Source organism: Scyliorhinus canicula, chromosome 8 (assembly GCF_902713615.1).
Source record: "Scyliorhinus canicula chromosome 8, sScyCan1.1, whole genome shotgun sequence".
In the NCBI taxonomy this organism is placed as follows: domain Eukaryota; kingdom Metazoa; phylum Chordata; class Chondrichthyes; order Carcharhiniformes; family Scyliorhinidae; genus Scyliorhinus; species Scyliorhinus canicula.
In genome coordinates, this window is record NC_052153.1 from 17,877,707 (window position 1) to 18,021,885 (window position 144,179).

Here is a 144,179-nt window from a genome sequence, read left to right on the forward strand (position 1 = left end):
ACGAGCTGCTGTATTTCTGAACCTACAGAGAATCTGCATGAATAAATCGACAATGAAAACCATTAGACTGCAAATAGAAACTCTGACCTGGAAGCCCGCTTTGAAGGAAAGGGTGTGTAAAGACAGCCTTCTGAAGCAAAGACTCAATTATTCTTTTACTTATTACTTTCACCCCTCACTTCCCTTCTGTGTTTGTTTGTCGTGCGTGTGTGTATGTATGTATAGAGAGCAGGGGGGGGGGGGGGAGCAAGTTAAAGTGGGGGATTAGGAATTGGATAATAGTTAACCAGTTGTATTTGCTGCATATTTCATTATAATTCTTGTTGTAAATAAACTTGTGTTTAAATTGACAAACCTGGTGACTGCAATTATTGGGCAGCTAATGGGTATTTTCTCAGAATTTTGTGTGAATTCAATTGTGTTGTGACTCCGGATCAAGGTGGGGCTGGAATTGACCGTGCCTTAGCCCAGGGTGTCGTAACTATACTAAAAGACAAGAATCAATGACTTAAATTTTGCAAAGGTAAAAGTCAAAGGAACAGTGCTTACTATTTAGCATGCTGACAAATGTCCAGCATTTTTTGGTGATCTGATGTAGCTCCCGCTATTGGGCTGGAAGGCAGTGGGGGAATAGAGAACATGGGCATTGTGAGCAGGACAAGAAATAGCAAATCTCTTCAACTAGATTGAAGAACTCACTCAGAGATTTTCAATTAAGCCTGGGTGGTAGAATTTGGTTTGGCTTGACCACTTTGAGATTAATTTCCTGTTATATTCATTGCCATTAGCTAACAAGGTCAAAATGCCATTTTGGGTTAACACTGAAGTGAGAAGCCATTTTTTGTTTTGTACTTTATAATCACTCACATATGAACCATCCAGAAACGGATGGCAACGATACAGTGTACCTTAATTAAGTTGTAAATGAAGAAATAGTAATTCATCAAGTAATGCTAAGGGGTTGGATTTAAAAACTTATAAATTTAAACAGTACTGTAAGATTCTGCATTGGCTGAGGACCAAATCAGATATTTTGTGCTAAGCTCAGCAGAAGCCATGACCAAATGGAGAATAAACAATTGTGCAAAGTCAGATAACAAAAGTCACTGCAAAAGAAACATTGTCCTTTCAAGGGACAATGTACGCAGGCAGTTAAATTCCAATGAAAACCAATCAATGATTCAATTCTCCAATTGTACAATTACACAGACATGGTCTGAGATGAGGTATCGATAATTTAGGGGATAAAAGTAAAATGTTTGAACGTTATCTTTGCTAGCTAGTCATGTACTGGATGCCCCCAAGGCTAAATTTGAATGAATTGCTGTCAACAAAGGAACTAGAGGACAAAGAGCAAAGAACAAAGAAAAAGTACAGCACAGGAACAGGCCCTTCAGCCCTCCAAGCCCGTGCCAACCATGCTGCCCGACTAAACTACAATCTTCTACACTTCCTGGGTCCGTATCTCTCTATTCCCATCCTATTCATGTATTTTTCAAGATGCCCCTTAAATGTCACTATCGTCCCTGCTTCCACCACCTCCCCCGGCAGCGAGTTCCAGGCACCCAATACCCTCTGTGTAAAAAATTTGCCTCGTACATCTACTCTAAACCTTGCCCCTCGCACCTTTAACCTATGCCCCGAGTAATTGACCCCTCTACCCTGGGGAAAAGCCTCTGACTATCCACTCTGTTTCTGCCCCTCATATTGACCCCACAACTTCACACTCTTCAGCTATCTGATCACTCGTTTGAAACCGTAACGTCTAGCTTGTGTTGTGAAGTATACTTTTTTCTTTTGAAATAAACCTCCTCTAATTTGCTCTGAGAATTCATCTTGCCTTATGGTTATGCCCTGTTCAAAGCAAAACTTTTATTGGATTTTATTTGGGTAATTTGAAGTCAGATAATTGCATAATTAAGATTCAAGTTAAATTAAAATATATATATATATATATCTCGCCTACAACATTCAGAATCTAAACTTATAAATTAAGACTTAAATTATATAATCAAAATAAAATTGCGAGGAAAGATGGGACTGCAAGACGGATAAAAGCGATTTTAAAAAGTATATGCTTTAAAATCACCAACACTAATTAAATCCTGAAAGAATGAAACTGCTCATTTCTAAAATTAATGTTTTGGGGCCAAAGAGGCCTTTTGGCAATAACCATCACTTATTCTGTGGTTAAAAATAATTTACTCCCGAATGCAGCAACCCTAATGCTTTCTGGTGCGTTTAGTGGGTTAAGTATTGCCACCTCACGCCATTAGGTTGATTTCAATAGGACTGTTACAATGCACCGTTTAGGGTATTTCAAACAGTAACTTCACTGCAGGTGTGAACAAATATGCAAAAGCAGGCTTTCGGAGGTGCTCTCAAATTACTCTGCAATAACAGCCCTGTGATTATCATTGTAAAATCCATGCCAATGTCTCTTGCCTTCACATCGTAGAGTCCACTCTGGGGAGTATTTAAAAAAAAATTGAGATGGTGAAATTTGAATTCAATACAAGTCTAATGATGACCATGAAACCACTGTTGACTGTTGTGAAACCCCATCTGGTTCACTATGGGCGGCACGGTAGCACAGTGGTTAGCACTGTTTGTTCACAGCGCCAGGGTCCCAGGTTCGATTCCCGGCTTGGGTCACAGTCTCAAGTGTAGACTATTTAGGATTGAGATGTGGAAAAATTGATTCATTCAAAGGATAGTGAACCTGTGGAACTCAGGCTAAGTCACTGAATGTATTCAAGAAAGAGATAAAGATTGCTTTTAGCTTTTGATGGCACCAAGGGGTATTGAGAGAAAGCAGGAGTATGGCATTGAGATCAAGGATCAGCTACAATCATATTGAATGGTGAAGGCTTGAAAGGTCTACTCCTGTTCCTAGTTTCCATGTTTCCCGCATTTACCAATTTTATTTCAGATTTCCAGCATCTGCAGTATTTTGTTATTTTAAATGAAAACAAACATTGGCCAAAGTATTAAAATACATACAATTTGACAAAAACGAGCAGCGAAAACCAGGCCCCTCTAAACAGATTGGCACTGTATTAAAAAAATCATTAATGAGGTGTGGGCAACACTGGCCAGGGCAGCAATTACTGCCCATCTCTAACTACTCGAAGGCAGTGGTGAGTCACCTTCTTGAACTGCAGCAGTCCATGCAGTGCAGGCACAGTGTTGTTTTGTAGGTTTAAGGATGACTATCCAGTGACAATGAAGGAAAGATGATGTACCTTCGAGTCAGGGTGGTGTCTAACTCAGAGGGAAGCCTCTGGTGCAGGTGTTCCCAAGTGCCTGCACCTCTAGGTGGTAGAGTTTACAAGTTTGGGCGGCCCTGTCGTCGACTTGGTCGAGTTTCTGTCGTGCATTTTGTAGATGGTACACAGTGTAATCATTGTGTGCCAGCGTGGATGAGGTACCAAACAAGTTGGCTGCTTTGTCCTGAATGGTGGTTTCTTGAACGTTGTTAGAAGTGCACTCATGCAGGCAACTGGACAGTATCCTAATGAACTGCAGACTGGTGCCTGGTAGATTGTAGAAAGAAACCAGGTGGGTTGCTCACTGCAAAATACATCCATATTCGGACTTGCTTGTGTAGCCGACATATTTACGTAGATGACCCAGTTAACTTTCAGGTCAATGATGACCACTCGATGATGATCGTCAGGCAATTCAGTAGTGGCAATGCCAGTGACTATGAAGAGGAGGTAGTTCGGCTTTCTCTTCTTGCCAATGGTTACCCAGCATTTGTGTGCAATTGTCACGAATAATCCTTGCCATTTATCAGCTAAAGCCAGACAAAGTGTTGCTACATGTAGTCGTGGATTGCTTCAGTATCTGAGAATCTGCGAATGGTATTAAAACAGCGGACATCCCCACTTTTCACCTTTTATTGAACGGGAGGTCACTGATGAAGCATCTGAAGATGGTTGGACCTGGGACACTGCCCTGGGGACTTCAGCAAAGTCCTGATGCTGAGATGTTTGGCCTCCAAAAACATCTTCTTTTGTGCTAGGCACAACGGGAACAAGTGGAGGGTTTGTCCAATTCCCACTTTTATTGAAATGAAATGAAAATGAGATTTCTTGGTGTGCAGTGCTACTATGGAGGATGCTGTTAATAGATTTTCACATGTTGGGAGTATAATTTTGGGTTTTGATTTCTAAATAGGGAGGATGAATACACATGCAAGAATCAATGTTTTACTTCAAATAGCTAAGATCTCAAAATGCATTCTTCAAAACGCAGCGTTGCCATAGCAGTGAATCAGGCTGCATCAGTTTGCTGCTTAATTTTCTTCCCTATGATTTATTTTCCCCCAAACAGGATTAATATCCATATTTTTACTTCAGGATTGAAGTGGCAGGTTTACCCACAGGATCCGGCAACACAAAATGTTGTTGAATTAATTTACCCAGAGCACTCAAGACCTTAGATGCAATAGAAAATAATGATACGAATATGATTTAAAAATGGAAAACATCCTTTTACAAACCCATTAAGTAGCTTACCGCAGGATATCCATGCTTCTGGTCTGGCATTTTGTGACTGTGCGCGTGCTTACCTTTGCAACGTTTTTGCTCCACAGCGTTATTGATAAAATTACTGCAATTTCGTTTCTGCACATTTAAATTGCTGTGAGATATTTTTAATGGTTTGGGTGAAGCAGCAGACTTGGACTCTCATAAGTTCACGATGAGCTGATCTTTCAAGAAATGAAGCTGTAATATGATTCTTGGCCTGGTGATAGGTGAAACACATTGTAATATCAGTTGTTCATTTAAAACAAAAAAATTGGGCTGATCTTTAGAGGTAGCAATGCCAGAATTTAACAATGGCCTAAATGAGAAAAGACACATTTATCACAATAATAAATATCTGGGAAGCAAAATTACCGACGGCAATTTTGAAGAGTGATTGGATTTGAACTCCGTGTTCAGAGTGCGGCTGATTCCCTCCACGGGTATATTTAATGCAGGAAACGGGAGTGTCATTTGGTGAGAGGTGGGCTGGTTCGAGCCCCACGTTGCGTCCTTTAGGGATGGCCCGCTGCACTCAGTGGACAGAGATAGACCTTACCCAAGATCAATGACCACACACCGCTGCTGGGTGGAAACCCGCCCACCTATGAGCTACTGGCCAATGAGGTCAGCAACTGATTTAGAAAAGAAATATTTGATTATCACTATAAATGTTTTATGTTCCTCATGAGATGGAAAAATGTCCATCAGAGACACGATAGCTGACGCCCATTTCCATCAATGGTTGCCTACATTTTTAACAATGCTCCTACAGTCATCCAGCCATCCATTTCAACGTTTGAGCTAAATGCCCAATCAACATACCTTTTGCACATCTCTCCGGCCGTTTTAAATCAGTGATAAACTCCTGACCACAATCTTCATGAGTCACGGGACGAATTAGTCACCTCAGGAGCAACAAATCACTTTTGATGGTGACAAACTTGATTTCTCATCTATCGGCCAAACAGTGTTCTTTAGTAACCGCAGTACTTTTTATTTATGGTCCAAATCGATGATGATTTGTAGTTTGTTTTCAAAGACGAAGGCAATTTCTTACTCAAATATCTTCACACACCAGCTGGCTGCACACGCCTCTTGTTGATATCCTTATTACATTTGTCTGAAAAGTCAGCACCGACAGCACAGTATTCACTCAGTATTAATCTAGATAATGCGCTCAAGTATCTGAAGTGGTGCCTGAACTCGGGACCTCCTGGCTCAGCAAATAACCCAAGTTGGCATAAGAACATGAAGAAAAATATTGGAGCAAGCATAGGCCATATGGCCCTTGAAGGCTGTTCTGCCGTTAAGCAAGATCAAGGTGATGTTTGCCCTCACCGGCACCTTATTCCCATGACTGATACCCCTATTGTGATTAGAATATCAGATATAAAATGTAATTAGTTTGTTGATGCACCTTCTGCTGTGCCAAATACAGGAATAGTCATACCTTGTTGCCATTTAAAAAAAATAACTTTTTGGAGATCTTGTCTGAATCCCCTCACCAACTCCGAGAGTGGAATACTAATAGTTATTGCTCTAAATTTGTTAACATATAAATTTAAACAAAACCCATATGTCACGAAAATGAAAATCATTTGCATCATCAATCCTCAAGTATTGAGACAAACAGTATCAGATGTTTATTGCACGTTGTATAACCAACTGCTACATTTTTACCATCACACTGAACTACATTAGAAAATTAATCACAAATACAGCTGATAAAACAGCTTGTTAATATAAACACCAGTAAACGTGATGAAGTAAAGGAAATTCACTTAACTGGAATTAATCAAACACACTACATTCCTTGAACAGTACATCAATCACAAGACTGAATGGTGTCCTTACTGAATACAAAAACAGGAGAAATCCTTGAAATCATACAACTGATCCCAAAGATTACACTGCTGTCACAGTCAAACATGACTTGCTATGTAGCCAAGTCTTTCACATGTCATGTACATACTACAGCATATACAGCAGTGTTTAGATCTGTTAAAAAAATAATCTAACATTAACATTAACCAGTCACCTTGCAGCGCTCTCTTTGCTTCCATTATGTTGTCTAGATACAACAAAAAACTTTCATCACTATGCTTGAACTATCTATCCTCTTGTAACCCATCATAAAGTTTGAAGCTGCATGCATCTAAATTACCTGGAAACAGGCACAAGAATGATGCTGAAGTTTGCCAATGATGTCAAACTAGGGACAAGACAAACTGTCAGGAAGAAAGCTAAGACACTGTAGAAAGAGATAGAATGCATATTGGGCATAGCGGATGGACGCTGCAGTTCAACACACAAAAATGAGAGGTTGTATATATTGGGGAAATAAGAGCAGGGGAAGCTGTCCACCCTAAGCAGTAGCAGCCATGTTGTTTCTCTTCAGCAGCTGGGCACAAAGCATCACCTGAGCATAGCAGAGAGAGGAAACTCAGGTGGGCTGTATCAAAGGCCTGCAATGCAACCCATCTGACTTTCTATTTATAATGGGGCAAAAATTATACAGGCTCCATTGTGGGCCACTGGCCACAAACTACCCTGCCCATCCCTCTGTTCTTCTACTTAGTTCACCCAGCACCTTCCAAATGCGCTAGCATTCGAGAGGAAAATTTGCCGTATGACATTTCACAGAGCAATTCAAGGGTACTACTCCACAGATTTTTAGTAGATATGAAAAACATTCAATAGGAAAATGAGATTCTCGGTTCTAAGTGAGTCATGGGGAATTCACTGTAAAAACCTGTAAGCGTTCTTGGCATTAATTAAGTCACCACTTGAAATACGGCATAGAGCTGTGCGCACCTCACTATAAAAAGGATAAGGTAGGGAAAATTCACAGGATTACATCAGGAATTTACTTTTATTTGTTCTTTAGAGGGATACGGACCCCGGAAGTGTAGAAGATTTTAGTTTAGACGGGCAGCATGGTCGGCGCAGGTTAGGAGGGCTGAAGGGCCTGTTCCTGTGCGGTACTTTTCTTTGTTCTTTAAATATTAACAATGATTGAAAAGCCGTGCTCCCCCACCCACAAACAAGGGTACTGGAGGGACCCACTACAGGTTTTCAAAATTATGGAAGGTTTTGAGACAGTTAATACAAAAAGATCATTTGTGCTGCATCACGGATAAAACTCTTGAAAAACAAATGCGTTAAAATAGTGACCTTCGAGGCAGGCAACATCAAAAGGATTGGGACATAAAGCAGCAGAAAATAAAGGGGGGACAGGAAAAGCAATTAGCGTTACACAGCAAGCACTAAGGCGCAATGGGCTAAGTGGCTTCATGTTGGAGCAATTTGTCTGATTTTGCTTTAAACATTTTGTGGCAGTAACAGATACGAGCAGAAAAACCTTGCAACGGTACAATAAATGAATCCAAGTGTAAACATTCTCCATGATATTAAAACACACAAAACAAAACAAAAAAACTGCTCAACAGTAAATAAATATTCATGCCTTCGCTCATACACTGTACTAAAATACACAATGAAGAATTGTAGAATACTTTGGGTTTTTTCTTCACACCTTCTTCATGGACTTGATCAAATCCACTCATAACATAGAACTTGGACTCAGTCTGAATACTTCCCAATAATATAACAGTGCTGCCTTTGCTTCACCTCAGATGTCATTTTAAACCTGAGCAATAAAGCCATTGGACCATTCCAGGCCCAGAAAATATCCTTCATTGATTCAAATAATTTTCTGAGTAACTCAATAAATTGCTTGCCTTGCAGCCACTTGTTCGTAGGCAAAAACAGCCAATAAGAGTACTTGTGATCCTGCTCAACAAGTGCCTGAACGCAGTGCTAGCTTTTCATGACAAAAAATAGTAATTAGTTAAAGGTTTAAGCACGGCATGTAAGAACATCCTTTGAAGTAACTATATTTACCTCGAGGAAGAAACGTGCAATTCTCAAATGTCCGAAGCCAATCATGAAGTGAGGTTCTGAAAGTGGGTGACTTGCTCCCAGACCTCTGCTCTCTGGATAATGAGAGCCGCAACAGAATCCTATGGACAACATGCACTGCAATTTTTTTCTCTGCTCTCCTATGGGCTCCCACTGATTTCTACAGTAGCAGCAAGCTAATACATCTGATCTCTTTTCTTTGCTGTGTTCTTGCATCTCTGAGGAGAAAGTAGGAGAATTAATACCGGCTTCGCTGCCCTTGAGCGGGGGCGGATTTGTACATGCATATATCACCAGGAATAAACAGAATTAAGCTCGGTTGGGATACCCCACATTTAAATAACCTGGCCGTCCTCTGCTCTGGCAAACGTGTGGAGAATGAGCACTTATGAAGGAGGCTCAGATGGCCGCTCAAGCATAGAGACATACTTCAGTGTGACTCACTAAGTGGCGTTAAGACTTTGTACCAGGATTCTGTGACATACACAGCAGCACTGGATGACTGAACAGTGATCAGTCACACATTCTGTAAAGTACCCATCCTGAAGATGACGTAGGTGTGCTCAACAATTTGATGTAGGGTTAATCTTCTTAGCTAACATGCCTGAACCCTGTAGTGCAGCTTCCTGACAGCAGTTAACAGAATCTGATTATTCAAAAAGTAGTGTAAGTTTGTGCTTATATCGCCCCTTCAACATAGTAAACCATCCCCAGCACTTCAAAGGAGTATTCTCAAACACAATTTGACATCAATCCACGTATGAAATGTTTAGGAAAGATTGTCACAATCTGGTCAAAGAGGTAGCTTTTAAGGAGTGTTTTAAAGAAGGGAAAACCTTCATATTGCTTGCCATTTAAACTCAGCACCTTGCTCTAATGCCCATCCTCGGCCTGTTGCAATGCCCCAGTGAAGTCCAATGCAAGCGGGAGTAGCAGCATCTCATCTTCTGATTGGGCACATTACAACCCTCGGGATTCAACATGGAGTTCAACAACTTTGGACTGTGACCTCTCTCCTCCATCTTCAATCGCTTATTTTAAAAATATCCCGTGTACAGACACATTTTTCTCTCTCCCATCCCTCTTTCGAGTTTTGAAGAGGAGTCAGGCAGACTTGGAATGTTAACTTGTGTTTTCTCTCCCTATAGAGGCTGCCAGACCTGCTGAGTTTTTCCAACATCCTCTGCTTTGTTGGTGAAGAGGAAGAATGACCTTGGCAGCTGAAGGAATGCCTGCCAATGTTGCAGTTATTAAAAGTGATGAGCTGGCCACAATTGGAGGAGCGCAGCTACCTTAGAGAATTGCAGGCTGCAAGAGGCTAAAGAGACAGGGCAGGGCAAGGCCATGGAGAGATCTGAAAACAAGGGTGGACATTTTAAAATCAAGGTGGTGTCCAAATGAAAGGTCACATGAAAAGGGCTTTATGCAAGTTCAGACAAGGCCAGTAAGTTTTGGATGGCTGCACGTTTACAGAGGGCAGAATATGGGACACCAGCCAGAAGTGTATTATAATAGTCAAATTTAAAAGGTAGCAAAGGCAAGATGAGGGCTTCAGCAACAGATGACCGGAGACAGGTATGGAGTCAGGGAATGTTACAGAGATGGAAATAAGTGGGGGCAGCACGGTGGCACAGTGGTTAGCATTGCAGTCTCCCGCCACCGAGGTCCCAGGTCCGATCCCGGCTCTGGGTCACTGTCCATGTGAAGTTTGCACATTCTCCCCGTGTTTTTCGTGGGTTTCACACACACAACCCAAAGATGTGCAGGGTAGGTGGATTGGCCACTCTAAATTGCCCCTTAATTGGAAAAAATGAATTGGATACTCTAAATTCATTAAAAAACAGAGATGGAAATAAGTGGCTTACGTGATGGTACAGATATATGGTCTGAAGGTCATCGCAGGGTCAGACATGTCAGCAAGGTTGTGAACGACCTGGTTCAGTCTCCGAAACAGCTGGCGAGACCAATGGAGAGAGTGTTTTGGAAACAGACTTTGTGAAGGGGCCCAAAAGCAATGGTTCCGGTTCTTCTAATATTTAGTTGGAAGAAATTTCTGCCCTTTGAGCACTGAATGCCTGTCAAGTAGTCTGGCAATTTACAGACATTGGAGAGGTCAAGAAAAGTAGAGATGGATGCAGTCAGGGGGAAAGGGAGCCTGTGTCTTTTGAGGTAACGGTCTGGTTGCGTGAAGAGAAACTATTGCAGGTGATTCTCTGGCTACGATTCAATGGAAAAGACTGAAAGCTGGGTATAAAGTCCACCAAGCTCGAGGATACTGGAGGAGCCCAAGAGGAGGATGGCGTGGTCAACCGTTTGAAAGGTCGCAGACAGGTCGAGAAGGAATAATTTACTTTTATCAGTCACACGTCACTTCCATAAGAACCATTTTGATACTACGAATGGAGAAGAAACCTGACTGGAACGATTCAAACATTGAGATGGAGCATAGACAAAATGGCGTCGGAGAGGGATGGGGTTGGTGGGGGAGAAGATAGGAGAGAAACCGGGGAAAGATGCAAACTTAAGGTTAGGAAAGGCCTAATCTGAGAGAAAATGTGGCCTGCTGGGATACAGGAAAGAGGGGGAACTGGTAGATGCAGCCAATAAAATGGTCTCCATAAACTGATTTGCATTTTGGGCCCCCTCTATTTGAAAACAACCTCAAATTGTATCACAGCCATCAATACATTATAGGAAATATTATTACCCTGTAACAATCATTTAAATAAATGTCTACCTAGTTCTACATTTGTGTACATAGTAAAACAGTATTATGTGCAGTACATTGCTCTCCAGTGATTTTGCACTCAACTGTGCTATTAGTGTGAAAAAATATCTTAGTTTAACAGCGTACTTGAAAGGATCACTCTTGAGATAGCAATGCATGTCAGAGTTCTGATAAGTGGGAAGACCTTCCGACGTTCACCATCATCTTTACGGTCAACCAAACCTCATTAGTAGAATAATCCAAAATATGAGTTTTTCCTATATCGACCCCACACAACTGTTGCTATACACCCAGAAAGCTTGTTAAACTCTATCTCACTAAAGAAAAAAAATATTCTCAACATAATTTAAGCTGCTTAGAGTCGTAATTTGAAAGAAAATGAACTGGCATAAATTCTAAATTAAAAAAAAAAGAAATGAATCTGTGATAGATTTCACTTTACCAGAACCTTTCCCTGAAGCTGGCTCCAAGTGGCAAAAGATCATTAGCTTATAATTCACTGGTTACAAACATGACTATATCAACTTGCAAATGGCACCACCTACATCCCTCCCTTCACACAACTAACAGCTGCTTTCAAATCTGGCACACTCTGTTTCTCATCTAACAGTTTCAGGTTTGGCTACAAAATTTTAATACGAATGTAACTTAACTCTATAGTTAGGTTTACAATGCATATAAACCTATAGAATGTGCAAGCACAAAGGCATCCTAATTATAAAAGTTAATAAAAACTACAAAATCAACTCGGAGGTCACAACCTGCATGATGCTATAGTTGACAAAGCAAGTAGTAATTATAACAATAAATTGCTTTCAGTAGCCTAGTCACTAAATTTTCAACCGATAATCCTACTTTTTAAAAAATTCAATGTTAGTTTTTTTGTCTTAAAAGCATTTAGTGTTTAGTCTTGTTAGTCCAGTCAAATCCCTTTGCTTTGATCTTGAACAATGTGTCGGCTTGTAGATTTGTCTAATATAGTCCCTGCTCCTTCTTCACAGAGCAATCTCGTGATCAAGCTCGAAGAAGGTAAAAGCTGGGATTGCAGCCAACATGGACATCTGTGAAGTATCTTCGCTGATGAAATTCATATTGTTCTAAGGCCCATCACTAAAACAAGAAAATACAAATTTAGACAGTCTGCTAACGTATACAGAGGACAAGACATCCTTAATGACTAGTTTTGGCAGAGGACAGAAAGCTCTGTTGGTTTAGATGAAGCACTTTGTCCAACCATATTCTGCATTGTCCTCAAGGAAACCTTCTGATAAAATACAAGGAAAAATAGAAAGGAGTCATCGAGTACAACATTTCAAATCAAACCACAGGAAAAAAGGCAAAAGTTCTGAATTTCAAAGCACAAATAGTGACTAACACTAGCAGTAATTTTTGCACCGGAAAGTGAAGGTGTTCAAGAAGCACAGCAGATACCATAAGCTAACCAAAGGTTTTGACGATGGAGAATGAACTGGAGGAATCAAATGGCCTCCCTCAACTTTATTATTATTTTAGTTAAACTGCAATGCACGTTTTCATGCTTCTTTTAGAACAGCACATCAAAACAATCAATAAAAATGGAGATTAGGATTCTGCCCAGGTCAATTAAATCATCATCATCCATCGAGTTAGGGATGATATTATGCAGCCACATTAAATAACTTCATGGAGCAGCGAGTCGCGACAAAGGACCACTATCAAATCTAAAAATATAACACCATCCTTTAATCCTATCCATGTTATTCTGTCATCGGGAATACCTCTATCTTTTCATAATGTACCAATGGTTATCGCTCTTTCAAGTTCTCCATTATGTCAGAAAATACTTTGCTCTAGCAATGGTAATTTGAGCACTGCATAAACAGTAAATACACAAACAGTGCAACTTACTTTAACACAGATGCCATTTCAAATACCCTTCCCTACTCTCCCCACAAGAATACAGCATTTATTCCATTTCAAATTCATAGCAATAAGAACATAAGAACTAGTAGCAGGAGTAGGCCATCTGGCCCCTCGAGCCTGCTCCGCCATTCAATGAGATCATGGCTGATCTTTTGTGGACTCAGCTCCACTTTCCAGCCTGAACACCATAACCCTTAATCCCTTTATTCTTCAAAAAACTATCTATCTTTACCTTAAAAACATTTAATGAAGGAGCCTCAACTGCTTCACTGGGCAAGGAATTCCAGATTCACAACCCTTTGGGTGAAGAAGTTCCTCCTAAACTCAGTCCTAAATCTACTTCCCCTTATTTTGAGGCTATGTCCCCTAGTTCTGCTTTCACCCGCCAGTGGAAACAACCTGCCCGCATCTATTCTATCTATTCCCTTCATAATTTTATATGTTTCTATAAGATCCCCCCTCATCCTTCTAAATTCCAACGAGTACAGTCCCAGTCTACTCAACCTCTCCTCATAATCCAACCCCTTCAACTCTGGGATTAACCTAGTGAATCTCCGATTAATACCCAATACAAGATACATTGTTTCTTTTTTTATTGAGTGACTGGTAGAGGCGATGGCGTAGTAGTATTGTCACTGGACTACTTAACCAGAGACCCAGATTAATGGATGAATTAATGCTCATTGCTGATTGCATCTGGATAACTAATGGCCTCTGTTATCCTTACCTGGTCTACACTCGACTCCAGACCCACAGCAACGTGGTTGAGTCTTAACTTATGACTTAAGTTATGAGAATTGATTGTTCCCTGATTACCACCTGTTGGAGTGATACGGTTCCGAGCTTGTCAATAAAAAAGGTAATTTGCAGCTTTAGCAATATTCCAAATTACTGCTGGTGAAAATAAAACAGGTACAAAAACTTCTGTTGTAAATTTCCAATTCTTTGCTTAAAAAATGGTTCAGCAGAAAGGTATGGAATCATATTAACACTACATAAAAATTTAAAACATCATGCTTCTGAACCATTCCTAAAAAGAGATCAGTGGAAAATAATATAAAGAATTAATTCCAGCATAGTTGGCAGTTGGCAGAAACTGAATAAATGCAGACAGCAGTCAACTTGATTGAAGTTTTGCAGTTCTTGCGTAAATACATTTATTTACCTGTTGCCCAGGCTGCTTACTATTTCTTGCACCTTTCTCACAAGCTTCTCATTCTGTTGAGGATCCTCATCAATAATACTGTGGAGTTTAGTCATAAAGGAGTCAACTGTCTCCAATGTCACACTTTCTCCACTACCTAAGGGTCGGGGGAAAACAAAAGAAAAGAAAAGTCATGTTGGACTGCATTGCGACTGAAAAACAATACACAATGCCAATAATGACTCTTAAAGCCATACACCATTTTTAATCTATCGCACTTACCTTAAAAACTACAAAGCATTTATTCTCTTTACCAGTCTAAGTTTTCCTCAGACTTAAAACAGAAAATGCTGAAAATACTCAGCAGGTCTGGCTGCATCTTGTTGGTCTTGCACCATCATCTACTTTGTCATTTAATCTCTTCTGCATTCCTCCCAAAAACAGGCACTCTTTCATTCATTTTCCCATTCTCCCCAATCCTCCCACTTTGATTCCTTTACATCTATTATATCTCTAACTCATCCAAGTTATGATGAAAGGTCTTTGCGCTGAAACATTAACTGGTTTGCCAGACCTGCTATGTGTTTAAAGAGCTTTGTGTTTTAATTCAGATTTCCAACACTGCAGTATTTTGCTTTTGTAGTTCCCAGGCTTTCTAGTCAATTAATTCTCATTTTTTTTCTCTAATTAAATGTGGCCAATCCACCTAACCTGCACATCTTCGGGTTGAGGGGGTGAAACCCATGCAGACACGGGGAGAATGTGCAAACACCACACGGACAGCGAACCAGGGCCAGGATTTGAACCCGGGTCCTCAGCGCCGCAGTCTCAGTGCTCATCACTATGCTGCATGCCGCCTATTAATCCTCATCATTAGAGGTCTGATAATACAGAAGAATATTCAGCCAGATTGAAAACTAATAGTTTTTGATCACATTTCTTCAGGATTATGATAGCGGTATCTGGTAACTGTTTCACAAATAAACCATTGTCTGAAAATGGTGTGTGATGAAAAGTGGCTATTACTGATTAAAATACACAGCTCAAATTCGGCTTAGTTCTAGAAAATGTCCAACCTGGATGAAATGACATCAAAATGGGACACAAAAATAGTATCAATTCATCATGCACTTTTATGCAGATGTTTAGTTATTGCTAAAGTTTTCATATGAGAACCCTTCCTACAGATCAGCCAAAGCCAGGGGCTGGTTTAGCTCACCAGGCTAAATCGCTGGCTTTTAAAGCAGGCCAGCAGCACGGTTCGATTCCCGTACCAGCCTCCCTGGACAGGTGCCGGAATGTGGCGACTAGGGGCTTTTCACAGTAACTTCATTGAAGCCTACTCGTGACAATAAGCGATTTTCATTTCAAGTGTTTTCACACAGGTTAACGTATTTCCCAGAAAGAGTTTGAAGCCATTTAATTCAGACAAGCCATCGCTGAATCTACTATCACTGGAATACGCATTGTTAGTTGAAACGGTTTTAAATTCTGGCCTTTGGCCAGCTGAGGAGTCATTTCAAAGCATTCCTAGATTAAAAACAGGACACAAATCATCACAGGACTTTAGTTGTGGACAACATTTCTGGCCTAGTTTATATATTTTAACTCAAGGGGGAGTCTGGTTTCAGCCACATGAAATCTTTCCTCTCTATCTACTCCATCTAATAACTTGAAACACCTCAATTACATCGTCCCTCAACCTTCTGAACTCAAGGCATAAACCAGGTTTATAAAGCACGTCCTCCAAATTTAACCCTTTTAAGTCCAAATGCCCATCTGATGATTCTGCACTGTATTGCCCCCAAAGGCAATTGCTTTCCTGAGGTTTGGGGCCAAAAGGTAAATGCAGATCAGGGGTCTGGTCATGGCTCGGAAACACTGAAGCTTCACTATTTCACTTTTGTATTCTCAGTCCCTTACAATAGAGGCCGACATGTCATTAGCCTTTTTGATTACCTTTGATAACCACACTGATGGTTAGTGATTTGCGTACTTGGACACCCAAGGTGCTTTCCACCTCATCTTTCACTATTAAGGATAGTTTCATTTAATCTTTCTAGCAGACAAAGCGGATCTCACATTGGACAAAGTTTGTGACAGATAAGTGTTCTGATAAGTCTTGGCCTGTTGTAACTTCTTGCTCACATCAACACGACTTGTTATATCTCTTGATTTAGTGTTAACGGCAAACCTGGATCTCTCCATTCCATTATCTAAGCCAGTAATATATATGGTGCAAGCTATTTCCAAGAATGGCAGATCATTTGTCTCCTAGCTCCAGTCCAATAACCAAGTGAAGTCAAAAAATCAACTCCAATTTAAAAAAAAAATTTGCATGGGTTACTGAGCGTTGTTGGCAAGACCAGCATTTGTTGCCCATAAATGCCTTTCGGAAAGGTGCTGATAACTCACTTTCTTGAACTGCTGCAGTTCATCATCCATAGTGCAGATTGGGAGACAGCTTCAGGATTTTGATCTTCCAACTTTTAGTTAACAGTGATATGGTTCCAAATAAGGATATTGTATGGTTTGGAGGGAGACTTGCAGATGGTGGAGTTCCCATGCATCCCTTGCCTTCTTGGTGGTAGAGATCATTGGTTTAGAAGATGCTGTCAAAGGAACCTTAATGAGTTGCTGCAGTGCATCTTGTAGATGGCACACACTGCTGCCACTGTGCATTAGTGGTGGAGGAAGTGAATGTTTAAGGTGGTGGCGGGGGTGCCGATTAAGCAGGCTATTTTGTCCTGGATGGCATAGAGTTCCCTGAGCGTTGTTGGAACTGCACTCATTCAGGCAAGTGGAGAATATCGGACAAGCGTTGGGGAGTCAGGAGGTGAGTTACTCGCCTCTCTTATAGCCACAGAATTTATATGGCTGGTTCAGTTAAATTTCTTGTCAATGGTAACCCCCCAAGATGTTGATAGTAGGAGATCCAGTGATAGCAACATTGATGAATATCATGGGAAATGATTAAATTCTCTCTTGTTGGAGGTTGTAATTTACTGGCACTTGTGTAGCTTGAATGTTACTTGCCACTTATCAGCCCAAGTCTGAATGTTGGCCAGATATTGCTACATGGTTGTATGGACGACTTCTGTATCTAAAAAAATCACAAATGGTACTGAACACTGTGAAAGTGTAAGCAAACATTGCCACTTCTGAGCTTATAATCGTTAATCATGCAGTTGAAGATGGTTGGACCCACTGACGAACTCCAGCAGTGACATCCTACTTGTGACAATAATAAAGATCATTATTTCAAGGGCATTCATTCTCCTCCGCTTTCGAGTTCGGCTCTTTTGTCCATGTTTGGACCAAGATTGCAATGAAGTCAGAAGCAGAGTGGCCCTGGCAGAACCCAAACTGAGCATCAACAAGTAGGTTATTGCCTCTGAATTGCCACTTGACAGCACTGTTAAAAACACCTTTTATTATTTGCTGATGATCAAGGGTAGTCTGATGGGGTTAATGGGCCAGATTGAATTTTCCTTGCTTTTTGTGGACAGGGCATACCCAGGCAATTTTCTACAATGTCAAGTAAGCTGGACTGGAACAGCTTAGCTCAGAGTTAGTTCTGAAAAATAAGAATTCAGTACTACTGCCAGGATGTTGTCAAGGCCCATTCCCTGCAAATCCACACCAACTCTGATCAGTTCATACGTCCGATTCCTCATTTACCCTATGACTGAGAACGGAGCACTGAGCGCAGTCCGGTATTTTTTCTCAGGCTCCGAGACTATGCTGCAAGATACAGTTGTTTGTGGTAACCTCCTCGCCACTTGATGTTAAACAGATGGATCTGTAATTACCTGGTCTATATGTACCTTCTTCATTGAGTTACAGTTTCAATTTTGGAATCGAAGACACAATTCACAAATCTAGAGATTTGGAAAATTCTAACTAATGCATCTTAATATGGAGCGGAAATCATCTTAGGCTCTGGAGAATTGTATATCTTAAGAGGCAATATTTTCATTACCATTTCTTTAACATACATTAAATCCATGAGACTTTTCCTTGACGTACAATTAGGTTCCGGTGTTTTGTCCTCTTTCTTCAGTATGATGGATACAAGCTACTCAGTTAACAAGTCTGCCATTTTCTTATTGCCCATCTTAGCAAATACACTCTTCTCTCGGAGGCAGAAAGTCGTAGGTTCAAGTCTCATTCCAGGACTTTGAAAATCAAAGCTAACACTCCAGTGCAGGACTAATGGAGAGTGCACTGTTGCAGGTACCATCTTTCAGATGAGACATTAAACTAAGGCTTCATATGTCTTCTCAGCTGGATGTAAAGGTTTCCATAGCACTAATGCGAAGAACTGAGGAGTTATCCCCAGTATTCTGGCCAATATTCATAGTTCAAGAAACATCACACAAATAGATTCCAACAATAGAAAATACTGGAAAAACTCAGCAGGTCTGGCAGCATCTGTAGGGAAAAAATACAGAGTTAACATTTCAAGTCCGCTTGACTCTTCATCAGAACAAAAGAGAGGGAAAATGTGTTGAATATTATACTGTAGCTGGGAGAAATTTCAACACCATGTAGCAACCTTAAGAACAAGAGACTTATATGTGTGTGGGCGAGGGGGCTTCCATCAAGACCAAAATTAATGGGATATAAAAAAAAGGAGGCTAAGATGGAGGTGAAAGGTCACAGTCTAAAGTTGTTGAAGTCAATGTCAAGTCCTGAGGGCTGTAATGTGCTTAATCGGAAGATGAGGTGCTGCTCCTCCAACTTGCATTTTTGGGCTTCACTAGACCATTTTAATTGGTGAAGGATGGACATGTGGGCATGAGAGCAAGATGCAGAGTTAAAATGGCAAGCGACAGGAAGTTTGGGGGTCATGCTTGCAGACGGAGGGAAGATGTTCTGCAAAGCGGTCATCCAGTCTGCGTTTAGTCTACCCAGTGTAGAGGAGATCACATTGAGAGCAGAGAATATAATAAACCAGGATGCAGGAGATGTAAGTAAAACGCTGCTTCACCTGAAAGGAGTGTTTTAGGGCCTTGGATAGCGAGGGGTGGGGGGGGGTAAAGGGGCAGATGTTGCACCTTCTGCGGTTGCAAGGGAAGGTGCCATGGGAAGGGCATGGGGAATTGGACGTGGTGGAGGAGTGGACTAGGGTGCCACATGGGAGCGGTCCCTGCTGACAAGTAGGGTGAGGGGAAGATGTGCTTTGTGGTGACATTATACTGGAGTTGGCGTAAATGGCGGAGGATGATCCTTTGAATGCGTAGGCTGATGGGATGGAAGGAGGGCAAGAGGGTCCCTATCATGGTTCTGGGAGGGAGAGGAAGAGAGGAGGACAGAGGAGAGGTGCGGGAAATGGGTCGAACCCGGTTGAATCCCTCGTCAACCACGGGGGGGGGTTAAGTAAAAAGGAAGACATATCGGATGCGATATCATAGTTTATCATAGAATTTACAGTGCAGAAGGAGGCCATTCGGCCCATCGAGTCTGCACCGGCTCTTGGAAAGAGCACCCTACCCAAGGTCAATACCTCATCCCTATCCCCGTAACCCCCCCAACACTAAGGGCAATTTTGGACACTAAGGGCAATTTGTCATGGCCAATCCACCTAACCTGCACATCTTTGTGACTGTGGGAGGAAACCGGAGCACCCGGAGGAAACCCACGCACACGGGGAGGATGTGCAGACTCCGCACAGACAGTGACCCAAGCCGGAATCGAACCTGGGACCCTGGAGCTGTGAAGCGATTGTGCTATCCACAATGCTACCGTGCTGTCTATAAGTCACATCACTGCCAAGCCTCTAGTATCACTGCTCTTAAGACCAGGCCAAAATGGCATGAAAACTGACTTAAATGCAGGAAAATAATAATGGCCCTTGGTTTCAAAATGAGTGTGCTATAATAATTTTACTGTTTTCATGTATGCTGGCGATACCCAAGCTCTACCTCACCACCTCTATATAGTGTCAGGTTCCTTGTCTACATCTAGCCTCAGTAGATCCAAACGTTCCTCCCAAGACTGGGAAGAGAACGTCCATTGTCTTCGGACCTAGTCTTGTCTTCTCCCAGTGGCAAAGCTGCATGATCCGTGGCTACATAAGAAAGTTAAGGATAGCATCAAATTGAAAGAAGCGCTGTGCAGATCAGCATAGGTCAGAAGATTGGACAAATTTTAAGAGCCAACAAAAATTAACAAAAACATAAAGAGGGAGAAAGTATGAGAAAAAGCAAGCGAGAAATATAAAAAGCAGACAGCAAGAGTTTCCAGTTTTTAAATAGTGAAAGAGTAACTAAGGCCTAAGTAACTAAGTAACTTGGTCCTCAAGCCTGGGGAATTAATAATAGAAAATGTAGAAATGGCTGGAGCTCTGAACTGGTAGTTTTGGGGAAATTCTGTGTTTTGGAGTCAAAGTGCGGGAGCGGGCGCTCCAGTGGTGCCTTGGATTGGATTGGTTTTGTTTATTGTCACATGTACCGAGGTACAGTGAAGAGTAGTTTTTTGCGAGCAGCTTAAACAGATCATGAAGTACACGAAAAGAAAAGAAAATACATAATAGGGCAACACAAGGTACACAATGTAAATACGTAGACACCAGCATTGGGTGAAGCATACAGGAGTAGTATTACAGGGTCGTTTAGGAGTCTGGTAACAGTGGGGAAGAAGCTGTTTTTAAATTTGTTCATGCGTGTTCTCAGACGTTTATATCTCCTGCCCGATGGAAGAAGTTGGAAGAGTGAGTAAGCCGGGTAGGAGGGGTCTTTGATTATGCTGCTCGCTTACCCCAGACAGTGGGAGGTGTAGATGGAGTCAATGGATGGGAGGCAGGTTTGTGTGATGGAGTGGGCTGTGTTCACGACTCTCTGAAGTTTCTTGCAGTCTTAGGCTGAACAGTTGCTATACCAGGCTGTGATGCAGCCAGATAGGGTGCTTTCTATGGTGCATCTGTAAACGTTGGCAAGAGTTAATGTGGACATGCCGAATTTCCTTAGTTTCTTGAGGAAGTATAGGCGCTGTTGTGCTTTCTTTGTGGTACCGTCAACGTGGGTGGACCAGGACAGATTTTTGGTTCTGTGCACACCATTGAATTTGAAGCTGTTAACCATCTCCACCTCGGCCCCGTTGATGCTGACAGGGGTGCATGCAGTACTTTGCTTCCTGAAGTCAATGACCAGCTCTTTAGTTTTGCTGGCATTGAGGGAGAGATTGTTGTCATTGCACCACGCCACTAGGTTCTCTATCTCCCTCCTGTATTCTGACTCGTCGTTATTCGAGATCCGGCCCACTATGGTTGTGTAATCAGCAAACTTGTAGATGGAGTTGGAACCAAATTTTGCCTCGCAGTCGTGTGTGTACAGGGAGTGCAGTAGGGGGCTAAGTACGCAGCCTTGCGGGGCCCCAGTATTGAGGACTATTGGGGAGGAGGTGTTGTTTATTCTTATTGATTGTGGTCTGTGGGTCAGAAAGTCGAGGATCCAATTGCAGAGTGAGGAGCTAAGTCAAGGTTTTGGAGCTTCGATGTGAGCTTGGCTGGGATTATGGTGGTGAAGGCGGAGCTGTAGTCAATAAAGCCTTTCCGTCAGCTGGGGGATTCGAAGGTCTCGGCACCGTGGCAGTCCAGCACACTCATATAACTCTCTACAGCACGCCTGTCTATACCAGGCCGCCCAGGATCTCAGCAACCTAGAGGCAAAGAGCCAACAGCCTCAAGAAGAAGTCTGTTCCTTGATTCAACCATCCCCAGGTCCATCACCTGCAAAGGGCCCGTGCCACACTTGGACTTCGACTGTCGGAGTCTTTGTGTATACACTTCCAGTAAGCAATGTGGAATCTCTTTGATCCCCTTCTTTGGGAGCTTTGCATGCAGCCTTGTCGGGTCCAGCTTCCCTCTCCTCGGTCTTCCTTCTGCCTCCCACTCTCGTGTTCTTGATCCACCTCCTTGCCTCTCTTCCTGCCATCGTGAGCGCTCGGCCTGGCTCCCCTTCTTGCACAGCTCTACTTCCACATTGGCGCCCCCCCCCCCTGTCTTCGTCAGGTCACCATCCCCCTTCGACCCCATCATCTTGGCGTAAAGCCAGCATTATGGCTGGATTAGGGTCATGTACGAGAACCAGATAACTAATTCTGTGCAACAGAAGCGAATATAAAATACACAGTTCTTTCCTGGGAAGAGGAGGTGTCTTCCAAACAGGTTGCATATCAACTTGTAAATCCTTCCAACATGTGCTAATAGCAGGTGGTAAAAATGGGAAAGATTCCTGGTCAGCCATGTGCTGGAAAGAAATTGGAGCCTACCATTGCCCCAGACTACAACATGCATGCAAAAGGAAATGTTGCCATAGCAACTTGGACTCCTTGGGAGGCCAGTAGGAACAACTGTCTGGAAGGGCGCTGTGGAACAGACAGGTGCCAATAAAATAGGGTTCGATCCCTGCTCCGCCTGTGGCGCAATCAGGACCTGCCTTCTTTCCCCCACCCTTGGTGGAGGTCACTTGGCCGTGGGTCAGACCCGCTTTCAGGCAGAAAATTGAAGATGTTGTGATCCGGAGAGAGGAAATTCTACATCAATAGCCAAGACAAGTAGAAAACATTGCCACAAAAACTTAGAAGAAGCGATTCAGGTAAATTGCAGAACAGAAGATACTGCTAATCTCACAAAAAGGGTTGCTGTTGCAAAAAATTGTCTTTTATCATTGTCCTTTGCATTAGATTTTCTTAATACCAAAATACTTAGATCTGCTTGCCATAAACAAACTTAAGTCCTAAATTTGTACATGCTTAAAAAAATGACTTTTGGGTAAATATATCCATTTATCCCCTATTATCCACTTTGAGGTTCTACACAATGATTTTGACCCTTTTAACAAAATACTGGATGTCAGTCCTTGAATTCAACACTTATTCACCTAGATATTACTGTACAAATCCAGCTGTTGCAACTAATGAGGTTTCTGAGACCCCAGCAATCCAATAAGTTCCATACATGCTGCAAATGTGTGATTATTGGATGGGTTGTTTGACCATGACAACAAATTTGCCACTCTGACCTGGTAGAGAGACATTACTGAAGCTAGATGTTAACATCTGCCGCAAGCTCTCGAGATGCTTGTGTAGGGTTGCATTCTGGCTCTGCTCTTCAGCCAGCTCCTCCTCCAGTTTTTCTTTCGCACTTCTCATGTTATCAATGTGCTTCTGCAAGACCGCGTTCTGCTCTTCATATTCGATGTTCGTCTTTCGTAACTTTCTCAACTCTGCTTCTCGAGCTACAAAACAAAATGATTCAACAAATTCCAACGTGTTTTGTATGCTCTTCAAAACGTGGTCTTCTCTACAAATTGGAGGTACCAAACACAGAATGGGACAAAGAACACTTCGCCAAACACCTCCATTCCTCTGCAAGTGTGAATCGGATTTCCTGCGGCTCATCACTTTATTTCCCCCTCTCCCATTCATTTCCACTCTAACCTCCCAGTCTTGGCCTCCAACATTTCCTCACCAATTACAACCCAAGCTTTAGGAACGGTGTTATAATTCCTCTGCTGGGAATATTGTAGTCTGAATACGAACGTCAGTAATATAGATCTGTACCGTTCGTCCTCATTTTCTTGCGATGCATAATAATAATCATCTTTATTATTGTCACAAGTAGGCTTACATTAACACTGCAATGAAGTTAAAGTGAAAAGCTCCTGGTCGCCACACTACGGAGCCTGTACGGGTACACTGAAGGACAATTCAGAATGTCCAATTCACCCAACAAGCACGTCTTTCAGGACTTGTGGGAGGAAACCAGAGCACCCGGAGGAAACCCAATGCAGATACGGGGGGGAACGTGCAGACTCCGCACAGACAGTGACCCAAGCTGGAATCGAACCAGGGACTCTGGAGCTGTGAAGCATCAGTGCTAACCACTGTGCTACCGTGCCGCCGTGAATATAACCAGTAATGTTTGCTGGTGATGTCTGTTGCTGTCTAAGCAGGAATGGGAGGTGGAAACCTTTTATCAAAACATGTTTCCTGCAATACTGCAGGATTTTGAACCAGGTTGTTTGCTTGTTTGTCTACCTCTACTCGGGATCAGGAAACCGACAGGGTAGATACAGCAGTTTTGCTTTCATTCCAGATTTCCAGTAGTTGCCCCTGTTCACCCCATTCTTTTTTATCCAAAGTGCAGTGCTTCTTGACTTTTTCTGTGTTTATCTTCATAGCTGCTTTACCCTTATAGCATTTGGACGTTATCTATGTGCTACTATTGCCTCGCACCTGAAATACTTTTATTTCACCTACCAGTTTTTTAAAAATCAGTTTGCAGACCACTCAATCCATCAACCCTCCATCACTGGAATATCTGCTTTTTTGCCCAAAATTTCAATTTTCATTTCCAACAATGGATTATTGGTAAAATGTGTACATTGCTTCAGGTACTTTTATTATACCATTTCCTTTTTGTTTAAATATCCTGTGAATTACACAGTGCCAAAATGTATCTCATTTGGATCAGGTTAAGAAGGATTCTTTCACTGAACATAGACACTTGCTATGACATTTAACATAGGTGTGCACCAATCATTTCTTTGCAGCTTTTTCCTTTAGAAATTCTAACTTCCAGCACCATGGTAATCTATAATTATTGACAACTTTCTAAAGTCGTCTGATCCACTGTTCTTTGAATACCAAGATCTTTGAATTAAATTGCATGAAGCACATTCTTGATTATACCATTTCATAGATACATCTAAATGATCACAACCATAAACTTACAAAGCACAAATTTTAAACAGATAAATTTTCAACAGCTGAAGACACACTTATCGAGCAATTATAAAATGACTTGCAAATACACTACTTGAATGTCACAAAGCTTGGTTAATATCGCATACGTCAGATTTTAATTTATAATAGATCCACTTTAACATGTTACAAACAAAAACCTTGCAACAGACCAAGGTCTTCAGGAATATCACATTTTCAAAAGATTCCCTCACAATTAAAGTTATCTATTAATTATTGTATTATACGGTTTTACACAGTCCCCAAGAGCTTATTCAAAAATGACCTGCATCACCGAATCCCTCATGTACAATTAATGTTCAAATGTAAACAAATAAGTCAGCCATTGTAAGATCCCATAAACAATGATGACATAAATGATGGGAGTTTATTGAGTGAAGAACGTTGATCAGGAGAATTCCCTGCTTTTCTTCGAACAAGAACCGTAGGATTGTCAACACCTACCAGAATTAGTGGAATAGGAAGACAGGACATTCAGCAAAATAGCTCAGCTGAAGGAGAGCACTCACTCCAACTGAAAGCAAGAGTGGGACTGACTCAGCCAAGCTAACAGGGTGAGCAACCCAACAAAACAGGCAAACTGCATTTCCAACACAATCAGCTTTGCAGGTTGAAAGCAGGTAAATTAAACATTTCATCCAAGAATGAGATGTTCAGGTAACCTACAGGGAGGATGGATTTCTAGAGATCTATGAAAAGTCCAAATGCAACTCATTTGCCAGATCATCCATGTATGTTGCATGGACTCCAATGGTTGTGATTTGATCACTTGCCCAGCATAAGATGATACAAAATAGGAACAGGAGTAGGCTATTTGGCACCTCGAGCCTACTCCACCAGAAAAGATCTTTGGTGATCTAATGTGACCATAACTCTACTTTCCTGTCTGTTGCCCATAACTCTGGATTCCCAACGGAATCAAAAATCTGTCCAACCCAACCTGGAACATATTCAATGACTCAGCCTAAACAACGCTTACTCCACAATAGTCCTCAATACCGGGGCCCCACAATGCTGCGCACTTAGCCCCCTACTATACTCCCTGTACACTCATGACTGTGGCAAAATTTGGTTCCAACTCCATCTACAAGTTTGCTGATTACACAACCATAGTGGGCCGGATCTCGAATAACGACGAGTCAGAATTCAGGAGGGAGATTGAGAACCGAGTGAAGTGGTGCAGCGATAACAATTTATCCCTCAATGCCAGCAAAACTAAAGAGCTGGTCATTGACTTCAGGAAGCAAAATACTGTACACACCCCTGTCAGCATCAACGGGGCCAAGGTGGAGATGGTGAGCAGTTTCAAATTCCTAGGGGTACACTTCTCCAAAAATCTGTCCTGGACCACCCATGTCGACGCTACCACCAAGAGAGTACAACAGCGCCTATACTTCCTCAGGAAACTAAGGAGATTTGGCATGTCCACATTAACACTTACCAGCTTTTACAGATGCACCATAGAAAGCATCCTAACTGGCTGCATCACAGCCTGGTATGGCAACTGCTCGGCCCAAGACCGCAAGAAACTTCAGAGGCGTGAACACAGCCCAGTCCATCAAACGAACCTGCCTCCCATCCATTAACTCCATCTACACCTCCCTCTACATGGGGAAAGCGGGCAGCATAATCAAAGACCCCTCCCACCTGGCTTACTCACTCTTCCAACATCTTTCATCGGGCAGGAGATACAAAAGTCTGATAACATAACTCCATCTACACCTTCCGTTGCCTGGGGAAAGCGGGCAGCATACTCAAATCCCCCTCCCACCCAGCTTATTCACTCTTCCAATATCTTCCATCGGGCAGGAGAAACAAAAGTCTGAGAACACGCATGAACAGGCTCAGAAACAGCTTCTTCCCCACTGTTACCAGACTCCTAAACAACCCTCTTATGGACTGACCTCATTAACACTACACCCCTGTATGCTGCACCCGGTGCCGGTGTTATCTAGTTACATTGTGTACCTTGTTTCCCTATTGTGTATTTTGTTTTATTTCCTTTTCTTTTCATGTACTTAATGATCTGTTGAGCTGCACACAGAAAAATACTTTTCACTGTACCTTGGTACACGTGACAATAAACAAATCCAATCCAATCCAGCATTCTAATTACTAACAACCTTCTTGAGAGAAATACGTCCTCGTCTCACTCTTAAATTGGAGGACTCCTTATTTTAAAACTTTGTCCCTAGTTCTAGATTCCCCCATAAAGGGAAATATTCTCTTTGCATCCACTCTCAAGATCTTATGTTTTAATAAGATCTCCTCTCAGTCTTCTGAACTTAAATGAATTCAGGCCGAAGCTGCACAAATTCTTGATAAGACAATCAATCCTTCATCCCAGGAATCAGTCCAGTTAATCTTCTCTGAATTGCCTGCAAAGTACGTTGTGCTTAAGCAAGTGTGACCAACATTACACACAGTACTACTCCAGGTGTGATCTTACCAGTGCCCTGTACAGTTGCAGCAAGATTTTCTTAACTTTCCCCCTCACAATTAACAGGAAAATTCCATTTGCCTTTTTAATTACTTGCTGCACCTGCATGCTGGCTTTTTGTGATTCTGCCAGGACACCCCCCATACCGCAGCACTGCAGTCTTTCTCCATTTGATTGACACTCTGATTTCTAATCTCTGCCGAAGTAGACAACCTCACTTTCCCACATGATACTCCATCTGCCACTTCTTTGCCCACTCATTTAACTCATCTATATTGCTCTGTATCCTCCTACTCTGTATCCTCCTCACAACTTGTTCCCCGACCCAGCTTCGTCCTGTCAGCAAATTTGGTGACAATATAGTTGATTCATTCATCCAAACCATTAATATAGATCGTAAAATAGGTGAGACCCCAGTGGCATTCGACTAAATTGGCATTCTGAAAATGACCCATTTTTCCTAAATCTCTTTAGCCATCCTCTATCATACTAATATACCATCTCCAAAAACCATTTGTGCATATCTTGTGTAGTAACCTTTTATTTAGCACCTTATCGAATTCCTTCTGAAAGTCCAATACACCACATCTACTGGTTCCCCAAAGACAGGGCGGCACAGTGGTTAGCACTGCTGCCTCACAGCGTCAGGGATCCGACCTTGGGTGACTGTCTGTGTGGGTTTTGTACATTCTCCCTGTGTCTGCGTGGGTTTTCTCCAGGTGCTCTGGTTTCGTCCCAGAGTCCAAAGATATACAGGTTAGGTGGATTAACCATGAGAAATGTCCAAAGGTCAGGTGGGGTTAGTTGAGGTTATGAGGATAGCGTGAGGGTGTGGTTCTGGGTACGATGCTGTCTCAGTGGGTCAGTGCAGACTCTATGGGCCGAATGGCCTTCTTCTACCCTGAAGGAATCTATGATCTATCCATGATAATCGCTCAGCTTCGGATTCAGATGAGCTAAAGCTTCCTCCAGCTGAACATCAGGAAGACCAAAGCAATCGTCTAATGGTGCACTGTCACCCTGCAGACTATTCTGCTCCTTGGCGACAGTCTCTTGCTGAACCACCATTCACAACCCGAGTCCTCTTAACCCCAAATTGAACTCATACCCATCCAGATATGCTCCCCATCACGAAGGCTGCCTTCTTCCCCCTCCATAATATCATTGGCTCTATCCCTCTCAGCTCACCTACTATTGAAACCCTCATTTACATCTTTACCACCTGCTCACTTGATTACTCCAACGTTTTCCTTCTGGCTTCCTACACTCCATTTTAAGCTTCCCTAAAATTCTGTTGCCCATATCCTGGGCATAATCCCCCCCCCCACCCCAACCACGGCGGGTGGGAGAATCGCCGGGGCGCTGAGCGAGTCCCGCCACGCCGCCCCGGCACCCGCACGCGATTCTCCCCACCCCCCCTCCCAAACCGGTGCGGCGAGATTCACGGCTGGCCGCTGGGAGAATCGCCGCTCGCCGTTTGTAACGGGCGAGCAGCGATTCTCCGGCCCGGATGGGCCGAGCAGCCTGCCCTACACGAAAGGTTCCCACCGGCGCCGTCCACACCTGGTCGCTGCCGGTGGGAACAGCGCGGGAACGCTGAGGGGGGGGATGGGGGTTCTTGCACCGGGGGGGGCCTCAAAAGGGGTCTGGCCCGCGATCAGTGCCCACCGATCGGCGGGCCGGCCTCTCTGAAGGAGGACCTCCTTTCCTCCGCCGCCCCGCAAGATCCATCCAACATCTTCTTGCGAGGCGGCCGCGGGGAGGACAGCAAACCCACATGCGCGGGTGACATAATTTACGCGACACGGCTTTTACTCGACGCCAAGGCCCGACGCATGTAAATGACGTGGCGCCGCTCCAAGCCCCCCGGGGGCGGGAGAATAGGGGGCTGGGAGCAGCCTCCGATGCCGGAGTGAATCACTCCGGTTTTCACTCCGGCATCAGGACTTAGTCTCCCGATGGGAAAATTGCGCCCCCTATCTCAGAAGTATCGCCTGCCCCGACATCGACTCTTGATCCCTTTAATGCCACAAATTTAACATTTGCACTCTTGTGTTTAAATCCTTCCATTCTCTCACTGCTACCCATCTCTCTAACTCCTGCATCATTACATCTACACCTCCCCGTATTCTTTGCTCCCCTCAATTCGGTCTGTACACATTATCCCTTTCGTCCCCACCATTCGTGGTGATGCCCTCAGCCACTGAAATCTCATTCTCCAGAATTCTATCTTTAAACACTTCCAATCTCCAGCTCCTGATTCTCAATCAAAACAACCCCCCAAAAAAAATCACCTATATAACCTGGTTTAGCACAGGGCTACATTGCTGGCTTTGAAAGCAGACCAAGGCAGGCCAGCAGCACGGTTCAATTCCTGTACCAACCTCCCCGAACAGGCGCTGGAATGTGGCAACTAGGGGCTTTTCACAGTATCTTAATTTGAAGCCTACTTGTGATAATAAGCAATTTTCATTTTCATTTAATTTCCTCCTTGGCTCGTGTCCATTTCCTTTCAACTTCCAAGCTATTTTTTTTAGATGTATGGCACTACAGAAAGGCAACTTCATTTTTTTTACTTGAACGCGTATTCGCAATCCAAAAAAAACTACCAATCAAGGTTACCTTTGTTATGATCGAGAAACTCTTCTGTAAATATTGGAATATTAAACATAGACATTCTTCCTTGTTGCTCGTTGTCGTTCTTCTGAGAGAAGAAAGTAGGCAACTTAACTCAAAGAAGAGGTTCTTTTGTGTTAAAAAAAATCTAAAATATGTTCAACAAACAAGGTCCTGTTTCTCAATCTGAAAGCTAGCTGAGTTTCAAGTTCTTTTGGAACTGCTTTGTGCATTACTATAGCGGATTCCTATTGGCATGCAAGACAGACTTTAAATAGAAGCGTGTACCACTTTTTCTGACTTTCTATACTTCTTGCCTAACTGCATTGCTTGAGTGCTCTCTTCAGTAGTGCTATTGCTATAGTTCACTTCAAGGACAGTGTTCTGCATGTTCTGAAGGAGGAAAGGTTACGACTGTGCATGTTGGTTGAAACACTGACATTTTGTCATTTGGACTCTTCCTTTCTGGGCAAAATTAACTTGTGTTATAGAGCCACCTGGCGTCTGTTTTCTATGCTGCATATAGTCAATTGCTGCACAATTGATGGAGCTAGATGCTGTAGTTGCCCAACTAAGCTGCAACCTAAAGATATTTTGTCAATAGCAAATGTAGATTTTAATACATACAACTTGCTTGGCAAGGGGAGATAATGTCACCAAACCATTCAAAGTATATATTTTTTAATTGTGCCGTAAGCAGAAACAGCACACTACAATGATGAAAAAAGCTGGACTTCCTTAAAAAAAAACATTCCTACCGAGCCATGTGGTAATAAAGAAATAAATTCCAAAACCTCTTACCTCTGCATGCATGCCATTTGACATTGAATGAGTGGTCTCTGAAAGAAACAAAGGCACAGAAAGCTAGTTCATTGAGAAACACACAATCATGGAAAAACATTGATCCATAAAATTTCCACCGGTGTCTTACTGTACCTTAGGTTTTTTTTTCTTTTGCAATCTGACATACAATGAAAAGATACGCATCAGTAAACATCTATTTTTAGTGTGCTACTCACAATCCAGTTCTTAAATCAAATATTTTGTAGGTAGCTTATTATAGCAATGATTTTAAAAAAACAAAGCAGGGCTACCTTTCCTCAGCTTCTTTTCCTGCACGGCAATTGCATTCATTTTGTAAGCTTCAGTTTGCTGATACTCCTGTAGTTCTTTCATGTACTGTTGTTTCGCCCGTTCAGCTTCATCGAGGTAGCACTTGAAAATGAACAAAAGAACTCCATGAAAGAATATATGCAAGGGATAGCTTAAGATTCTCTTAAGGTTAACTTGCAGGTTCAATCGGCAGTTAGGAAGGCAAATGCAATGTTGGCATTCATGTTGAGAGGGCTAGAATACAAGAGCAGGTATGTACTTCTGAGGCTGTATAAGGCTCTGATCAGACGTTATTTGGAGTATGTGAGCAGTTTTGGGCCCGACATCTAAGGAAGAATGTGCTGGCTTTGGAAAGGGCCCAGAGGAGGTTCACAAGAATCTTCCCTGGAATGAAGAGCTTGTCATATGAGGAGCGGTTGAGAATTCTGGATCTGTACTCGTTGGAGTTTAAAAGGATGAGGGGGGACCTTAATGAAACTTACAGGATATTGCGAGACCTGGATAGAGTGGACGTGGAGAGGATGTTTCCAATAGTAGTAAAAACTAGAACCAGAGGGCACAGTCTCAGACAGAAGGGATGATCCTTTAAAACAGAGATGAGGAGGAATTTCTTCGGCCAAATGGTGGTGAATCTGTGGAACTCTTTGCCGCAGAAGGCTGTGGAGGTCAAATCACTGAGTGTCTTTAAAGGCAGAGACAGTTAGGTTTATGATTAATAAGGGGATCAAGGGTTATGGGGAGAAGGCAAGAGGGGGAATGAGAAAAATATCAGCCATGATTGAATTGCGGAGCAGACTCAATGGGCCCATTGGCCTAATTCTGCTCCTGCATCTGGTCTTATGGATCAATATTCCACTGATCGCCATGACCTGCTGCTTTGAACTCACAAGTAAAGAGAGAAAACATCTCAACAGTTCAAAGCACTGTCGGCTGCACAGGCTGAGAACAAACCTCAGGAAAAATTAATATTAAAATAATGTGAAGTACTGACCAAAGTGAATGCAAGCTAAAATACAATTGTAAGACCATAAAATAGCCAGCGGGAAACTAGGATAGATAGATGGCAGAGAGAGAGGAAAGCACAAGATGTAGAAAACAAACGGGCAGCATGGTAGCATGGTGGTTAGCATAAATGCTTCACAGCTCCAGGGTCCCAGATTCGATTCCCGGCTGGGTCACTGTCTGTGCGGAGTCTGCACGTCCTTCCCGTGTGTGCGTGGGTTTACTCCGGGTGCTTCGGTTTCCTCCCACAGTCCAAAACATGTGCGGGTTAGGTGGATTGGCCATGCTAAATTGCCCGTAGTGTCCTAAAAAGTAAGGTTAAGGGGGGGTTGTTGGATTACGGGTATAGGGTGGATACATAGGTTTGAGTAGGGTGATCATTGCTCGGCACAACATCGAGAGCCGAAGGGCCTGTTCTATGCTGTACTGTTCTATTCTATTCTATACTAAATGTTGAAGGAGAGCGGATGGTTACAGAGGTAAGGGAACAGAAAAGCCACAGGAAATTAAACACAAGGATGAAAATTTTAAAGTCAAATCATGCTGGACCATAGCCAATGATGGTCAATTAGCACAAAGTGGGTGGATTAATTGGACTTTGTGCAAGTTAGGATATGGGCAGTAGAGGTTTGGACCAGCTCAAGTTCATGGATGTTGGAAACATGAGAGGGAGGGGAGCACTGCAATATTCAAATCTAGGTGTAGCCACAATATTACTGCGTTTGGCCCAGTTAAGCTTCTGGTTCATGGTAACCCTCAGCATGTTGATGGTGGCAATATGGAGGTAATAATGCCATTGAATATTGAGTTGGTTTCTCCGTTGTCGGAGATGGTCACTGTCTTGGACTCTTACGACACAAATATTACTCGCCACTTATCAGTCCAAGCCTGAAATGTTGCCCAGGTCTTGCTGCATGTGGGCACAGGCCGCTTCTAGCATATGGACTAAACGGTACAATCACCTGCGACCACCTGCACTTCTGAACTTAGGTTGGACAGAATGTCATTAATGAAGCAACTGAAGATAGTGGAGCCTCGGACACGATCCTGAAGAACACCTGTAGTGATTCCTGGGGCACAGACAATTAGCCTACAACCACAACCATCTCTCTTTGTGCTAGATAGGACACCAACCAGAGGAGATATTACCCCAGATTTAAACCAACTTCAAATTATGCAAAGACTCTTTGATGCCACACAGTCAAATGTTGCTTCAATGTCAAGCTGCATCACTCTCACCGTATCTTTTAAATTCAGCTCCTTTGTCCATCCTTGGTCAAAGACTATAATGGGAACTGGAGCTAAATATTTTTGAAAACTCAAACTGGTATCAGTTAGCAAATTACTGCTGAGTAAATGTTGCTTAACAGTACTGCCAATTACACCTTCATAGCTTTGTTGGTAATTGAGAGCAGGATGGCTGGGTAGAGCAGGATGACTGGGTAGTAATTGAATTGGTCCTGTTTTCGGACATACCTGGCGCATACCAGAGCAATTTCCCCCTCCTCGGGTAGATGTCAGTGTTGTAGCTTTACAGCAGCTGGTTCTGGCGCACAAGTCTTCAGTAATACAGCAGGGATGTTGGCAAGCCCCACAGTCTTTGCTGCATCCTGTGCCTTCATCTATTTCTTGACATTACGTGGAGTGAATGGAGTTGGTTTTGAAGACTGGTACCAGAGATAGCAAGGACCTCCTCCAGTTCATTGTTTAATTTACACCATCAGTCTTGACTGAACATGGCAGAACTTTGATCCGATCCATTGGTTAGAAGTTAGATTCGCTCTGTCTATGGGTGTGCTGCTTCATTGTTTAGAGTGGCTGTAATCCTATGTTATAGCCTCACCAGATTGACATCGCATTCTTAGATATGCACAGCGCTGCTCTCCTGTGCTCCTCATTAAACCAGAGTTTGTCCTGGCACGATAATAGTAGACCGAGGGATGTGCCAAACCATCAGGTTGTGGACTGTGATTGAGTATATCTCTGCTGTTGCTAATGGCCCATTGTGCCTCACAGATGCCCAGTATTGAGCTGCAAGAACTGTTCTGAATCCATCCGAATTAGCAAAGTGACAGATGCCTGTGTGACAAGTAGGTTGGTGAGGGCAGACTTCGGGTGGCGGCGATGTCAGAGTGAGCCGCACATTCGGCAGGCTCTCACTCCGGCGGGCGCTTAGGGGCTGATTCCCCGCGATAGCGGGACCACGGAGCTGAAGGAAGGCGGCAGTGAAAGTGCGGAGGAACGGGCTGCGGCACATGGAACAGCGGGAGTCCAGGAGGCAGAAGAAAAGAGAGAAAAAGGGACAGAGACAAGGACCTGAAGAAACTTACCTGGAACCTATGATGGCGGACACACGGACCCCGGACTCAGCAATCCAGCAGGCGCTGGATAACATGCTCCAGGTAATGAAGTCCAGTTTTGGAGCGCTGAAGCGGGACAGCTTGGACCCAATCAAGAAAGCGGTGGATCAGCTGAACCAGAGGCTGGATGCGCAAGATGTTAAAGTTAAGGAGCTGGGAGAGGCGGTGGAGGAGCAGGCGGATGCGCAGACGGTTGCGGCGCTAGAAGTTGACGGGCTGAAGGAGCGGCAGAGAAGACTGCTAGACAGAGTGGAGGAGCTGGAGAATAGAGCCCGCAGGAACAACCTGAGGATGGTCGGCGTCCCGGAGGGGGCTGAGGGAGCTGATGCCGCAGCGTTTGTAGCAGACCTATTGATGCAGCTGATGGGGGCCGAAGCCTTTCCACGACCGCCGGAGCTGGAGGGGGCATACAGAGTGCAGGCGAGGCAGGGGCGGCCGGGCGGACCCCCCCCCCCCCCGCCCCGCCCGATGGTGATTAGGTTCCACAGGTTAGTGGACAAGGAGCGGGTGCTGCGGCGGGCAAAGAGCGCCAGGAGCAGCGCGTGGAACAACAGTGTCCTTCGCATTTACCAGGACCTAAGCCAGGAGGTGGCTCGGCGGCGAGCAGCCTTTAAGAATGTCAAGGAGGTGCTGTTCAAGAAGCACGTGAAGTTTGGTCTGCTGTTCCCGGCTTGTCTATGGGTCACGCACCAGGGTCAACACCACTACTTCTCCGAGCCTGAAGAAGCGATGGACTTTGCGAGGGATCAGGGGCTGGTCCCGAAAAGAGGCCCCACGGACGCGAATTAGGGCCCCGAGGACTACCGTGGGAAGGTACGCCGAATGAGCCTGGACTGCTGTTCAACGGTTTGCTGGGTCAAAGGTGCCAAGCGGAATATTTGGGACTCTTTCCTTTTTCATGGACATTGGTTTGGGGTTTTTTTTGTTTGTTTTTTCTCTTATGTTTTTGTTTTTTCCTCTTTTTTCCGTTTTGGGCGGATTTGTACTTTTTGTGCAGCTCTGGGAGGACACTGGAGCCGGCACAGTAACGAAGAGGGGCCGGTCAGCAAGGGGGGCCAAGGACGTGGGTTGGAGGGTTCTTTTTTTTTGTTTCTTTTTTTTCTTTGGTTTTGTTGATGTCCATGCCTTCCTGTGCCAGTGAGTTTGCTCCAGCGGGTTGGAGAGGGGGATGGGGCGCCGGGGAGTGGGGAGGAGGGCGGGGAAACAATGGGAATGAGACAGGAAGGCGCCGGAGTGTTGAGTCACCGGGCTAGCAGATTGGCTAGTCAAGGGAGTCAGGTGGGGGGGGATCACAGCCAGTGGATGGCAGGGGTGGGGGTATCGGGGAATGTTGTTGGGGGGGGGGGGGGGTTGTTCTGCTGACGTGGGAGGGACTTAAAATAGGCACTGGAAAGGAGGTCGAGGGTGGAGGCAGCCAACAGGCGGGCCAGGAATGGCACGACGCACGGGCCGGCCCGAGAAGGGCTATGGCTGACCAGCGTGGTGGGGGGGGGGGGGGGGGGGTTGTGCCCCCCGACCAGGCTGATTACCTGGAACGCCAGGGGACTGAATGGGGCAGTTAAGAGGGCGCGGGTGTTCGCGCACTTGCGGGCTCTGAGGGCGGACGTAATTATGTTGCAGGAGACACATCTGAAAGTGTCTGACCAGACCAGGCTAAGGAAGGGCTGGATTAGCCAGGTCTTCCACTCGGACTTGGACTCGAAGTCCAGGGGGGTGGCAATCATGATCAACAAGCGGGTGCAATTTGAGGCGGAGGGTATAGCCGCAGACAGGGGGGCAGATACCTGATGGTACGGGGCAGACTGGAGGGGAGGGAGAAGAGTGGTGCTGGTGAATATATATGCCCCGAACTGGGATGACGTGGACTTCATTAAAAGAGTGCTGGGGAAGATCCCGGACCTGGACTCTCGCAGGCTAATAATGGGGGGAGGGGGGGGGGGGGGACTTTAACATGGTGCTTGACCCGGCTTTGGATCGGTCGTGTCCCAGAACGGGGAAACTCCCAGCAATGGCAAGGGAGCTGAAAGGGTTTATGGAGCAAATGGGGGCAGTGGACCCCTGGAGAGCCAGGCAGCCGACAGGAAGGGGCTACTCGTCTTACTCGCACGTCCATAAAGTATATTCTAGGATACATTTCTTCATACTAAACAGGGATTGTATAGGGGAGGTAAAGAACATGGAATATTGGGCAATTACTATCTCAGACCATGCCCCGCACTGGGTACACCTGCAGATCGGGGGAGCGAGCTATCAACGCCCGCAATGGAGGCTAGACGTGGGACTGCTGTCGGAGGGGGGGGATCTGTGAGAGGCTTCGGAGGTGTATACAAAATTACCTGCAGGTGAATGACACGGGGGAGGTCTCAGCGGCGACCCTGTGGGAGGCGCTAAAGGCAGTAGTGCGGGGGGAGCTGATTTCAATTGGGGCCCACAGAGCCAAGGCAGACAGGGCAGAGATGGACAGATTGGTCAGGGAAATGGGTCGGATAGATGAAGAGCACGTGGAGTCCCCGGGGGAGGTTTTACTCAGGGAGAGGCAGAGACTACAGGCGGAACGGGGGGCACTATCCACGAGTAGGGCCGTGGAACAGCTTAGGAAGGCGAGGGGCGTGGTGTATGAGCATGGGGAAAAGGCTAGCAGACTGTTAGCGCAGCAACTCAGGAGGAGGGAGGCGGCCAGGGAAATAGGTAGAGTGATGGATGGGGAGGGGCGCAAAGTGGAGGACCCGGCAGGATTGAATAGGGTATTCCGGGATTTCTATCGCAAGCTGTATACTTCGGAGCCGCCGGAAGAACCAGAGGAGTTGAAAAGGTTTCTGGATGGGTTAACATTCCCAACAGTAGGTGGGGGGGCGAGTGGATGAGCTGGGGGCCCCGATTAGAGTGGAGGAGGTATTGGGGGGCCTAAAGGCCATGCAGTTGGGGAAAGCGCCGGGGCCGGATGGATACCCAGTAGAGTTCTATAGGAAGTTTTCTGAGCTGGTGGGCCCGGTCTTGGCGAGGGTTTTCAATGAGGCAAGGGACAGAGGGACCCTGCCGCCAACAATGTCGCAAGCCACTATATCACTGATATTGAAGCGGGGTAAAGACCCGGAGGTGTGCGGGTCCTACAGGCCAATCTCCCTGATTAATGTTGACGCCAAGCTCCTGGCAAAGGTACTGGCGGTTAGAATGGAGGACTGCGTACCGGAGGTGATTGGGGAGGATCAAACTGGGTTCGTGAAAGGTAGGCAGCTGGCGGCCAACCTGAGAAGATTACTTAATGTGATAATGATGCCCCCGGCGGGCAGGGAGGTGGAGGTAGTGGTGGCGATGGACGCCGAGAAGGCCTTTGACCGGGTGGAGGGGGACTATCTATGGGAGGTGCTCGGACGGTTTAGGTTCGGGGAGGGGCTGGTGGAATGGTTCAAATTATTATATCAGGCTCCGAGGGCCAGCGTCAGGACTAACAGAGAAGTGTCGGAGTACTTTAGGCTGTACCGAGGGACCAGACAGGACTGCCCGCTCTCCCCGCTGCTGTTTGTGCTGGCCATAGAGCCGCTGGCGATTGCGCTGAGAGCCGCAGAGGGATGGAAGGGGATGGTGAGGGACGGGGTAGAACATAGGGTCTCTCTTTACGCAGACGACCTGCTCCTGTACGTGTCGGACCCAGTGGCCGGGATGGGAAGTATACTGGGAATGTTGAGGAAGTTCGGCCAGTTTTCAGGATACAAATTAAATATGGCCAAAAGTGAAATGTTTGTGGTACAGGCAAGGGGCCAGGAGAACAGATTGAGAGGGCTACCGTTTCGGCTGGTCGAGGAAAATTTCCGGTATTTGGGAATCCAGGTGGCACGAGACTGGGGCAGGCTGCACAAGTTAAATTTGGCCTGGGTGGTGGAGCAAATGAAGGGAGAGTTTCGGAGATGGGATGCACTCCCGCTGTCGCTGGCAGGGAGGGTGCAGACTGTAAAGATGACAATCCTCCCTAGATTTCTGTTTGTTTTTCAGTGCCTCCCGATCTTTGTCCCACAGTCCTTCTTCAAAAGAGTTAACAAGATGATCATGAGCTTTGTCTGGGCGGGGAAATCCCCGCGGGTGAAGAAGGCGATGCTGGAGAGGAACCGCAGCGAGGGAGGGCTGGCTTTGCCGAGTCTGATTAATTATTACTGGGCGGCCAACATTGCTATGATAAGGAAGTGGATGGTGGGTACGGGGTCTATCTGGGAGCGGGTGGAGGCGGCTTCGTGCAAGGGCTCCAGCTTGGCAGCCCTGGTCACGGCTCCTCTACCGCTGCCGCCGGCCAGGTACTCCACCAGCCCGGTAGTGCTGGCGACCCTGCGGATATGGGACCAGTGGAGGAGGCATGTAGGGGAGACGGGGGCGTCGGTTTGGGCGTCAATCTGCAACAACCATTGGTTTGCTCCCAGGAGTATGGATGGGGGGTTTCGAGTCTGGCGGCGGGCGGGGGTGGGAAGGGTGGGCGATATGTTCCTGGAAGGGAGCTTCGCGAGTTTGAGGAGCTTGGAGGAGAAATTTGGTTTAGTAAGGGGAAATGATTTTAGGTACCTACAGTTGTGGGACTTTGTTCGTAGACAGGTCCCATCTTTCCCATGCCTCCCGCCAATGGGGATCCAAGACAGAATAGTCTCTGGGGGGGGGGGGGGGGGGGGGGGGGGGAAGAAGGGGAGGGTAGAGTCGCTGATATTTATAAGGTGCTCATGAGGGAGGAAGGGTCCCAAACGGAGGAACTGAAACTTAAATGGGAGGAGGAGCTAGGCGGGGAAATGGAGGACGGGCTGTGGGCAGAGGCCCTGAGTAGGGTAAATTCGACCGCGACATGTGCCAGGCTCGGGCTGATCCAATTTAAGGTCGTTCACCGGGCCCACATGACGGTGGCTCGGATGAGCAAATTCTTTGGGATAGAAGACAAATGCGCTAGGTGCGCGGGAGGACCAGCGAACCACGTTCACATGTTTTGGGCATGCCCCAAGCTTAGGGGGTTCTGAGAGGGATTTGCGGGCGTCATGTCCCGGGTGTTAAAAACAAGGGTGGCGATGGGTCCAGGGGTGGCAATTTTTGGGGTTTCGGAAGACCCGGGAGTCTAGGGGGAGGAATAGGCCGATGTTTTGGCCTTTGCTTCCCTGATAGCCCGGCGACCAATACTATTGGCGTGGAGGGACTCAAAGCCCCCGAAAACTGAGTTGTGGCTTGCGGACATGTCGAGTTTCCTGGGTATGGAAAAAAATTAAGTTCGCCTTGAGGGGATCTGCACAAGGGTTCGCCCCGAGGTGGCAACCATTTATTGACTTCTTTGCGGGAGACTGAGCATCAGCAGGGGGTGGGGGGCGGGGTAGAGTAGAGTAGGAGGGATAAAATGTCGGGTAGTACCGGTGGGAGAGGAGCGGGCTTGTGCAGTATGTTACGATTGAAGTATTGCATGTACGTGGATGTTTGCACATTTTTGCCTTTTTTGCTTTCTTTCTGTTGATGTCTCTACCTGTTTACAAAGCCAAAAACTACCTCAATAAAACTGGATCTTAAAAAAAAAGTAGGTTGGTGACGACGCGAACAGATCTTTATTTTTCTCCTTGGTTCATTCATCATTGACCAGTCTGGCAGATATGTCCTTCAGGCTTCAGCTCGCTCAGTCAGTCGCTCCTTGTGATCGACATCGACGTCCCCAAACCAATGTACATTCTGTACTCCTGCAATGCTCAGTGCGTTCTCAAAGTGGTGTTTAAAATGGAGGAATACATCAGCTGAGGGAGAAAGTACATCTTCTTTTCCAAGTATAAACAGCTGCCAATCTGCCTCTTGGAGTCCAGACACAATGGTGACAACTCCCAGCGCCACTTACTCCCAACTATGCCGCCATGTCGTGCATACTATGGGACAGTGACAGAGGGGTCTGAAAATTGGCTGAAAGGTATGAGTCAGTGAGTATGATTACATCAGGTTGATTCTTCACTAGTGTGTGGGACAGCTCTCCCAGTTTTGGCGCAAATCAGTGGCATGGCTAATGGGCTGGCTGCAGCTTTATCATGACTGCTGCCTGTGTTGATAACTCGTGGCCAATTCAAGTTTTATTCTTATTAGACTGCACAGCGGTCTGATCCAACGGAGTGGCTTGCTCGACCATTTGGGAGGGCAGTTAAAGACACAACCACGTGGGCCTGAGAGGGGTAATAAGTTAAATTTCTTTGTCTCAAGAAACTTAGCAAACCAGGCTAATCTTTACAAGTATTGGGAAGTTCCATGATCACCCTCACTGACACGAGCCTCGTATTAAACATTTATTAAATTAGCTGAATTTAAATTGCCCAGCTGCTACGACAGGATTTGATGGTACATCTCTGGGACACTAGTCTAGGCCTCTGGATGTATGAGCCTGGTAGTAAAACCACTATGCTACTGCCTTGTTTATCCACCCAACACAACAGATCCAAACTGCTCGAGATTTATGCAACAGTTCAAGCAGAAAATTCACCACTATCTTCTCGGTCAGCTCTCGCCAACAATATGGAAATCCTGCACTTTTTTTTAAAAACTAAGTTTTAGTTCAACAACCATGATGAGAAACCTCTCTGACATTAAGACAAAGGGATTTTAAAAATTAACCAAAAGTTGCAAATTCAACAGAACTCACAACCCCCCAAAAAACTGCTTTGAATCTACTTCCCTTCAGCAGTCAAAGAAAATCCAGTTCACATTACTTCCTATCCCTTAGCTAATTACATATGCAAGTGACCACCATTATTTAGTAGCATGCGATTTGAATTTCCAAATGAGTCTGACGGCGCCTATGTGACGTCAGCCGCGTATGTGCAGGTTGGCCGGCTCCAACCCGTGCATGCGCGGCTGACGTCACGACGGCTGATGGCTCAAACCCACGCATGCGTGGTGGCCGTCTTCCCCTCCGCTGCCCCGCAAGACGTGGCGGCTTGATCTTGCGGGGCAGCGGAGGGGAAAGAGTATGTCGCTTTGCGACGCCGGCCCGACGATCGGTGGGCACCGATCGCGGGCCAGTCCACTCCCGAGCACGGCCGTGGTGCTCACTCCCCTCTCCGCCCTCCACTAGCTTTAAACGGACCTTTGGCACCCATGTTCACGACGGCAGCGATCAGGTGTGGTTGCCGCCGCCGTGAAACGGTCGCGAACGGCAGGCCACTCAGCCCATCCGGGTCTGAGAATCGCCGGTCGCCGTGAAAAACGGCGAGCGCCCATTCTTCTGAGCGGGGGAATGGGAGAATCGCGAGAGGCGCCAGGGTGGCGTGAAATTAGTCGCCCGGCACTCCTGCGATTCTCCCACCCGGCGTGGGGAGCGGAGAATCGTGCCCCCTATGTACAGCATCAACTACACTACCTGCATCAGCCCTCTCTGTTATTTCTTCAAATAACTCACCCAGGTTAGTCAGACACCAATTGCCTTTAGCAAATCCATGCCAATTGGCACTCATTAATTGTGCCGTAATTGGATAGTACATTAAATGCCACAAACCTGTTTATCTTCAGGTGGAAGTTTGCTCCATTCACTGCCCAAAGTCTTGGTGATTTCTGGAAAAGGCAAATCTGGTTGCTGTGCCCGTAACTGTTCACGCCGTTCATTCAAGAATCGCATGTAGCCGGTCAGTGGAGCTTTGGGGCCATTGGGTATATTCTTTTTGCGTTTTTTGCCTTTTGGCCAACCTCTCTTCTTGGTCACACGCTGCTGACAAGAATGAAAAAACGTTTGAACTGCCAGCGGAAAGAGTGCTGTGAAATGTTTGCTTGTTGAGTGTTTTATTTGAAATTGCATTTCCTACAAGTAACAGTTAAGAGTTTTCAGTACAAGATGTCAGATGTAGACATTAATTGATTTGTCAAACATGCACTTGCAAGTTTCGTTTTGATAAAAGTATAGCACCTGAACCAATGGCATTGATTACAAACATATGTACAACAAATTTGATTAGGTTTATATCTGTGCCAAGGGAACAAGTACACATTTAATGCTATCTCAGCTAAATGTTCAAAGAAACATAAAAATCGGACCTACTTTTTAAAAAATCAAATGATAAAAATATGTGCTCGTGTATTTTTTGCATTCAGTGACAGTATCTAGCCTTCAAAAGGTTATGGTTGGCAATATACCAGTGAAACTCAATATACTCTGTCCCGATAAGCATTTTTAGCTCAATTTTCTGAGCACCCGAGGAACAAAAACTATATTTTCCATCCAGATGGTCTATCCGAGTGAACCTGACAACTTCGTGCTGACCAGATTCATTCCATCAGCCTATCAGAAGTAAATTAAGTTGACGGTTTTTCATGGAAATTCAATGCTCAAGATACAGAATAATACATTTATTTTAAATTTTCATTCCCACTTAAATGAAAACCCCAACTAATAGCGTAATGAACTACATTTGGGCCATTAGCATTGCCAGATGAAACAAGAGCCAAGGTTTTGACTCTACGGAGTATACCTCAAGAGGAAAATCCAGCGGGATGGTTGTTATGGATCAATGTGTCGACAACACACACAAACACGCCACTTTCATGACTCAACGGGGTCTGCGCCACTGCACTTGTTCACTGGAGCTTAAAATTAGCCAACCACTTAACCAAAACAATTACCCCTGATGAGATGGATGGGTAAAAGGATAGATGTGTAAAAGGTGTATACATCAGTCAAAGAACAAACATGATACCAAAGTCAGCCAGGGAGAATTTATAGATGGTTGTTCAAGCATGGAATGCTTTCTCATGGGGAATAGTTGAGGCGGAGGTTGGCAAATCTTTTAAGGGGATTGCAGATAAACATTTGTAGCAGAGAAAGACTGACATGGAGAAAACAGATCGGTGAGATTACGTTTCGACAGTCACACTGCGTCAAATAGTTCTCTTTTGTGCTGTAAACCTCCACAGTTGACACCTATTTTTCTCATTAACCATGCATCTCCTGAGGAATATACTGAAGTGCTGTAAATGCAGAAAGGTGCAGGGTCCGACACATCAACCATAAGACCAATCTGCCAAAGGCCATCAACTTCGGCTATCACATCCAATTTTAAAAGTGTGAGGACTGTTCCATGCTGCAATATTGCTTCAGATATCAATCGGACTCCAATTAACAGACAGCCGTGAAAGAACAAGGGACTGATCCCTAGTCCACACGAGAGACTTAACTGTTCGTTCACTTATTATTTGATGTTTAGTCACCAATGTATCTTAAATCGCTTCACCATCAGAATGGTCAAGACTACTTAGTTGGTCTGAACAAGAAACATGACTCTTAAGAATCATCAGATCCACGTAATGAAAATGACAACCTAATTCTGACCCATGTGGCTCACATTAAAATGGAGACACCTGTTTTTTTTTTAAATTCAATTACCGTGATGTCGGCGTTGCTGGTTAGGCCAGCAATTATTACCCATCCCTAGTTCCCCTTTATAAAAGTGGTGGTGTGTTGCCTTCTTGAACCGCTGCAGTCCTTCAGGCGTAGTTACACCCACTGTGCTGTTCGGGAGTTCCAGGATTTTGTCCCAGCGACAGTGAAGGAAGGGTGATATAATTCCAAGTCAGGATGGTGAATGACTTGGAGGGGAATCTCAAAGTGGTGGGGTTCCCAGGTATCTGCTGTCCTTGTCCTTCTAGATGGCAGAGGTCGTGGGTTTGGAAGGTGCTGTCTAAGGAACCTTGGTGAGTTATTGCAGTGGCCTAAATTAAACTGTAAAATAACCATTGATTAAAATAAACTGCAACAGTGTTCATTTGGTCTCAGAGCAGGAACAACACATAACTATGGAAAAATATCAACTCCTATTTTATCTACTGTTTGGAGTTGTATGATGCTTTACAAAATAAATCCTACACACTGGCCTGCTGGGATGGCATCCTCGCTTTATGAGGTTAAATCCATCAGTTGAGCTAACCCATTTGTTTGGGGTGAGAGTGGAAGCACTATCACTGCCCATGACCCTACGTTCAAGGAGTTAAAGAAAACACTCAGACTCACTTTTCAGGAATTATTGTTGGAAATGCAAATGTGCGAAACAGAACAAGGAGCAAAACACAAGTTTAAATTTATATAGAACCTTTAACACAATGAACCATCACAAGGTGGTTCACAGGTGCATTATAAAACAAAGCATGATACTGAGCTACAAAGGGAGATATTAGGCCAGATATGCAAAAGCTCGGGGAAAGAATTCCAGAGCTTGAGGTCAGGCTGATTCCTGGGAAGGCGGGACTGCCATTTTTAATCTTAATAATTTTTTTTCCAAATAAGGGGAAATTTAGTGTGGCCAATCCACCCACCCTGCACATCTTGGGTTGTGGGGGAAGAGACACACGCAGACAGAGGGAGACTGCGCAAACTCCACACGGACAGTGACCCGGGGCTGTCCCTCGATGCAGTGAAGCAACAGTGCTAACCATTGCGCCACCGTGTCGCCCTGGTTGGACGATCATATGAGGAGAGACTAAGTCGGTTAAGATTATATTCTTTGGAGATGAGAAGAGTGAGAGGGGATCTCATAGAAATTTATAAAATTCGAGAAGGATTAGACAGGGTAGATTCAGAACGACCGCTCCCGATGGTGGGGGAGTCCAGAACTAGGGGTCATAATTTGACGATAAGAGATAAACCTTTTAGGACTGAGGTGAGGAGAAATTTCTTAACCCAGTGAGTGGTGAATCCGTGGAGTTCATTACCACAGAAAGCAGTTGAGGCCAAAACTTTGTGTAATTTCAAGATGGAATTAGACTTAGCTCTTGGGGCTAAAAAGGATCAAGGGATATGGGGGGGGACGGCGGGATCAGGTATTGAGCTTGATGATCAACCATGATCACAATGAATGGCAGAGCAGGCTCGAAGGGCCAAATGGCCTCCACCTACTTCTATTTTCTATGTTAGCTCATCTCAGCATCAAATGTGACAAAGGTGTTCGACAGACTGACTTAATGTCAGACCTGCTTCCAAGGAGAGGGATGGAGTCTTCTCCTGAGGGAATGGAATTTGGAGGTGGATTTGGAGATGGGGGACCAAAAACAAGCAAAGTAAAATTTGTACCAAAATAGCTTTAGATACACACATCCTTCAGTTAGCACCACTTGCCTCCTCATTTTTCTTTTCACCTCGCTTTTCATTTTTCTGTGATCCATTGTAGGTATTGTGGCCTTTGGATGGCTCATTTCCATCCTGCTTCACTCCATGTGGTGATCCTGGAGTAGTTGCGCATCTGAAAAACCAATCCAAGAGAACTATTATGCTTTCAAATTCACGGAGGATGTTTAAAAAAAAAAAAAGAAGATACAAATGTCACCTTAAAAGAATGTCGCACTGACAAACCAAAATCGTTCTACTTCATAACAGTCCGCTTTTGATTCTGGAGGCCACAAGCTGAAGTGTGATCAGTCCTTTCATGTCATTATACAGGAGGCTGCTCGCCTTTTATCAAACTTAATGATGAAAACAAACAAAACACATTTTATGCATCATTTAGCAATTAGAAAAGTGACCATTTGCCTCAAAAGTGACTGATCAAGCGTACAGATCGATACAGAGGTGGCACCAAGAAACACATCTTGAGGTCCCATGCCTCAATGCAACAGTTGGTAGTAAAATCCCTCGCAACGCAACTGTTATCAATTTTACCAATTTCCAAAATAATGTTCCTTGGAAAATCTTTCCGGAAAAGTAAACAGGTCATTCTATGACTTTGAGAGTGACCATTCGCAGTGTGCGCTAAACAGCTGGCTTGTAAAGCAGAACAAGTCCAGCAGCGCGGTTCAATTCCCATACCAGCCTCCCCGAACAGGCGCCAGAATGCAGCGACTATGGGCTTTTCACAGTAACTTCATTTGAAGCCTACTTGTGACAATAAGCGATTTTCATTCATTTTTTTCATTTCATTCCTGGGCTGATGGATATCCACCCACACATATACAGCCAGATCCCATTACCAAGAAATAATTGCACCTGAGCGATGGATTATCTAGCCAGAAATTCTCTTGCCTCTTTTCTCAGCAAACACCGTAATATTTTAAAATTGAAATATGCCACTCCTTTCATGATTTAATGTAGAATTATGGCAGAATATAATTAAGCACTCCAGGACAACTATGTCATAGAATAGAATCTCTACAGTACAGGAGGCCATTCAGCCAGAGCACCAACCCGCTGAAAGAGCACCCTACCTAGGCCCAGGCGCCCCCCCGCCCCCCGCCCCCCAAACCCTTTGAGACACTAAGGGGCAATTTAACATGGTCGATCCACCAAATCGGAGCACCCAGAGAAAACCCACACAGACACGGGGAGAACGTACAAACTCTACATATAGTGACCCAAGGCCGGAATTGTCACTAAAAAAACAACTGCATGACCGCACTGCAGAATCTGTGAAATGGGAGACCAAAACAATCAACCATTACTAATAATAACAGAAACTTGCATTTACATAGCGTTTTTAAGGTAATTAAACCTCCCAAGGTTCTACACAGGATCATTATCGAACAAAATTTGACACAAAATCACACAAGGCATTAGTTGGCTAGATGACCAGAGCTTGGTCAAAAAATAGGTTTTGAGGAGGCTCTTTGAAGAACAGAGAGGCTCAGAGGCGGAGGGGCTCAGAGGCGGAGGGGCTCAGAGGCAGAGGGGCTCAGAGCTTAAAGCTGAGGTACCTAAAGCCATGGTCACCAATGGTGGAGAGATTACAAATCAGGGATGTGCAAGAGGCCAGAACTGAGAGCGCAGAGATTGGATTGGATTGGATTTGTCTATTGTCACGTGTACAGAGGTACAGTGAAAAGTATTTTTCTGCAAGCAGCTCAACAGATCATTCAGTACATGGAAGAAAAGGGAATTAAACAAAATTCAAGAAAATACATGAGAATACATAATAGGGCAATACAAGATATACAATGTAACTACATAAGCATTGGCATCGGTTGAAGCATACAGGGTGTAGCGTTAATGAGGTAAGTCAATAAGAGGGTCATTTAGGAGTCTGGTGACAGTGGGGAAGAAGCTGTTTTTGAGTCTGTTCGTGCGTGTTCTCAGACTTCTGAATCTCCTGCCCGATGGAAGAAGTTGGAAAAGTGAGTAAGCCGGGTGGGAGGGATCCTTGATTATGCTGCCCGCTTTCCCCAGGCAGTGGGAGGTGTAGATGGAATCAATGGTTGGGAGGCAGGTTCGTGTGATGGACTGGGCGGTATTCACGACTCTGAAGTTCCTTGGGGTCCTGGGCCGAGCAGTTGCCATACCAGGCTGTGATGCATCCTGTTAGGATGCTCTCTATAGTGCATCTGTAAAAGTTGGTCAGGGTTAATGTGGACATGCCGAATTTCCTTAGTTTCCTGAGGAAGTATAGGCGCTGTTGTGCTTTCTTGGTGATAGCGTCGACGTGAGTGGACCAGGATAGATTTTTGGTGATGTGCACAGACTTAAGACGAGGTTGCATGGCTCAAGAAAATTACAAAGATCGGGAGGAGCGAGACAAAATTAAGATTTTAAAATTGGAGTGTTGCTTAATTGGTAGTCAATGTAGGTCAGCCCGGAGGAGATTGGTGAATGGGATTTAGTGCATGTAAGGAAACAGGCAGCAGAGTTCTGAATGGCCTCAAGTTTGAACATGGAATGCTGCCCAAGAGTGCATTGAAATCGTAAAGTCTGGAGGTAAATGGATGAGGATTTCAGCCGCAGATAAGCTGGACAATAAGCCGTAATGTGGCAACTAGGGGCTTTTCACAGTAACTTCATTGAAGCCTACTTGTGACAATAAGCGATTTTCATTTCATTTTCAGACAAGGACGGAGTCGAGGGCCTTAGTGATGGTCTGGAAATGTAGTAGGAAGCTCAACTAGAGAACAAACATAACACCCAGTATGCGAACAGAATGGTTCAGCTTCAAACAATTGCCGGGAATGGGGACGAGATGGCGGCAAGGGAACGGACTTTCTGATCGCAAACGAAAATAAGTGCTTCCACCCTCCCAACATTAAGTGATAGGAAGATGATTAACAAAACTAAGGTTTTCACGCATAATAACATTTGCAATTGCCCTGATGTTTCCAAGATAAATATTGAACATACCCGGAGTCTGGTGCGCAGTCCATCACTGGTACACACACCCGATTGAACAGGATCCAGAAAAGCTGGGTTTACAGTACTGTCTGGAAGGAGAATTTAAAAACAAGTTGTATTATTACCTGAAGGTTAAAACGGTTTCACCTTTCTCGGTTAAAGTACAATAAAGTCAAATGTTTGAGTCTGAATACCATTAGGTTTGTGGGACTCTTCTCAAGCAGGTGCAAAGTTATACAAGTGGATTCCCCCAGGTCTTAAAGGGTGCCCAAGGTACTCATTTAACATATGGCTGAATATCTTATCACGTAACATTTGATTGGTAAATCGTGATACACTCCTCTGGATAATTCTAGTGTGACATTAACCATAAAAAACATTTGCACACCAATTTTACGGGAAATGGTTTGCATTTGTGGACAGCTCCCTTTCAATTTTCCTTTCCTTCTTGTTGAATGGGGCAGTTCCTTTAAGGCTGCTGCACATTCGCACATATGGGCACCTTAAAAAGGGGTCACATCTTATGCGCGGCCAGTTTATTCCTTAGATGCTAAGTTTTGGACTGTTGCGGGGCCACGCATTTCCACAGCTTGGAGGGAACAGGAAATGAATTTGATTTCAGAGTAACTTGTATTATTCTACCTTTATTATCAGGTTGTTTTGTGAAATTCCTCCAAAAGTAAGAGAAGGAGAATTGCTGCACCGGATTGTTACCAACAACAGAATTAACGATTGCCGATCCACAGACAATTCATCAACAAGAACACACCTTGCAATAGCAGAGAGATTCTTTCCTACATGGCTCTCCTGTATGCTCAGGTGCAGTGTGGGTTTCCACACAAGGGGATTAATTTGTGCATCATTCTCAAGACAAACACGCTCAACCGTACGTTCCAAATCCTCGACCTGCACTGCCTTGAAGGACAAGTGCAGCAGGTGCTTGAGAAGTTCCCCAAGTACCACAGCACCCTTGAAAAAATATTGACATTCGTTCATTGTCACTGGGTCAAAATTCTAGAACTCCCTGACTAACAGCAGCGTGGGTGCGCCTACACCTTCTCAGGAGCAATTCAGAGTGGGCAATAAATGTCAACATTACCAGCGATGCCCACATCAGATGAATAAATTAAAACGGTCGTTAACCCCACTCTGGCTGAAGAATCCAAGCTCCATGAACTGCTCAATCACCAAGATGCAGAAAGTAAGGCAAGGAAATGCAGGAAAAACTTTACTAAAAGCCTTTCTAACCTACAACATCTAGCGAACAAATTAGAAGTAAGTTATATGGCCCATCGAGCCTGCTCCACCATTCAATTTGGTGTGGATGATTTTGGATTTTAATTCCATTTTTCCTGTCCGTTCCCATATCATTTCATTCCTGAGAGATCAAAAATCTGTCTATCCACCCTTAAACGCATTCAACAATGGAGCATCTACAACCCTATGGGGTCGAGAATTCCAAAGATTCACAATCCTTTGAGTGAAGTAATTTTTCCTCATCTCAGTCCTATCCTTATCCAGACCGTGCTCCCACCCTGCGTTTTAGACTGCCCAACTGGTGGAAACAACCTCTCAGCATCCACCCTTCAGAATCTTGTAGGTTTCAATGAGGTCGCCACTCATTCTTCTAAACCCGGGAATATAAGCTCAAATTGCTGAGCCCTATTTCATCATAAGACCACCCCCTCATCCCAGGTAGCAATCCAGCAAACCACTGTTGTACTGCCTCCACTGAAAGTACGTGAATTTGGTTTTTCGTCCCTACCAAAATGATGTTATTCTAAATAAAAAGAGATAATGCTGAAAAAAAATCAACAAGTGTGGCAGGATAGAACCATAGAGAGATTACAGCACAGAAGGAGGCCATTCGGCCCATCGAGTCCATGCCAGCCGGAGGGCATCCAGGTTCCCTTTCTAATCCCGCCTTCCTGAACCCGGTCCATATTCCAGTAGCTTAGAGCACTTAAGGTGTATATCCAGGTACCTTTTTAAAAAGAGTTTAGGGTCTTTGCCTTCATCACCAACTCAGGCAGTGAATTCTAGAATCCCACTACCCTCTACGTAAAGATGATTTTCTTCATGTGGCATCTGCGCCTTCAGCCACTTATCTTGAATCCATATCTCCTGGTTCTAGAATTCTCCACCAAGGGAAACAATTTTATACTGTCCAACCTATCTCTTCCCCTCATAATTTTGTACACCTCAATTAAATCACCCCTCAGCCTTTTTTGTTCCAAGCATCTGTGGATCGAGTAACAGAGTTAATGTTTCGAGTCCGTGCGACTCTTCTTCAGAGCTCCATAGTTCATACGGGCTCGAAACATGAACTCTTCTTTGTCTCGCCACAGATGTTGGCAGACCTGCTGAGGTTTTCCAGCATTTTCTGTTTCTATTTCAGATTTACAGTATTATGCTTTTATTTTCAAGTAGCTTTAATCTATTTTTACTTTGTATGCACTGGGACTTAAGTTTGTAATGAAATATGGCCACTCAAATATGGCATTCTTAAAAAAAAAAACAATTTATTTGGTTGGTTGGTTTTGATGTCCATTAATTAAAGCTTTACCCAGCGTTATAATAAATTCCCTGCATTTTAATTGCACCTTTTTCAACCCTAGGATATCCCCCAAAGCACTTCACAGGTTATTATTAGCTTTTGAGTGTAGCCACTGTTGTAAGGTAGGAAATGCAGCAACCAATTTGTCCTCAGCAAACTCTCCTAAATAGCATTGTGATAAATGTCCAAATCATCTCGTCAGAAGAAATGATATTTGACTGCTTTGCACAGTCAGCACTTTGAGCCTATCAGTGTGTTTAAACAGTGGTGGTGTAAGCCTAGTGGGCATAATTGAGGTGCAGCACTTCAAAATGTGTTGCCTATAGAGATGACACTTGATAGATATATTGACAACACATTAATATAAAGCAAAATACACAAATATACAGAAGAGTTAAAAAAAAAAAACTTTAAATATACTAAATGTGCATGTACTAATGGACCCTAAATCATCTCTTTGGCTCATAACTTCCTGGCACTCCGCATTAGGTTTGGAGGGGGGAGGGGGGTTCCCAGTAAGAGTTTATGCAGCAAATTGACCAGAGCGCTTTTCTTTTCTTTGATCATTTCTCGCTAATGGGTATGATTGCACACTTAAGAAACCCCGTGTTAGGTTATGGGTTCTGTGGGGCCTTGCATAGATGAGCCTGATCCTAGAGCCACATATTCAACCCCACACTTGGTAGGTGTTTCTGCGAGATGGGATCGGTCCTTGCCCTCTAGATCGCTGGTTGTCTTCCTCAGGCTCCTTTTCTGGGCCTCTCTCTTGCCATCAAGTGTTCTTGAGGAATTGCGTCACCTCAAACAAAAGGTTCCTCCAAATCGGGCTCTTTTGAGCAAGGGTCACCCAGGCATTGATGTCGATGTTGTATTTCTTGAGTAAGCCTTCAGGGTGTCTTTGATGCACTTCCTTTGTCCCCCTTTTGTTCGGGAGCTTCCATGGCCTTGATGCTGGTGCTCTTGGCTCCTTCAAGGACGATGATGTTAGTACATCTGTCCTCCCATCTGATCCGGAGAATCAATCTCAGATAGAATTGACGGCACATCTCTGGGGCCTTACAGTGGCGCCTGTATGTAGTCTAATTTTGAGCCATATAGAAGAGCTGGGAGGATGGCTGCCTTGTACACGAGCATCTTGATATTATCATGCATGTGATGGTCGTCGAGCACTCTCATCATTTGGTGTCTGAAGGCAGCACTCACGGATTGGATATGATGTTGGATCTCCTCACGAATGTCAGCCTTCAAGGAGAAATGGCTCACCAGGTAGGGGAAGTTTTCTACCTTTGGAAGGGTTTCTCTGTTGATCTTGATGGAGGGAAAGACCTGATCTTGCCCTGGGGTGGATTGGTGAAGGCCTCGAGTATTCTTGGTGTTGAGGCTGAGACCAATTCCTCGGTATGCTTCCGTGAAGGCATGAAGCATAGTTTGGAGATTCTCTTCCAGGAGAGTGGAGATGGCATTGTCATCTGCATGCTCAAGTTTGCTGAGCGATGTCAGTGACATTTTCTTCTTGGATTTCAACCGGTTGAGGTTGAAGAGTTGTCCGTTGATCCTGTAGACGATGTCCCCTCTAACGGGAAGCTTGTTCTTGACAAGGATATTGACGATGAAGATGGAGGAAAGGTTGAGGGTGAAGATGGAGAAAAGGTTAAGAGTGAAGATGGAGAAAAGGTTGAGAGTGAAGATGGAGAAAAGGTCGAGGATGAAGACACACCCCTGCTTGACCCGAATGTTTCTGTCTTATTTCAATCAGTGACATCTTGCTGACATCTTGACGTGGAGCCACGGGAGGATGCTGATGAATTTCTCTGGACAGTTGCTCTTTGGCAGGGTCTGCAATAGCACTTCCTGATTGACTAAGTCAAAAGCCTTGTTCAGATCGATGAAGGCCACGTGGAGTAGTTAATGTTGCATCTGGCATTTCTCAAAGTTGGCGAGCAGTGAAAATCATGTACATTGTATGGTTTGGTTAGAAGCCACATGGGCTTTTCAGAAGGATTTCTTCAGTTAGGAAAAAGGCGGGTAGCGAGGATTTAAGCGATGATCTTCCAGGCAAGAGAGTTGGGAGATTTCTCTAATTCCCACAGTCCGTTTGGTCTCCTTGTTTGAAGATGGTGCCGAGGACGGCATTCCTGAAGTCGGGAGGGATTTCTTCTCTGTCAAAGATTTTGAGGAACAGCTATTGGAGATGACAGGCGATCTCTTCTTCTCCAAGTTTGTAAATCTCCGCTGGGATCCTGTCCACTCTTGCGGCTTTTACATTCTTCACCTGTTTAATGGCAGCTACAACTTCATCCGTGCTTGGTGAGAGTCCAAGATCATCTTTGATGGGGATTCGGGAGATTTCCTCAAACTCGTCCTCACTCGTAAATGTATTATAATTTAGGAATTCTTTGAAGTGTTCTCTCCATCGAAGGCTGATGTTTACTCAGTGTCTCAAAAGGGGTCCTCACCGGTTTGAGGCCCAGGGTGTTGGGTCCATATATTGCCTAAATGACATTGAAGAAGCTTTGGGTGTCGTGCTTGTGGATGGATGGATGGATTTGTTTTTTGTCACGTGTACCGAGATACAGTGAAAAGTATTTTTCTGCGAGCAGCTCAACAGATCATTAAGTACATGGGAAGAAAAGGGAATAAAAGAAAATACATAATAGGGCAACACAAGATATACAGCGTAACTACATAAGCACTGGCACCGGATGAAGCATACAGGGTGTAGTGTTAATGAGGTCAGTCCATAAGAGGGTCATAAGTGTCTGGTGACAGTGGGGAAGAAGCTGTTTTTGAGTCTGTTTGTGCGTGTTCTCAGACTTCTGTATCTCCTGCCCGATGGAAGAAGTTGGAAGAGTGAGTAAGCAGGGTGGGTGGTGGGAGGGATCTTTGATTATGCTGCCCGCTTTCCCCAGGCAGCGGGAGGTGTAGATGGAGTCAATGGATGGGAGGCAGGTTCAAGTGATGGACTGGGCTGGGTTCACGACTCTCTGAGGTTTCTTGCGGTCCTGGGCTGAGCAGTTGCCACACAAGGTTGTGATGCAGCCCGATAGGATGCTTTCTATGGTGCATCTGTTAAAGCTGGTACGGGTTAATGTGGACATGCCGAATTTCCTTAGTTTCCTGACGAAGTATAGGCGCTGTTGTGCTTTCTTAGTGGTAGCGTCGACGTGGGTGGACCAGGACAGATTTTTGGAGCCGTGCACCCCAAGGAATTTGAAACTGCTAACCATCTCCACCTCGGCCCCGTTGACGCTGACAGGGCTGTGTACAGTACTTTGCATCTTGAAGTCAATGACCTGCCCTTTAGTTTTGCTGGCATTGAGGGAGAGATTGTTGTCGCTACACCACTCCACTCGGTTCTCTATCTCCCTCCTGTATTCTGACTCGTCGTTATTCGAGATCCGGCCCACTATGGTTGTATCGTCAGCAAACTTGTAGATGGAGTTGGAACCAAGTTTTGCCACGCAGTCGTGTGTGTACAGGGAGTAGAGTAGAGGGCTAAGTACGCAGCCTTGCGGGGCCCCGGTATTGAGGACCCCCACCCCCGGATCCCCCCTCCCGCACACCCCCCCCGATCCCCCCTCCCGCACTCCCCCGATGCCCCCGATTCCCCCTCCCGCACTCCCCCCCCAATCCCTCCTCCCGCAATCCCGCCGATCCACCCTCCCGCACTAACCCGATACCCCCTCCTGCACTACCCCCCGATCCCCCCTCCCGCACACCCCCCCCCCGATCCCCCCTCCCGCACTCCCCCCCCCGATCTCCCGTCCCGCACTCCCCCGATACCCCCTCCCACACACCCCAACCCGATCCCCCTCCCCCACTCCCCCCGATCCCTCCTCCTGCAATCCCCCCACCCCCCCGATCCCCCCTCACGCACTCCCCCCCGATCTCCCTCCGCACTCCCCCCCGATCCCCCCTCCCGCACTTCCCCCCCAATCCCCTGTCCCACACCCCCGCCCCGCAACACCCCCCGATCCCCCTTCCCGCACTTCCCCCCCCGATCCCCCTTCCCGCACTTCCCCCCCCGATCCCCCTTCCCGCACTCCCCCCCCCCCCCGATACCCCCTCCCGCACTCCCCCCCCCGATCTCCCTCCCCCCGGATCCCCCCCCTCCCGCACTCCCCCCGATCTCCCCTCCCGCACTCCCCCAATCCCTCCTCCCGCACTCCCCCACCCCCCGATCCCCCCTCACGCCCCCCGATCCCTCCTCCCGCACTCCCCCCCACCCCCCGATTCCCCCTCCCGCACTCCCCCGATCACCCCGCCCGTACTTCCCGCCCCAATCGCCCCTCCCGCACTCCGCCCCGATCTCCCCTCCCGCACTCCCACCCGATCCCCCCTCCTGCACTCCCACCCGATCCCCCCTCCCGCACTCCCACCCGATCCCCCCTCCCGCACCCACCCGATCCCCCCTCCCGCACTCCCCCGATCCCTCCTCCCGCACTCCCCCGATCCCTCCTCCCGCACTCCCCCCCCCACCCCCGATCCCCCCCTTACGCACTCCCCCCCGATCCCCCCTCCCGCACTCCCCCCCCCGATCTCCCCTCCTGCACTCCCCCCCGATCTCCCCGATCCCCCCTCCACCCGCCCCCGATCCCCCTCCTCCCGCCCCCCGATCCCTCCTCCCCGCCCATCCCCCCCACCCCCTCCCTCCCCCTCCCATTCCCCCTCCCGCACCACCCCGATCCCCCCTCCCGCACTTCCCGCCCAATCGCCCCTCCTGCACTTCCCGCCCAATCTCCCCCCCGATCTCCCCTCCCGCACTCCCCCCCATCCCCCTCCCCCCCGATCTCCCCTCCTGCACACCGCTCCGATCCCCCCTCCCCCACTCCCCCCCGATCTCCCCCCGATCTCCCCTCCCGCACTCCCCCCCGATCTCCCCTCCCGCACTCCCCCCGATCTCCCCCTCCCCTCCGCACTCCCCCCCGATCTCCCTCCCCGCACTCCCCCCCGTCTCCCCTCCCCACTCCCCCCCCGATCTCCCCTCCCGCACTCCCCCCCCGATCTCCCCTCCCGCACTCCCCCCCCCGATCTCCCCTCCCGCACTCCCCCCGATCTCCCCTCCCGCACTCCCCCCGATCTCCCCTCCCGCACTCCCCCCCGATCTCCCCTCCCGCACTCCCCCCCGATCTCCCCTCCCGCACTCCCCCCGATCTCTCCTCCCGCACTCCCCCCACCCCCGATCCCCCCTCCCGCACTCCCCCCGATCTCCCCTCCCGCACTCCCCCCGATCTCCCCTCCGCACTCCCCCCGATCTCCCCTCCTGCACTCCCCCCGATCTCCCCTCCTGCACTCCCCCCGATCTCCCCTCCTGCACTCCCCCCGATCTCCCCTCCTGCACTCCCCCCGATCTCCCCTCCCGCACTCCCCCCCGATCTCCCCCCCCCGATCTCCCCTCCCGCACTCCCCCCGATCTCTCCTCCCGCACTCCCCCCACCCCCGATCCCCCCTCCCGCACTCCCCCGATCTCCCCTCCTGCACTCCCCCCGATCTCCCCTCCTGCACTCCCCCCGATCTCTCCTCCCGCACTCCCCCCACCCCCGATCCCCCCTCCCGCGCTCCCCCCCCGATCCCTCCTCCCGCACTCCCCCCCCGATCACCCCTCCCGGCTCCCCCCCGATCACCCCTCCGCGCTCCTCCCTCCCCCCGATCACTCCCTCCCGCGCTCCCCCCCCGATCACCCCTCCCGCTCTCCCCCCCCCGATCACCCCTCCCTCTCCGCCCCCGATCACCCCTCCCGCACTCCCCCCCGATCACCCCTCCCGCACTCCCCCCCCCCCGATCACCCCTCCCGCACTCCCCCCCCCCCGTCACCCCTCCCTCACTCCCCCCCCCGATCACTCCCTCCCGCACTCCCCCCCCGATCTCCCCTCCCGATCTCCCCTCCCGCACTCCCCCCCCGATCTCCCCTCCCGCACTCCCCCCCCCGATCTCCCCTCCCGCACTCCCCCCCCCGATCTCCCCTCCCGCACTCCCCCCCCCGATCTCCCCTCCCGCACTCCCCCCCCGATCTCCCCCCCGATCTCCCCTCCCGCACTCCCCCCCCGATCTCCCCTCCCGCACTTCCCCCCCGATCCCCCTCCCGCACTCCCCACAATCACCCCTCCCGCACTCCCCACAATCACCCCTCCCGCACTCCCCACAATCACCCCTCCCGCACTCCCCACAATCACCCCTCCCGCACTCCCCCCCGATCCCCCTCCCCCACTCACCCCCCCGATCCCCCTCCCCCACCCGATCCCCCTCCCCCACCCGATCCCCCTCCCCCACACCACTCGATCCCCCCTCCTGCACTCCCCCTATCCATCTCCCGCACTACCCCATCCCCTCAATCCCACCTCTCGCACTCCCCCATCCCTTCAATCCCCCCCTCCCCCATCCTGTACTCCCCCATTCCCCCGATCCCCCCTCCCGCACTCCCCCTGATCCCCCCTCCCGCACTCCCCCCTGATCCCCCCTCCCGCACTCCCCCCTGATCCCCCCTCCCGCACTCCCCCCTGATCCCCCCCTCCCGCACTCCCCCCTGATCCCCCCTCCCGCACTCCCCCTGATCCCCCCCTCCCGCACTCCCCCCTGTCCCCCCTCCCGCACTCCCCCCTGATCCCCCCTCCCCGCACTCCCCCCTGATCCCCCCCACCCGCACTCCCCCCTGATCCCCCCTCCCGCACTCCCGCGAATCCCCCCCCTCCCGACTCCCCCCTATCCCCCCCTCCCGCACTCCCCCCTGATCCCCCCCTCCCGCACTCCCCCCTGATCCCCCCCTCCCGCACTCCCCCCTGATCCCCCCCTCCCGCACTCCCCCCTGATCCCCCCCTCCCGCACTCCCCCCTGATCCCCCCCTCCCGCACTCCCCCCGATCCCCCCTCCCGCACTCCCCCCGATCCCCCCTCCCCCCGCCTCCCCCCGGATCCCCGCCTCCCCCCGATCCCCCCCTCCCGCACTCCCCCCCGATCCCCCCTCCCCCCGATCCCCCCCTCCCGCACTCACCCCCCCGATCCCCCCCTCCCCCCGATCCCCCCCTCCCGCACTCCCCCCCGATCCCCCCCTCCCGCACTCCCCCCCGATCCCCCCCTCCCGCACTCCCCCCGATCCCTCCTCCCACTCTCCCCCCCGATCCCTCCTCCCACTCTCCCCCCCGATCCCTCCTCCCACTCTCCCCCCCGATCCCTCCTCCCACTCTCCCCCCCGATCCCCCTCCCAATCCCCCTCACCACTCGATCCCCCCTTCCGCACTCCCCCCGATCCCCCCTCCCGCGCATCCCCCCGATAAACCCCTCCCGCGCATCCCCCTGATCTGCCCTCCCCTGCAAACCCCCCGATAACACCCTCCCCGCACCCCCCATCCCCCTCCCGCTCCCCCCCGATCACCCTCCTGCACTCCCTAGATTCCCCCCGATAACCCCTCCCGCGCATCCCCTGATCTGCCCTCCCCTGCAAACCCCCCGATAACACCCTCCCGCACCCCCCATCCCCCTCCCGCTCACCCCCCGATCACCCTCCTGCACTCCCCTAGATTCCCCCCGATAACCCCCTCCCGCACTCCCCCCGATAACCCCCTCCCGCATCCGCCTTTCCCCCTCTCCTGCAACCTCCTCAATCCCCGTTCCTCAACCTCGTAACCTCCCTTTCACACCCACCTCCCACACACCCAGATCCCGATCTCGCGCGCTCCCCAAACCCCTCCTTCCCGACGAGCATCACCCAATCCTTCCACCCCAATCTGAGTTCACCATCCGACTCCCTGATCCACCCACCCACACCACCCGCCCCGATTCCCCTCCCCAAAACTAACCGACCCCCCCCACCCCAGTCTGAAATCACCATCCGATTCTCCCTAATCGACCCAAACTCACCACCCTACCCACCTGCCATCTGCAACATATGTTGCTGTAACAGCAAATGTTCAAATCATTGGTGTATGTTGCTCTTCCACACCCCATAACCTTTCTTACTTTAATAAGCAAAATACTGCAGGTGCAGGAAATCCAAGGTGGAAAAAAAGAAAATGCTGGAAAAACGCAGCAGGTCCGGCAGCATCTATGGAGCAGGAAACGTTTCAAGTCTGCATGACTGCTGCGGAGCTCAAGAGAGGACGATACGCAACGGGGATTTATATTGTTGAAGAGAGGGGGTGATGTGGGCTGGGACAGGTGGAGCAAAATATATCAAGCGAGATTGGAGACCCTTTTTTACACAGTGTGCACCTTGCCGCCTTCTCGACTTTCCCCTCGCCTGAGGCGCGGCGATCCTCAGGTTATAAAGCACCCCAGGTCCACTCATCCCCGCAAAGGGGAAAGCAGCCTATGGTCATCTGGGACTTTACCTTGCATGTAAATTGATAGCACAATTGCTTCACAGCTCCAGGGTCCCAGGTTCGATTCCCGCTTGGGTCACTGTCTGTGCGGAGTCTGGACATCCTCCCCGTGTGTGCGTGGGTTTCCTCCGGGTGCTCCGGTTTCCTCCCACAGTCCAAAGATGTGCAGGTTAGGTGGATTAGCCATGATAAATTGCCCTCAGTGTCCAAAATTGCCCTTAGTGTTGGGTGGGATTACTGGGTTATGGGGATAGGGTGGAGGTGTTGACCTTGGGTAGGGTGCTCTTTCCAGGAGCTGGTGCAGACTCGATGGGCCGAATGGCCTCCTTCTGCACTGTAAGTTCTATGAAAGTATATATAATATATACACACACACATATATATATATATATATATATATATATTTATACACACACACACGGCAATGTTATTTTCACTACAACTAAGTCGTTTTAGATGTTGCAGTTATGTACATTATGCCTCATACATGTTGTTTAATATACAAATACAATATTTATGATTTCTTCATCCTTATGTATGCTGATATGATAATGAATATAAATTATATAGCTATAGATATTATATTCTAGATAGTAATTGGATATTATAGATATATATGGATATACAGGTTGCTGTTTTAGATGTTGCTGTCAGATACATGCTTTGCACACATTGCAATGTTGTTTGAACTCTAACTAAATCATGTTTTAAATGTTTCTGCCCTCCCAGCAGCTGCTATGTGCTGTGTTGACTATAACCCGGTGTATTGTACATGTTGCTGGCTGAGGCACACTGTGCTTCAGTCCATGTGCACATATTACAGTTACTCACGGTCACTCCCCGACTCTCCAGGGCTGCCTGTGCGGCGCTGTTGATTTTTACCGGTCTTTTCTGTTTAAATCCATCCGTAAACAGCACAACGACGTCCCACCCCCCACCCCGCTCGTGTTTTACTTCCGGTTTACCGGAAGGCGGGCGAGCGAGGATGGAAAAAGGTCACGCACGCATGTTGGGGGGGGGGGGAGGAAGGGGGAAAATGGCTCTCTGGCGCCGCCGCCGGCGGGAGGACTAACCTCTTTCCACCCTGCAGGAGCGAGCCGCGATCGGAGCAATGGGCAGAGCGGCTCTCTGGCGCCGCCGCTGGTGGGAGGGCTCACCTCTTTGCCGCTCCAGCAGCTCGCCGCGGTCGGAGCAATGGGCAGAGCGGCTCTCTGGCGCCGCCGCTGGTGGGAGGGCTCACCTCTTTCCCGCTCCAGCAGCTCGCCGCTGTCAGAGCGATGGGCAGAGCGGCTCTCTGGCGCCGCCGCCGGTGGGAGGCCTCCCCTTTTCCGCCTCTCTTACAGCAGCGGCGTGTTTGCAACACATGGTGAACCACCACCACCAGTCAAGTCTCCCCGCTCAAAGAGGAAAGCAGCCTATGGTCACCTGGGACTTTACTTATACCAGTGCAGAAATATTGCCAAGGGACAGGAAGAAAATGCCCTCTGTGTGAACGTGACCATTAAAAATAACAATCTCGATTTTAAATGTGCTGTCCTGACTCTCAGTGTTGACAGAGACACCTGGCCAGAAATGCATCAAATATGAATAGCCTATGTACTGTTTTTCATTTCTGCTGGGTGCAATTCGAAAATTGGAATGGGAAAACTTTCATTGATATATCGCCTTTCACACCCACCAGTCGTTTCAAAGCACTTTCACGACAATTAAGTACTTTTTGAAGTGTCGTCACTATGGCAATGTGGTAAACGCAGCAGCCAATTTGTACACGGCAAACTGCCGCAAACAGCAAGGTGACTTTTTCTGTGGCCTACCAAGCGTTTTATACAGCTCCATCTTTACCTCCCTGCTCTTATATTCTATGCATTGACTAATAAAGATAATGTGGAGATGCCGACGTTCGACTGGGATGGGCACAGTAAAGTCCAACAGGTTTATTTGTAATCACGAGCTTTCGGAGCTTGGCTCCTTCATCAGATGAGTGATGCTATTGATTCCAAATAAACCTGTTGGACTTTAACCTGGTGTTGTAAGACTTGGCTAATAAACACAAGCATCCCATTAGCCCTCTTAACCACCTATCTACCTGTCCTATTGCCTTCAGGGACTTATGGACATGCACTCCAAGAGCCTTCTGGTCCGCTGTACTTCCTAGCAATCTACCGTTCATTGTGTATTCCCTTGCCTTGTTACTGCTTCCAAAATGCATCAACTCACACTTTTCAGGGTTAAATTCCATTTGCCATTGTGCTGGCCATCTGACCAGCCTGTCTATATCTTTCTGTAATCTGAGGCTTGCCTCCTCGCTATTTATCATACCATTGATTTTTGTGTCATCTGTGAACTTACTGATCATACATTCCCGTCTAGATCATCACTGCGCTGGGAATGGTAGTCTTGACTTTTGTCTTTGTACTAGGACTTGAACCCAGAATTCTCCAACTGACAGGTAAGCTATTGAGTTACAGCTGGCATACAGTGACTTTTATGAAATACTTTTGATGTGTGGTCACTGTAGGAATGCTTAACTTTCCTAACTGCTTAACTGCTGAACTGCTTTTTACTTGTACGACCAAAGTTTTTCAACTTTTGCACGAGGCGTTCTTTTAGGTTCAGCGATACCAGCCTTCCGCAAATGGGCTTCAGGGATTGGTGGAATTGCCCATTGGCAGTTGAAGCACCCTGGGCAATTCTCAAGGAGTGCAGTGTCCTTGCGTTGTGACATCTTAAGGGTTCTGTAGCATATCTTCCAGGCAATGTCTAGTCTCTCACCATTAAGAAACCAGAAGTTCTGGGCCTATGCTACAATGATAGCTTTGAGAGTTATGCCAACAAACATCTATTGAAATTGCTAGAACAGATTTTCTTCACTCTCACAGACACAGTCAGAGATCTAAATAACTTGATGGCTTCATTATTCTACGCACACTTCATGAGTATTTACGAAAGTCTTGGAACACATATCATGGCTTGACGCCACTCCTATGGGGAAAAGGAGATGTGCTTGACCTGTGCACTGAGTTTAAATGGCCCAGCTGATTCATAATTCACGCCCCATCTCATTTCCCCAACTGGCGAAGATGGGATCTGCGAGAAATAGGAATGGGATTTCCGGATCCAAGTCCATTTTGCCATTTTTAAAGATCCCTGGACCAATAATTTGCATCCCCCTCTCGACTCCATGGAAATCCAGCTCATTTACTCTGCGTGTCCCTCTACAGATACTACAAATAAACAACGGTTCTGTCAGCGTTTTCTCTTGTCAGTTCAGTTTCCTGCACCAGTCGTGTTTTGGTCTTGAATCCAGGTTTGCATCAAGGCTGTAATGGAGGCTGCAGTCAAGTGGCCCTGGTGGAATGCAGGGTGAGCAGGTTATTGGCTCCCGAGCACAGTCATAGAACATAGAACATAGAACAGTACAGCACACAACAGGCCCTTGATGTGCCGAGCAATGATCACCCGACTCAAACCCACGTATCCACCCTATACCCGTAACCCAACAACCCCCCCCCCCCCCCCCCCCCCCTTAACCTTACTTTTTAGGACACTACGGGCAATTTAGCATGGCCAATCCACCTAACCCGCACATCTTTGGACTGTGGGAGGAAACCGGAGCACCCGGAGGAAACCCACACACACACGGGGAGGACATGCAGACTCCGCACAGACAGTGACCCAGCCGGGAATCGAACCTGGGACCCTGGAGCTGTGAAGCATTTATGCTAACCTCCATGCTACCGTGCTGCCCTACCGGCTGTCGTTGACTCCTTCCATCAATGTCCCAATAATTTAGAGGCTGGTAGTCATTGTATGAGTTGGATTTATTTTGCCTTTTCAGCCCTAAATCTGGCATAAGGTAAAATACACAGTGGGATTTCTAGTTATAATGGCACAGCTATATAAAATGGCAGAAAATATTACCATTTTATTAATAGTAACAACTAGAACCAGAGAGGATTGGAGTACAGAAGAACACCATGTGATTCAGCATGTCTTAGTCCACTGGTTGCTGGAGAGTGAAACAAAACAAATCCCATTGCCTAGCTTTTGGCTTATAATTTTTAATGAATGCTCCACACCTGAAATGTTGACACCTCTGTCTCCTGTACAAATGCTCACGGACCTGCTGAGTGGTCCCAGCACTTTACAAGGGCTTTCGCTTCTAAATGCCTTGTAACTTCCTCTGCTTCAAAATGTTGATCTACGCCCCCCTTAAACGATGCAATGACGTCCGTCTCAACTATTCCCTGTGGCAAAGCATGCCTGACTCCTCGACTACCGTCTGGAGTAAATTATATTCTCCGAACATCTCTCCTCGTTCCTTTAGTGATCATCTTAAATTGATGCTCTCTTAGTACTCATGCCAAACCACCTATTCACACCCTTTTATAAATTTTACATAGAACATACAGTGCAGAAGGAGGCCATTCAGCCCATCGAGTCTGCACCAACCCACTTAAGCCCTCACTTCCACCCTGTCCCCGTAACCCAATACGCCTCCGAACCTTTTTGGTCACTAAGGGCAATTTATCATGGCCAATCCACCTAACCTGCATGTCTTTGGACCGTGGGAGGAAATCTGAGCACCCGGAGGAAACACACGCACACACGGGGAGAACGTGCAGACTCTGCACAGACAGTGACCCAACGGGGAATCGACCTGGGACCCTGGCGCTATGAAGCCACAGTGGTAGCCACTTGTGCTACCGTGCCGCCCACATTAACGCTTCCTAGACTCTCTGCACGTGTGGAACTAGCCTCAATCTGTATGCTTATTTACTGCTTTTCAAACCAAACAATTATAGTGTTGAACCCACACTGGCAGTGGGAGACGGCAGTGATGCCTCATTGCCTGAGTTGTAATGTTCCACAATTATCACGAGCAGTCTGAATGTAAGGCCAGCAGAGTTTGTTTGGAGAGCCTAGAGGAGGGCAGTGAAAAGTCACCTTGTTCGGTAAGCAAATATCATCATTTTGTACGTGTCATTGACTTTGAAATAGATTATAGTTGAGCAGCTGCATCATAAAGCTACCCATTTAGTAAAGCACGCTGTACTAAGCAGAGAGACATATATTGGCAAAGGTTCAAGTTATAACGTTGAATATATATTGCCCAATTATTCCTCATGTGGTAATCCAGAAGACACAAAGAAGAAGGCTAAACAGGTTTATTTTAGCTCAGTAGATAAAGCCATTGCCACGGGGTACAGCACTAATGTCCCAGCCCGGGATTACCGGAACTCCCAGGTCTGGGAGCAGCATTTAAAGGCTCACTAATGAGTCCCAGCTGGGTGGGCCTTCCGCCTGCTACCACGGGAACCCGTACTCTACGAGCTCCACAGGGAGATTGGTTAGTGGTCCTCACATCACAAAATATTTGCATTTTGAATCAATAATTATCATTGAAAGATAAGTTTTCCAAAAAATACTCCAGTGCAGAAGAAGACCATTTGGTCCATCAAGTCTATACCAACCCTCCGAAAGAGCAGTCTACCTGGGCCCGCTGCCCTGCCCCATTGCCCGCAACTCCGTAAGCTAACCCACACATCTTTGGACACTAAGGGGCAATTTAGCATGGCCAATGCAGCTAACCTGCACATCTGTAGGAGGAAACTGGAGCACCCAGAGGAAACCCATGCAGATATGGTGAGAACATCCAAATTCCATCCAGACAGTCACCCAAAGTCAGAATCAAACCCATGCAGATATGGTGAGAACATCCAAATTCCATCCAGACAGTCACCCAAAGTCAGAATCGAACCTGGGTCCCTGGTGCTGTGAGGCAGAAGCACTATGCACTGTGCCAGTATACTACACCAATGATTTAATGGCTTAGATTTTACTGTAAGAATAAGGATGAGGCCATCATGTCTCACCTTTATTATGGCATAAACCAGACAGCAATATTGAGTATCTATACATGTGTGATTAAACACAATAATTCAGAAATTTCTATCTCAAATGTCTTCTCCTCCCCCAACCTCACTAGATCAATATCTCACCAATAGATTTGCCACTGTAAAGCTGTGGAGTTGCATAATTTACTCAATAGCTATCCATTAAAGACATCTAAGAAATGTTCGGAATTGTCCATTCACCTGCACCTGAGTTTTCAATGTGAACAACCTCTCTGGCACTGAAAACATAATTTTACAAGAGTGGAGTTCCATTCCTTCAGAAATCAATTATTGGGAGAGATTTTTTTTTAAAGTGTTTTGTTTAACTTTCGTTTCTTGTATCTCTCTTTGACCTATCTTTTTACCTCTCTATTTTGCCACTGTGGTATTATCAAAACTGTAAGAACTACAAGGATTAATGAAATGTCTCAAATAGCCACTAGAGGGAGCTACAGATACAAGTATATAAGGCATTGATGCTAAGCCTCGTGGGGGAGAATAGACCAGGCGTTAGCTTGAGAGAGTCAGAAGTATTATTAGTGTGATCTTAAGCAGATTATCGTTTATACCAGTATTAAGATTAGTTGTAGATGAGTGTAATTTATGTGTTACCAATTAACTGTGTATTATTTAGAAGTATGTGTTGAATCCAAGTTAGTGTTAAGAAATTTATAACTTTGTTTAAGTTTAAGTTATTTTGTGAACACTACGCCAACGATCCTGAATTAAGCAACACAAATAACATCACAGCCATCTGTACACAATTTTTCAAATAGTTAAATCTAATATTTTCTGGTTTATACATCATAGTTTAAACTCTTGCATGCCTGAATTAATCTTCCTCAGTCTGAATAGTTTAAGAGATAAAGCGTTGCTTATCCCTTCACATGCAACATCGATCCCCTGTATAGAGAGCAGTGATAAGAACGATTTTGAACCCTAAGTTGAGGCTCAAAAGCACACAAAAGGTCTGTGAGCAGCTCTAAGAATAATGAATGGCAATACCATTGGACTACAAAATCCAATGTCAACACTATTGTTCAATATGTATATTTGGAGTTGTACGTCAGCGTAAGGATGAAGTAGAATAAAATTAAATGGGCACTGTTTTTATCACAATTAATGATGCGGTCGAAAACTTAATTCTACAAGCGTCAGGGAATTTCATTAGACTGTTATGTACTTTGTATCTGACCCTGAACATTATCCACCCCATTCTCTGTAGATCTACTTTCAAACCATATGGCACTTCTTGCAACTTGTTTCATTCTTTAGGATAACAAAGGCAAGATTTTTCAAGACACAAACTCTTCAAACCAATTGTTTTTGAAGGTATAAAATACAACAGGCATATCAGATAGAAATTCAAACACTCACAACTGGCAATTCCATTCCTTCAGGAGAACGAGGGATTAATTTTCTATCAACATGGAGGTCTTCCAGAATGTCTGGTCAGTATTATGGTCTGTCTCTGACTGGTTTTGTGACTTCTGCCTGGTCACTACTGTGCGCTCGCTCAGGTCAGTCTCATGTGTTCTGAGATTGGGTTCTTCTTGGACTCCAGGGCCTACGTTTTCTGACCCTGCCCACTGTGAATCATCGCATGAGATGGGAAATTTGACGGCTTAGCAAAAGATCTGTTGCGTTTTGTGAGGGAATTTACGGTGCCGCAGCAGGTGGGACCAGAAATTTTACCGTACGTGTGGAAATTGTTTCTTAGACCAGTCATTTTCAAAGTCGGGGTTGCAACCCATGGGTGGGTCGTGGGAAGGTGTCGGGAGGGTCGCGGAGCCACCCATCGGGGTGTTCACGATCGCAGGAGTTAACGCGCAACGGCCGCAGCAGCTGGATTTAAAAAATGCCGGCTGTGAGCGACTTTACAAATGCTGACTGCGACTGGCTTTAAAAATGCGGGCGCGCTGCGCATGCGTGCCCGCTCCTCCTCCAGATATCAGCGTTATGACTCAGGAGAAGATCATTTTAAAAAATTCCTGCCTGAAGCGAAACGGAGAGCAGGTCACGCGCCTCGAACATTGACGTCACATGCTCTGGGCACAATTGCGATACCTCAATTTTGTCGGCAGCAAACAAGGCAACAGGACTGAAACATTTAAATGAATTGTTTTGTGATAGGAAAGAGACACAAACAGGCCAGGATCTGACACTCAGAAGAATCCACAGCAGGACAAAGCAGTGCTGGTGTGATCTCCAAGACCTCTGAAGAACAACCCATACAGACACGTAACACTGAATGACAAAACAAGTGAGATCATGAGGACCAAGCAGGCTCACCTGTCGCATCAAAGGTCAGCAAAAACGGTGAGACGTTTCGGTGGCATGAGTCGCAACGGTCGGCCGATTGGTAAAAATAGGTCCCCGGAAAAAAAGTTTGGCAAACACTGTCTTAGACAAACTATAGACACACTCTGGTATCTGCTTAACACTTGTTCATTTGGGCTACTTCTAAACAGGTTACAGAGTAGATATGTAGCTCTTAGACATGATTCCAACCTCTCTGTCTCTCTCTTTCTCCCGCGAGTCTAAGGCATGACTGAATAGTGTCAGTGTTACATCATCATCTTTCTTATGCATGAGCAGATCCCAGCTGTTAACCCTTTATACTACTTCTTGGGTTATCTCTGATTGGACTCATGGACTCATGAACTGTGTCTTCAATCACTGGCAAAACGGCATGGGTACTTTACCACACTCCCCCTCTTGCCTATGATTCAAAATGAACTCATACCACTCTTGAATTAATGCCGTGAACCAAAATTGGCTCCTCTAGCAGATGAGGAGTACAAAAATCAACATTATAAATTCCAATATCCTTCAGGACTTACCTTAACACTGAATTAGGAAATTAACAACATTGCGTTATTACATGGTGCGTCATGTGGAAAATATAAAATAAAACTTCTCCTACATTCCAGAGCCAAATTATTAGCTGAAGTATCAGGAAGCTCAAGCATCATTGCAATGCAACCCCCAACCTCAGTGTTGGCTCTTTGAAATGTTGAACTCATAAAAGCCTATCTGCTGAGCAGGATTTTATGCTCAACTGCCAAACTTAAACTGACACGTGCAATTAATTTTACGAAGCAGGCTTCCCAATTGGCACAATTGTTTTCTTTGGCTGCTTAAGGAACACAAGCGAGGAACGGGCAGTGGTCAGGCAATGCAAGCTGCTTTTGTGTTATTGTTCCCTCTGTGCGACTGAAGAATATCTGGCCTTGATCACCTCATTGAAAGGTTCCAGTTTCCGCTCTGTGTACTTGGCAATTCGCACAAAATGCTCTGCCTCAATTCACAGGTGAAATCTCTGAGTACGGTGTTTTTGGAGGCCAAGAATAAAATGGTTGGTTAAGTGGGTCTGAAGGAACTATCTTCAATCCCGTTCAGTTTATCTGCCAGTGGAAGCGACATAGTTGGGTGTGTGAGTATGTGTGTTGGGATGCAGTAGCAAAAGAAAGGGCATTCACTACATTGGGTGGTATTGGCAAACGAATGTTGGGTAAGTGGGTATTATGAATGAGTTCAGTGAGTGAGATAATTTCGAAATGTTGTTGGGTGATTGGAAGGTGTGGTAATACTGAGGCCCTGGGCTATGAGAGTATTTGGGATAATAGGGGAGATATATTTAGATCATAGAATGTACAGTGCAGAAGGAGGCCATTCAGCCCATCGAGTCTGCACCAGCCTTGGAAACAGCACCCCACTTAAGCCCACACCTCCACCCTATCCCCATAAGCAAGTAACCTAACCTTTTTGACACAAGGGTGCAATTTATCATGGCCAATTCACTTAACCTGCACATCTTTGGACAGTGGGAGGAAACCGGAGCACCTGGAGGAAACCCACGCAGACACGGGAGAATGTGCAGACTCCGCACAGACAGTGATCTAACCTGAGAATCGAACCTGGGACCCTGGAGCTCTGTTAGAACATAAGAACATAAGAACATAAGAACTAGGAGCAGGAGTAGGCCATCTGGCCCCTCGAGCCTGCTCCGCCATTCAATTAGATCATGGCTGATCTTTTGTGGACTCAGCTCCACTTTCCGGCCCGAACACCATAACCCTTAATCCCTTTATTCTTCAAAAAACTATCTATCTTTACCTTAAAAACATGTAATGAAGGAGCCTCAACTGCTTCACTGGGCAAGGAATTCCATAGATTCACAACCCTTTGGGTGAAGAAGTTCCTCCTAAACTCAGTCCTAAATCTACTTCCCCTTATTTTGAGGCTATGCCCCCTAGTTCTGCTGTCACCCGCCAGTGGAAACAACCTGCCCGCATCTATCCTATCTATTCCCTTCATAATTTTTAATGTTTCTATAAGATCCCCCCTCATCCTTCTAAATTCCAACAAGTACAGTCCTAGTCTACTCAACCTCGCCTCATAATCCAACCCCTTCAGCTCTGGGATTAACCTAGTGAATCTCCTCTGCACACCCTCCAGCGCCAGTACGTCCTTTCTCAAGTAAGGAGACCAAAACTGAACACAATACTCCAGGTGTGGCCGCACTAACACCTTATACAATTGCAACATAACCTCCCTAGTCTTAAACTCCATCCCTCTAGCAATGAAGGACAAAATTCCATTTGCCTTCTTAATCACCTGTTGCACTTGTAAACCAACCTTCTGTGACTCATGCACTAGCACACCCAAGTCTCTCTGAACAGCGGCATGCTTTAATATTTTATCGTTTAAATAATAATCCCGTTTGCTGTTATTCCTACCAAAATGGATAACCTCACATTTGTCAACATTGTATTCCATCTGCCAGACCCGAGCCCATTCACTTAACCTATCCAAATCCCTCTGCAGACTTCCAGTATCCTCTGCACTTTTCGCTTTACCACTCATCTTAGTGTCATCTGCAAACTTGGACACATTGCCCTTGGTCCCCAACTCCAAATCATCAATGTAAATTGTGAACAATTGTGGGCCCAACACGGATCCCTGAGGGACACCACTCGCTACTGATTGCCAACCAGAGAAACACCCATTTATCCCAACTCTTTGCTTTCTATTAATTAACCAATCCTCTATCCATGCTACTACTTTACCCTTAATGCCATGCATCTTTATCTTATGCAGCAACCTTTTGTGTGGCACCTTGTCATAGGCTTTCTGGAAATCCAGATATACCACATCCATTGGCTCCCCGTTATCTACTGCACTGGTAATGTCCTCAAAAAATTCCACTAAATTAGTTAGGCATGACCTGCCTTTAACGAACCCATGCTGCGTCTGCCCAATGGGACAATTTCTATCCAGATGCCTCGCAATTTCTTCCTTGATGATAGATTCCAGCATCTTCCCTATTACCGAAGTTAAACTCACTGGCCTATAATTTCCTGCTTTCTGCCTACCTCCTTTTTTAAACAGTGGCGTCACGTTTGCTAATTTCCAATCCACCGGGACCACCCCAGAGTCTAGTGAATTTCGGTAAATTATCACTAGTGCATCTGCAATTTCCCTAGCCATCTCTTTTAGCACTCTGGGATGCATTCCATCAGGCCCAGGAGACTTGTCTACCTTTAGCCCCATTAGCTTGCCCATCACTCCCTCCTTAGTGATAACAATCCTCTCAAGGTCCTCACCTGTCATAGCCTCATTTCTATCAGTCGCTGGCATGTTATTTGTGTCTTCCACTGTGAAGACCGACCCAAAAAACCTGTTCAGTTCCTCAGCCATTTCCTCATTTCCCATTATTAAAACTCCCTTCTCATCCTCTAAAGGACCAATATTTACCTTAGCCACTCTTTTTTGTCTTATATATTTGTAAAAACTTTTACTGTCTGTTTTTATATTCTGAGCAAGTTTACTCTCATACTCTATCTTACTCTTCTTTATAGCTTTTTTAGTAGCTTTCTGTTGCCCCCTAAAGATTTCCCAGTCCTCTAATCTCCCAGCAATCTTTGCCACTTTATATGCTTTTTCCTTCAATTTGATACTCTCCCTTATTTCCTTAGATATCCACGGTCAATTTTCCCTCTTTCTTCCGTCCTTCCTTTTTGTTGTTGGGTGATTGTGAGGTGTGGTAATACTGAGGCCCTGAGCTATGAGAGTATTGGGGATAATAGGGGAGAAATATTTGGTGGGGAACATGCTTGGGTGACCACAGTTTCAGAGGAATTGCTATTATTGTTTAGGTTGTTCAATTTTTTTAACTTTAAATTTAGAGTACCCAATTAATTTTTTTCAATTAAGGGGCAATTTAGCGTGGCCAATCCACCTACCCTGCACATCTTTTGGGTTTGTGGGGGCGAAACCCATGCAAACATGGGGAGAATGTACAAACTCCACACTGACAGTGACCCAGAGCCAGGACCGAACCAGGGACCTCGGCGCCGTGAGGCTGCAGTGCTAACCCACTGCGCCACCGTGCTGCCCTCCATTTTGGTTGTTAATTAAAATGTTGAACATTTACTTTAGGTAACACAGCTTCTCTCACTCATGGGAAAAGCCTTTCAACAAATCTATTTCTCTGCTACAATGATAAAATCCCGTCCCCATCTCCCTCCCCAACACTGCTGGCCATTTGCAACAGTGACTGGTGACTGATGGCGGCAAAGTGGCACAGTGGCTACCACTGCTGCCTCACAGTGCCAGGGACCCGGGTTTGATTCCGGCCCTTGGTGACAGTCTGCGTGAAGTTTGCACGTTTTCCCCATATCTGCCTGGGTTTCCTCCGGGTGCTCCAGCTTTCGCCCACTGTCCAAAGGTGTACAGGTTAGATGGATTGGCCATGATCAATGCATGGGGTTATGGGGATAGGGCGGGGGAGAAGGCCTAGGTAGAGTGTTGTTTTGGAGGATCGGTGCAGACTCGATGGGGCCAGTGGCCTCCTTCTGCACTTTAGGGGTCCCAATGACCTCAATTCAGGAAGTCCCAGCGTTTTGCAGATATAATACAATATGGACCACAGCTTTGGGATACCTAAGCAACCATTTGATTATATCAACTGCTCAACCATGTGGCGGGATTCTCCATCCAGCGACACCGGAATCACGAAACTCGATCGGGCAGCGAATCACACGTCGGCCAAAAATCGCTGCCGGTGCCGAGTGCCCAATGGAATGCCATGTTCCGGTGCCTCGACAGTGGCGTGGGTGCATTCCACGCTGCAAAAGCTTTTGGTATATCATTAACGGTCCCAACCCGGCATTCTCCGGACCTTCCACGTTACCGTCTCTTCTCGGCGGAATTACCCATGGCGAGGTTCACTTGTGGTACTGAAAATCGGGAACCGGGTGCCATGGTTGCTGAGGGAGGGGGAACGAAAAGTGTCCAACATCGCTACAGTGTGCTGACAGCTGGCTGGAGGGGGGGGGGGGGGGGGGGGGATCTGCCAGGGACGTGGGTGTGATATTCCTTGAATAGTTCTCCAAGGTGACTAAAAGTCGTAGTTTTGACAAAGAACATCAAGCTATGTATTTGAAACAAAGCTGGTTTATTTTACACTACTTCAAATGGTTCGCACACTTCACTGAGTCATAGCTAATAAAATAACAGTATAAAATCTGTCTTACGGAAATCTATAATATCCTTTTAGTACAGTTAACAATCTATCTCAACCGCTCACTATCCTTCTTCATACCCTTCTCCCAGAATTCCTTGAGACGCAGCCTTTTAAAAGACTACTCTGTAGTGCCATCTAGTGTTGAGATATATTGAGTACCCAATTATTTTTTTTCTTTTCCAATTAAGTGGTAATTTAGTGTGGCCAACCCGCATAACCAGCACATCTTTGGGTTGTAGGGGTGAAACCCAAGCAGACAAAGGGAGAATGTGCAAACTCCACATGGACAGGGCCGGGATTCGAACCAGGGTCCTCAGTACCGTAGTCCCAGTGCTAGCCACTGGGCCATGTGCCACCTCTTGTTGAGATACATGAACATCATCTTGTTAACCTTTACACTCCTTACATTATACGTATCATTACAGGGGGAGTAGCGGGGGTTGGCCAGACGGTGGGCTGTGGGGTTGGGGTGGCCGGGCACAGACCACCTTTGCATCATCGGCAAGGCAGCCATCTGGCTGCGCACACCACTGACTGCCCACTGTGAACCTAGTGCCACGGGTCGTATGGGTGTCTCCCCAGGCCACCCGCTAGGTACCCTCTGGCCCCAGCCGACCCATCAATGGGATGGGCACACCAGCGCAACCAGTGCCACCTCCTTGGCTGGGATGAGGGTGTGTGGGGAGTGGAGTGCTAATATGAGGCTGTAGCTTGTCAGCTTCTCGAGTACCAATCCAGACCCCATATTAGCACACACCTGCATGCATTGGAATTGCAGTAATTCCACGTGGTGCCAGTGCTAGCCCATTATCGTGTCCTGAATTGCTCTGGGACCAGCTCCATTTTCGAGGCTGTAGAAAACTCGCGATTCAGTTCCAGTGTCAGCACTTAGTCTCTCAAATGGAGAATCCCACCCATGGTTTTTCTCTAAAGTCCTGCCGAAATCTCCAAAACACTTTACTGCATAATTTTGCCATTCAAAGAGAAATGAGCATGCAGTATGCCTAGGGAGAGCCCCCAGAGACTGAGAGTTGGAGATATGGATGAAGAGGATGTAGTGGCACGAAGATTGGAGCAGAACGCCATTGTAGAAAACGACTTTCCCTGGTGGCTGCTGCCTGCATCTGAACAACTTTATTTCCCGATGTGAACACCCACACATTGTCCTTCAGAGGAATTTGCTCATTTCTTACACACACAAGCTGACCTTCTCGCTTTCAATCCGTCCCATGATTGATTTCCTGTCACAGCTCCATCCTATAAACTCTGCTCATTCAAAAGATGAACATAAATTCTCTACGTGTTGAGTGCTTTTTAAAATTATTTTCTGCACTGGCAAGACCAGTATTTACCCATCACTAATTGCAGTCAGGCAGGAAATGGTGAGCCGCCTTCTTGAGCCGGTGCAATGCTTGTAAAGCACCTTTTAGCTGTTTTTGTCCCAGCTACAGTGAAGGAACGCCGATGTAGTTCCAAGTTAGGGTGGTGTGTGGCTTGGAAGGGAACTTGCAGGTGCCCGTGTTGCTGTCAGTCTGTTTTTGCCACCTCCCAGATAGTACAGATCACAAGTTTGGGAGTTCTTGTCCCAGGTGCCTTGGCGGGTTGGAGTGCACTTTGTATATCGTAGACATTGCTGCCACTGTACGCAGGTAACGGGGGGAGTTAAAGTTTAAGGTAGTAATGGGGTGCCAATCAATCGTGCTGCATAGGCCTTGATGGTGGCAAGCTTCTGGAGTGTTGTTGGAGCAACGTCCAGGTATGTTGAGAGTATTCCATCCCACGTGGGTGGCACAGTAGCACAGTGGTTAGCACTGTTGCTTCACAGCTCCAGGATCCCAGGTTCAAATCCTGGCTTGTGTCACTGTCTGTGTGGAGTATGCACGTTCTCCCCCAGTCTGCATTGTTTTCCTCCGGGTGCTCCGGTTTCCTGCCACTGTCCAAAGATGTGCAGGTTAGGTGGTTTGGCCATGCTAAATTACCCTTAGTGTCCAAAAAGGTTAGGTGGGGTTACTGGTTTGCAGGGTTAGGGTTGAGGTGTGGGCTTAGGTGGGGTGCTCTTTCCAAGGGCCGGTGCAGACTCGATGGGCCAAATGGCTGTCTTCTGCACTGTAAATTCTCTGATTCTAAGACTCTTGATTTGAGTCATGGAGGTGGGGGACAGGCTTTGGGGAGTCAGGAGGTGAGTTACTCACCGACGATTCCAAGCCTCTGACCAGCTTTTGTAGCCACAGTATTTACATGGCTGAAGTTAAAGTCAAAGGCATTCGCTACCTCAGAGAAATAGTTTTTAATGACTTGTATTGCCACCTCTTCATCAGCAAACAGAAGCTCCACGATATGCTCTTCTATGATTTTGGTGTGCGCCAATAGTCACCGCAGGTTGAAATGAAGGTTGCCTTTTTGGAATTGAATGTATATACCCTCTGTCAAGCCTGCCCTCGTCTCTTGAAGTATAATACTGAAATAAATGTGTACAGGACATTACATCAAAAGTTGGGATAACTAAATAATTAGAAGTATTGTGAATTGTGAAGAGGATAATGGTAAACCTCAAGACAAAACTGGTGGGATGACAAAACAAGCGGAAGATAAAATTTACTGCATGGAAATGTGATCATTTTGGCTGGAGAATCAATATAAAATAAAAGAATAAAATTCTGAAAGGGGTCCCAGAGCACAGGGACCTAAGGTGTATGTACAGATATTGGTTTAAGATTTAAGGACAGTTTAAGGAAATGGTTAATACAGCATATGGGATTCCTGGATTTAATAAATGGGGACACACAATACAAAATCAAGGGCATTATTATGAACCTGTATAAAATCCTGATGCAGCCTTCAAATGGAGTATTGTGTTCAGTTCTGGCCACCATACTCCAGGAAGGATGTGAAGACATCAGAGTCAGTGTGGAAAAGATTCACAAGAATGGTTCCAGAGATGAGGAACCTCGACTACATGGATAGCATGTGGCTCCGTGGGGAAGAGAAGGCTGAGGAGATTTGACAGAAGTTTCAAAAATCACAAGGGATGTGGAGAGATAGGGAGAAACTGTTCCCATTGCTGAAAGGGTTGAGACCAGAGGACATCGATTTAATGTGATCTGCAAAGGAAACAACGGCGCCATGAGGAGAAACATTTTTACGCAGTAAGTGGTTAGAACCTGAAATTCTCTGTCTGAGAGCGTAGTGCAGGAAGATTCAATCAAGGCCTTCAAAAGAGAATTGGAGAACAGTCTGAAGTAAAAAAATACCTGGAGAGCCACGGAGAGAAGGTGAGAGAGAGAAGCTAAGGAGGTTGGTCTGCCCAACAGTCGTTCTCTACCCTTGTCCCTTGGCAGAAATTTAAGCTGAAAAATCTTTTGTCACCGGATGGAGTGAGGGATGCAGGTGGGGGTGAATTAAAGTGACACTTTCCACATTTGCCGCAATAAGTGTCCATGCCGTTTTTAACATGTAATTAGCCCAACAATTTGTGACACGGAAGAGATACACCATGAGTTGTGAACCGCTTGGTATCAAACTCTCCTCGATCTTCTTTGCTGCATTTTGTAACTGTTAAAACAAAATAATCTCACACTCAACTTTTCTGGCCCAGAAAGGGAATTGAAATAATTAACCCTCATTCCCGCACAGAATAAGTGTAATAAGTCCACGGAGACAGAAGTCCCATCACCAGAATTCCTTTTATTTACAAACCCAACAGCCGAACAACCGTGACCATTCAGTCTGCTGTCTACACTGGGAGTGCAAAGGATCTGGCACTCCCTGTTATATACACAGAAAGGGGATCCCTGATTGGGCCACTAATCAGGGAACTTGTTTTCTAATTGGCCAATCTCAAAGGCCTGGCCTATGTCATTACCGTAAGTTGTTCCTCGAGATATTTAAATTTTAAAAATAACTCGCCTCTTTTTCTCTCTTCCTTATTCAAGTCTTTCTGTCCCTCTCTTTCTTTTTCATTCTCTACCTAATTTGACTCCAATTCACCCTATTTCCTTCTCTTTGTCCCACTGCTTCTATATCCTCGAATTTCATTGGTTCAGCATTCCACTGCTTCTGTATCCTCGAATCTCATTGGTTCAGCAGATAGGCCTATCATTCATCAGAGGGCCCATGTGCGTTGTTGCCTCATTATCAGCCCACACTTCCAGCAGCTAGTGGAGCAAAATTGCTTGGGCTGAAAGGCAAAGGAGAGAAGGTCGAACAAATGGTGTGCGCTGCGTGAAGGCCACCTTTAGATACTCACCTCAAAACAAACGAAAAATCCACAGAATCACCTTTAATTCTAGGGGTGCCAACCCTCCAGTATTAGCCTGGAGTCTCCAGGCCTTGAAGATTGATCTCCAGGACACTGCTGTGCGCAACTCTGGAGAAAAGGCATAGAGATATTAAAAAAATAATGTCTTTGTTGTGCTATTTTCTTTGAACATTTCTCTTTACCAGATTTAATAATATTGAAAATGGCCATTTGGCTGGCAGTTAATTGGGTGATGAGTTATTTTGCTTTCCAGTTGGTGCCGGTGGACAGCACATCGCAAGGATGGATGTGCTGGGCGAGTAATGGCTGCAGCCTGGGACAAATCATGTATCGAAACCTCCAGGAATACATGCAATCGCAGTTGGCAACCCTATTTATTTCTAATCTTTTTGTTATGGCTGCGCTTTTCGCACTTTTAATTTAGTACCACATTCATTACTCCAGAAAATTCTGGTTGGTTACCCTTTGTACAAGAGAAGTCTGTAAAGAACCCAAAACCTATTGACCAGGAAAATGCAGGCCTCAAAGACAAAAAAGTCCTTTCTGTAGCTCACAACATGGCGGAGTCTCCCTTTCCCCAGCTGTTTGTTCCTCAGTGGCGCGTGTTCGTTGGCGGCGGGATTCTCTACTCCCGCTGCTCGTCAGTGGGTTTCCCTATTGAAGCCACCCCACTCCGCCGGGAAATCCGCAGGCGGGGGTGCGCTGCCAGCGGGAAGAGGGAACTCCAACGAGTGTAGAGTTCCGACCCATGTGCTTGCAGTTTTCTGGACTATCAGCAGGTGGCAGCTGGTGATTAAGTCAAGTGCCTGCACAGCAGAAACACTGCACGACCATTCTCGTCAGCTTAAACGCTTTTAATTAGGTTCAAGCTGTGAACACTCCAGATTGTCCTCTGATTGTGCACGTGTGTTGCCATAGCTGATATTGTATTTGTCACTCGGCAGTATCAATGGAACTCAGTTGGCATCTTCAGCTGCCGCTTTGCTCATTAAGTGAGGGAGATTCTTTTCCAGCTTTGTGCTTAGTCACTGGATCACCTGGGCACAGTGAGCTTCGCAAAATCTGGTACAATAGTGTGCAGAAACAACAACTTACTGCGTCCAGCACAACAAAATGTCCGAAGGTGCTTTATGAAGGGGCATTACGAAGCAGACTTTGGCACTGAGCCACATGAGGAGATATTTGAGCAGTTGACCAGGACTACGTAAAGTTTAAGAAGCGTCTTCAAGGAAAGAGATGTAGAGAGGCGTGGAGGTTTGGGGGGTGGGGGTGGGGGGGGGGGGGTGCGGGGGGGGGGGGGGGGGGGGAGGGGGAGCCTTGACCACTGAAGGCCCGACCACCAATCATGAGCATTGGCACCAAAAATTCTCAAGAGACCAGAATTCGATAAGGGCAAATATCACGTGCGGTTGTATGGAGGTAAGGAGGGGGGGTGTGAGGCCGTGGCAGGATTTGAAAATAAACGTGAGAATTTTAAAATTAAGCACATGCGTGTAAAGACACCCAACCAATTCTCTGTCCATCCTTTTACACATGCACGCTCTAATCCACTTGAGTCTCTCATGTTCTCTCCAGCCAAATGGGTCGCTGCACTTGAACACAATCCCTGGAAAATCTTCCGATTTGGTTTATCAATTCAAAACATATAATTGTGACTGGCGAATGTAAACCGATGCTCAAGTTGCGTTTCTCATCATGGAGCAGTTTTCACTTTAAAATAGTGTTCATCTGTCCCTTTAACTTACATTTTATTATTGTCATGAGTAGAACAGCACGGTGACGCAGTGGGTTAGCCCTGTTCCCTCACGGTGCCGAGGTCCCAGGTTCGAGTCCAGCTCTGGGTCACTGTCTACGTGGAATTTGCACATTTTCCCCGTGTTTGTGTGGGTTTCGCCCCCACAACCAGGGTTGTGCAGGGTAGGTGGACTGAATGCATTAAATTGCCCCTTAATTGGAAAAAATGAATTGGATACACTAAATTTAAAAAAAATTGTTGTCACAAGTAGGCTTACATTAACAGTGCAATATTTTTCCCTAATATCTGATGGCTGATGTCTCTATCTGTTAAAAATGGGTTTGACGCAAATCTTAATCAAGTAAATTTTGTATTTACTTGAAAATAGCAGATAAATTTGCAGATGGAAATGATGCTAAATTAACACAAAACCTAAACACTTGTTTTTATAGTGACCACTTTTATAGTGATTCCTTAAATTTATACTCTGTGCCAGCGAACTAAGAAAAATAACTTTAAAGGGCTGTTTTGCCTGAAGTTTCATTGAGTGTTGAAACTTGGACCAGATATGGCTGGAGTCATGTGGCACAGAAAGACAGCCTTCAGCCCATCGTGTCTGTTCCAGCCATCAAGCACCTATCTATTCTAATCCCATTTTCCAGCAATTGATGCTATGGCGTTTCAAGTGCTCATCAAAATGCTTCTCAACTGTTGTGAGGGTTACCGCCTCTCGGGTTACAGATTCCCACCACCCTCTGGGTGGAAAGGTTTTTCCTCGCATCCCCTCTCCTGCCCATTGCCTTAAATCTATGCCCCCTGGTTATTGACCCTCTACTGAGGGGAAAGGCTTCTTCCTATCTACCTTACCTTACCTATGTCCTTCATACTTTTATACCCAGGTCCCCCTTCAGTCTTCTCTGCTCTTAGGAGAACAACCCCAGCTTAACCAGCCTCTCTTCATAGCTGAAACACTTGGGCATCTCTGAGTGTCGTCCCCCTATAGCTAGACTTGTCTCAGTCTTTTTGGTTTTCTAAAAGGTGCTGGAAGTAAGGGCTGATAATGCCATAGTGACAGGCACCGAGGCATCTGGAACTTTGTTGAACGATGGGAAAAACAGTCTATCGTCCTGACCAATGGGAAAGACACTAATGGTGATCATTAACAATTATCATATTGTTAAAAGGGTACTTGTGACAGTAGTCCAGATCCCCTGAACGAATAAAAACACAAATGTGGACCAGTCGTAATGGCATCTGGGTTTTTTTCCCAGGTCATTGGAGACCCCCCAGGTCAGACATTAGGCAAGGTGGCACCCTGGCATTCCCGTTGGCACTTGGGCACCACCAGCCTGGCACCTTGGCACTGCCAGAGTGCCCTAGTGGCACTGCCAGGTCGGCAGGGACACTTCCAGAGTGTCATTTTGGCAATGCCAAGGTGCCCAGGTGCTGATTTTCCATTCCAGGGGTCAGGCGCGTTGGTGTCTTTGTCCATAAGAGGGAAGGGGGAGGGGCTCGAGGACGCTGGAAGAGACACGTTAGGTGAAAATTGTGGGGGGGGGGGGGGGGGGGGGAGGTCTGCAGGCCATGGTGGGACCACTAAGGGGTGGAGGATGGTGTCAAAAGTTCGGGGCTGCCTTTAGAAATGGAGCCCCAATCCGTGAGTAGTTTTTCTACCCAGGCGAGCTGAGCTAGTCAGTGCAGGAAATGACTTAAAGTGTGGCCCTGCCGGGGAGTTCCTCACCAAGGCCAAAAAATGGCAAAGTGCTATTCAATAGCAGATCTTTCTCGGCACTGCAGATGTGCCAAACCTGTCCGAAGCCGGACATATACGGCTGGATTCGTCCGCCACGCCTGCCGCATAAAAGCCATGGGCGAGAAACAGAAAATAGAGAAATTGACCTCAGGCAGGATTCTCCGGTCGCTGGGCGGATGTGGCCGGAGAATCCCGCCCATAATTTTCTTGATTGAATTGCGCCCAAAGAGTGGAAAGGAAAGTAATAGTTGGCATCAGGCACGCACGCGAGACTGCGAGGCAAGGGCGTGGCATGGCAGACAGCCATGTTGAGGATATTGTGTGGGAAAGCTGTGGCCGGTGCCAGCAGCAGAGCGCAACCAGGCTAGCGGCCGATGCGTGAGGGCCCGAGGGAGAGGGAAAGGTGTGGCGGCCACAATGAGGACACAGCTGGGTGAGACAGGCTGCCTCAAGGACCCCTGGCGGGCGAGCGAGGTGAGAATGGGACAGTGTGAGAGGATGGGGAGAGACTGAGAAAGGTTCGGGGGTGTGGTGGCAGAACGGTAGCACCGTGGGTAGCACTGTTGCTTCAGAGCTCCAGCGTCCCAGGTTCGATTCCCGGCTTGGGTCACTGTCGGTGCAGAATCTGCACGTTCTCCCCGTGTCTGCGCGGATTTCCTCCGGGTGCTCCAGTTTCCTCCCACAAGTCCTGAAAGATGTGCTTGTTGGGTGAATTGAACATTCTGAATTCTCGCTCTGTGTACCCGAATAGGCGTTGGAGTGTGGTGACTCGGGGCTTTTCACAGTAACTTCATTGCAGTGTTAATGTAAGCCTACTTGTGACAATAAAGATTATTCTTATATTATAAAGAGTGTGAGTGTATGGGATAAGAGAGAGTGTGTGAGGGGGGTGCAGGGAAGGAGAGTTTGTGAGGGGTGGATGGGCGGGGGGAGTGTAGAGTTAGTGTTGTTTGAAATCCATGATCGGAATCATAGCTTCGTTCTTGCAGAGCTTGCACCTGGTAAAAATGTGGGCTTCACTGTGTGACTGCCTGCTCGTGCAGACACTTTATTAGCTGCCCAAAATCAGATCACTTTCTTTATTAATATGAAGTGATACGATCAATCTGGCAGTAAAAAATTGCAGAAAAATTAAGGTGAGGCAATAGGATGAAGCCACGACATTTTGTCATTTTACTTTAAAAAGCGCAAGGTATTGAAGTTTTTTTGGCTTCCCATTTTGAGTTCTATGGGGCGAGGGTGAGTGCGGAGGGGTGAGGTTCGGTGGCGTGGGGGGGTACAGAAATGAAGGTGTCACAGAGCCCCACCTCGATCTAGTTATTCTTCTTTTCTTTCAAGGCTCCTCGACTGCAGAGGATGCAACTGCACAACTACCTTTTTGCTCAAATTGAACATGTGGGAGCATTGCTGGGAACATAGTGATGTGTCATCTGTGTTGGTCTAACATCGACTGCAACTGGATGCAGTATAACGAGAAACAGGCTTCCGACACAGGAGATGGTGCAACACTGTTTTATTGAACCTGTTGATTGCTGTACCTAATCTGCTGTGGGTTGACACTCTATTAACCTAACTGATAACCTCCTACTGGCTTGACCAGACTAGCTCTCTATCACGTGGTGATGATGTTCATTGGCCTGTGCACTGCGACTATCTCCCTAGCCGTGTCCTGTGAGAGAGAGAGAGCCTTAATGCCCTGTGGGCTTTATAGTGGTGGTGTCCTGTCTGGTGATTGGTTGTTCTGTGCTGTGTGTGTTCATTGGTTATCCTGTGTGTCAATCACTGCCTGTCAGCATCTCATGATATACATGAGTGGATATTATGACACATAGAACATACAGTTCAGAAGGAGGCCATTTGGCCCAAGGAGTCTGCACCGACCCACTTCCACCCTATCCCCGTATCCCAATAACCCCTCTTAACATTTTTGGACACTAAGGGCAATTTATCATGGCCAATCCACCTAACCTGCACGTCTTTGGACTGTGGAGAACGTGTAGACTCCGCACAGACAGTGACCAAGCGGAGAATCGAACCTGGGACCCTGGCGCTGTGAAGCCACAGTGCTATTCACTTGGTATGATCGATAGCACAGGAGAGATCATGGATAGTATGACTCTGGCTCCATCTGATTTGTTGGTTCTGGCCTCTCTCTTTCACCCCATTCCTTTGCATGAAATGCTGAGATTGAGTAACGTTAAATTCAATCTTCATACCACGCATTGGAACAGCAAGAAACATTGATGGGCAGCAACCTTGCTGCACTTTTATATCCATCTTAAATAGGCCTGTCTTAATGCTGGGAGAGAATGGGCAGGGAAATGGAGAAATGTCAAGTTTTGAATAATATTTAACAGCCTCCAAACGTTCTTGCACATTTCGCACAAGTAAAATCACTGTTAATGGACAAGCAGGTTGGAATCTTGCACATAGCATAACAAAGGTGGGCTGCTGTTAATTATTCTAACCAATGCCCTATGTGTAGTATGTCACATGATTACCTGGTGACATAATCAGAGGCACTTGTTCCACCTTGAATTGCGAGCAAGCAACACCTCTGTGAATAAAGTCTGACAACTGGTTAAGTAACCCACGGTGTGACCACCTGGTTATACTTTGTCTCTGCTGTGAAATAAAAGTAAACCACTCAAAACATATCAGTAAAAGACAACGCTGGCAACGAGGATGAAATGGTTGGAAGAAACAACTCAGACTTGAACTTCGAGGCGAGGATCGATTTTTGGGCGACCACTCCACTATCCATAAATGTGCAGTAAAACTGGCCACCGGGAGCAGCTTCTTTAGCCTTGCTAAGAGTGTATGTTAATTTTAGAAGTACTCAGGATCGTTAGCACATTTTTTCGACATGGCCGTGAACCATGAGCGATTGGTGTGTCGGAGATGGGAAAAGAGAACAGTTTCCAGCCGGAGCATCGGCTGTTGTGCCAGCCGACATGCGCAACTAGAGGGCCGAAAAAAAACTTCCCAGAAAAGAGAAAGCCTGGAAATCAGGAGGTAGGCTGTACAAAGATGAGTTTCTTATCCAGCTGGGAGGTTTTTCCAGCTGTGCACCCTCCAGCTGGATAAGAAACTTGTCTTTGTGCAGCCTACCTCCTGGTTTTCTCTTTTCCAGGAAGTTTTTGGGACGTAACTGCCTAAAAAGGAAAAACACAGCAATAGTAAGCAACATTAAGCTAGATTTAACCTGAAATCTACTTTTATAAAACAGATTGGTCTTTGCAAATGAAAAAAGTAGAAAGAAACCTTTTCACGGAAAGTCACAGTCTAACCAAGAAATGTTTTAATTTTTTTTTGAAAGTACAACAAAATAAATAACAGAATTTTAATTGAAAGAGGAAAAAATTAGGGGGAGGAAAAGTTAAAGAAGGTACTACAACTCAAGAACAGGTAAGTAAGGTGTTGGGAAAAGGTGATGCTACAGAAGCATTCGATGAGAATGCAGAATCATGGAGTTCTTCTGAGGGGAGATTCCAGTACTAGCTTGCTAAAACAGGATACCGGATGAAATTAAAGTACATGTTGTGCACCACTCAACCGAAAAGCTTGGGGCCGAGTGTATATCGGATTTTGGAATTTTTCATATTCCAGAATATAATGTGCATCTACAGTGAATCGGGAATTGCACATATGCTGCGCTTTGGGAACAGCGCATGTGCGGTGCTTTGGGAACAGCGCATGTGCGGTGCTTTGGGAACAGCGCATGTGCGGCACTTTGGGAACAGTGCATGTTATGAACTGCGCATGTGTGGCACATTGAACTGCACATATACGGCGCATTGCAAACTGTGCATATGCAGCTTGATGAGAACTGCGCATGTGCATCGTGTTGGCAATTGCACACGTGTGACGTATTGGAAACTGCGTATGTGCGGCCAGTTGCACATTGCCCGTGGACTCATGATGTTACATCTGTGCTCGAAAAAAGTGTGGATTTCCGATAATGGATTCTCAACCTGTAGCAGCTTTCTTGAGTGTGAAATGAAAATCGCTTATTATCATGAGTATGCTTCAATGAAGTTACTGTGAAAAGCCCCTAGTCGCCACATTCCGGCACCCGTCCGGGGAGGCTGGTACGGGAATTGAACCGTGCTGCTGGCCTGCTTGGTCTGCTTTAAAAGCCAGCGATTACCCAGTGAGCTAATATTCCACAATTTGCAGCAATTTACTATGGAGACTAGCAAAGAATTAAGTTTGGATTGAACCAAGGACACGCTGCGAAACAGACTTGTGTGCGGATTGAGAAATTAGCATTCCAGAGATGATTGCTCACAGAAAGCTCTCAAACTTGTTATTGAAATAGTAATATCTATGGAGTTGGCAGTGAAAGAAGCTTCTCAAGTAAGAGTTAGTGCCAAAATAAAACAGATGAATTCCGAGAAAAGAAGATCTTTCAACACACAAGCATGTCATAGGTATGACAAGATAGCGCATTCTCTGCAGGAATGTTGGTACCAAAAAACCAAATGTCATAATTGTAGCAAGATTTGTCACATAACAAAGGCGTATTGAGTACGATAAAATCCTCAAACGCAAGAACGACCCAAATCCACAAAAAGAGCCTACAGAATGACCAAAGATGATGAAAATTCCCAGGAAGACAGCATGTCTACTGAGATCAAGGAACTCAAATTCAGTGTATTATCGATGCAAGGTGATACTGAATGGGAACAAAATTAAAATTGAAGTAGATACAAGAGCCACTGTATCTCTTATCTCTGAAAATTTTAAAAGTTCATATCAACAAAAGTTCAACAATGTACCTTTAAAACTATCCGATATAATCTTGTGAATTTACACAAAAGAGGTGATTTCAGTGAAGGGTTACATCATGGTGCAAGTCGAAGTAAATGGTCGATTTGAAAATGTGCAATGTGGGAAAAGGCAATTTTCTGACACTTTTTGGAAGAGCGCAGTTGAAGAAAATCAAACTAAATTGGCAAGCTGTGAACAATTGGTTGATGGAAAGAACACATTACAGTAACCCTTGGAAAAGTACAAGAAGATAGTTGAAAACACTTTCAGGGAAATGATCGGAGTCAAGGCGTGCCTTAAAATAAAACCTGATAGCACCCCGAAATGCTTAAAGGCAAGAACTGTGCCATGTGCTATCAAACCAAAACGCAAAGTGAAACTTGGCAAACTGTTCAAAGATAGCGTGATCAAGAGTGTGATAATGAGCAATTGGGAAACCCCTATTGTTCCAGTTATCAAGCCAAGTGGCTCAGTAAGAGTCTGTGATGATTTTAGAATGATGAGAAACCCAGTGCTGTGTGCCAGTCAGTGTCCCTTACCACTAATAGAGGACCTATTTGCGGATTGTCAGGTGGGCAACAGTTCAGTAAGATCGATTTGTCCCAAGCAGACCTCCAGATGAAGGTAGAGTAGCAACCTCTTTTAACAACTGCAGCACACGACTGTTCAGATACAAGTGCTGACCATTCGGAATAACATCAACACCGGCCCTATTCCAAAAGTCCATGGATCAAATCCCGAATGGCCTCAACAGTGTTCACTGTTATTTCAATTACATTTTAATTACCAGTCGGACTGAACAGGAGCATCTAAAGAATTTAGAAGAGATATTGGAACATCTTGAAAGACACCGGGCGGGATTCTCCGTTGACCAACGGCAAAATCGTGGGTGTGTGAACGGGCGGGGATTAGCTCCCGATGGCGAAATCACGGCATACGCCAGTTTGACGCCAAATCGCGATGCTCCGCTTCCTCGAAACCGGCGTGAATGGGATGCACGGCGCGCATAGGTGAAACACCATTCGCATATCGTGGACAGGCCACCCACGATTCTCTGCCTCCGATGGGCATAGTTTCTGACGTCGTGCATGTGCTCTCAAACACAGTGAAACTGGCATGGTGGCTGCTGAGAGAGAGAGTGTATGGACAGTGTCTAACACCACCATACTTCGGCAACAGTTATGCAGCTGGCCAGGGGGCCTGGCATGATGGCTGCTGAAAGAGAGAGTTTATGGACAGTGTACAAATGTTTTCAGTAGTGACTTTAACCTGATGTGCTTCTGTTAAAGGTTTTGTTTTTAAGGATGTGAAAAGGAAAGCTTAAGGGATTACTTAGTGTTGTAGCCTTTGTGGGTTGTATTTGAATTAATGGTTGCTAAGATGTTCACTGTTTGTTTTAAAAGGTTAACTTGAATTCATAGAATAAACATTGTTTTTCTTTAAAAAATACTTTTCCATTTCTGCTGTAGAGTGGGTCATGTGCTCCCCATACCACAATCTATTAAAAGTTGTGGGTCAGGTGAACTCCATGATACACTTTGGGGTTCTCTAAACCCTGGCCTATAACATTTTGGACTCATTTACTATGGAAAGTTTTGTCCCAACCGTGCTGCCATAGTATAGCCACTTGATCTGTCATTGTGTGAGAATCAACAACGGACTTGGACAAAAGAGTGCAAAGAAACATATAATAAAGTCAAAAATGTGCTAAAGTATTCGGAAGTCTTTGTTAAAATTACAAATCGCATGTGACGCGTCACCCTATGGGGTGGGTGCCGTTGTCTCTTGAATCATGTCAAATGGAGAGGAAACACCAATAGCTTTTGCTTCAAGAATACGGAACAGAATTATGCTCAATTGGAAGAAGAAACCTTGAGAATATTTGGGGTGAGATGATTTCATCACTACTTGTACGGAAGGCATTTTATCTTCTTAACACACCACAACCTTGTGGACACTAATTATTGGTCCATCCAAAGGAATACCATCTCTAGTTGCGAGTCATTTGCAGAGATGGTCCCTCATCGTATCAGCACATAAATAGGAGATTTGGTTCAGAAGATCTGAACATGCGAATATCGATGTTCTATCACATTTACTAATGCAGGACAAAGCCCAGTCACAGGGGGACTATGTAAACTTGGTGTGCTTTTTCCCAGGTGGATAGAGTACCTATTACTGCATGCCAAGCACACAAGATCAGATCCAGTGAAGGGAAAGGTTATGGACGTGATCTTGAAAGGTATACCAATGGATAAACAAAGCGGTAATCCAGAATTTAAGCTCTACTGAACAAGGGTACAAAACGGAGAACTGATATGGGGGAATCAGAATTAGCATTCCTCTGTGTTTACAAAGTCGGATACTGGATCAACTCCACAAGGACATCCAAGAGTCATATGAATGAAAAAACTTGCAAGAAGTTATTTTTGGTGGCCAGGAATAGACTCGTAGATTGAAGAAAGAGTACAAAGAACAAAGAACAAAGAAAAGTACAGCACAGGAACAGGCCCTTCAGCCCTCCAAGCCCGTCCCGACCATGCTGCCCGATTAAACTACAATCGTCTACACTTCCTGGGTCCGTATCCCTCTATTCCCATCCTATTCATGTATTTGTCAAGATGCCCCTTAAATGTCACTATCGTCCCTGCTTCCACCACCTCCTCCGGCAGCGAGTTCCAGGCACCCACTACCCTCTGTGTAAAAAAACTTGCCCCGTACATCTACTCTAAACCTTGCCCCTCGCACCTTAAACCTATGCACCTAGTAATTGACCCCTCTACCCTGGGAAAAAGCCTCTGACTATCCACTCTGTCTATGCCCCTCATAATTATGTAGACCTCTATCAGGTCGCCCCTCAACCTCCGTCGTTCCAGTGAGAACAAGCCGGGTTTATTCAAACGCTCCTCATAGCTAATGCCCTCCATACCAGGCAACATCCTGGTAAATCTCTTCTGCACCTTCTCTAAAGCCTCCATATCCTTCTGGTAGTGTGGCGACCAGAAATGAACACTATATTCCAAGTGTGGCCTAACTAAGGTTCGATACAGCTGCAACATGACTTGCCAATTCTTATACTCAATGCCCCGGCCAATGAAGGCAAGCATGCCGTATGCCTTCTTGACTACCTTCTCCACCTATGTTACCGCTTTCAGTGACCTGTGGACCTGTACACCTAGATCTCTCTGACTTTCAATACTCTTGAGGGTTCTACCATTCACTGTATATTCTCTACCTGCATTAGACCTTCCAAAATGCATTACCTCACATTTGTCCGGATTAAACTCCATCTGCCATCTCTCCGCCCAAGTCTCCAAACGATCTAAATCCTGCTGTATCCTCTGACAGCCCTCATCACTATCCGCAATTCCACCAATCTTTGTGTCGTCTGCAAACTTACTAATCAGACCAGTTACATTTTCCTCCAAATCATTTATATACATTACGAACAGCAAAGATCCCAGCACTGATTCTTGCGGAACACCATTAGTCATAGCCATCCGATTAGAAAAGCACCCTTCCATTGCTACTCTCTGCCTTCTATCACCTAGTTGGTTCTGTATCCACCTTGCCAGCTCACCCCTGATCCTGTGTGACTTCACCTCTTGTATCAGTCTATCATGAGGGACCTTGTCAAAGGCCTTACTGAAGTCTATATAGACAACATCCACTGCCCTACCTGCATCAATCATCTTTGTGACCTCTTCGAAAAACTCTATCAAGTTAGTGAGACACGACATCCCCTTCACAAAACCATGCTGCCTCTCACTAACACGGCCATTTGCTTCCAAATGGGAGTAGATCCTACCTCGAATCATTCTCTCCAGCAATTTCCCTACCACTGACATAAGGCTCACCGGCCTGTAGTTCCATGGATTATCCTTGCTACCCTTCTTAAACAAAGGAACAACATTGGCTATTCTCCAGTCCTCTGGGACATCACATGAAGACAGTGAGGATCCAAAGGTTTTTGTCAAGGCCTCAGCAATTTCCTCTCTAGCCTCCTTCAATATTCTGGGGTAGATCCCATCAGCCCCTGGGGACTTATCTACCTTAATATTTTTCAAGACGCCCAACACCTCATTTTTTTGGATCTCAATGTGACCCAGGCTATGTACACACCCTTCTCCAGACTCAACATCCACCAATTCCTTCTCTTTGGTGAATACTGTTGTAAAGTATTCATTTAGTACCTCGTCCATTTCCTCTGGCTCCACACATAGATTCCCTTGCCTATCCTTCAGTGGGCCAACCCTTTCCCTGGCTACCCTCTTGCTTTTTATGTACGTGTAAAAAGCCTTGGGATTTTCCTTAACCCTATTTGCCAATGACTTTTTGTGACCCCTTCAAGCCCTCCTGACTCCTTGCTTAAGTTCCTTCCTACTTTCCTTATATTCCATACAGGCTTCGTCTGTTCCTAGCGTTCTAGCCCTGACAAATGCCTCCTTTTTCTTTTTACAAGGCCTACAATATTTTTCGTTATCCAAGGTTCCTTAAATTTGCCGTATTGATCCTTCTTCCTCACAGGAATATGCCGGTCCTGAATTCCTTTCAACTGTCACTTGAAAGCCTCCCACATGTCAGATGTTGATTTACCCTCAAACATCCGCCCCAAATCTAGCTTCTTCAGTTCCTGCCTAATATTGTTATAATTAGCCTTCCCCCAATTTAGCACATTCACCCTACGACCACTCTTATCCTTGTCCACTAGCACTTTAAAACTTACTGAATTGTGGTCACTGTTCCCGAAATGCTCCCCTAGTGAAACTTCTACCACCTGGCTGAGATCATTCCCCAATACCAGGTACAGTACAGCCCCTTCCCTAGTTTGACTGTCTACATATTGTTTTAAGAAGCCCTCCTGATGCTCCTTACAAACTCTGCCCCGTCTAAGCCCCTAGCACTAAGTGAGTCCCAGTCAATATTGGGGAAGTTGAAGTCTCCCATCACAACAACCCTGTTGTTTTTACTCTTTTCCAAAATCTGTCTACCTATCTGCTCCTCTATCTCCCGCTGGCTGTTGGGGGGCCTGTAGTAAACCCCCAACATTGTGATTGCACCCTATTTATTCCTGATCTCTACCCGTATAGCCTCACTGCCCTCTGAGTGTCCTCCCGTAGGTCAATGTCAGTCTTGTGCTAAGATACAAAAGACTCCAGGTGTTCATCCAATTCACCTTTAGGATTCGCAAAACAGCCATGGCAAAGAGTAGATATCAATTTTGCGGGACCAATTGAAGGATATATGTTTCTGCTCCATTGGAAGAACACTCCAAATGGCCCGAAATAATGATAATGGAATTGACGACTGCTGAAAAAACAATCAAACAACTGGAGATGTATTTACACGATTTAGCAAACCAGAGCAATCAGTTAGCGATAATGGGACTCAGTTCACGTCCAAGGAATTTATGGACTACCTTCGGGGCAATGGCATACAGCATAGCACCTTAGCATCCTTCCACAAACGGATTGGCGGAGAGGTTGGTACAGACATTGAAGAATATCATCAAAGCATTAAAGAACAAAGGACCATTAGCTAAGAGAATAAACTATTTCCTCATTTCCTGTAGAAACACAGCCCATGTGACAACCTAAAACGTGCTGGAAATATTGTTTTTAAAAAGTTGAGAAGCGAGTTTGATTTGCTCTTACCGCTTGGGACTACCACCATTGTAGACCAACAACAACAAAACCAAGTTACTCACCATGAACAGACACCAAAACCCAAGAGTTTTGATCAAGGAGAAAGAGTTTTAGCAAGAAACTACTCTTCAGGTGAGAAGTGTCACAATACCCACAAAGACGGGATCGATTTCCTATACGGTGCAAACCGATACTGAGAGTTTGGAGGAGACACACCCATTAAATCCTCACTTCAAAAAGAGAATTTGCACAGTCACTATCTGAAAGGCCAACGTCTGACACTCAAGGTTTGGAAATTCCTCAACCTATGGGTCAAATTCAGATTCTACGTCAGTTGAACCAACAGCATCTGTAGAAGTGGAAGAAGAACCAACATTATTAGATGATTTGACTGTTAGCAGATTCAATAAGGGGGTATGTCTAGTTTAGGCGGGAACAATGGGAGATGAGGGGGTGTGTTACGCACTGAATTATGTTTACATTAATATTTGTATCTTTTGTTATAAGTGCCTTAATAAAATGTTTGTTAAAAAAAAGAGTGTGAAGCAGAACTAACGTCCACCTAAAAGATTTTCATGCTGAAATGTAGCTAACAGTCTTCCCTCTGATATGTAAGAGATCTTTTATGTCACTCCCATCATGTCAAGTTCAAAGATCTGTCAGATGAATGCCAGCATTTTCCCTTCGCCAGGCAGGAAACCTTTGAAGTTCTTTTTTCACCTTCAATTTCAATCCCCTTTAACTTTTTCAAGCCTTTGAGCTTACTGACAAGCCTAAAGACTTTGAACAGCATTTAAATTTCACAGTCCATTACCGTTTACAAGCCTCTTGATTGACAGGTTCAGGTTATTTCAAAGGAGGGTGTGCTTTGTTTGTTTCATAGTTCTTCATGGTCCACTAACACTGAAGTGCTCCCTCTATTGAGCAGGTGTTGTTTTTAACCTTAGTTTTTTTTATCAAGGCCTTTTCTTTGTTCTAGAAAAGAACAGGTGAACTCCCTGACTGCTTTTTGTATAATGTGTCTTTTTCAACCTCTTAGAACATAGAACAGTACAGCACAGAACAGGCCCTTCGGCCCTCAATGTTGTGCCGAGCCATGATCACCCTACTCAAACCCACGTATCCACCCTATACCCGTAACCCAACAACCCCCCCATTAACCTTACTTTTTTTAGGACACTGCGGGCAATTTAGCATGGCCAATCCACCTCACCTAACATGCCTGTACTGGAGCTGTTTTCAGCCAATAAAGAAGCTGGCACAATTCAAAAATTAAAGTCTAAAGGTTCCTCAATAAGGAGCCTTCTTGCAGCCATAGTGTAATTATCTGGATAGACGTTATGACAATACCAGGAGGGGCAGTATCCTTTGGAACCCCCAGATGGTCAGGGACATGGCTCGTCAGTGCCGTGGCACTGCCACCTGGCAGTGCCAATCTGACAGTGACAACCATAAGGATGCCATGGAGAAGTGCCAGGTTGGCACTGCCAAAGGGCAGGGCATGAAGGGGGAGACTGAGGGGGTCCTGAAGTGAGGGAGCTTTGGCGAACCCATAGTAGGGTGTTGCTCACTTGGGGGTGGGTGCTTGATGCCAGTAATTGTGGGAGGGGAGGCTGTAGGGTTATTCTGAGGTCAGAGCATCCGTTAAATGAGGATTCAGCCTTGCTAACTTCTTTGGATCCCATGGTGCGGATCACCCCTGACTCCAAAAGATTTCTAAGTGTGGGTGGATTGTGATCTGGATTGCGTTGATCCACCTGACGGGAATCCCACCTCAAATTCCACTGCCGGCAGAAAATCAAACCTATCTTCCTAAGCAAAGTTGTGGAATAGTTTGTTCACAAACTAAAGGACTGTTGTCGGACACCAGAACGTCCAGAATGCCATGTGTCAAGATTATTCCTTTCAGTGGTGTAATGACTGTCTCCGCAGTGTATGTTGTGTAATCTAATCACTTCAAACCATCTGGAGTAGTAATCAATGATGACGATGAAAACTTTGCTCTTGAACGTGAATACATCAATACCTTGGCCCTCCCAATAGCCTTGAAGGAAAGAGCAGTGCACAAGCGTAAGGCAATTTGTGATTAGCTCTTCAATAGAGTGATTGATGTCATCCATCAAACTGATTATTTGATCCTTTGCCCTGCATTTCACAATTCCCAACTGCCCTTGGTGGATATTCTGGATAATGTTTAGTAAAGTGGTATTGGAATGATTAGTCTGTCATTAAAAATTAAGAAATCATCAATGATTGTAAGATGTTTTTGCTGCTCAAAGTATATGGTTTTTTGGAGTGTACTCTTGTCATTAATTCCGGCAATATTCTTTCATTTTTGTGCACTCATCATCCTGATGTTGTGCTAGCTTAATCTCTTATAATCATTTCTCAATGATTGGTAAATGTTTTCTGCTGAGTGAAGTGTATGTACCCACCTCCTCAATAAAATGTAAATCTTTCAATTATACTTCTTCTCCTGGAAACTTTGACAATGTATCTGCCTATATCTGTTACATTCCCTGAACAGACTCAGTAACTGAATTGTATCTCATGACTCTCAATTGAAAACATTGAATTCTTGGCAGCATTTTTGCCATTGCCTTTAAGTTAGGGAGAGTAAACAAAGTCTTGCAATCAGTTTTAATTTTAATTTGAACTCTTACACCAATGACATAATCAGAGGACTTCTTTCAGGACCATAAGGCTGCTAACACCTCTTTTGCAATGGCTGCATACTTCTTCTCCTTGTCCATGAGAGATCTCAAAATATAATATACAGATCTTTTTTGTCCATCTTTTTGAACTGAAACACCACTGCACCTAAGACTTTGGATGATAGATCTGCTATTACCATGGTTGGCAATCCTGGGTCATGGTAACCTCAAATCTGGTGAAATTAGGAGACTTTTGATTTTGTCAAAAACATTGATCAATGTTCCAGCTCACCTTGTCTCAACAGCAGTTGCAATGGCTCATTGACTGCTATGTAAGTATTTGGCCATTTGATTTACCATGGCAACAATCTTCATATGTTGTCCAGAGGAAACTGTCAAAAGCGACTGTTCGCATCCAATTTTGTGAAGAGGGCGCTTATTGCTAATTTAGCGAGACTTACAACCAGTGATGCCATTGGGTGGATCTCGCACACTATTGATTTGTTTAGGTGGATTGGAATCTTTTTTATTGTCACATGTGCCGAGGTACAGTGAAAAGTATTGTTCTCCATAGAGTTCAGACAGATCGTTCCATACATTAAAAAAACATAGGACATACATAAATACACAATGGCATAGGCATAGGCAAAGGTGAAGCATACAGGAGTGCAGTACTAATCAGTAGAGAAGATGCGTGGAGAGATCAGTTCAGTCCATAAGAGGGTCATTCAGGAGTCTGGTAACAGTGGGGAAGAAGCTGTTTTTGCACCTGTCAGTGTGTGTTCTCAGACTTTTCCATCTCCTGCCTGACGGAAGAAATTGGAAGAGAGAATAACCTGGGTGGAAGGGTTCTTTGATTATGCTGCTTGCTTTCCCAAGGCAGCGGGAGGTGTAGACAGAGTCAATGGATGGAAGGAGGGATCACATGAGGGACTGGCTGTGTTCACGACTCTATGTAGTTTCTTACGGTCTTGGGCCAAGCAGTTGCCATACCAGGCTGTGATGCAGCCAGATAGGATGTTTCCTATGGTGCATCTGTAAGAATTGGTAAGAGTCAATGTGGACATGCCATATTTCCTTAGTTTCCTGAGGAAGTATAGGTGCTGTTGTGCTTTCTTGGCTGTGACATTAATGTGAGTGGACCAGGACAGATTTTTGGTGATCTGCTCCCCTAGGAATTTGAAGCTGTTAACCATCTCCACCTTGGCCCTGTTGATGCAGACAGGGGTGTGTAAAATACTTTGCTCCCTGAAGTCAATGACCAGCTCTTTAGTTTTGCTGATATTGAGGGAGAGATTGTTCTTGTTATACCACTCCTCTCGGTTCTCTATCTCCCTCCTGTCTCCTGTACTCTGATTCATCATTGTTCGAGATCCGACCCACTACTGTCGTGTCATCAGCAAACGTGTAGATGGAGTTGGAGCCACATTTTGCCACACAGTGGTGTGTGTATAAGAAGTATAGTAGGGGGTAAAGTTTGCAACCTTGTGGGGCCCCAGTATTGAGAACTATCGTGGAAGAGGTGTTGTTGATTATCCTTACTGATTGTGGTCTATGGGTCAGGAAGTTGAGAATCCAGTTGCAGAAGGAGGAGCCAAGTCCTAGGTTTTGGAGTTTTGATATGAGCTTGGCTGGGATTATGGTATTGAAGGCAAAGCTGTAGTCAATGAATAAGAGTCCTTATTGTCGCGATGCTCCAGGGATGAGTATAGGGCCAGGGCGACAGCGTCTGCTGTGGTCCATTTGTGGCGGTATGCAAATTGGATCAAGGCATTCTGGGAGTATGGAGATGATGTGTCTCATGACCCACCTCTCAAAGCACTTCATAATGATCGATGTGAAAGCCACCAGACGGTAGTCACGCCCACTCAGATTCTAATTGAACCATTAGGCACAGTCCAAAATACTTTGGCCGTTCAAAAACACCACTTTGTCGGTATGTTTGCTGGAGACATGACTTCTTTTTGCAACATCTGTTCAATCTCGCCCTTGACTTTGTCCAAGATTGTGTGAAGGACCTTCCTTGCTATGAAGAGACATAAAGGCATTGCAACTGCGCTTAGGGCTGTATGATACTCTGTCTTCAGCTTTCCAACCTCAAATAGAGAGGAAATTCATTCCTGGACTGCTCATCAGAAATGTCACCAACCCTGGAATGAAACACAAACTGCAAACATGCTTTTCTGCCCAATACTGATGACTCTTGGTTCCTTGTCATATACAGGGGTTCAACAATATCTTAACCCTCATCTCTTAATATCGCTAATGTTGGCCTATTACTTTTGATGTCATCCGTCCTGGAGCTTGTGACTGGATGTTTTTTTATATGATATTTTACTTTTTACTGTGATCTCAATTACTTAAATATGTGACATTGCATCACAGTTACATCAGTAGTTATATCAGAATCAGCTGCTCCTGATGTTAACCCTCTACACTACATTACGCAATTTAAAGGGCTACGGAGATAGCGCTGGGGAATGGAACTAGCTAGGTAACCCTTTCGGGAGCCAGTGTCAAATGGTCTCCTTTTGTGCTGTAAAATTATATGATTCTATCTCCTTTCTGTGCCGGATTTGTGGTTTAATTGTGCATGGCAGTAATAGCACTGCCTTAGGCTGGGGAGTCAATCAGCATAAATTCAAGATAAGCGATTGATCATCACGGACAGGGAGGAGAAATTTCTTCATTCTTTGTGAACTTTAGAATCCTCTACCCCAGAGGTCTGCGGATGCGCCACCGTTGAGTACCTTTGAGACTGAGATAAAAAGGTTTTTGATCTCTCCGGGAACTATGAGACATGGCAAGCAGGCGGGAATGTGGGGTTGAAGCAGGAAGTCGGCCAAGATCGTATTGAATGCGATGACAGGCTCGACGGACGATATATAGAACAGTACAGGCCCTTCGGCCCTCAATGTTGTGCCGAGCAATGATCACCCTACTCAAACCCACATATCCACCCTGTACCCATAACCCAACAACCCCCCCATTAACCTTACCTTTTTTAGGACACTACGGGCAATTTAGCATGGCCAATCCACCTAACCCACACATCTTTGGACTGTGGGAGGAAACCGGAGCACCCGGAGGAAACCCACGCACACACGGGGAGGACGTGCAGACTCCGCACAGACAGTGACCCAGCCGGGAATCGAACCTGGGACCCTGGAGCTGTGAAGCATTTATGCTAACCACCATGCTACCATGATATGATCCACTCATGCTCGTAGTTCTCATGTTTTTACTCACAGCACCAAACTGCCAACCTGGATGGTTGGTACAGAACACTTACCTTGCATCTAACGCATTCTGCACTTCAAGGCCTGACGCAATGCCACAGGATTTGGCTTTCTCTCCGTAAATAAATGCTGGCCCAGCCAGTGACGCCCATGTCCCAGGAGTGAAGGAAGAAAAAAACACACAAAGTAATTGAGAAAAAAAAAGCAAAGGTAAAGCATCTGCAGCCCCCAAAACCTGAGCCAAGTTAGTTTTGCATCAAATAAACACTTTGCAGCTCAGGCAAGTAAAAGCTGGGACTTCTTTTGACCTTTGCATTGTCAGTACAGGGAGCAGCTTTAGTGACTATTTTTAGTTCTAATTTTACTCAGCTCTCCGTTCGAATTACCTTTAACCACATGAAATCCCATTCCTCCAAAACCGATCAGCAAAAAAGCACTCTCCCTAATACCCTTGTGTATCTTTTTGTGCTGTCAAAACTATCAGAGGAGAGTGAGCCAGCCCACTCTTAGCCAAAGGCATGTGTTAGAAATTATATTTGCATGTTTCTGCCCTACCTGCATTATATTCACACTGTGACAAATGTTAGCCACATGTTTAACACAGGCTGCAGTAATTCCTTTTGCCAATTAAAATTTTTATAATTTTTTTTTAAATTTAAGAGTACCCAATCATTTTTCCCCCAATTAAGGGGCAAATTAGCGTGGCCAATCCACCGAACCTGCACATCTTTGGATTGTGGGAGTGAGACCCGCGCAGACACGGCGAGAATGTGAAAACTCCACACGGACAGTGACCCAGGGCTGGGATCGAACCCGGGTACTCAGTGCTGTAGGCAGCAGTGCTAACCACTGAGCCACTGTGCCACCCTATTTAAAATAATTTTCTATAAGCTTTTCTTGTGGCTAATTACTTTTGGCATGCAATGACTGCTGTGAATGTACATACGATCCAAAAACCTAACTGGCAAAACCCAGAAATATTATCTCCAGTAAACGCAATGAAAATTTAGGGATTGTCCTATTAATTTAAATGGGACGACAGTAATGGTGAATTTTAATTGCTGGTTTTGGTAGTGCTGCATGGCATTCAGGAGCATTACCATTGCTGAATTCTTCACAAACAACCTCCTGGGGGTTACCATTGACTTCAACTGGACCAACCATGTAAATACTGTGCTGGCAACAGCATATCGGAGACTGAGATTTCTGCTAAGAACGCAGCTCCTGACACCCGAGGGGCTGTTCACTATCGACAAGGCACAAGTCAGGAGGGTGATGGAATACTCTCAACTTGCCTGGCAGCAGCGTGCACCATCTACAAGGTGTACTGCGGAAACTCACCAAGGCTCCTAAGGCTGCACCTTCCAGTTCCAGGTGCCCAGCACCTTGGTATACCACGGTAGCACAATGGTTAGCACAGTTGCTTAAGAGCTCCAGGGTCCCAGGTTCGATTCCCGGCATGGGTCACTGTCTGTGCGGAGTTTGCACCTTTTTCCCCGTGTCTGCGTGGGTTTCCTCCGGGTGCTCCGGTTTCCTCCCACCGTCCAAAGATGTACAGGTTAGGTGGATTGGCCATGCTAAATTGCCCTTAGTGTTGGGTGGGGTTACTGGCTTACAGGGATAAGGAAGAGATGTGGGCTTAGGTAGGGTGCTCTTTCCAAGAGCCGGTGCAGACTCGATGGACCGAATGGCCACCTTCTGTACTGGCAAGCTGGAGGATTGGGAGAACTTTCAGGTTCAGCAAAAGGCTACTAAAATTAAAATCAAAAGGGCTAACATGAACTATGAAAGGAAACTAGAAGAAGACATAAACACTGATACCATAAATTTCTAATAATAGTAATCTTTATTGTCACAAGTAGGCTTACATTAACACTGCAATGATGTTACTGTGAAAAGCCCCTAGTCGCCACATTCCGGCGCCTGTTTGGGTACACAGAGGGAGAAATCAGAATGTCCAAATTACCTAACGGCACATATTTCAGGACTTGTGGGAGGAAGCGGAGCACCCAGAGGAAACCCATACAGATACAGGAAGAACGTGCATACTCTACATAGATAGTGACCGAAGCCGGGAATCGAACGTGGGACCCTGTAGCTGCGAAGCAACAGTGCTACCCACTGTGCTGCCCATATAAGTATATAAAGAGGAAGAGAATAGTTAAAGTAAATGTTGGCCCTTTAGAAGACGAAACTTGTGAGGTAGTAATGGGAATTCAGAGACGACGGAGGCATTGAACCAATATTTTGCCACTGCCTTCACGGTAGAGGAGAATTAAAAAATTCCAAAACTACAGTCAATGCAGAGGAACTTGGTGCAATAGCTATCACTCAGGCGACAGTATTGAATAAACTAATGGGATTATAGGTAGATAGGTCTCTGGAACCGATGGCCTGCACCGTAGGATATTAAGGGAGGTGGCAGCAGAGATGATGCATGTATGAGCTATGATATTTCAGAATTCGCTGGATTCTGGAAGTGTCCTGATGGATTGAAAACATGTTAATTTAACACCCCTATTCAAAATGTGAAGGAAGCAAAAACTAGGAAACTACAGACTGGTTAGCTTTGTCATGATATGTAGACACACACATAATGATATACAGACAAGCAGCTAATGGACACAGAGAACAGGACATGACCAATAAGCAGGCAGGACACTCAGGGGTGGGATCTGACTATAAAAGACATGAGGCACTCTCAGTCCGCCTCTTTCCACTGATGAACATCAAGAGAGTCAGCAAGTGGGGCAGCACGGTAGCATTGTGGATAGCACAATCGCTTCTCAGCTCCAGGGTCCCAGGTTCGATTCCAGCTTGGGTCACTGTCTGTGCGGAGTCTGCACATCCTCCCCGTGTGTGCGTGGGTTTCCTCCGGGTACTCCGGTTTCCTCCCACAGTCCAAAGGTGTGCAGGTTAGGTGGATTGGCCATGCTAAATTGCCCTTAGTGTCCAAAATTACCCTTAGTGTTGGGAGGGGTTACTGGGTTATGGGAATAGGGTGGAGGTGTTGACCTTGGGTAGGGTGCTCTTTCCAAGAGCCAGTGCAGACTCGATGGGCCGAATGGCCTCCTTCTGCACTGTAAATTCTATATATATCTATAAGGGTGTTGTTACAACCTCACACCTCCACCACGTGGCTAAGAGCTAGTTTGGTTCAGTCAGAGTAATCACACTTAAGTTAGCAGAAAGTCGAACTCACAGAGAACTGTGCTATTAGTTCAATAAACCTGATTGAACTAACTTCAAGGTCTGGAGTATCTTTCTGATCTAAGCTGCATCCAGTTGCAGCCAGTGTTAGACCAGTGTACCTAACACAACAAGCTTGACCTCTGTGGTGGAGAAGTTGCTGGAATCATTAAGGAAGAGATGACTGAACATTTGGAAAGACAAAGCTCAATCCATCATGGTTTTATGAAGGGTAAGTCATGCTTGACAAACTTGCTTGAGTTCTTTGAGGACTTAACCAGCAAGGTGGATAATGGGGAACCTGTGGATATAGTATATCTAAACTTCTAGAAGGCATTTGACAAGCTACTGCATAAAAGACTGATTCAGAAGGTGAGATTGCAGGGGGTTGGGGGTAGAGTACTAGATTGGATTGAGGATTGGCTGACTGACTGAAAGCAGAGGGTTGGGATAAATGGGATCTTCTCTGGCTGTTGAACTGTATTAGTGGGGTGCCGCAGCGGTTAGTCCTCACCCCTCAACTGTTTACAATCTATATAAATGATCTGCAAGCAGGGACAGAGTATAACATAGTAACATTTGAAGATTATACTAAAATAAGTGGGAAAGCAGGAAATAAAGAGGAGATAAAGATTTTACAGACGGATATAGATAGGCTAGGAGAATGGGCCAAAATTTGGCAGATGGAGTTTAATGTGGATAAGTGTAAGGTTATCCATTTTGGCCCAAAAAAATAGAAAGGTAAATTATTATCTCAATGGGAAGCAGATTCAAAATGCGTTTGGGCAGAGGAATCTCCGTGTCTTTGTTCACAGAAAGTTGGTATGCAGGTACAGCATGTAATTTGAAAGGAATGTTAGTGTTTATTGCAAAAGGACTGGAGTATAAAAGTGGAGCGGTACTGTTGCAATTGTATAGGATATTGGTGAGACTACATCTGGAGTCGTGTCCAGTTTTGGTCTCCTTATTTGAGGAAGGATGTTGAGACATTAGAGACAGTTCAGAGAAGGTTCACCTGATAGATTCCGGGTTCACGTACGAGGAGAGATTAAACAGTTTGGGCTTCGGAGTTTAGAAGGATCACAGGGGACCTGAAAAGGTATATCGGCTGGCAAGGCGGCACAGCGGTTAATACTGCTGCATCATGGCGCTGAGGACCTGGGTTTGCTACCGGCCCCGGGTCACTGTCTGTATGGAGTTTGCACATTCTCCCCATGTCTGCGTGGGTCTCACCCTCACAACCCAATGATATGCAGGTAGGGTAAGTCAATTGGCCATGCTAAATTGACCTTAATTGGGAAAAAGAAATTGATACTATAATTTTGTTTTAATAATGGTACATAAAATACTAAAAGGGATTAATAAAGTAAACGTGGACCAAATGTTCCCCCTTTTGAGGCAACCTGGATTGGATTGGATTTGTTTATTGTCACGTGTACCGAGGTACAGTGAAAAGTATTTTTCTGCGAGCAGCTCAACAGATCATTTAGTACATGGGAAGAAAAGGGAATTAAACAGAATTCAAGAAAATACATGAGAATACATAATAGGGCAACACAATATATACAATGTAACTATATAAGCATTGGAATGAGAGATCACAGATATCTGTTGAGAGGCGGTAGATTTAGAAATGAGATGAGGTGGAATTTGTGGAACATGCTGCTCCATAGTGCGGTAGAATCTGAGCAATTAGATTATTTCAAGAAGGAGATAGATATATTTCTGGGGCTGGATTCTCCATCCTGCCGCGGCACATTTCTGTCTCACCCTGCCGACGGGATGCTCCGTTATGCCGGCTGGTCATTGGGATTTCCCAATATGGGGCTGCCCCACGCCGTGGGGAAAGTCCCAGGATGCCGGCAAAATGGAGCATCCCGCCGGCGGAGAATCCAGCCCCTGATTTTAAAAATAAGTGAAAGGGATATGGGCAACAAGTGGGGAGGTGGATTTGAGACCAGGAAGAGGTCAGCCATGGTTCGATTGAATGGCAGAACAGGCTTGATGGGCTGAATTGCCTACTTCTGCTCCTAATTCCTATGTTCCAAACCCGCAATCACTACCAACTAGCAGGGCAAGGGGCAAGAGATATATGGGAACACCATCACCTGGAAGTTCCCCTCAAAACCATACTCCATCCTGGCTTGGAAATATATCACCATTCCTTCACAGTCACTGGGACTCCCTCCCTAAAAACACTCCAATTGTACTCACACCACAAGGACTGCCGCAGTTCAACTCACCACTACCGTCTCAAGAGCAATTAGGGATGGGCAATAAGTATTGGCCAAGCCAGCGATGCCCACATCTCACGAAAGAATAAAGATAATTATTCAAATTCCAATCAAAATCCACAAATTCCTTTTGTCTCGTGTTATTTGCTATCAGATCATATAAGCTTGAAGTAGTAAACTTGCTATGCGTTACAGATAATCAGGATTTGTTTACCATACAACACCTAAAGGAACCTATAATTGTGTTAGAATTCTAACAATTTTAAATTGGTTACCATAGTGATTTATTGGGTAAATAATGGATGCATGTAATAGACAATAGTGTCCGAAGAAGCTTTGAATAGGAATGGACTCATCCCTATTTTTGAGCAGCGCTGAAAAATGAGACATACTGTCAAAGCTTTTCATCTTACACTCATCGAGATAGCTCGCAAGAAATTACCAACTGTAATTGATACTGCATGAGAAGATGGTGCCGATTGGTGGGCAGGTGGACTCAGATTGGTGGAGGTGTTACCATAGAGAATGTAACATGGAATGCAAATGGCCCAGCTTTGATCAAATTCAAACTGGCAGGCGATTATGATTGATCGTGGCATTGCCCTAAGGAATGAACCAGGGAATGGCTGTTCCCTGAACTTGTTGTTCAGTTGAAAAAGCTACAAATTGTGGATGTGATAGCATCTCTCTTTTTTCAGCAATACTCAAGTTCTGTACTACCAAATGACCAATCCACCTCCACCTACGTTTATCATTTGTGGTTACTACAATTTGATGTGATTCGCTACATCTCGGTCCTTCAACCTTACTTATCGTTTCCAAACTGTACAAATACAACAGACCTTTTCCATATTGTGCTAATATAGCTGTTAACCATTTAATTTTCAGTTTTCAAGGAGGGTGAACAATGGTGGCACGGTAGTATCACAGTGGTTAGCACTGTTTCATCACAGCGTCAGGGTCCCAGGTTCGATTCTCGGCTTGGGTCACTGTCGGTGCGGAGTCTGCACGTTCTCCCCGTGCCTGCGCGCGTTTCCTTCGGGTGCTCCGGTTTCCTCCCACAAGTCCAGAAAGACGTGCTGTTAGGTGAATTGGACATTCTGAATTCTTCCTCCGTGTACCCGAACAGGCGCCGGAATGTGGCGTCTAGGGGCTTTTCATAGTAACATGAAGCAATTCAGTATTGACCTGTCCACCCTCACCACCGATCCCGCTCTGCTGTAATGATGCTTCTCCTGCTGGTTTCAGATTTCCAGCATCTGCACTTGTTTAGCTTTAAATCATTCCGGTAAGTAAGGCTCACTGCACCCCATGGGGAGGCAGTGGCCTAGTGGGATTGTCACTGGACCAGTAATCCAGAGATCCAGGGTATTTCTCTGGGGACCCAGGTTTGAATCCCGCCACAGCAGACGGTGACATTTGAATTCAATAACAATCGGGAATCAAAAGTCTAATGATGACCATGAATTGCCGATTGTCGTCATGATTCACTCATGTCCTTAAGGAAAATAAATCTGCTGTCCTTACCCGGTCATGGCCTAAATGTCACTCCAGACCCACACAGCAATGCGTTTGACTCTTGGCCGAGCAAGTCACTAAGTGTGGTATTATCTTAACAATCAGCATTGCAAAGGTTAATGTAATGCCACTAGAGGGAGCCGCAGCTACCACTATATAAAGCAGTGATGCTAGACCTTAGAGGAGGAGTGTAAACAGGAGATAGCTAGAGAAGGTCATCAGAGCAGTTAGTGTGAGAAGGTTAGATTATAATTTATACCAGTGAGTGAGATTAGCAGTCGGTGAGCATAGTTAGATGCATAGTTAGAATCAATTCTGTATTCTAAAAGGACTAATCCAGTTTAGCAGTGTAAATAAAACCACAGCTTTGTTTTAGTAAAACATACGTGGTCTTTGTGGAACACTACGCAAACCATCCTGAAATAAGTAACACAAAAAAACACCACACGAAGTTGAATGGCAATTAGGGATGGGCAACAAACGCTGGCCCAGCCAGCAACGACCGCATCCCAAGAACGAATTTAAAAAACCCACCACCCCCTCTGCCATGAAAGAATATGTAAAATTGCTTCAGTCAACACATTTCTCATTCTGGCCTGAACTAATCATATTGTCAAATAGATAATAGAACATCTCGAGTCCACCCAGATGATAAAAAAAATTGATCGCAACGTTATTAATACCCTACATCTTTGATTACAAAATCCCAGTGGGCCTTTGAGTGACTTGAATTGAAGCAGATTGGAACTTTAACCCTAGCAGTAGACCTGTCTTTTGAAAATATAAGAAACAGGAGCAGGGGTAGGCCATATCAGTCCACGAGCCTGATCCACCATTCAATAAGATCACGGCTGATTTTCTACCTCAACTCCACTTTACCCCGCTATCTCCAAAACTGGATTGCTCTCAATCTTTACACCACTCAGTGAGAGATCACCTCTTATTTATTTAAACTCCACTGAATTTAACCCCATTCTATTCTAGGGGCTGGTTTAGCTCACTGGGCTAAATCGCTGGCTTTTAAAGCAGCCCAAGGCAGGCCAGCAGCTAGTTCGATTCCCGTACCAGCCTCCCCGGACAGGCGCCGGAATGTGGCGACTAGGGGCTTTTCACAGTAACTTCATTGAAGCCTACTCGTGACAATAAGCGATTTTCATTTTCATTTCATTTCAATCCCAGCTTGTAGGGCAGCTCGCTCTCTCTTTCCAGAAAGCAATGGCATTCACTCTGAAGAAAGTATATCCTTCCTTAGGTAAGGAGACCAAATCTGTACACAATATGCCAGGTGTGGTCTCACCAAAGCCCTATACAATTGCAGCAACACAATGTTAATCATATTCCCCAACCTCCTTCCAATAATAGCCATCTCCTGCACTGAAAAACCAAGTAGCTTTCTATCACCCATGCGGCAGCCATTGGGGTAGCACTGTGGAGGAGAACCAGGAAAGATAAAAGCCTCATGGAAGGCATGAACTAAGGGAATGTGGAAGGGCGAATGGTAACCCCCAGGATGTTGATTGTTGGGGTTTCAGCAATGGTAATGCAATTGAATGTCACCGGGCGATGGTTAGATCCTCTCTTGTAGGAGATGGTCATTGCCTGTCACATGTGTGGCACGAATGTTACGTGCCACTTGTCAGCCCAAGCCTGGATATTGTCCAGGTCTTGCTGCATTTGGGCATGGACTGCTTTATTATCTGAGGAGTCGTGAATGTTGCTGCACATTGTTCAGTCACCCACAAAAATCCCCATTTCTGACCTTCTGATGCAAGGGAGGTAATTGAAGCAGCAGAAGATGGTTGGGACGAGGACACTACCCTAAGGAACTCCTGTAGTGATGTCCTGGAGCTGAGATGATTGACTTCCAACCACCACAACCATTTTCCTTTGTGCCAGGGATGACTCCAACCAACAGATAGCTTTCCCCCCCTCTCTCTCTCTCTCTCTCTCTCTCTCTCCCCCCCCCCCCCCCCCCCCCCAAATTCCCATTGACTCCAGTTTAGCCAGGGCTCCTTGATGCCATTCTCGGTCAAATGCTACGTTGATATCAATGCCAGTCACTCTCACCTCACCTCTGGCATTCAGCTCTTTTGTCTATATTTGAACCAAGGTTGTAATGTAGTCAAGAGCGGAGTATGGATCTCATTATATGTGCCTAGATTGTTCACCAAGGTTATGAACAAGATAATCAGCATATAGCTGTTGCCAAATAACCATACCTGGTTTTCTCATGGTACCCAAAATGCCGATTGTCTAACTACATGATGCCGAATGAAGGCATTGTGACATCCGGAACTGATACGCAGTGCATGGTTACAGAAAATTTGGACTTCGAGGCGTGAGAGCCTTTGCGAATGTGATGCAACAATGCTTTGCTGGTGCCAGTTTTAAATACCAATGTGTATGCAGTCAATGGTGTCCTAGACCATGGGGAAGCTTGTTATCTCTCTATTTGCTTCTCTGTAGAAAGTGAGAAAGCAATGTATTTTGTGCTTTGCATATAGATTGTCAGTGAGCTCTCTTACACGGTGGATAGTGAACCATGAGGTGTTGGAGGTGCCAACTGCTTCTGACTGAAAGGAGACTGACGCGAAGACATTTAAAGTCACAGTCACCTGCTCTGAGGCTGTAGCAGGAAGTAGATTTCAGTGAGCATCTCCTCAGTGAAGCCGAGACATTGAATGCGCTCTTCCTCAATGATTTTATGACAAGAACATTTCTCCCTGAAGCCCCTTCGTGAATATAGCCTCCTGTGCTGGAACCCTGCTCCTCCTCCTCCCTCTTCGAGCAATTTATCATCCTTGGTGTTGCCTCTGTTCATTCTCCCCGTTAGGGCACAGGTTGCGGAGCTAGAAACGACAGCACTAATGACTGGGAGTAAATGGTGTGAGGAGAACCTTGAAGTGAGAACCAAGGCCTTGGCCGTGTGACGCATCTGGTGCTGAAGCGCAAAGAACCAAACGTTTCTACGAACACACCGACAGCCAGTAGGAATCGATCAGGTACTAACCAAGAGTAACTGATGACCTTATTAAGAATACTGTTGGCGGCAGCCTTCCTGCTGTGCTAGGTTAAAACAGGGCATTGGCTGAAGCATTGAGGTTGTGAAGGGCACTGTAGATTCAAATCAGCGATGCACACTGGCATCGTAATGTTTGCACTGTACATATTCCTAAAGAGAAACAACCCACTCAATTTTGGCAATACGACAGATCCCAGCTGAGCAAACGATCATCGGTGGCCGACAGAAAAACTGTGAGTGAAACCAATTTAAAATCAGGCTCGTGCTTGGACCACAGCATCCAGTTCAGCCAGCACAAGACGTGGGTACCCATGGTTTGGATGCCATCTTGAAATGCTACTTATGGATGCTACCCAAGCTCATCTCGAGTTGAACACTTGATTTGAAGCTCAAATCATTCCAGCTGCATCATAGTTTTCTGCAGCTGTTGACTAGTTGGTATCTTGAGACGATACAATCAAACGGCGTACCGACATCAGTATACCAATGCTGACCCAGCATTGTCAAGCTTCACAAAGATTCCTTGTACTAAGCTGCCATGGCATCTCCAACCCCAAAAGCACTCTGCTAAAGTGGCCTACGGCAAACATAGCCTCAAGTCTATTTACTTATCAAAGCTGTATTAAAGTTGTTATAAAGTAATAGCTTGGGGGAATCGCTTCAGAACATAACATAAAATCAATTGAACCTCAAACTCCTGACATAATTATATGGTTTAATTAGCGTGTAGTAATTAGATACGTTTGTTCACAATGCAAAGCAGGATGCAATTTGTAATAAAGTTTTGATAAAGCCTATTTGAAGACGCATATGCCGTCGAAGTTTGCTCCACTCATGAGATCACTTACTGTGGCAAAGCCTGGCACCCGAAGGGATAACGATTACCCCTCTCCTTGTATCAGCAGCTGAACCTTTCTCATCGGAATCATTGACAGTAATAATCATAATAATCTTTATTAGTGTCACGCGTAGGCTTACATTAACACTGCAATGAAGTAACTGTGACAGTCCCCTCGTCGCCACACTCCGGCGCCTGTTCGGGTACACAGAGGGAGAACTCAGAATGTCCAATTCACCTAACAGCACTTAGTGGGAGGAAACCGGAGGACCCGGAGGAAACCCACGCAGACACGAGGAGATGTGCGGACTCCGCACAGGCAGTGGCCCAAGAGAATAGTTAGTTGGTGTTAGTAGTTTGTTATTTATTCATTCCAGTTATCTTTAACACACAGTTGTTTTATAATAAATTATTTTAAACTAATCAAGAACTTGTTGTTCCGAGGAGCATAATTTACACCGGCCAGTCTACAGAACATGACAATGTCTAGTTTTCGCTTTTGAAAAGCTTCACGCCAGTTTGCGGACGCTACACGGTAAAGCGGGAAACTCTATTTTTTATAGGTCCTGTTAGTGTTGCCATCTTTGTGATCATTTGTCTGTACTTAATTTACATTGACTGAACATGTATTAACACATACAGAGATCACTGCACTGTTGATTCACAGCGCCAGGGTCCCAGGTTCGATTCCCGGCTTGGGTCACTGTCTGTGCGGAGTCTGCACGTTCGCCCAGTGTCTGTGTGGGTTTCCTCTAGGTGCTCCGGTTTCCTCCCACAGTCCCAAAAGACGTGCTTATTAGGTGATTTGGACATTCTGAATTCTCTCTCGGTGCATCCGTGTGACGACGAGGGGCTTTTCACAGTGACTTCATTGCAGTGTTAATGTAAGCCTGCTGGTGACAATAAAATATTATTATTGTTATGATCCCGGGTCTCTGGATTATTAGTCCGGTGACAACTCCACTAAATCACCACCTCCCCAATCCAAGAAAGTCATGGCCGAGAGAACGGATCTGGAGAAATCTGAATGGTTAAAGTATTAGGCAAAATACCAGCCAAATTCCCGTACCGACCTCCCCGAACAGGCGCCGGAATGTGGCGACTAGGGGCTTTTCACAGTAACTTCATTGAAGCCTACTTGTGACAATAAGCGATTATTATTATTAAAATGCGGGCAGCACGGTGGCCTAGTGGTTAGCACAGCTGCCTCACGGCGCTGAGGTCCCAGGTTCGATCCCGGCTCTGGGTCACTGTCTGTGTGGAGTTTGCACATTCTCCCCGTGTCTGCGTGGGTTTCACCCCCACAACCCAAAAATGTGCAGAGTAGGTGGATTGGCCACACTAAATTGCCCCTTAATTGGAAAAAATAATTGGGTACTCTAAATTTATTTTTAAAAAAATTATTATTAAAATATTTCCATGAGCTCACATTACAGAACTATCTCACTTCTCCACACGGATTTGTGGAAAGGCAGAAGATCTTGTCCCAGTTAATCCCATGTGAAAGTTGAATACACTGTTAAGTGTGTTATAATCATAGGGAACAGAAAGGTCCCATGTACAATCCTCCTTCTGTCTTTAGTTAATTGATCTCAGTGAAGCAATGGTTGGCAAGTACAAATTGGTGTCAGCCTTCATGGACTAAGAAAGAGAAGGAGATCGGCTAAGTTTCAGCTCCAGGTCACTGCCCTGCGCCTCCTGCTGAAATATGTGCACCGTGAATGGTTCAATCCTGATGTGTTGGGCATCCACAATTTTCATTGCCCCATTTTTGGTCGCCATGCATTCAACTGCCCAGGCTTTAAACTCTGGAGTTCCTTCTCTAAACTTCTCTGCCCGTCTCCCTTCCTTTTAAGTTGAATCAAACCTATCCCTTTTGAACAGGACTTTTGTCCTCTGCCCTCACTGCCTCCTTATGTAGCTTGGTGTCAAATCTTGTCAAGTGCCCCAAGACGTACTGCTATGTTAAAGGTGCAATATATTGTACATCAAGATGTTGCTGTTATTAAAAATGGATTGGTTGTGATGCCTACCTCATTGAAATAGCCTGCCACTATTCATTAGGATAATGGCCACAGGACCAAAATCCTTCAGATTGACAATACCCTGTGCAACTGCACCCCAGCACATTAGGCTTACATTAACACTGCACCCCAGCACATTAGGCTTACATTAACACTGCACCCCAGCACATTAATTGTAAATGTTGAAAAGTTGGAGATGTGGTTGACTTCATTTTGAGCCACCCCCTCACTCATTTACCCTCCAATGCAGCTTGCTGTTCTTCCACTGATTGGCCCTCCAATTTCCTAAGCCCGCCCGCCATCCTTGGTTGCAAGGTGATCCCGCCTGGCCATCAATTGGGGTAAGGCCAGCACAGTAGCATAGTGGTTAGCACAATCGATTTACAGCTCCAGGGTCCCAGGTTCGATTCCCGGTTTGGGTCACTGTCTGTGTGGAGTCTGCACGTTCTCCCCGTGTGTGCGTGGGTTTCCTCCGGGTGCTTCGGTTTCCTCCCACAGTCCAAAGATGTGCAGGCTAGGTGGATTGGCAATGATAAATTGCCCTTAGTGTCCAAAATTGCCCTTAGTGTTGGATGGAGTTACTGGGTTATGGGGACAAGGTGGGGGTGGGGAGGTGGGCTTGGGTAGGGTGCTCTTTCCAAGAGCCAGTGCAGACTCGATGGGCCGAATGGCCTCCTTCTGCACTGTAAATTGCATGAAAGCACGCCTTACCACCTTAAGGAGAAGAAGTACTTGTCCATATTTAGATAGTACTGTCTAGAATGGGAGTCATGTTAGAGTTTCCCTTTCTGTTTCAAATTCTCCATCGCTATTTAGTTCTAAATTCCGCAGTGCTCTCCCAATTACATAGAAACATTAGAAAATAGGAGCAGTAGGAGACCATTCGGCCCTTCGAGCCTGCTCCGCCATCATGGCTGATCATCAAGTTCACCCTGATCCCGCCTTCCTCCCATATCCCTTCAGCCCCAAGAGCTATACCTAATTCCTTCTTGAAACCACACAACGTTTTGGCCTCAACTGCTTTCTGTGGTGGTGAATTCCACAGATCCACCACTCTCTGGGTGAAGACATTTCTCCTCACCTCAGTGCTAAAAGGTTTACCCCTCATCCACAAACTATGACCCCTATATCTGGACTCCCCCACCATCGGGAACATTCTTTCTGAATCTATCCTGTCTAATCATATTAGAACGTTACAAGTTTCTATGGGCTCCCCTCTCACTCTTCTGAACTCCAATGAATATAATCCTAACCGACTTAGTCTCTCCTCATACGACAGTCCCACCATCCCAGGAATCAGCCTGGTAAACCTTCGCTGCACTCCCTCTACAGCAAGAACATCCTTCCTCAAATAAGTCACCAAAACTGTACTGCAATGACTGCCATCAAGAATGAGTTAACATCCAGTCAATGTGATGACTATTCCGTATAATAGCTGCAGTCTCCAACTTTATTTCAATTCACACGCCATGTGTTATTGAAGGTCAACAAATATTAATTCTGATCTGGGGCAGCTAATCAATAGTGAAAAGCAGGCTTCAATGAGTCCGATGTGAAGTGCATCTACGCATACATTAAAACCCACAGAGAGGGGAGAATATCGTGGATGGGACACAAAATGAACATTAAAGGGTAGGATCAGGGTGTAAAGCAAAGTTTAAAAGGAATGAGAGATTTGGAGCGGGATTCTGTGTCCCGCTGCACCCATTTTCTGATGCGGCTCACCTCCTGCCAGCTCCGTGCCCTGCCCATCCTGGCCCTCTTCCATATCCCCCTCATCGGATGTGACCGAGCGTTCATCCTCCTGCAGCATGTCGCCCCTCGGCAGCGTGATGTTGTGGAGGAAGGAGCAGGCCAGCACCACATGGAAGACCTTCTTTGGCCTGCATTGGAGCGTCCCACCAGAGCAGTACAGGCACCTGAACTGCATCAGCAGGATGTCGATGCACTGCTCAATGACGCTCCTGGTGGCTGCATGGGTGTCATGGTAACAGTTCTTCACATTGAACTGGGGTCTCTGGACAGGCATCATGAGCGACGACCGGAGCGGATAATCCCTGCCGCCCAGGACCAAACCCCTCACCTGAGGGAGCACATTGAAGGTGTCGGGCACTGATGACAGTACCAGGACGAATGCGTCATGCACGCTGCCTGGATATCGGATGTGGAAGTGCATAATGTGGTTACACACCAGCTGTACATTCATGGAGTGGAAGCCCTTCTGTTTTATGAAGGACACTCCCCTCATGGACCAGTGACCATAGGCGGACATGTGTTCCATTGATCACCCCCTGGAGCTGGAGGCGAATCCCACAGCTTGGGAGACCTGGTGAGCTCGGTCCACATTGTTTTATAGTGTGCCACCCGGGCATATAGGACATCCGTGATGGCACAGATGCATCTGTGCACACAGATCAGGGAGATCCCAGATGGGTCCCCCCTCGGCGCCTGGAAGGATCCCGTGGCATAGATGTTCAGGGTAACCGTCACCTTAACGGCCACCGAGAGCGGGTGACCTACCCCATAATCTACAGTTCCAGCTGCGCCATAATCCGGCAGTCGACGGCACGCACTTGGTCCGGCAGGTCCTCGAATGACAGGCGCTGCCGATACACATGGGGCCTGATGCGGTGCCCCTTTCCCAGCTCCTCCTTGGCCTGTTGGATGGCCAGCTCCCCAGCCTCCCTGGCTGGCCCCTGCTCCTCTGGGTCAGGCTCCTGTTGTGCAGAGTCTGCTCTGAGCAGCTCCTGTTCGTGCAGCCTCAGTGCATCCCCCAGGGTCACTGTGGCCAGGCAGATGCCAACCATTCCTGGCTGGACTCTGAAATCCATTGTCTGCAGGGGATAAAGGGAAGACATGTTAGCCTGTATCGTGTCCATCCAGGTCTACCAGGTTACATGGTGGTCCTGGCTTTCACTGCAGCCTCTGCATGTCCGTATTCCCTCCCCGCTCCCAATCTCACCCCCATCTTTGGTCACTCCCCCCCGACACTTTGCCTTCCGCGCCACACCCTTGGCCCCATCAGTGCCTGGCATCGGGGGGACACCTCTAACCCTGCCACAAATCCCTGCCGGCAGGGGTACCAGTGGCTGGTGCTACCCATGCAAGCGATATGCTCTGCGGTCCCTGTCTTGCACATGTCCTTCTTGGGTGGGCCGTATGATACGTCACCAGCAGGGTACACGTGGATGTGGGGTGGGGGTGGGGAATGCTTCACCGTGTGCCATTGACTGGAAGATCTGGGTGCGTTGATACCTCTGACTTATTGGCCACTCACGCAGGTCTTTATTGTATTGCTTATTCTGTTTTTTGAGAAGGTTATGAAGAGGTCCACACGAGTAGTTCAAAGAAACTTAAACTATTGTATACATCACACGGTAGATTCCAACTGGGTCTGCCTTGGTTGGCTTTATCAATCAACTGGACATGAAGGTCCCCGTCCGCTTAACGGGGGAACTCAGATTCAGCAACATTCTCGAGGAAGTTAATTGTTCCCAACCCGTAAAATACTTGTGGGTTATAACACCATTTTTCTTAATACTCCCTATTAATACAAACCAAATACAATGTGGCCTTTACTGTCTGCATTCCCCCACCCCGGCTGTTGATTGGTCTTGGAGCAAGAAGGATTCCACGCACTACAGAATGGCATCTTAATAATAATTTCGCAATCGAGTCTGTCCATCCCTGGCGAGGAGGAAATGACATGAGAGGACATGGCACCGCCAAAGTGGCAGAGAGCATCAGAAGTGTCAAGGGTGTAAAGGGATAAAGCAGTGTTAGGAAACCTGGGGCCCGGGGGCCATATGCAGCCCATCTGGGTTCTATGTGCGGCCCACAAGACATTTTGTTGCCCGTTGCCCACAGTCGCACTGTTCGGCACTTCCCGCTGATTTTTGTCCGTATAGTTTTTGGTCCTCCCGACATGACTGAAGTGATCCACACGTAAAACAAGGGCAGGTGGGGGTGAGGTGTGTGTTCATTGCCCACAACATTGACTGCGAGGTGCGAGAGCCTCGTGCTCCCTCTGTGTCCAATCAAGCGTAAATATTTCTTTTGTTTTAAACCACTTGAAGTTGATGATAGTTCTATTAATACATATTTAATAATTTCCTATAATATTCGGGTGTATTAAATATGTTCAATTTTATTCATGGGGTCTTAGCTAGTCAACACGCCCTCTTTCACTGAAGTGAAGGAGGGCCACTCATACGGCCGACTCGCTAGCCTAGGTTGCCCACCACTAAGGTAGAGAATAGACAAATGCAAAAGGGTCAAAGCCAAAATGTTCACTGATTCTAATTGCAGCATGAGGCTCTTTTAGCCAAATATGCAGTATTTTATTTTTCTTTCTCCAATTGCATATTTAAGCTTCAACTGCTTTAAGCTTTTTAAAATAAATGCTATGTTTACATGATGTAATTTTACAGGGGGTGTCGGGGCAGGATGACCTGTGGAGTATGTACTGAAATCTTTGAAGTTGGCAGAAAAAGCTAGAAAAGGCAATTAAAAATACAGATAGCGTTATTAATAGAGGTGTACAGCATGCTAAACCTTTACTAGTAAGGGTCCAGCCAGACTATTATATTCAGTTCGGGACGCCACACTTTTAGGTAGGATGTTAAGGTCTTTGAAAGGGTGACAAGATGATTTGCTAGGATGGTACCAAGCTGCCAGTCTTCAGAGAGGACCTGAAAGTTGGAATTGCTTTCCATGGGACAGAGCTGTTCATGTAAAGATTTGGTATACAAGTTCAAAATCATGAAGTGTAAATAAGAAAACAGTGGGCGGAATTCTCGAATTTTTTAATCAAGTGCGGTGGCAGGCAGCTTCAGTGGTGCCATTCCCTCCGCCCGGAAGGACGTGAACTCACGCCCGATTGTGCGTTTTGAGCCTAATTAATTATGCAGACCCAGTAACTCTTCAAATCACCTGGTGGGTTGGGAGCCGAATCATCCGGCCACCATCAACTGGTCCCAGTGTCATATTTAATCACCAAATTTAATGTCTCTTTGGGTTTCCTCCGGGTACTCTGGTTTCCTCCCACAGTCCAAAGATGTGGAGGTTAGGTGGATTGGCCATCATAAATTGCCCTTTATGTCCAAAAAGGTTGGACGGGGTTACTGGGTTACGGGGATAGGGTGGTGCGTGGGCCTAAGTGGGGTGCTCTTTCCAAGGGCCGGTGAAGACTCGATGGGCCAAATGGCCTCTTCTGCACTGTAAATTCTACGATTCTATGATTCTAAGTCATGGGCAAATGGGATAGATTTGAGGTGAGGATAAAATAGTGAGCTGTTCTGATCTAAAATGTCCTGAAATGATTGCGGACGCAGATTCAATTCGCAGCTTTCAAACGCGAATTTGATAAATAGGAGACCGTGGGACTACATTGAAAGGGCAAGGATGTCGGCGTAATTTAATAGCTCTTCCAAAGAGCCAGCATGGGGATGATGGAGCGAATGGTCTTCTTCGGTACTCAACATTCAATGCTTAAATGGTGCTATGGGCAATCTGTATTAACAGCATACACGGCACTAAAGGTTCAATAGGACTGAGCTGACTGTACGACAGCTTTAAGTTTTGTATTGCTTTACTTACATGAGGTTCAACATGTAATCAATTGTTCAAGCAAGCCAACTGTGCTTATTATCAAAGGAAAATAATGATTTGGTTTTCCTTCAGGCAGGTGCAGCTGTTTTAAGCTGTCAGTGGTTTTATATTGTTGAGCTTACTGGAGGTGAAAACTAAATCAGATCTAACTTATTAGCAGACATATTTTGCTCGAGGGATATCATTGGCAAGGATAATCTATTTTGTGAAAGATTCATGGTTGCCTTGGGTACTTTACTTTCCAGTCATTGCCGGAGCAAGAATTAAGAAAAAGAAATGTTTTGGTGCATGAAGAAATTAACTGAATTTAAAAAAATAATTTCCATCAATGCCTCAAGTTCAGGATTTTTTTTTTTTGCTGTTCCCTTATTCTGCAGCAGGACAACTTTTTCCAGAAGGGGCTGACGTGCCTCATGATTTGAACATTGACCGTTCCCTGAAAATGTCAGGGCTCCCGTCCATCAACGTATGTTCAATATGTGGAACCCCTGGCTTCTCCCAAAAAGGGTTCGACAGGAGTAAAGGGGACGAATGGTCCACCCATATTCCCAGACGCGTGCACAAGGGAGGGATGTGGAAGGCACTGTGGCACAGTGGCTAGCACAGTTGCTTCGCAACTCCAGGGTCCCAGGTTCGATTCCCGGCTTCGGTCACTGTGCGGAGTCTGCACGTTCTCCCCGTGCCTGCGTGGGTTTCCTCCGGGTGCTCCGGTTTCCTCCCACAGTCCAAAAATGCGCAGGTTAGGTGGATTGGCCATGCTAAATTGCCCTTGGTGTCCAAAAAGATTTGGTGGGGTTACAGGGTTAGGGTGGAGGTGTAGGCTTGGGTAAGGTGCTCTTTCTAAGGGCCGGTTCAGACTCAATGGGCTGAATGGCCTCCTTCTGCACTGTAAATTCCAGGATTCTATGTCTTGGCCGGTCAGGGTGAATCAATGGCATCTACCCCAACCGAGACATGGAAAATCAAAGTGGCACCATGCTGGCAGTACACTTTCTTTTAAATGGTTCAGAAGGGAGCTCGGACCACTGGAGAAAAGATGAACAATTGCAAAGGGGTCAGTATCTGTGCCTGTGCAGACAAACACCTTCCTGGGAGCCGCACCAACTCTCAAGCGAAACAAATTCAAACAAATAGGGCAAGTTATAAATCCAGATTGAATAAAGTGTGAAACATTCTTGCCTACGCTGACTGGCATTTGTTTTTTTTCTTGTTCAGTGCAGGGTTTGTTACAATAGAGGGAATTATAGGATGATTTGCTTGATGAGGTTTAAATTAAAAAGGGATGCGAGAAGGTAACTAAAAACAAGCCAGCTTCAGAGGATGTGAGGTTTAGCTGAAGAGAAATGTTTTCTCTTTCTAAATGTAAAATATTTAGGACAGAGAGCAGGAGAAACTATCGTTTTACACGGTGTTGGAAGGTTGTCACATAGACGAGTTAGTCTTTCTTTACCTTAAGTTGTAGTCAGCAGCACCAATCCATTTTCATTGCTTAGATTGGAGGCATTTGTAGGGGTAGTGGAGGTCTTATGGCGCAGTGAGTCTCATCCCTGTGTCTGGGTCAGAGGCTCCAGGTTTGAGTCCCATCCCAGGATGATGGCCAAGGAAGGTGTGTTCATAACGTGGCCAAAAATGTATCAACCTACAAAATTCTTCCAACACGCCAATGACAGGCAGCGAGTACGGGAGTGCTTCCAGGTCAGCCATCAACCTCTAGTGACAGATTAGCGACCCCTTTCAGGAAACCAAGCTATGGAATCAGATGAATGTCCCACGAGGGTTGGGAAGAGAAACAACAGAATGACAATATGTAGGAGTGAGATGTAGTGATGTTTGATATATAACATAGAAAATATACTCTTGAAGTAGAAGGTGATGCAAACAAAGGTTACAAGCAAGGTGACCAACCATCAGGGATTTCACGTATTTGAGGATTTTGTCCTTTAAAATTTGCACATGTGTACTTCCCAGTTTCTGGTCTGGTGGTTTAGTTTGTTGCTCATTATGCTTTCCTTAATTTGCTCTGTTTTAATTACCTTTGCTCAAGAGCCGCCAGGTATCTTTTTGATACCACCACAAGGTTCAAAACCGAATACTGAACAAAGTATTGGCTGTTCCGGGGAGATTTGCATTCGTGCAGTGCGGTCAGCGTAAGTTGAAGGTGTACCTGCGCAAGTGACCCGAGGAGTTTGAGTGAAGGCAAGCATCCTGCAAAGGGCAGCAGAGCAGAGCTTCTGATTGGCTGTTCTGGGGAGATTTGCATACGTGCAGTGTGGTCAGCGTAAGTTGAAGGTGGTTTGTGAAGGGGCTGTTCTCGAGTGACAGCTTTACCCGAAACACTACTTACGTAGTGTCTCCCACCCATCCTCCTCCTCTAACCAAAAAAAAAAAGTTCTGTCCGTCGGATTGCTAAACTAACAAGTTTTTTTTTTAGTTTTCAGTATTGGGAAGTTAGTTCAGTGGGAATGGAGGTTAGGGCAGTTGAATGTTCCTCCTGTAGAATGTGGGAGGGAAGGGTCACCTCGAGTGTCCCTACTGACTACATCTGCGGGAAGTGCACCCAACTCCAGCTCCTCGAGAACCGCGTTAGGGACCTGGAGCTGGAGCTGGATGAACTTCGGATCATTCGGGAGGTGGAGGGGGTTATTGAGAGGAGCTATAGAGAGGTAGTCACACTTCAGGTAAAAGAATAAGGTAGATGGGTTACCATCAGGGGAGGGAGAGGGAACCGGCAGGCACTGCAGGGATCCCCTGTGGTCGTTCCCCTCAATAACAAGTATACCGTTTTGGATACTGTTGCGGGGGACGACTTACCAGGGGTAAGCAATGGGCACAGGTCTCTGGCACAGAGTCTGTCCCTGTTGCTCAGAAGGGAAGGGAGAAGAGGAACAGAGCACTTGTCATTGGGGACTCCATAGCTAGATTTGCTAGTGCTCTTCGGGGGGTTTAAACTAACTCAGCAGGGGGATGGGAACCTAAATTGTAGTCCCAATGTACAGGATGTTGAGAGTAGTGAGGTCAGGGATAGGGTTAAAAGTTCGAAAGAGGGCACCGGCAAGCAAGACACTGGTTTGAAGTGTGTCTACTTCAACGCCAGGAGCATCCGGAATGAGGTGGGTGAGCTTGCAGCATGGGTTGGTACCTGGGATCTCGATGTTGTGGCGATTACGGAGACATGGATAGAGCAGGGACAGGAATGGTTGTTGCAGGTTCCAGGATTTAGATGTTTCTGTAAGAACAGAGAAGATGGTAAAAGAGGGTGGGGTGTGGCATTGTTAATCAAGGAAAGTATTACGGCGGTAGAAAGGACGTTTGAGGACTCGTCTACTGAGGTAGTATGGGCCGAGGTTAGGAACAGAAGAGGAGAGGTCACTCTGTTGGGAGTTGTCTATAGACCTCCGAATAGTTCCAGAGATATAGAGGAAAGGATTGCAAAGATGATTCTCGACAGGAGCGGGAGTAACAGGGTAGTTGTTATGGGGGACTTTAACTTTCCAAATATTGACTGAAAATACTATAGTTCGAGTACTATAGATGGGTCAGTTTTTGTGCAGTGTGCGCAGGAGGGTTTTCTGACACAGTATGTAGACAGGCCAACAAGGGGCGATGCCACATTGGATTTGGTACTGGGTAATGAACCTGGCCAGGTGTTAGATTTAGATATAGGTGAGCACTTTGGTGATAGTGATCACAATTCGGTTATGTTTACTTTAGCGATGGGCAGGGATAGGTATATACCGCAAGGCAAGAATTATAGCTGGGGGAAAGGCAATTATGATGCTATTCGGCAAGATTTAGGGTGTATAGGATTGGGAAGGAAATTGCAGGTGATGGGTACATTTGAAATGTGGAGCTTTTTCCAGGAACAGCTACTGCGTGTCCTTGATAAGTATGTCAGGCAGGGAGGAAGTTGTCGAGCAAGGGAACCGTGGTTTACTAAGGAAGTTGAAGCACTTGTCAAGAGGAAGAAGAAGGCTTATGTTAGGATGAGACATGAAGGCTCAGTTAGGGCACTTGAGAGTTACAGGTTAGCCAGGAAGGACCTAATGGGAGAGCTAAGAAGAGCGAGGAGAGGACACGAAAAGCCGTTGGCGGATAGGATCAAGGAAAACCCTAACGCTTTCTATAGGTATATCAGGAACAAAAGAATGACTAGAGTAAGATTAGGGCCAATCAAGGATAGTAGTGGAAAGTTGTGTGTGGAATCAGAGGAGATAGGGGAAGCATTAAATGGATATTTTTCGTCAGTGTTTACACTGGAGAAAGACAATGTTGTCGAGGAGAATACTTGGGTTCAGTCAACCAGGCTAGATGGAATTGAGGTTCACAAAGAGGAGGTGTTAGCAATTTTGGAAAATGTAAAAATAGATAAGTCGCCTGGGCCAGATGGGATTTATCCTAGGATTCTCTGGGAAGCCAGAGAGGAGATTGCAGAGCCTTTGTCCTTGATCTTTATGTCGTCATTGTCGACAGGAATAGTGCCGGAAGACTGGAGGATAGCAAATGTTGTCCCCTTGTTCAAGAAGGGGAGTAGAGACAACCCTGGTAATTATAGAACTGTGAGCCTTACTTCGGTTGTGGGTAAAATGTTGGAAAAGGTTATAAGAGATAGGGTTTATAATCATCTTGAAAAAAACAAGTTGATTAGCGATAGTCAACACGGTTTTGTGAAGGGTAGGTCATGCCTCACAGACCTTATTGAGTTTTTGAGAAGGTGACCAAACAGGTGGATGAGGGTAAAGCGGCTGATGTGGTGTATATAGATTTCAGTGAGGCGTTTGATAAGGTTCCCCACGGTAGACTATTGCAGAAAATAAGTAAGTACGGGATTGAAGGTGATTTAGCGGTTTGGATCAGTAATTGGCTAGTTGAAAGAAGACAGAGGGTGGTGGTTGATGGCAAATGTTCCTCCTGGAGTTCAGTTACTAGTGGTGTACTGCAAGGATCTGTTTTGGGGCCACTGCTGTTTGTCATTTTTATAAATGACCTGGAAGAGGGTGTAGAAGGATGGGTTAGTAAATTTGCAGATGACACTAAGGTCGGTGGAGTTGTGGATAGTGCTGAAGGATGTTATAGGATACAGAGGGACATAGATAAGCTGCAGAGCTGGGCTGAGAGGTGGCAGATGGAGTTTAATGCGGAAAAGTGTGAGGTGGTTCACTTTGGAAGGAGTAACAGGTATGCAGAGTACTGGGCTAATGGCAAGATTCTTGGTAGTGTAGATGAACAGAGAGATCTCGGCATCCAGGTACATAAATCCCTGAAAGTTGCCACCCAGGGTAATAGGGCTGTTAAGAAGGCATATGGTGTGCTAGCCTTTATCAGTAGGGGGATTGAGTTTCGGAGCCACAAGGTCATGCTGCAGCTGTACATTACTCTGGTGCAGCCGCTCCTGGAGTACTGCGTGCAGTTCTGGTCACCACATTATAGGAAGGATGTGGAAGTTTTGGAAAGGGTTCAGAGGAGATTTACTAGGATGTTGCCTGGTATGGAGGGAAGGTCTTATGAGGAAAGGCTCAGGGACTTGAGGTTGTTTTCGTTAGAGAGGAGAAGGCTGAGAGGTGACTTAATAGAGACATATAAGATAGTCAGAGGGTTAGATAGGGTGGACAGTGAAAGTCTCTTTCCTCGGATGGTAATGACCAACACGAGGGGACATAGCTTTAAATTGAAGGGTGGTAGATATAGGACAGATGTCAGAGGCAGTTTCTTTACTCAGAGAATAGTAGGGGTGTGGAACGCCCTGCCTGCAACATTAGTAGACTGCCAACTTTAAGGGCATTTAAGTGGTCACCGGATAGACAAATGGATGAAAATGGAATAGTGTAGGTCAGATGGGCTTCAGATGGTTTCACAGGTCGGCGCAACATTGAGGGCCGAAGGGCCCGTACTGCGCTGTAATGTTCTATGTTCTAAAGACTCAATACACCAGTTAGTAAGTTTGAAATCAATGCACATTTATTTACACACACAATAAATTATTGCTCATGCACAAACACTACTCACTAAACTACAACTACTACTAAAAGCCTATACTTAGCTTCGGGGGGCCCACTCAGTCAGAGGAAAAATGGCCGTTGCCCGATTCTAAGGCTGCTGGCTTTGAGCTGGTATAGAATAGTAGCGAGGAGCGCCTATCTCGTAGCGTGCGTTGACCTTAGACTTACTTGACTGGTGCTTGGCGGGTCTTTCGTCGCTGAGACCCAAGGCCAAGATGAAGGTAAAGAAGAAGAGAGCGAATCTGTCTTTAGGGACTCCTCTTTATACCCCAAAGGGGCTTCGCGCCCTTTTGGGCGGGCCTTGAACTTGGCCCCAATTAATTGGACCATGTCCCAATCATTTGTATTGATTCTCTCCAATAAAGGGGTCATTGCTTGATCACTGGGCGGGTCCTAGGTGACTGTTGGCCTGTCTTTGTTTTAATCTCCACTGGCGCCGGGGAGTCTGCCCTGGTACCGATTGCTTAAATGTATCTCTTTTGTCCCCAGAGATAGCTCTTTACTATGCTGATGGCTTGTAGTATCGGTTTTGTCTGGGATCTGCAACTTCCAATCCACAGGCAAACCATGCACCTGCCTGTTTCCTTAGCACTGTCCAATTTTCCCTGCATTCTTTGCAAACTTCAAAACCTTAATTTTAAAGATTGCAACATCCCACCGCCAAGAATATCGAGCCAGTACTGAATATCCGTACGTGTTGTTTGTATCTCCATTGTGTGTGTTTTGTATGTCCATGAACTACCAGGGCAACAGTATAGAATAAGGTAACATTGTGTGGAGTCTGCACGTCCTCCCCCTGTGTGCGTGGGTTTCCTCCGGGTGCTCTGGTTTCCTCCCACAGTCCAATGATGTGCGGGTTAGGTGGATTGGCCATGCTAAATTGCCCATAGTGTCCTAATAAAAGTAAGGTTAAGGGGGGGGTTGTTGGGTTACGGGTATAGGGTGGATTTGTGGGTTTGAGTAGGGTGATCATGGCTCGGCACAACATTGAGGGCCGAAGGGCCTGTTCTGTGCTGTACTGTTCTATGTTCTATGTTCTATTCCTATTTTATGAAAAGGCTGTGATGCCAGGTCCCTCTGCACTGAAGTGCGACTTTGAGCCCTCTCGCTCTGTGAGGAAAGTCAGTGCAGGCTCAAAATCTGGAGGGTAGTGAAAAATGTGAATGTCTCCAGTGTTACTCGACATCCCCCGGCCCCGCACTGCAACCCCCCCCCCCAAACCGGTGAATGTGCGCGAATCACACCACGCACACCCGGGAACCTTTGGCTGGATTCTCCGCCGGTGGGATGTTCCATTTTGCCGGCATTCGGGGGTTTCCCAACAGCGTGGGGCTGCCCCAGAATGGGAAACCCCATTGACTAGCCAGCGGGGTGAGACAGAAATGTGGCACAGCGAAGCAGAGAATCCAGACCCTTCTTTTAATCCATCAGTGAGCATTCTCTCCAGACCTTCCCCTCCCTCATGGAATATTCATCGGCACCGGCGCCATTTACAACAGCTGTACATAAACGTGCACCTGGCAGCTTGACCTCCGAGAGGGTTTTCAGAGGTGGGCGCTCAGGCAGCCATGACTACCCAGGCTCTTCACTGCTCAGGGTGCACCGGAGAGGACGCGATTGGCGATGGCCATGGATAAGTTCAACTTGGGGCTGGGCCTGGGGGGTCAGTCACTAATTCTCATCGAGGGAAGGGTCGCTTAAAGGCCTTACCTTCCATTTACTTTGGGGCGCCCCTTGCTTTAAGGCGATCTGGACGGTGGCATGTTTAGGCTTCTGCTCAAATCAATCTGAGGGAGTGCCTGTCCTTACTGGGAGCTGGTAAGTGGGTGGCAGGAGGTGAATACTGAGGGTCACCACTGGGGGGACTGTTAGGTAACTGGGTGGGGCCTCATGAAAGGTTAAGCTGAAAATGCAGAGTGGGCGACTCAGAAATGGCTTTGGAGTAGGTGTTGGGGAATGTCCGTGAGACAAGGGCCAGGGAGACGCTTGTGTTTCCAGGCACATTATCCTAGTGGACCTGAGAAGGACAGGAATGGGGATATGCCGTTGTGAAAGGGGAGGGTGTGAGGCCTGGTGGAGAGGCCCTCACCAAAGGGGAAGGGAATAGTGGTGGTCCTGGAGGGGTAGAGCGCTGAGGGGCAGGCCTTTCTCAGGAATCCTCGCCGCTCACTTTGGTTTCCTTCTCTTTTCAGCGCGCGATTCTGTGCTTGATTCACCTCGCCTTTGCTGCACCCCATCCAGGAGTCTGTTCAGGGCTCCATCAGTAAAATGTGGAGCTTGCTTCCGTGCTGCTACCCTACTATAATGGATCTGGAGCAAGAGTTGGACAGTGCTGGGGAGACGTTTATATGGAGCTCCCCAGTGATTGCACTGATTACATATTGCTGGGGCGAGCGATAAAGCAGAAGGAAGCCTGTAGTACAGCACGATTCTCATGGGGAGAAATACTTTTCTTAAAGCATCGTAAGATTCTGTGAGGAGTGCCGATGACTCCTTCTGTGGGTTTCATTCTGGATTTTTCATCAGAACTGACACTGGCTGTTTTTTGATAAGATTCTGCTCGACATGTGAAATGAACATACTTACAAACAAATACTCCGTCCAAAGATGTGCAGCCCAGGTGGATTGGCCGTGTTAAATTGTCCCTAGCTGGGTTTACGGGGATGGGTGGGGGATTGGGCCTGGGTAGTGTGCTATTTCTGAGGGTCGGTGCAGACTCAATGGGCCGAGTGGCACAGTAGGAACTCAATGATTTGATTTATTAAGAATCTGTACATTAACTTCAAGAATGTTTTATTTTCATAATAACATTCACATTCATGAATTGGTTTAATTCAATATTTTGCACGATTCATTCATGAGGCTTAAAAAAACGCAATAAAGATATTAGGAAACCTACAGTAGATTGAACAGGGAGTGCTTCCAAAGTGATAAAAGACAATTTCAGAAAGATATTCAGCGTGTTAAAGAACATGAAACTGGCTGTTTAGTTACATCATCGTTTTCTAGTTATCCTTGAAGTCCCATATAAACTGACATCTATACTCTCGTGGGTTTGAGTTAAGTCACAATAGGAAAGTAGAAGCTGGTAATAAATATTATATATTTTGCTTTGAAGTCGTTAAGCAGTGAAGTGAACCGTGAAGTGAACAGATTAAATATTAATTAGAGCTGCAAGCGAAAGCATATTAGACATTTTCCCATCAAATTCATGGAAACAAAACTGTCGCATATATATATTCGCATTCTATAATAATTGGATCTATTTGTACATCATTTAATTTGTTCATTTATTCATTTGTTTGATTCTCCTGTGTACATAAATGCACAATGTTTTTACATATTCATATTTTCCCATATCTTCTTATAAACAATATGAAGCATTTTATATTCTTCATAGAGAGAAATTTGTCGAATAATCAGTTGAATAAAATTAAAAGTAATTATGCACATTGATGTCAAAGTGTCATTGCAATGACCTTGGTAGTTTCCTGGCAGAAATTTTGCAATACATTGTCAGCAAGACCTTAATTATAAACAATGCCTGGAGAAATCCAACCGGAATAAGTAATGCAGGGGAAGCTGAACCACTAACGGCAGATTGAAAAGACTTATTCCCAAAGTAGTTGGAGCAGGCATGTTAGGTATTTTCACAAAGATGCCATAAAGTTGTTGCCTGGAAATTATACTGCGCAATATTATTGCAGAAACATTCAATGCCGTCCACAGAATCATAGAATGATGCATCTCAAAAGAAGACCATTCAACCCATTCTGTCTGGGACAACTTCTTGAAAGAGCTGTCCAATTAGTCCCTTCTCTTCCTCCACAAACTGGAATTTTTTTCCTATCTCAAGTAACAGCCAACTCCCTCTGAAAATTATGTTTGAATCTAGTTCCAGGAGCCTATCAAACACTGTATTCGAGATCATAGACAATCTCGGCGTAAATTCCTCTTTCCTCTTATTGTCTCTGGTTCTTTTTTGCCAGAACCGTAAACCTGCAGTCTTTGCTTACCAAACCTTCATTGCTTTCTTTATTCTATCAAAACTGTTCATGATTTTGAGCACCTCTATCAAATCTCCTCGTAAATTCCTCTACTCCAAGGAGTATAAACCCTAGTTTCTTTAGTCTCCACACGGAACTGGAGTTTTTCACCACTGGTACCATTCTTATAAACCTTCTTTGCTGTGACATCCTTCTAGAATTGAGCACAATAGGCCAGCTGGGGCTGTAAAGCCAGTGTTTGTAAAGGTTTAGCATTATGTACTTTCTGTGTTTGTAAATGTTTGATTATGTACTTTCTTCTCCAATACGGGCCTTTATTTCGAAGGATAAGGACCCTGGATGACATTTTAACAACCTTCTCAACTTTCCTGCCTCTTCCAATGATTTGTAAAGATATACCCAAGTCCCTGTTCCAGCACCCCCTTGACAATTCTACCATCTATTTTATATTATCTCTCCTCATTCCTCTGGCATAAATCTGTCGCTTCTGAGCTCTCTGTGTTCAATATCATCTCCCATCTGTCTGCCATTCTTACCAATCTATATTGCCCTGTTTCTATCCTTCTCATTGTTTAATACATTTCTGAATTTCATGTTATCTGTAAACATTGAAACTATAGAACATAGAGCATAGAACATTACAGCGCAGTACGGGCCATTTGGACCTCGATGTTGCGCCGACCTGTGAAACCATCTGAAGCCTATCTGACCTACACTATTCCATTTTCATCCATATGTCTATCCAGTGACCACTTAAATGTCCTAAAAGTTGGCGAGTCTACTACTGTTGAAGGCAGGGCGTTCCACACCCCTACTACTCTCTGAGTAAAGAAACTGCCTCTGACATCTGTCCTATATCTACCACCCTTCAATTTAAAGCTATGTCCCCTCGTGTTGGTCATCACCATCCGAGGAAAGAGACTCTCACTGTCCACCCTATCTAACCCTCTGACTATCTTATATGTCTCTATTAAGTCACCTCTCAGCCTTCTCCTCTCTAACGAAAACAACCTCAAGTCCCTGAGCCTTTCCTCGTAAGACCTTCCCTCCATACCAGGCAACATCCTAGTAAATCTCCTCTGAACCCTTTCCAAAGCTTCCACATCCTTCCTATAATGTGGTGACCAGAACTGCACGCAGTACTCCAGGAGCGGCCGCACCAGAGTTATGTACAGCTGCAGCATGACCTTGTGGCTCCGAAACTCAATCCCCCTACTGATAAAGGCTAGCACACCATATGCCTTCTTAACAGCCCTATTAACCTGGGTGGCAACTTTCAGGGATTTATGTACCTGGATGCCGAGATCTCTCTGTTCATCTACACTACCAAGAATCTTGCCATTAGCCCAGTACTCTGCATTCCTGTTACTCCTTCCAAAGTGAACCACCTCACACTTTTCCGCATTAAACTCCATCTGCCACCTCTCAGCCCAGCTCTGCAGCTTATCTATGTCCCTCTGTATCCTATAACATCCTTCAGCACTATCCACAACTCCAACAACCTTCGTGTCCTCTGCAAATTTACTAACCCATCCTTCTACACCCTCTTCCAGGTCATTTATAAAAATGACAAACAGCAGTGGCCCCAAAACAGATCCTTGCGGTACACCACTAGTAACTGAACTCCAGGATGAACATTTGCCATCAACCACCACCCTCTGTCTTCTTTCAGCTAACCAATTACTGATCCAAACCGCTAAATCACCTTCAATCCCATACTTCCTTATTTTCTGCGATAGCCTACCGTGGGGAACGTTATCAAACGCCTCACTGAAATCCATATACACCACATCAACCACTTTACCCTCATCCACCTGTTTGGTCACCTTCTCAAAAACTCAATAAGGTTTGTGAGGCATGACCTACCCTTCACAAAACCGTGTTGACTATCGCTAATCAACTTGTTCTTTTCAAGATGATTATAAACCCTATCTCTTATAACCTTTTCCAACATTTTACCCACAACCGAAGCAAGGCTCACAGGTCTATAATTACCAGGGTTGTCTCTACTCCCCTTCTTGAACAAGGGGACAACATTTTTACTATCCTCCAGTCTTCCGGCACTATTCCTGTCGACAATGCAATCTCCTCCCTGGCTTCCCAGAGAATCCTAGGATAAATCCCATCTGGCCCAGGGGACTTATCTATTTTTACATTTTCCAAAATTGCTAACACCTCCTCCTTGTGAACCTCAATTCCATCTAGCCTGGTCGGCTGAACCCGAGTATTCTCCTCGACAGCATTTTCTTTCTCCAGTGTAAACACTGACGAAAAATATCCATTTAACGCTTCCCTATCTCCTCTGATTCCACACACAACTTTCCACTACTATCCTTGATTGGCCCTAATCTTACTCTAGTCAATCTTTTGTTCCTGATATACCTATAGAAAGCGTTAGGGTTTTCCTTGATCCTATCCACCAACAACTTTTTGTGTCCTCTCCTTGCTCTTCTTAACTTTCCCTTTAGGTCCTTCCTGGCTAACTTGTAGCTCTCAAGTGCCCTAACTGAGCCTTCATGTCTCATCCTAACATAAGCCTTCTTCTTCCTCTTGACAAGCGCTTCAACTTCCTTAGTAAACCACGGTTCCCTTGCTCGACAACCTCCTCCCTGTCTGACAGGTACATACTTATCAAGGACACGCAGTAGCTGTTCCTTGAAAAAGCTCCACATTTCGATTGTACCCATCCCCTGCAGTTTCCTTCCCCATCCTATACATCCTAAATCTTGCCGAATAGCATCATAATTGCCTTTCCCCCAGCTATAATTCTTGCCTTGCGGTATATACTTATCCCTGCCCATTGCTAAAGTAAACATAACCGAATTGTGATCACTATCACCAAAGTGCTCACCTACATCTAAATCTAACACATGGCCGGGTTCATTACCCTATGTCCTGTTCATTCAAGTCCAGGGCAATAATGTGTAACAAAACTAGCAGTGGGCCCCTGGACATCACTACACAATTCCACCCAGCCTGAAAACAACCATTCACCACTTTTTTGTCCCTTAGCTAATTTTGCAATCATGTCGCTACTGCGCTTTTTAATAATCTTAATAATCTTCATTAGTGTCACAAGTAGGCTCACATTAACGCTGCAATGACGTTACTGTGAAAATCATAGTATTTCATAAAATTTACAGTGCAGAAGGAGGCCATTCAGCCCATCAAGTTTGCACCGGCTCTTGGAAAGAGCACCCTACCCAGGCCCTCACCTCCACCCTATCCCTGCCCTGTAACCCCACTCAACACTAAGGGCAATTTTGGACACTAAGGGCAATTTAGCATGGCCACTCCACCTAACCTGCACATCTTTGGACTGTGGGAGGAAACCGGAGCACCCGGAGGAAACCCACACAGACACGGGGAGAACGTTCAGTCTCCGCGCAGACAGTGACCCAAGTCGAAATCGAACCTGGGACCCTGGAGCTGTAAAGCAATTGTGCTAACCACTGTGCTACCGCGCTGCCCACAAATCCTCTCTTGGGTTTCAATATTTCCGCCAGATCAACAAAGCAGTACGTTATCAAACACCTTTTGAAAGTCTATGAATGCACCATTGACACAACACTCATCAACCTTCTCCATTACTTCAGCAAAAAAAACCTATCACATCCGTGAAACATGTTCAATAAATTATGCATCATAGCTCATTCAAATTATTAGGCCAACAGCTTGGAGTTCCTCAACTAGGATAATCTTGAGAGCAGCATCTGCATGAGGATCGCGCTAACTCAGGAAGAAGGCTCACGATTCCTTTCTCAATGGCACGAATTCGAGCAGGTTAATTAAAATCATCATTAAGATCAGGGAAATGAAATGCTAAGTGTTCATGGGATTATGTCACCACAGAGTAATATCCAATCAGATGTATGGACCCTGGAATTTGGTAGGGAGCAACTGCAAAACGGCGGGAGGAGTTCTGAACAGGAAACATCGGCAGCTCGTGCTTTAACTTCATCCTCCACCTTTCTGTCTGATGTGCAGCCTGATTGATTGACAGGTTGACTGACAGGTTTACAGCAGGACACAGCGGGGGAACAAGTCAGTCTGTCGGGGATGGGGGAATGGAGGGATCACAGGGTGAGGAAATTACAGGGTGGCTGAGGGGAGTGTTATAGAGTAGAGCATGTTGATGAAATAGCGAAATATTGGTCAGGGTGTGTGACATTATACAATGTACAGCATGTGAAGAGTTAATGTTATGTTAAGCCTAGCCATGAGAGGGAGCTAAGGGACAGTACCTGCTCCTAAGCTAAGGGGAGAAGTTAGACCAAAGCTGAAGAAGATAAGATTCATACTGTATTGCAGAGTTAGTTGAGATATAATAGCTATAATTAGTAGATAAGAGATAATGTTCGTGAGTGTAGTTTAATTCTTACATGTATGTTTGCTATTCAGAATAAGTGTCGAACTCAAATTTAGTAGTGGTAATAAAATTAGTTTAGTTCTTCAAAAGAGTTCTGTACGTCTTTGTGATCACTACGCCTCACAAAGATCACCACAGTGTGCAAGATTGCAAGGGTGTGGTTTGTGAACATTGCGGGGGAGAATGAAAGGGGGGGGGGGTTGGTGGTGTTGATGAGATTACAGGCCGATTTACAGTGCTGTACCTGGAGGAAACACGCCTGCTTCTCCCACTCCACAAACAGTACTGGAAAGACTCTTATCCGAAGGATCTGATCCTCCTTAATTCCTTCAACTTGCCAGGATTCCCTGAGGCCCGGAAATCCGGACCCAACAAGTGTTTAAAATAAAAAGCCTGTAAAAAAAAATGAAGCAAGCAATTTTTTAGTCAGCTTTTATCGATCGACCCACCTCCTGGAACCAGGATGGATGCCTGCCAGCCATCGTCCTGCCTCTGTGAAATCTGAAAAAAGTGGGTTCAAAGCAGGTTGAGTTTGGGTTTGAAAAAATGTTAGATTTGAAATCTTAGCCAAACCCAACTCTCCCAGTTTTGTGGGTTAATGTGGAAAATAAAGCTTTTAAATTCAAAATATGAATTTTTGATTCTCACATGATTCATTGGAGAATTGGTGAAGCATCAATAAATGAACTTCCCATATTGCTTGGTAACTTTCATGCAACCTCTGCTACACTCCCATGTATACTTTAACAGTATATTATCGCATTTGCATCAATAATTCCTCACGGTTGTTTTATTGTCATTAAGTTATTCATTAGCTTGAGATGTTTCCCAGGATTTGTCTCTAGGCCTCACTGCCAAATTGATTTTGTTTGCACTTCCCGAGGCTGTTGCCAGGTGGGAAATAGGCAATCTGAAAGATCACAGCTCACTCAATCTTTTTACATCGAACTTGTCATCTGTCAGAAGGAAGGATGTCTACCCAGTCTTAATAAATTGATGTGAACCTCAACATACTGCCATGATGGACATGTCAGCTGTGATTAGAAGTCGGAGGCACATCATACCTTGACAGAGCTTTTCCCAAGCATTTTTAGTACAGTCTAAACTCTCAGAGAAAGAATTGAGTTTAGTTTCGGCTATTTTTTGTCATTGTTAGTAAACTTCGCTGATGTACAAATACCATTCTCAGTCTCAAGATGTGCCGGGGGAAATCTTGCCTTTCGAGTATGTAAGTATCTTCTGTTTTCTCACCTCAGAAAACACAGGGCACAGTGGTTAGCACTGCTGCCTCACTGCGCCAGGGGCCCGGGTTCAAATCCGGCCTTGGGTGACTGTCTGTGTGGAGTTTGCACTTTCTCCCCGTGCCTGCGTGAGTTTTCTCCGGGTGCTCTGGTTTCCCCCCACATTCCAAAGATGTGCAGAGGTGGATTGGCCATACTAAATTGCCCCATAGGGTGCAGTTGCAGGAATAGGACGGGGAATTGGGCCTAGGTAGGGTGCTCTTTCAAAGGGTCGGTGCAGACTTGATGGGCTGAATAGCTGCCTTCTGCAGTGTAGGGATTCTATGAAAATATGCTGGAATTACTGATCAATGTAATCAGCAAAGCCCACAAAATTGAAAACTCAGGGCTGGATTCGGGTGACCGGAGAATCACCCCCGAGGTCAATGGATGTTTCCATTGTCCACATCACGCCCGTGTCGATACTGCAGTGGACGGGGTAGAAGAATCCAGCTCGAAGAGTGGTACGGGGGAAGAAACAAAGAGCTGGGTTCAATGGCCATTTTGGTGTATCTCACGTTCCACGCAATTATTTTACAACGCCAAACTTTACAAGCAACCATTAAACTACGTATGCTTGATCTATCATCCATTTCAGCTGATTCACCTCTGAACAAAAACAGGTCAAATAAATATATGCAATTGTTCAAAAAGAACCATTTTTCGTATCTGAGATATAATTTGCAGCTGTCTAAGGCCCTTTGGTTTTCGATGCTACTTGATCATTAACCCTGGCAATCAATAAAAGAGAGTTAACAATAAAAGCTGCTGAAGAAAATGCTGTTGAATGCAATGGTCGTTTTGAATGAAATGTCCATGGGGGGCTAAATTGGGTAACCCCGAAAACTGGGTGCGGGGATCACAATATGTGATCATACATTTCTGTTTAATGTGATGCAGGTAGAATGCCACCATCAAGCTGCCTGCTCATTGTCAAGCTTGCTGTGGGCAGCAAGTGCTCAGGGGGGCTGTTCATTCGCTGCACCCATCAGCAGGGGGCCCAATATCATTACTTGTTGGCACAAATTAAAGCAATGCACCTTGTAAAAGGTTGCCGGTATTGCTGAGATCATTCAGAATACCGTTGTGCAGTAAACAACAATGGCTGAGGGGGGAAAGAGAGTGTTAATGTTTTCAGGCACTGCGCTGTAGGCCTTGAAGCCAGAGGAGGTAAAAGGTTCCCGCAACTGGAGAAGGGTGGACGGTGCGGTTGAAGGAGGGCCCCCAAAAACTTGATGGGAAGGCAATTGGAGCCACGTTCCGAGGACATGCAAAGATATGAAATAGGAGCAGAATTAAGCCATTCGGCCCCTCGAGCCTGTTCCGCCATTCAATTAGGTCACGTTTGTGTTTCGAATTCCACATCCCCCTCTACCCCCAATAATCTTTGATTCCTTTGCCGAACAAGAATCTACCCACGTTCGCCTTTGAAGTGTTCAGTGACGCCCACCTCCACCTTCCTCTGAGGTAGAACGTTCCAAAGTCACACAAAATGTTTCTCCTCATCTCTGTCCTAAAAGGGTGACGCCAGGGCAGCACGGTGGCGCAGTGGATTAGGCCTGATGCCTCACGGCGCCGATGTCCCAGGGTCGATCCCGGCTCTGGGTCACTGTTCGCGTGGGGTTTGCACATTCTCCTCGTGTTTGTGTGGGTTTCGCCCCCACAACCCAAAAGATGTGCAGAGTAGGTGAATTGGCCACATTAAATTGCCCCTCAATTTAAAAAAAATGAATTGGGTACTCTAAATTTTTTTAAAAGGTGATGCCGACATATAGTTCCGCATGATGTTGAAAACATGTATGCTCAAGGTCAGTGAATGCATCTTCAAATGCCATATCCTAGCACCACTAACCCACTGCACAATTCACCACACCCACATAAGTCACATACTGACAATCCCCAGTGAATGTTCAGACGCTCCACCTCTGTTGCACACACTTTGCACCATTGCACGACGTCTCGTGTCCACGTCAATTGCACACGTGACCAGCTATTCACCCACGACAGCCACATCACCTAAACACACTGCACAGCAGTCACTGACACACTTCCCTCTCTCTTAAAGGGGAAAGGGGCAGACAGCCAGAGGCAGCAGGGACTACAGAGGGAGAGGAGGGGATGCAGGTTGAGGTAAGGTGCATCTGCAGGTTCTAATACTCATGAAGGAGATTATTTATGTATGAAGAACTAATTTAAGTCCATTACTTAAACTTGTAGTAACTCGGATATGACATTTGAAGATACCTTCCCTGGCCCTGAACATATGCGGGCGTCCCTGGCTAGGCTAGCATTTGTTGCCCATCCTATATTTCCCTTGAGAATACGGTGGTGAGCCACGTTTTGAACCGCTGCAGACCCTGCGGTGCAGGCACAATTACTGCTGTAGTCTGAAAGGCTGGTGGTCACCAGCAGGGCCAAATCCTTTGAAGGTGACAGCAGCGCCGGCCCTAGGGTTGCTGGCGCCCCGGGCAAGCTGAACTTCGGCGCCCTTGGGGGGGGGGGGGGGGGGGGGGGCGAGGGGGGGGGGCGGACCTGAGGGGGGGGTGGACCCGAGGGGGGGGCGGACCCGAGGGGGGGGGCGGACCCGAAGGGGGGGTGGACCCGAGGGGGGGGGGGGCGGGGGCGGGGGGGGGACCGAGGGGGGGGGGGGGCGGGGGGACCGAGGGGGGGTGCGGGCGGGAGCGGACCGAGTGGGGGGGCGGACCGAGGGGGGGGGGGCCGCCCTGGGGGAGGGCGGCCACCGCGCATGCGCTGGTTGGCACCGGCCCAACTACGCATGCGCGGGAACCGAGTCTCTGGCGCCCCATAGCACATGGCGCCCCGGGCGACTGCCCGAGTTGCCGGTACCTTGAGCCGGCCCTGGGTGACAGCATCTTGTTACCTAATCGTCTGTCACATCCCCTCATCCACAATCTCTTCTGACTAAGAAACTGCAGATGCTGGAAGAATGTACCTCTGACTTTCTCCTCTCCTCTCATTACAACCTTACCCTCCTCCGTTTGTTTTCCTTTCACATATCCAAGAACTGCAACGTGCCAGGCAGTGATGAAAGACCAAGACGCCAGTGATGATGAAGACATGGCGTCAGCCAATTCCACACTGGCAGCCCAGATATTGACACTGCACTGAGTTTAGATGATAGAACAGAGGCAGCAAGTTCAGAATATGGTAAGACACTGGCCCAATTGTGCTAGAGCCAGGGCAAGGGGGAAGGATAGTGCAGGTGCCTGCTTGTCAGAGCGAAGATGCACATGGGTTCTGCCGCTCGTGGAGGCTCGTTATGACTTCACGCGGATACTATCTCCCCAAAGGTGTTTTCAGATGCCACGGCAGTCCAGTAATCTGCCTCCAACAGATTACTCTAATTGTTCGAGTGTCCGCCGCAGGGGGTGGCAGGAGCTCCATTGAGAGCTCTCTCTCAGATTGGCAGTATGATCCCACCACTGCCACTCCATCAGTGTTCGTGCCTGTCAGCCAGCCAGTCACGACTGCTTTTGCACATGATGAGATGGTGCAGCCTGAGGTTGGCCTCCAAGTTATAAGTCCCTGAATTCCAGAAATAAAACTAAAAGAAGGGAAATATCAGCTGTGTTTTTCCATTCTGGATTCCCGCGCAGTAAAGACAAAAACATAGAATAAGTGAGCACACCTGGATTTTTCCTGCACTTTTGTTCTGCGTGAATCATTTCTTATGGTCCTTGAGTGAAATTCCTAAATCGCTGCCCATTGTATTGACCTGGAGAGGAGATTACTGAATCTCATTTCACTTCGCAGAAGAGCAAATCGACAAGTTGGAACTTTCCCCAAAAATGACAAAGTGGCAGGTTCTGATTGAAAACTGCCTTTGCAAGTTTCCTGTCAAGGGCACCTTGCCATTTTCTGGAAGAGAGGCATGTTTTGCGCAGTCAATTTGAGGGGCGGGGCCGAACATACAAGCAAGCCTGGCTCTACAGAGATTAGGAGCACCTTTTTAAAGACACCCTCCACCCCCCACAAACATTGGGATACTCATCATTCATTTCCAGTAGCAACTTCCGCTGCCCCCCCCCCCCCCCCCCCCCCCCCCCGCCCACACCCCTATCATTGATCGCTGGTATCGGGGCCTTCCAATGGATGTTCCTGTCGGCCCCGCCCTGGCACCTCTCTTTCAGGCCCCATCCATTCAGGTCTCATCCCCTTCAGTTCCAATGGGTGTCCCTTCAGGCCCTGTCCTTTGGCAATGCCATATTGGCAATATCAGTTTGGAACTGCCAGCGTGCCAGTGCCCTGCCATGTCCCTGACCACCCCCGGGCTACAATGGCACTCAAGCCCCTGGTGTGGTCATCACGTCTGGTCTCTGTTTTTGGAGACCAGTAATGATTCTCACCAGCGACATGACATTCCAGTGGGTGGGAACATATGACGTTTCCGGAAAATTAGGCATTAAGCCAATTTTGAACATTTAAATGTATTTAACTCCACGATAATCATGTTCACGCCCTAACTGGGGGTGAACCTGATTCCATTGCTGGCAGGGCTTAGGGAAGATTTCATCTGAGATTTCCCCGTCACAAATCCTGTTGTGGCCGTCTCCCGAGAGTTTCCGGCCAAAATGGGATTTGTGCCGGGGGCGTATCAGGCTGGAGAATTGGGGCACAGTTTATAGTTGTAGAGGATCCCTTCACAAGCTGCAGCACCTCCTTCAGGTGCAAGGAGGGCATTGGAGACCATAGGCCTCCAGTAGTTTGGTCTACGATTATAATTGGCAAAGTACCACAGTTGTTTGCCTTCTGCAGTATGGCTGACCAGAAATCTCTCCCAGTCACCATCAGGTGACCAACCTGTTTGGCCAAGTTATGAATGCTCCTTCAGTGGCCATTAAGTCGTGAAGTGGGATTTGAACCCAGAGCATCTGGACCAAAGGTAGAGCCACCACCACTGTACAACAAGAGGAAGTTTTGAAGAAAATCTATTCCACAACAATGGCATTTTCACAATATTACCAGTTCCCTACCATATCCCGGGTTCAGCACTCCATCTGCCCTCTGGCCAATTCGAAGATTCAGAAGCTTTCATATATTTCTTCAAATCATGCACAGATGGGCAGTCACAGTAATTGATGTTGAGTCGGCCCAAAACATGGCGCACATCCCTAGTGATTCACCCCCGCCCCTGGATTCGGCCACTAATTGGCCAACAGTACCAACCTCTCACCGATGTACCCCTTGCCTTGCTTTCTTCGCCTGCTCACAGTCAGGGGAGTGGGTTTGTGGTCGGAAAATGAACGTGTCCCACGAAACCCACCTCCTCAGCCCAATCTGATATCTCAGGGAGTTGTAAAAAACAACCGCAGGAAACAGGATGGAGCTAACCACAGCTGGAACATGCTCGGAGCAATGTCAATTCAGCCGATTTAAGTGTTGCTCACAGAGTATTTAAGGCTTTAAGTTTACCCGAAGGCTGCAAGGAGCAGGGACAAGCTGATGTTGATTGATGGTGACTGGGATTGTCTTCTGTTGAAATGCAAAGAAGTAAACTCTCCTATCAGCTATGCTGCACTTCTGTTGCTTTGCAGAATCATATTAACTCTATTTTTTTACTCACTTACCAATTAATAACTTTCAAGCAGTCAATGATTTGAGGGACGTCTGATTGTTCATTTCTCCTGGTGCTCCTAAAATTTGTAACCAGTAAAAAAAAGCTGCTGTTGTCTATAAGATAACTATTTGAAGATATATGTAACACCAAGGATGATGGCAATTTATTGGAGGAAGTTTACGAGACAATTACAATGCTAAGACAGGCTTTAACTCTTTGGTTTAAAATGAAGAACTCAATGTACCATTGGACATTGTAGCTTAAGGTGGATTTTGATATGACAGTAAGGCCCCTGTCAGCAGAACATCCATTAACACCTTGGAAAGGATTGTTAAAATAAACATTGTTAAAATGAATTACTTGGCATTGTCATCAAAAACAAGCCAATCAGTTATTTCAGAGAGTGACCTTTATTATGACATTTCTTTCAAAGGCATCTCAAAATCTCTCTCGTCTACTGTCCCATCATTCCGTACTCAGATTTTCCTATCTCCTACTTTTCTTTCTCAAGCATCCCATAATTTTTTTTTTATTTTTTAAATTAAAAAAAAAAAATTTAGAGTACCCAATTCATTTTTGTTTTCCAATTAAGGGGCAATTTAACATGGCCAATCCACCTACCCCGCACATCTTTGGGTTGGGGGGGGGGGGGCGAAACCCACGCAAACACGGGGAGAATGTGCAAACTCCACACGGACAATGACCCAGAACCAGGATCGAACCTGGGACCTCAGCGCCGTGAGACAGCAATGCTAACCACTGTGTCACCGTGCTGCCCATCCCGCAATGTTTTTTGATACGGTAGGTGCTATAGGGAAACATACCATTGAATATTTCAGAGCCATCCCAGCCACTAATTGAAATCAGTTGGAAAACATATTCAAAGACACCTTCATGACTTTAAGAGGTTGCAAACTAACCCTTCAGTGCTTGCAGCCTACAAGGCGTTACTTGGCCATGTCATTAAGGAGGGGTGGATTGCTCAGTGCATCCACACAGGGTGAGCAGGAGCTCAGAGATCGAATTGCCATGGGCTCACTGTTGGAAAAGAGACCATGGGGAGATCCACTTGCTTTCTCCCAAAAATTGGCATTTTGGAGGTGACAATCTGGAGTGGAGACAAAAAAATATTTCATTCTGAGCATAGTTCCAACCCTGTATATAAATAGTAGCTTTTCACTTTGAACAAATAACCCGATGGGTATCTTAGAGAGTTAAGAAATCTGTTTACCTTTACCCAAGAACTAATGTGTAACTGTATCTGCCGACATTACTCCATTAGCTCCTCTGTACATGTACCATCTTGTTAATAGCTATAGGGGGCTTTTTTAATGGAAATAGAATCTGTCTGTTATTAGTGTTTGATCTAAATTAATTGGAACAATTTATTTGAAGGCTTGCTCAGACAGTGCCCTTTCCTTTACAGTTGGAAAAAAAATAAACACTTTTTTTCAGTTGAAAGAAAAATACATGGTTTGGGACAAATGTGGAACAAGATTCAACGCGGTCAATACCCCTGGTTATATTATACGCTCATTAATTTATGTAATTTTGACACACTGATGTCACAAAGTCAGACAGGATGCTGCGGAGCCAAATGTCAGAGCTACTCAGTGTAGTTCTATGACAAATAAATACACAGATACAAGATGTAATTGTAACCGGAAAAAAAAAAAAATTAGAATTATACGTTTGCCTGACATTGACCATTTCTTGAGTTCCCTGGGAAAGGGAGAGGTTCGCTATTGTTCACTTCACGTTTAAGTCTGCTGATTGTCTGAAAGAGTTGGGTTGTCTAACCCACTTTTGGGCCATTCAGAGCATTTTTTTCTTTCTGCTGGTCCTACCTCCAGCAAAGATTGACTTTGACGCTTCGATTCTGAGGCCCCTTCACTTTTGATGAATGAAGGGGATTATCCAGTCTAATGCTTTGCATGGTTAAGCAAAGATATAGAGCAGCACAGAGATATCAAAGGTAGATAGAGTAACTTATCCTGTTGTAGCAATCAGAAGTGTTTACCTTGCTTAGAATAACCCTGAACTTGACTGGACGAGGGTATAAGTTACTGGAGACCTCTGTATTGAAATAATGAAGTCTCATTTGATTGTGAGATCAGGAAGGTTAATATTATAATATCAGATTATAATCAGCCAAGTTGTTTGAATGATATAATTGGAATTCATAGAATTAACAGTGCAGAAGGAGGCCATTCGGCCCATCGAGTCTGCAACGGCCCTTGTAAAGGACACCCTATCCAAGCCCACACCTCCACCCTGCCGTAACCCAGTAACCCCACCCATCCTTTTTGAAAACTTAGGGCGATTTAGCACGGCCAATCCACCTAACCTGCACATCTTTGGACCGTGGGAGGAAACCGGAACACCCGGAGGGAACCGACGCAGACACGGGGAGAACGTGCAGACTCCTCACAGACAGTGACCCAAGCCGTGAATCGAACCTGGGATCCTGGAGCTGTGAAGCAACAGTGCTAACCGCCGTGCTACCGTGCTGCCCTAATTATCATTGCTGCTCCTTTGTGAGAGAATTGGCTTCAACTTGACCGATTCAACGCTGTGCTTTTTGAAGCAAATCCACTGTATGAGTAAGGGTTGATTTAATTCTTTGGAAACAGCCTCCGATGTGGAGTACAGTAACACAGCTCGGCATGCTGCATGTCTGGATAGTCACATTTAATAAATCATTTGCTTTTGCTATTGATCCCTTCCTCTGTAATTATTCTGAGATTGAATGCGTGGAGGCTTGGTAACTGGCCATCTCTGAAGTACAAGCATAGCCAACCTCCTGAGCCGTAAATTATTGATTGGTCCAAGATGTTACTTGCAGTTCATGGTTACAAGAAATCTTAAAATGAATTAGGTTTGGCATCTCAGATATATTTCTGCTTGTGATTTATAAAGATCTTGGGTGGAATTTTGTTTCTGTTGCACTGCTGGAGGCAGCGCCTTATGAGCCTTATACCCTGCTGGAAGTGCACGCTGCACTGCCAGCTGCTTCAGTTGCACACCCTCTTGAGAAAGATGCCCAAGCATGCGCCAGCCGGAAGTGGTGGGTCACGTTCACGATGTCACAAGGCACTCCCAGCCGATGTGACACTGGACTTCCCAATTGGAACCACAGGTCCAGGTAATGAATTTGTACAATGAGGAAACACTGAATATGAACTGCAAAATAGGTCCTGCGCAAATCCATGTCTCATCCGTCTTTGGTATCAGACATTGGACAAGTACTTAAAATGCCAGACACACAACTTGCAAGGTGGGTAGTTTTGAAGGAATTCTGCTGCTGCAATATCTCTGGAAGTACAAAGGAGAGTTCCTGGAGGTGCGATAGTGATTGCCAACACAATACTGTTAGCCCCCTTTGCTGAGCACAATTCTGGTCGCCACGCTACCAGAAGGATGTGGAGGCTTTGGAGAGGGTGCAAAGGAGGTTTACCAGGCTGTTGTCTAGTCTGGAGGGTGTTAGCTATGCGGAAAGGCTGAATAGACTCGGACTGTTTTCATTAGAATGGAGATTGATGGGTGACCTGATCGAGGTCTACAAGATTATGAGGGGCATGGATAGAGTGGATGGGCAGACACACTTTCCCAGGGTGGAGGGGCCAGTCATCAGGGGGCATAGGTTTAAGGTCCATGGGGCAAAGTTTAGAGGAGATCTGTGAGGCAGGTTTTTTATACAGTGAGTGCCCGGAACGCACTGCCAGGGGAAGTTGTGGAAGCAGATACATTAACGGTGTTCAAAAGGCATCTTAATAAATATATGGATAGGATGGGTATAGAGGGATACGGCACTAGGAAGTGCTGAGGGTTTTGGTCAAGGTTGGTATCAAGACCGGTACAGGCTTGGAGGACTGAAGGGGCTGTTCCTGTGCTGCATTGTTCTTTGCTCTTTGTTCTTTGTTCAGTTGAAAGGCACCCAGCAATGAGGAACCCAATTGGTCCTGTGCTGCAATCCTGAAGCAGCACCAAAATTGAGTATTTCCAATTTCCAATGGCATCAGTGCAGGCAGATCACAAATCAAGATTCCCGCATCCAAAAATTAGTAAACCAATTTCTAGACCCATGAGTTTCTAATTTCAAATCCTTGTACGAAAGATTAAACACTATTTTTCAGGAACAATCTTCAGCACTGATATATGAATATGGTTTGATGTCGATAATAGGGCATTGGAGTTTAATTGGACTCTAATGTGTGATATCAAAGATTGGTGCCCGCTGTGTTGTTCCTCGTGTCTTGATAAAGCTCGTAGTCTCAAAGGTGGAGAAGATGCTTTATTGTGAATTCGTTCTCTCTTTAGAGCTTAACTTACGGCTACCTCAAATACTGCCTGCCTGTGTCTGTCCTGCTACCAGTTCTGCCTTCCGTGAAGTGTGTCCTCACTTCCTGTCCCTGTGTATTTATAGCTCTCCCTCTAGTGCTTGCTCAGTTGTATTGCATCTACACTGATACACAATCACCACATCCCCCCTTTTTTCTTTACATATTTTCTGTACATCGTTAAAGAAAATTGTACAAAACAGTTACTTATGATATGTGTATCTATACAAGTGATGGTGCTATTGCATATTTTACAAAGCCAATTTATATTTATGAGTCCAATCTTAATAAAAACATTTATGAGTCCAAACGTGATGAATTTGTTCACTGAGTTTTTTCTTTTGTTGTTGTTGACGTGGTGATATTGATATTGCAACTCCGTTGTGAATGTTGTTGGTGTTCTTGTTATTTTAAGTAACCAATACATCATCCCATGGTGTTTGCATGGTCGAACCACTGATGTTGGCTGACATGGACTTTTTTCTGTGCTTGTGGTATCGATTTAGTATGTCATCTGCCTTGAAAGCTGGTGTGCTTGCTTGTTCTTGAGCAGATGTGAATTTGTGCGATTCGTTGTCATCCCATGGCATGTTTGTAGTCTTGTCATTGCTTTGCAGTGTGCTGTGGCATTGTCCTTCATGTGCAGAGTTGTACCATTTTGTACAAGTCGTTGTTCCATTGCTGTTGTTTCTGTCGTTCCTGTCTTTGTTGTTTTCGTTGCCGTTCTTGTTGCTCTTTTTGTAGTTTCTGTCTTTGTTGTTGTCGCTATCTTTGTTATGGTTCTTGTTGGTTTTGTTGTTCTTCTTGTAGTTTTTGTCGTTGTGCTTGTAGTTTTTGTTGGTGCTGTTGTTTTTGTTTCTGCAGTGCTTCTTGCGATTTTTGTTGTTCTTATCGCGCTTCATGTTTCTTTTGTTCTTGCTGTTGTTGTTCTCATTTCTGCTGTGCTTCTTGTGTTACCATTCCTCTGGGGAGTTGCCAATCTCAACTTTAGCCCAGCCCCAAGAAGGACAACTAATTCAACCAATAGCAATATAAAACAGATTATCAGGCTATTATCGGATTGCTGTTTGTGAGAGCTTGCTGTTTGCAAATTGGCTGCTTTGGTTTCTGGATGACAACGGTGAGTATGCAGTAGCACAGTGGTTAGCACAGTTGCTTCACAGCATTAGGGACCCGGGTTCGATTCCTGGCTTGACTCTGTGCGGAGTCTGCACGCTCTCCCTGTGTCTGCGTGGGTTCCCTCCTGGTGCTCCGGTTTCCTCCCACAAGTCTCGAAAGCCGTGCTTGTTAGGTGAATTGGGCATTCTGAATTCTCCCTCAGTGTACCCAAACAGGTGCCGGAGTGTGTCAACTAGGGGGTTATCACACTAACTTCATTGCAGTGTTAATGTAAGCCTACCTGTGACACTAATAAAGATTTATTTCTTTTACTTCAAAAGTAGCCAGTTGAGTGAAAGGCCCATCCTGAGGCCATGAAAGGCACTTCAAAAATGCAAGTCTTTTCTGCGTTCAATGTTTGGAGAGAAAGTCACCCGTGGTGATACTTCTGCACAATCCCTCCTGGGTTACTTTGCCCCACATGTAGTCTAGCCCCTTGATCTCTTAATTACAACTGTATGTGAATTGAGGGAGACCAGAAGAGGAACAAAGTATGAATTTGGAAAGAAATAAAGGGCACGATCGAATGAAAAAAAAAACCCAGAGTCCATTCTGAGAGGGATTAGAAGCACCGGGAACCATCCTGCTATCTAATGGAACTCTGTTTTTCCCAGGCCTCAGCGGGGAACGCCAATGGGTGGCACTGCCAGGGTGCCAGGCTTGCAGTGCCCAGTTGGAATCCGCAGTGCCAGACATCCACCTTGCCCAGAGGCCAACCACCTGGAGGCCCTGATTGCCTCAGAGACCCCCCCCCTCCCTCCCACCCAAGTGCCGTTCCTCCTGGTCCCCATTTGTGCCACCTGGGGTCTCCTCGACGAGGCCGATAGATCCCGGTAGATGGTTAAAACTGGCGTTGGCAGACCCTCTAAGTCTGGGTCCCCGCTCATTGTGGGTGGGATTCAGATCATGACATCTTGTGAGTTCTCGCAAGGCGTAATGATGATCGGGAAACCCGGACGGGGCCTCTCGTGAGATCTAGAGGACACATCTTGCTCCAATTCCGGCGGGAAGCGGCCAGTAAATTGTGCCCAAAGAGTGATATTACCATCAGAGTAATGAGTATGATCGTTTGTGCGATAGATATGTGGCGTGATCCACCGGCCACGCTGCGCCTGAAAAGGCAGTGTGGCCGATAAAAGCTGGGAAACCCTGCTCCCTGGATCTACCCGGCTCGCAACGCCTCATGAGACCCAACGTGATCTTGCGAGACGTTTCCTTATAAATCCCGCCCACAATGGGTGGGATCACATTTTGGCAAAACTACATATTAGAGCGAGACAGTTCGTCTCACTTTAATGTTCAGATTCTCGACGTACCTGCGGCTTTGGGATTCCCGGGGACCAGATGGAAAGGTACTGTGGGTATCTTCCAGGGGATCAGAGGCCCCCAGCTGCATGCCCTTTGGGCAGGGTGGTACCCTGGTACTGCTGGTACCAGTCTGGCACCCTGTCAGTGCCACCTGGGTGCCAGCCTGGCACTGCCAAGGTTACCAGGTGGCATTGGCAGCTGGTATGGGCACTGCCAGTGTGTCAGGTTGACACTGCCAAGCTGGCATTTTTTGTACACGCACGATCGGGCTGGGGGTGCCCTGTGTGTCCCGGGGGGTGGGTGGCTGGAGATCCTCCCATTGTGTGCTCGGGCTGGGAAGTATCAAGGATTGCTTCGGGGGCTTCGGAGATCGGAACGCCATTTAAGAATGGTGTCCCGATATTTGGCTACAAGAGGGAGTTATGGCGTGCGGAGCTCCCCAGTGTACAATACAGGGCTACGTACGGTCTCGGCCACGCATTCCCCACTGAGGCCTCTTATACAACGCAGGTCGCATTGAATTGCCATGTGTTTCTCGTCACTGCGAGTGCTGGGTTACACACAGCTAAACGTGCACACTCATTGGGATTTGTTCCCATTTGTTCCCATTTAATTGAATCGAGCCTATGATTCAAACAGCACTGCAAGACAACTCGGCACAGAAACATTTACTTTATTCATGGAGTATTGCCAGTGAATATGTGGGTGGGAGTGAGGGTGAGTGACTGTGTGTGTGTGTGTGTGTATTTCGGAGAATACGAGAAAAGA

The 144,179-nt window shown here is 46.1% G+C and overlaps 1 protein-coding gene across 3 annotated transcripts; it reads right to left on the reverse strand.

Moving 5' to 3' along the window:
- Nucleotides 1–6,153: 6,153 nt before the first annotated feature.
- Nucleotides 6,154–97,016, reverse strand: LOC119970141 (SWI/SNF-related matrix-associated actin-dependent regulator of chromatin subfamily E member 1-related-like). Of its 3 annotated transcripts, none has more exons than XM_038804226.1 (10): nucleotides 96,994–97,016; nucleotides 48,594–48,673; nucleotides 45,615–45,738; nucleotides 42,012–42,221; nucleotides 31,151–31,271; nucleotides 30,858–30,895; nucleotides 30,063–30,144; nucleotides 23,257–23,472; nucleotides 14,252–14,387; nucleotides 6,154–12,294 (listed from the first exon to the last, which is right to left on the reverse strand). In XM_038804226.1, exons 2-10 carry the CDS (start codon nucleotides 48,614–48,616, stop codon nucleotides 12,282–12,284), a joined length of 963 nt encoding a protein of 320 aa, XP_038660154.1. In that variant the 5' UTR covers nucleotides 48,617–48,673; nucleotides 96,994–97,016; the 3' UTR covers nucleotides 6,154–12,281. The 3 variants fall into 3 exon arrangements, with proteins under 3 accessions (XP_038660154.1, XP_038660155.1, XP_038660153.1); XM_038804227.1 differs by lacking the exon at nucleotides 96,994–97,016 and adding an exon at nucleotides 60,287–60,404 and having other exon boundaries at nucleotides 42,012–42,218; XM_038804225.1 differs by lacking the exon at nucleotides 96,994–97,016 and adding an exon at nucleotides 60,287–60,404.
- Between the last annotated feature and the right edge of the window lie 47,163 nt (nucleotides 97,017–144,179).

Excerpts from the sequence above, each read along its gene's own strand:
- LOC119970141 (XM_038804226.1), bottom strand. The coding sequence starts at position 48,616 with ATGGACTGCGCACCAGACTCCGG. Across the intron at positions 23,473-30,062 it reads GTTTCTCGATCATAACAAAG|CTCGAGAAGCAGAGTTGAGA; the intron begins GTAACCTTGATT and ends TTTGTTTTGTAG. Across the intron at positions 14,388-23,256 it reads CAGTAATGTCTCTCTACCAG|GTAGTGGAGAAAGTGTGACA; the intron begins GTCAGAGTGGCA and ends CCCGACCCTTAG.